At 42.2% G+C, this 117,873-nt stretch overlaps 1 protein-coding gene, 1 non-coding gene and 2 pseudogenes across 2 annotated transcripts; 1 reads left to right on the top strand and 3 right to left on the bottom strand.

The window, feature by feature from the left end:
• Nucleotides 1-16,130: 16,130 nt before the first annotated feature.
• LOC122916567 lies at nt 16,131-16,290 on the bottom strand (annotated as a pseudogene).
• A 639-nt stretch (nt 16,291-16,929) lies between these two features.
• Nucleotides 16,930-17,052, top strand: LOC122916583 (annotated as a pseudogene).
• Nucleotides 17,053-34,715: 17,663 nt separating this feature from the next.
• Nucleotides 34,716-109,813, bottom strand: KCMF1 (potassium channel modulatory factor 1). Its single transcript, XM_044261528.1, has 7 exons — nt 109,669-109,813; nt 62,648-62,815; nt 56,980-57,119; nt 43,686-43,787; nt 40,816-40,990; nt 38,000-38,282; nt 34,716-35,339 (listed from the first exon to the last, which is right to left on the bottom strand). The coding sequence occupies exons 1-7, from the start codon at nt 109,682-109,684 to the stop codon at nt 35,078-35,080; spliced, it is 1,146 nt and encodes a 381-aa protein (XP_044117463.1). The 5' UTR covers nt 109,685-109,813; the 3' UTR covers nt 34,716-35,077.
• Nucleotides 96,425-96,527, bottom strand: LOC122916690. Its single transcript, XR_006386308.1, has one exon. It is a non-coding gene; the product is annotated as a small nucleolar RNA U13 (small nucleolar RNA).
• Nucleotides 109,814-117,873: the final 8,060 nt, after the last annotated feature.

Below are 117,873 nucleotides of genomic sequence, written 5' to 3'. Positions count from 1 at the left end.
TCCTGCTGTGCTCTCACTCTATCAAATAAATAAGTAAAATAAAAAATAAATTTTAAAAATTTCAACATAGAGTTATATGGGCCAGCAATTCCACTCCTAGATATATATTCAGGAGAAAATAAAACATGTCCATATGAAAACTTGTATGTGAATGTTCATAGTACCATTATTAGAAACAGCCAAAAAGTGGAAACAACGTAAATGTTCATCAAACTTTGAACAGATAAACAAAATGTGGTATATCCATACAATGGAATGTCATTCAGCAGAAAAGAAAGCAGAAGCAAAGAAAGTGAGGGTGAAGTATTGATTCCTACTGCAACACGGATAAACCCCGAAAACAGGCTAACTGAAAGAAGTCAGACTCGAGGACCACATTCTAGTATGATCCCATTTATATGAAATAATCAGAAGAGGAAAATCCACAGAGACAGGAAGCAGATTTGTAATTACTCGGGGCTGGGGCAGGAGAGGGGAGAATGGGGAGTGACAGCTACTGGATATGGGGTTCCTTTTGGGGGGAACAAAAATGTTCTAAAATCGTGTTGATAGTTGCACAACTCTGTAACTATATTAGCAACGCTGAATTGTGTACTTTAAATGGGTGACTCATACGGCATGTGGATTACATTTCAATAAAGCTGCTTACAAAAAAGATATCAATCCAGCAATTGAATTCCTTGGTATGTACCCAAATGAATTCAAAACTTGTGTCCCCACAAGAACCTGGACAAGGATGTATATAACAGCTTTATTCATAATTGTCCAAACTGGGAAACAAAAATGATGCCCTTCAGTAAGTGAATGGATAAACAAACCGTGGTCCGTCCAGACAGTAGAATATTATTCAGCGCTAAAAAGAAATGAGTTATCAACCCATGAAAAGACATAGGGGAAACTGAAACGTTTATTCCTAAGTGAAAGAAGCCAATCTGAAAAGGCCGTATACTGTGTGATTCCAGCTATCTGACATTCTGAAAAAGGCCAAGTTATGAAGACAACAAAGAAATCAGTAGTTGCTGGGGGTTGAGGGAGGGAGAGATGAACAGCAGAGCAGAGGATTTTCCGTGCAGTGAAACCACTCTGTACACTACAATGGTGGATACATGTCATTGTACATTTGTCAAAACGAATAGAATGTTCGCCATCAAGAGTGAACCCTGGGACGCCTGGGTGGCTCAGTCATTAAGCATCTGCCTTCAGCTCAGATCATGATCCCAGGGTCCTGGGATCGTTGAGCCCCACTTCCTGCTCCCTGCTCTGAGGGAAGCCTGCTTCTCCCTCTCCCACTCCCCCCTGCTTGTGTTCCCTCTCTCACTGTCTCTCTGTCAAATAAATAAATAAAATCTCAAAAAAAAAAAAAAAAGAGTGATCCCCTAATGTACACTATGAACTTTGGGTAATAATGATGTGTCAATCAATGTAGGTTCATTACTTTTTTTTTTTTTTAAGATTTTATTTATTTATTTGACAGAGATCACAAGTAGGCAGAGAAGCAGGCAGAGAGGCAGGCAGAGAGAGAGAGGAAGGGAAGCAGGCTCCCCACTGAACAGAGAGCCCCATGCGGGGCTTGATCCCAGGACCCTGGGATCACGACCCGAGCTGAAGACAGAGGCTTAACCCACTGAGCCACCCAGGCACCCCATGGTTCATTACTTTTAATAAACGGACCACTCAGGGGTGTGTGGGGATATCTGGAAACTCTACTTTCTGTTCGACTTTGCTGTGAACATCAAACTGCTCTAAAATTAAAACCTATTTTAGGGGCGCCTGGGTGGCTCAGTGGGTTAAAGCCTCTGCCTTTGGCTCAGGTCATGATCCCAGGGTCCTGGGATTGAGCCCCATGTCGGGCTCTCTGCTCAGTGGGGAGCCTGCTTCCTCCTCTTTCTCTCTGCCTGCCTCTCTGCCTACTTGTGATCTTTGTCTGTCAAATAAATAAATAAGATCTTAAAAAAAAAAAAAAAACCTATTTTAGGGGATTCCTGGGTGGCTCAGTGGGTTAAAGCCTCTGTCTTTGGCTGAGGTCACGGTCCCAGGGTCCTGGGATCAAGCCCCGCATCGGCGGACTCTCTGCTCAGTGGGGAGTCTGCTTCCCCCTCTCTCTCTATGGGCCTCTCTGCCTACTTGTGTCAAATAAAGAAAATCTTCAAAAAAAAAAAAAAAAGGTAAAACAAAAACAAAACAAAAAAAAAACACCCTATTTTAAAAAAAGAAAAGAAAAGAAAGTGGCAATCACTTATATTGTTAAGGAAAAGATATTAGATCATCTTCTGGGTTCCAAAATTGCTTTGAGAAATCTACTGCCTGTCTAATTGTAGTTTTTTTGTAGGCAAACTATTTTCTGTGGTCTTTAAAAAGATCGTCTTAGATAAGCTCTATCTTAGGATTTCTGCAGTCTCCCTGCACTGTGTCTAGGTGTTGCCTTCTTTTTGTTTTATTTCCTGCAGCTGTGACTCTGGTCTGTCCTCAGTGCCAGAACTTTCTCAACCATTCTTCAAAGATACCTCCCTTCCTAACTCTCTAGTCTCTCCTCCTGGAGTTCTGACAGGCGTATGCTGGACCTTCCCATTCCATCTTTCTTGCTTTGTAACTGTCTCTTTGTATTTTCCACCTCCTTGTGTCTCTCTCTCTTTTCGTTCTGGATCATTTCTCTCTTCATTTTTGTGTAACCTGTTTAACCCTTTTGTTAAGGGTTAGGTTTTTTTTTCTTTTCACTTTTTATTTTGAGACAATTGCAGATTGTCTCATGCAGTTTTAAAAAATGGTCCCATGTCCTCTTTACCCAGTTCCCCCAATGATAATGTCTTGCAAAACTACAGTATAGTATCAACAACATGAATGTACCTAGAGGGTAATTATGCTAAGTGAAATAAGTCAAAGAAAAATACCATGATTTCACTTATATGTGGAATCTGAAACAAACAAAAGTGAACAAATCCAGAAACAACATTTTTTTTTTAGGGGGCAGGGCAGAGGGAGAGGGAGAGAGAGAATCTTTAGCAGTCTCCACTCCCAGCACAACACCTATACGAGGCTTCATCTCACAACCCAGAGATCATGACCTGAGCCAAAATCAAGAGTAGGATGCCTAACTAACTGAGCCACCCCAGGGCCCCCAGAAACCTGACCATTTTTTTTTAAAAAAAGACTTTATTTATTTACTTGACAGACAGAGACCACAAGTAGGCAGAGAGGCAGGCAGTGGGGTACAGGGAGCAGGCGAGGAGCAGAGAGCCCAATGAAGGGCTCGATCCCAGGACCCTGGGGTCATGACCTGAGCTGAAGGCAGAAGCTTTAACCCACTGAGCTACCCAGGCACCTCCTGAAACATGACCATTAATAAGAGAACAAACTGCTGGTTGCCAGAGGGGAAAGGGATGGGGGATGGGCAAAATGGGTGAAGGGATGTCAAGGGTACAGGCTTCCAGTTATGGAATGAATTAAGTCATGAGGATGAGAGGTGGAGAACAGAGAATGTAGTCATTGGTGTTGTAATAGCATTGCATGGTGTCAGACGGTAGTCACACGTGTGGTGAACGTTGCATAAGGTATAAACTTCTCTGGAGTTGTTCGGTTATTATGTTGTACACTTGAAACTAATGTAACACTGTGTATCAATTATACTTCAATTTAAAAAAAAACCTGGGGGTACCTGGGTGGCTCAGTGGGTTAAGCCTCTGCCTTCGGCTCAGGTCATGATCGGAGAGTCTGGGATCGAGCCCCACGTCGAGCTCTCTGCTCAGCAGGGAGCCTGCTTCCCTTCCTCTCTCTCTCTGCCTGCCTTTCTGCCTACTTGTGATCTCTATCAAATGAATAAATAAAAATCTTAAAAAAAAAAAAAAAGCCTCTGCCTTCAGCTCAGGTCACAATCTCAGGGTCCTGGGATCGAGTCCCGCATCAGGCTCTCTGCTCAAGTGGGGAGGCTGTTTCCTCCTCTCTCTCTCTGCCTGCCTCTCTGCCTACTTGTGATCCCTGTCTGTCAAATAAATAAATAAAATCTTGAAAAAATAATAAAATAATAAATAAAACACCTGGATTTCAGTATCATAACCAGGATATCAGCATCCATACAGTCAAGATATAGAACATTTCCAACACACAAGGATCCCTTGGTTGCCCTATTAAACTCCTACCCACTCTCCTCTCACCTCTACCCCCTCCTTAGCCCCTGGCAATCACTAATCCCTAATCACTGTCCCCATGTCTATAACTGTGTCATTTTAAGATTATATAAATGACATCACAAAGCATGTAATCTTTTTGAATCAATGTTTTTTCACTAGCATAGTTCTCTGGAGATTCATCTCCTCCTTATTCTAGTTTTCTGAACAGGTATTAAATTTTGTTAAATACATTTCCTGCCTCAATTGATATGCCCACATGATGTTTCTTCTTTAGTCTGTGGATATGGTGGATACCAGTGTTTGATTTTTGAATATTGAACCAGCCTTGCATCCCTGCAACTCCACTTGCTCATGGGATATAATTTTATATATTGCTAAATTCTATTTACTAATATTTGTTAAGGATTTTTATGTCTCTATTCATGAGAGAGCTTGGTCTGTCTGTTGATATTTTGTTTCAACAATTGTATTTTTAATTTCTAAACATTCTACTTAGTTTACTTGAAAAACTGTCTTGATATTGACCAACCCTTGTCACTTTCTCATTTTTGTGTTTCTATGGTGATAATAGATCATTAGCTCGTGTTTGGTTTATCTTAATCTGGGGAAATCCCAAGACTTTACATTGGGTATGGTTTCTTCCAAATAGATTTGCATTTCTTTCTGCTGGTTGCTGCAGAGCCAGTTGCTTGGGGCCACCTCAGTCCCCTTTGCACCCCTCCCCACCAGAGTTTCAGGCTTAGCTCCCTATCCCCACCCTTTGCTGCTGGCCCAAGACTCAATCTCCCAACGTCAGGCTTCTGTAAGCATTTACTGTCCAAGCAACTCTACCTCGTAGGACTCTTCCCCTTTGAAGATTACTCTTATTTCTGGCAAACTCAGCAAAACAACACATATAATGGTTTTTGTGGGAGGTCCTTTAAGACTCTCTAGTTCATGATGCATTCTGGCAACAGAATGAGATTTCATTTCACATCACATGCCATTTCACAGAATGGCAAACACTTCAATGCCCAACACCTCAAACGTTGAGGGCATGAGCAGATTAAACCCTTACGCATGGTTGGCTGGAACATACACTGGGACAAACCACTTTGAGAAGCTAGTTGTTATTATCCAAAAAATTGAAGACGCACATCTTCATTCTACTGCTGGTACATATTCTAGAGAAATTCTGCCACAGATGTCCTGATAGTCGCATACAAGAATATTCGTCATGCATTGTTTATGAGAGAACTCATTGGAAACAAGCTAACTGTTCTTTCAAAGCATACATCGTGGTACACTTATGCAATGGAATACCATGCAGCAGTGGAAAGGAATCAACCAGAGCCTTGTGTATTAATATGGATAAATTTCTCAAACATATTGTGACCCAAAAAAGCAAGTTGCCGAAAAATACATATAACATGATTAAGTTTGCATAGTGATTGAAACATGCAAAATAATAGTAAATATGACTTAGGAAGTGGATACCACTTAAGGATTTTTATTTTTATTTATTTTTTTTATTTTTATTTTTATTTATTTTTTTTTTAAGATTTTATTTATTTATTTGTCAGAGACAGAGGGAGAGAAAGCGAGCGAGCACAGGCAGACAAAGAGGCAGGCAGAGGCAGAGGGAGAAGCAGGCTCCCTGCCGAGCAAGGAGCCCGATGTGGGACTCGATCCCAGGACCCTGGGATCATGACCTGAGCTGAAGGCAGCTGCTTAACCAACTGAGCCACCCAGGCGTCCCAGGATTTTTATTTTTATATATCATATATACATATGTTGAAGAAATGCATAATAGCAATCAACACCAAATCAGAACAGCAGTTGCCTCTAAAGAGTAGAATAGGGATATAAGTAGGCCTAAGGTGGACCCAGGGGCTTCAACTCAGTTAATATTGTTTTCTTTCTTTTTTTAATATTTTATTTATTTATTTGACAAAGAGAGAGAGAGACAGCGAGAGAGGGAACACAAGCAGGGGCAGTGGGAGAGGGAGAAGCAGACTCCCCGCTAAGCAGGGATCCTGATGTGGGGCTCAAACCCAGGACCCTGGGATCATAACCTGAGCTGAAGGCAGATGCTTAATGACTGAGCCACCCAAGTTCCCCTTTCTTCTTCTTCTTTTTTTTTTTTTTTAATATTGTTTTATTTCCTAAGCTGGGCAATGAGTATATGGCTATTCACTATATTATTCTTGTATCTTTTCATAAGTCTTGCCTCGTCATCTAGCCAGATTGCTACCCTTAAATACTTCTAATGGAGTGAATCCCAGAGTCACCAGTAGAAATGAGATTAAGCCCAGTCAGAGAGGTTTTGCTGAGGTCCAGCAACATCTCTGAAGGCTGAAACATGGAGAACTTAGCAGGTATGGTGCTTAACAAATCCACAGAAGAGAATTTCAAGAATGTGTAGTTGGCAGTTTCTGACATGGCTCCCAATGATCCCCATCTCCTGGTATTCATGTCCTGTGTGTTAACCTCCCACTGACCATGGGCTAAACCCATCACTTGATTCTAACAATTAGACTGCAGTGGGGCACCTGGTGGCTCAGTTGGTTAAGCATCCGACTCTTGATTTTGGCTCAGGTCATAATCTCAGGGTTGAGAGATCGAGACAGGGCTCAGGCTCCATGCTGGGCATGGGATTCTCTCTCTCTCTCTCTCCCCCTCCCCTCTTAACAAAACAAAACAAAAAACAAATAGAATATAGCAAAAGGGATAGAATGTCACTTTCCAGCTTAGGTTACAAAAGAATGTAACTTCTGTCTTGCTCAAATTCACTCTCTCTCTTGCCCATCTGTTGGCCTGCTCTGATGATGTGAGGTGTTATGTTGTGAGTTGTCTTATGGAGAGACCCATGTGACAAGGAACTTGGGGTGACTGCAGCCAACAGCTGGAGATGAACTGAGGTCCTCAGTCCAACAACCAGTGAGGAACTGAATCCCACTGACAGTTACTTGAATAAACTTGGAAGTGGATCTTTCCTTTGTCAAGCCTTCAGATGAGACCATAGCCCCATGCAATAGGCCCTGAGCCAGGGGATCAACAAAACTATGCCTGAGTTCCTGACCCACCAAAACAGAAAGTAATAAATCTTGTTTTAAGCCATTATGTTTTGAGGTAATTTGTTATGCAGCAATAAATAACTAATACAGATTCTGGGTACCTGGAAATGAGGGGGCCATAATTAATACTTAAATGTATGGGAGAGGCTTTGGAATCATAGTGGTGAGCAAAGTCTGGAAAGGTTTTGAGGAGCACATTAGAAAAAGCCTAACTTGCTTTGAGCAGGCTGTTAGGAGAAATCTGGACTTTGAAGAGACTGCCAGTGAAGTTTCAAAAGGAAAAGAGGAAAATATTATTAGAAACTGGAGGAAGTGGGGCACCTGGGTGGCTCAGTTGTTAAGCATCTGCCATATGCTAAGGTCATGACCCCAGGTTCCTGAGATCAAGCCCTACGTCGGGCTTCCTGCTTGGCAGAAAGCCTGCTTCTCCCTCTTCTACTCCCCTGGCTTGTGTTCCCTCTTTCGCTGTATCTCTCTGTCAAATAAATAAATAAAAATTGTTTTTAAAAAGTGTCTTACTTCAGCTTAGGTCATAGTCTTGGGGTCCTGGGATCGAGCCCCACACTGACTACTGACTTGAGCTCTGTCATCAGCAGGGAGTCTGCTTGTCCCTTTCCCTCTGCCCTTCACCCCAATCATGCTCTCTCTCTTTCTTTCAGATGAATAAATAAAATCTTTAAAAAAAAAAAAAAGAAGAAACTAGAGGAAGTGAGATAGAATTGTTACATAATGACAGAAAGCCTCATGACACTATCTTCTGCAACTACAGGGAAGGCAAAACATGTACCTGATGAACTTGGAGGTCTAGACAAGGAGAATTTCTAAGCAAAGCATTGAGAGTGCCTCCTAGTTTCTTGCTGCTTACAGTAAAACCCAAGAGGAGAGAGATCAATTGAAGGAAAGACTGTTAAAAACAAAGGAGCCAGGAGTTGATGGTTTTGAAAGTTTCAAGTCTCTGTAGATGGCAAACCATGCTAATGTTAAGAAATGACTTCTGAAAGCAGGAAAATATGTCCAGTGGAAAAAAGACAGTGTCTTCAACAAATGGTGTTGGGAAAATTGGATAGCCACATGTAGAAGAATGAAACTGAACCATTTCCTTATACCACACACAAAAATAGACTGAAAATGATGAAAATATCTCAATGTAAGACAGGAATCCAACAAAATCCTTGAGGAGAACACAGGCAGCAACCTCTTTGACCTCAGCTGCAGCAACTTCTTCCTAGAAACATTGCCAAAGGCAAGGGAAGCCAGGGCAAACATGAACTACTGGGACTTCATCAAGATCAAAAGCTTTTGTACAGCAAAGGAAACAGTCAACAAAACCAAAAGACAATCGACAGAATGGGAAAAGATATTTGCAAGTGACATATTAGATAAAGGGCTAGCATCCAAAATCTATAAAGAACTTCTCAAACTCAACGCCTAAAGAACAAATAATCCAATCAAGAAATGGGCAAAAGACTCGAACAGACATCTCTGTGAAGAAGACATCCAAACGGCCAACAGGCAGATGAAAAGTGCTCAACATCACTCAACATCAGGGAAATACAAGTCAAACCACAGTGAGATACCACCTCACAACAGTCAGAATGGCTAATAACCAGTCAGGAAATGACAGATGTTGGCAAAGATGTGGAGAAAGGGGAGCCATCCTACACTGTTGGTGGGAATGCAAGGTGGTGCAGCCACTCTGGAAAACAGTATGGAGGTTCCTCAAAAAGTTTAAAATAGAGCTACCTTATGACCCAGCAATTATACTACTGGGTATTTACTCTAAAGATACAAATGTAGTGATCCGAACGGACACGTGCACTCAATGTTTATAGAGCAATGTCCCCTATAGCCAAACTATGGAAACAGCCTAGATGTCCATCAACAGATAAATGGATAAAGAAGATGTGGTGTATATATGCAATGGAATATTATGCAGCCATCGAAAACCCCAAATCTTGCCATTTGCAATGACATGGATGGAACTAGAGGATATTATGCTAAGTGAAATAAGTCAGTCAGAGAAAGACAAGTATCATATGATCTCACTGATATGAGGAATTTGAGAAAAGAGACAGAGGATCATAGGGGAAGAGAGGGAAAATGAAATAACAAAAGCAGAGTGGGAGACAAACTGTAAGAGACTCTAAACGTCAGGAACAAACCAAACTGAGGGTTGCTGGAAGGGAGGAGGGGTGGGAGGGATGGGGTGGCTGGGTGATGGACATTGGGGAGGGTATGTGCTATGGTGAGTCCTGTGAAATGTGTAAGGCTGATGACTCATAGACTTGTACCCCTGAAACAAATAATTCATTATATGTTAAATAAATAAATAAATATAATAAATATAAATCAATAAATAATGGTTTAAAAAAAAAAATAAATTATTCTGAGCGCTATGGAAACAAAGAAACACAGTCTGGCCATTAAAGGCAAGCGTATAATAATACAACGGTTTGGGCGCCTGGGTGGCTCAGTGGGTTAGGCCGCTGCCTTCGGCTCAGGTCATGATCTCAGGGTCCTGGGATCGAGTCCCGCATCGGGCTTTCTGCTCAGCAGGGAGCCTGCTTCCTCCTCTCTCTCTCTGCCTCCCTCTCTGCCTACTTGTAATCTCTCTCTGTCAAATAAATAAATAAAATCTTTTAAAAAAAAATAATACAACGGTTTGTTAAGACCTCAGAAAAATCAAGCAATCGGAGTAGTTTTCAGTCACATGAAAAGACCTTTCAGTAGATTAAGGATGTCCCTCATAGATCCTCTCTAACCAAACCATGGGTTCTAGAACGTTTAAGAGCGCTGCCCCCAGCAGGAGCCCAAGGTAGAGAAGGAGATCTGTGGGACTAACTTTGGTGGGATAGAGTGAATCCGAGTAAGATTCTCAGAAGACCCACAAAGTTCTTGAGGAAACTATATAAGGAGAAACACTATCAGCTCAAACTGAAAAAGAGAGATGTACAGAATAAAGAAAGGCTATCAGATCTCTAAAATTCTACTGGGAGAAGCAGGCTGAGAAAACTATTCAGGTGCAAATATGTATTACCTCTCCTGGGTAAGGGAGGATGGGCTCAGAGGCAGAATCAGAAGCCCAGAAGGCAAAGCCAAAAGTCATGCAGAATTTTTGCCAGGCCTTGAAACCTAATCAAGAAACTTGCATGTCAAGCAAGCTGGATTTTAGGATTTATGTGGACCAATGATTTTCTTTTTCTCTTTCTCTTTCTCTTTCTCTCTCTCTCTTTTTTTTTGGGGGGGGGTTTGAACAGGGATGTCTATAGCAGTTTTCCCATCTGTCTACCTGTGCATGTGGGGGTGGGGGGGTAAATGTCTTTTCTCTTTCATTTCACAAATTCACAGAGCAGTTCTGCTCTATGAATTTGTTCTGCTCTAGGTGAACTACACCTGACAAGCCTCATCCACACCTGGACCTAACTTTGGTGAGGAAATTCTGGACTTTGAGCTGTGATGGAAGGAGACTCTGGGGGACCTCAGGAAAGAGCAAATGTATTTTGCGTGGGATAGGGACATGAATTTGGGGGGGGGGTCCAAACATGGACTGTGGTCCACAGCTTCTAAAAAGACTCTACAAGTATTCACGTCTCCCTCCTTGAACAGATTGCAGAACTTAATTCCCTTCCTGAAACCAAGAGCACTCAAACAAGGCACTCCAGACCTGTGGCAGCAGTTTCCTTGAGAAGGGCTGACGGAGGGCAGGCAGTGAGGTCTCTGGGTGGCTCCTGAGACCCTGCTCTGTTCTGGCTTGCCCCCAGCTCTCCGTCTGCAGCTTCATGCCTCCTGTAGGCTCTCTGCTCATCTCGCGAGAACACTACCTCCTTCAGCAGCAAGCTGGGTGCTCTCCCCCAGAAACCTCACACTCCGTAGGGACCCCAAGGAGAAAAGAAGGATTGGCCATCTTGGAAGTGTCAGGGAAAAAAAAAAATTCTGATTTCCCAGGGCCCTAGCTCTCATTAGAGCCCAGGATCCTCATCCCCAGAGTCACCGCCCTCCTGGCCAGACCTGCTGCTGCTGTCCCTGGCATCTTTGTCCATATGCTTGTCCTAATACAAAGTCCTGCTGGGAGCAGGGTGATTGACAGCTGGAGCTCCTCTGGGGCTCATTAAGGGAAGCTGGGTGGGGATCCAGATGAGCAAGTTGTTCCCTGCCAACCCCAGACCCAGGCAGTAGGCTGGGAGCAGGGAGGACAGGCGGTCAGATCCCCCTGGGCTGGGTGTCCTCTGCTTCCTGCCAGCTCAGGACCCAGTTGTACCCATGGCCAAAGGAGAGGCTCCACTCCTAAGGGCCCAGCAGATGGACTGGAATATTCAGAAGTGCCAATGCCTCTTCCTGTGGGACTCCTCAGAGCCTGGCATATGCCCGTCACTGCCTTCCATTCTGGAGCCCCACAAGCTACTCAGAACCCCTGTCAACTCTTTCTTCTCCTGGTCCAAACCCTCTTTTTCCCCTACTTCCTGGGCTTTATGACACAGTGGGCCTGGCTTTCAGCATTATGATTTGCTGATTTAATCTCCAAAGAGCTGGTTACGATCTGTAGCGTAAAAAACTAGATGTAGGGGCAGCTGGGTGGCTCATTCGGTTAAGCATCCCACTCTTGGTTTCAGCTCAGGCCATGATCTCAGGGCTGTGAGAGCGAGCCCTCCAACAGGCTCTACATTCAGCGGAGAGTCTGCTTGAGGAGATTCTCTTTCTCCTTCTCCCTCTGCCTCTTCCCCAACTCATACTCTATCTCTCTCTAAAATAAATATAAAATAAAATAAATATATAAAATCTTTAAAAAATACTAGATGTAGACTCTATGTCTATATCTCTATTTTTTTTTTTTTTTAGATTTTATTTATTTATTTGACAGAGAGAGACACATCGAGAGAGGGAACACAAGCAGGGGGAGTGGGAGAGTGAGAAGCAGGCTTCTTGCTGAGCAAGGAGCCCGATGAGGGGCTCGATCCCAGGACCCTGGGATCAGGACCTGAGCCAAAGGCAGATACTTAATGATTGAGCCACCCAGACGTCCCTGTATATCTATTCTTAACATGGGTTAATTTTCCATTTCTGTTTATACCCTTTTATGCTGCTCAGATACTTTTATGTCTCTTTAATTACTTTCAAAATCACGGAAAACAATAGCTATTTCCAATGTGGAAGATCATTATTTTCTCTCCTGATGATCGAGGCCAAGTACTCCGGAGGATGACAGACAGAATTTGGATCCCTGTCTTGGGGAACCTTGGCCAAGATACTTAATCTCTCTGAGCTTTAGAATCTTCACATGTAAAATGGGATTAATGACCTCTTCTCCCTCAGGGTTGTTGAAAGATCAAATGAGTGAAGAGGTGAGTATAAATGAGTAGAAAGTGCTTACTGATACATAAAAAGTCCTAAATAAATAATTGTTAAATAAAAATGGAAAATTCATGGGGCACCTGGCTGGTTTAGTTAGTAGAATATGTGATTCTTGATCTCAGGGCTGTAAAGTCAAGCCCCATGTTGGGTAGAAAAATTAATTAAAATGAAATCTTGAGGGGCGCCTGGGTGGCTCAGTGGGTTAAGCCGCTGCCTTCAGCTCAGGTCATGATCTCAGGGTCCTGGGATCGAGTTCCGCATCGGGCTCTCTGCTCAGCGGAGATCCTGCTTTCCTCTCTCTCTCTCTGCCTGCCTCTCTGCCTACTTGTAATCTCTCTCTGTCAAATAAATAAATAAAATCTTCAAAAAAAAAAAAGAAATCTTGAAAGAAAGGAAGGAAGAAAAAGAAAGAAAGAAAGAGGGAGGGAGGAAAGAAGAAAAAGAAAGGAAAGGGAAAAGGAAAGGGAAGGGAAGGGAAGGAAAGGAATGGAAAGGATATTCAGCTCAATTGCCCATGAAAAGAAGGTTAGTCATAGGTTTGATGGTTCCCATCTCAGCCACTGCTCCTGACTCTCCCTATCCACTTCTGGCTCCTCCTCCCTGGGGCCTAGATGTCAGAGTTTATGCTAGTTCTATAGGTCCTACTCCAAGCTATTGGCCCAGGACGCTGCCAGTCCCTTGGCCCCACAAGTCCTGTGCACCTTTGTCCACCTCTGCCTGTGAATTCAGCCCTGATGGCCAACAGGGCCTGTGGATTGGCCAGCCACACCTGGCTCCCTGATTTCCCAGTGTTAGTGAATCCCTCCCTGTCCCTCCAGGGCCACAGGACTGTTCTGCCCCTGAAGCCTCACTGGAACCACCTGATCCTCCGACAGCACCACACCGGTCCTTAGTGGCCAGTGATGCTGACCACTCACCATGGGGCACGACAGTCTAGGATCCAGTCCCAGCCTTCTTGCCTTGCTGAGTTTGAAGGCCACCCCTCCCTGCTGGTGAAGGCTTCAGCTCCTTCCTGGGGGCCCACCTCTGACATCACCATTTCTCAGCCCTGCCCACCTGTGCTCTGCCCACTCCACCCACCCCCTCATGCCTCTGCTTCTCTTGGGACAGAAAGACTTGAGGACTCACCCAGAACTTGACTGCGGCTGAAGGGTCTGCTTCTGACCTCTCGCAAGTGGCTGTATGCAGGCTGTTGTTCTGAGGGTCTCAGTTTTTCACTGGCTGTACCAGTGAAGCGACGTACCATAGCTCTTTGCCATGTGGACCTTTCCACAGGGCAGCTTGTAATATGGCAACTGGCTTTCACTAGAGTAAGCAAGTGAGAACACCAGAGGGAGCCCCAGGATGGAAGTCAGAGCTGTTCTGTAACCTGTGATACAGTAAGAAATACGTATTTGACCCCCATTCAGAGATAGAGTTCCTAAATCACAGAGCTCCTAAATTTCCTGGTGGGAGAAACGAGAGTATCTTTTGTTCTAAGGAGGCTTTTTTTTTTTTTTTTTTTTTTTTAATAGGCTCCACATAGGGACGCCTGGGTGGCTCAGTCATTAGGAAACTGCCTTCAGCTCAGGTCATGATCCCAGGATCCTGGGATCAATCCCTACCCCACATGGGGCTCTCTGCTTAGTGGGGAGTCTGCTTCTCCTTCTCCCTCTGCTGCTCCACCTGTTTGTGTCCACACACACACTCTCTCTCTCTGTCAAATAAGCAAATAAAATCTTTGAAAATAAATAAATGAATAAATAAATAAATAAGTTCCACACCTAAAATGGAGCCCAGTGTGGGGCTTGAATTCACAACCCTGAGATAAAGATCAGATCTGAGATCAAAGTCAGATGCTTAACCAACTAAGCCACCCAGGACCCCCTCTAATGAGGTGATTCTTAGCATGCCCCTAGTTAGTTTCAGGATGGGTGCTGTTCACCAGAAAGACAAAGGAATGATTAGGGGATTGGAACTTTTAGCCCTACCCCCGTCCTCACCCCCCACCCTTTGGGTAAGGGAAAGGGGCTAAGGGTTAAGTCAATCACCAACTGCCAATGATCTAATCAACCATGCCTACATGATGTAACCCCCATTAACCTCCAAAATGACAGAGTTCAGAGTTCAGCTTCTAGGTTGCTGAAAACATTGAGGTGCCAGGAAGTTGGCATGCCAGAGAAGGCATCGAAGTTCTGAGAAACTTCCACCACACCTTGCCTCAGGCATCTCTTCTGTTGGCTGTGTCTGAGTTGTATCCTTTGTTGTTGTTGTTTTGTTTTTAAAATATTTTATTTATTTATTTGAGAGGCAGAGAGTGAGAGCAAGCATGAGAACAGGTTGAGGGGAAGAGGGAGAAGCAGACTCCTCACTGAGCAGGGGGTCTGACATGGGGCTCCACAATCTCAGGACTCTGGGATCAAGACCTGAGCCAAAGGCGGATGCCCAATGAGCTAAGCCACCCAGGCACCCTTGAGTTGTATCCTTAATAATAATTTGGCAATAGTGAATAAAGTGTTTTCGTGAATCTTGTGAGCCATTCTCATAAATTATCCAAACTGACAAGCTGGTTTATCAGAAGGGCAGGTGACCACTTGGACTTGGGACTGGAATCTGGGGTCAGGGGGAGGGTGAATTTTGTGGGACTGAGCTCTTAATCTGTGTAATCTGTGCTAACTCTGGGTACTTAGTGTCAGAATGGAATTAGAGGCACCTGGTGGCTTAGTCAATTAGCCGTCTGGCTCTAGGTTTTGGCTCAGGTCATGATCTTGGGGTACTGGGATCAAGGCTCATATCTGGCTCTGTGTTCAGTGCTCAGAGGGAATGTACTTGGGATTCTCTCCTTCTCCCTCCCCCTTCCCTCTGTGAACTGCTGCCCCCCTTGTGTGTGCTAGCTCTCTTAAATAAATAAATAAATAAATAAATAAAACCTTTTAAAAAATTGTATTAAATTGTAGGATACCCAGTTGGTCAGAGCAATTGCTGGTGTGGAAAAAACTCACACATTTGGTTTCAGAAATATTGTGAGTAAAAATGGCTCATAATCTAATCTTGGTAGCAAGGGAAAAGAAATAAAGGGCACAGATACCGGAAAGGAAGAGATAAAACGGTTCCTATTATCAGATAACATGATTGTCTGCATAGAAAATCCCAAGGTCTCCACAAAAAACACTCCTTAAACCAATAGGTGAATTTAGCAAGGTCACAGGATACAAGGCCAACACACAAAAACAAAGCATATTTCTTTTTATATGCTAACAATGTACAAGTGGAAACCAAAATTTTTAAAAAATTAGTATCATTTATGATACTAAAAAATGAAATTCTTAATTATAAACCTAATAACATACACATAGGAAAACTATGACACTCAGATGAAAGTCATCAAGAAAGATCTAAATAAATGGAGAGGGGTACTTGACTAACTCAACTGATAGAGTGCAAGACTCTTGATCTCGGGGTTGTGAGTTCAAGCCTCATGCTGGATATAGAGATTACTTAAAAATAAAATCTTTAAAAAAAGAAATGGAGAGGGGCGCCTGGGTGGCTCAGTAGGTTAAAGCCTCTGCCTTCTGCTCAGGTCATGATCCCAGGGTCCTGGAATCAAGCCCTGCATACGGATCTCTGCTAAGCAGGGAGCCTGCTTCACCGTCTCTCTCTCTGCCTACTTGTGATCTCTGTCTGTCAAATAAATAAATAAATAATCTTAAAAAAATAATAATAAAAAATTTTAAAAAGAAATGGAGAAACACTTGATCTTAGCCAAAAGGCCGAGAAGCGATAAAAAAAAAGAAATGGAGAAACATACCATGTTCATGAATTGGCACACTTAACATAGTAAAGATGTTAATTCTCCCTAAGTTCATTAAACTCAATACAACAAAAATCCCATCAAGATTGTTTATAGATGGGGCACCTGGGTGGCTCAGTGGGTTAAGCCTCTTCCTTTGGCTCAGGTCATGATCTCAGAGTCCTGGGATCTAGCCCCTTACTGGGCTCTCTGCTCAGTAGGGATCCTGATTCTCCCTCTCTCTATGCCTGCCTCTGTTCCTGCTTGTGATCTCTCGCTGTCAAATAAATAAATAAAATCTTAAAAAAAAAAAAAAAAAAGAAGAAAAGATTGTTTATAGGCATAGGGACCCCTGGCTGGCTGGCTCAGTCAGTAGAGCATGTAACTCTAGATCTTGTGGCAGTGAGTTTGAGCCCCACATTGGGAGTAGAGAATACTTAAAAATAAAATCGTTATTTATTATTATTATTAATAATTATTTATTTAATTATTTTAATTAACATGTAATGTATTATTTGCCCCAGGGGTACAGGTCTGTGATTCATCAGGTTTACACATTTTAAAAAAATAAAATCTTAACTGTCCTGTGACTAACATAATTTAATAAAAATAAAATAAAATAATTAAAATAAGCCCTGTGCAGTGGCAGTATCGTAGCCAATGAGGTTTATCTGAGGCGCAATTATTGCTAATTGAAAATAATTAAAATAAAATCTTAAAAACAAGGATTTTTTTATAGACATAGATAAAATGACTCTAAAACTGATATGAAGGGGTGCCTGGCTGGCTCAGTTGGTAGAGCATGTGACTGTTGATCTTGGGGTTGTGAGTTTCAGCCCCTCACTGGGTATAGAGATTACTTAAAAATACAATCTTAAAAAAAAATAGTAAAGTAAATGAAGTTGATAAGAAAAGGCAAATAGCTAACACAATCTTGGAGAGGAGGAATGAAACAGAGGTAATTACACAACCCATTTTAAAGCTAAAGTAATCGAGACAATGTGCTATTGGTGAATGTTTAGATATGCAGATCAATGAAATATGGAGATTTGATTTTTGACATTGGTGCAATGGAGGAAGGATAATTTTTTCAACCAATAATATTGGAACAATTCTATATCCATATACCAAAAAACCTCACTTTGGCTTAAACTTCATGCCTTGTTTTATTTTATTTTAAGGATTTTGTTTTATTATTTATTTATTTTTTTGAGTAAAGTGATAAAAGTTTATTAAGCAAGGATATAAAAAAAGCTGTCAGAAGTGAGAGCGGTCCTGACAGGGTTGCCAATAAGGGCCTTTAGGGTTGGTCTTTTTACAGAAAGCAGGGAACTTAAATCCTTTTAACATCTCTATTGATAACACCTTCAGTGGCTTACTTCCTTCTTAGGGGCTGGTTATTCTTTCTTGGTCACAGGTGATTATGATAAAGACACCCACCCTCACACCCAGGGCATGGTTATTTATTTCATTTTATCTTAAAGATTTTATCTTTTAAGTAATCCCTACACCCACACTGGGGCTAGAACTCACAAGCCTGAGATCGAGGGTAGCATCTTCACCGACTGATCTAGCCAGGCACCCTCTTTGTGCCTTACTTTATTTTTATTTTTTTAAAGATTTTATTATTTATTTGACAGACATAGATCACAGGTAGGCAGAGAGGCAGGCAGAGAGAGAGGAGGAAGCAGGCTCCCTGCTGAGCAGAGAGCCTGATGCAGGGCTCGATTCCAGGACTCTGGGATCACAACCGGAGCCAAAGGCAGAGGCTTTAACCCACTTAGCCACCCAGGCGCCCCTGTGCCTTACTTTAAAAAATTAAGTCAAATATGATTCTAGAGACATTAAAAACATGTGTGCATCAAGGGACGTGAATAGCTATTTCTCCAAAAAAGACAAGAAGACAAATTGCCAATAATGATGTGAAAAGATGGTCAACATCATTAGTCATTAGGAAAATGCAAATCCAAAGCGTAATGAGATAGCACTACACACCCATTAGGATGAAGATAATTTAAAAAACAGAAAGTAGGGGCACCTGGGTAGCTCAGTGGGTTAAGCCTCTCTCTGCCTTTGGCTCAGGTCATGATCTCAGGGTCCTGGGATCGAGCCCCACATTGGGTTCTCGGCTCAGCAGGGAGCCTGTTTCCCTCTCTCTCTCTCTCTCTGTCTACTTGTGATTTTTCTCTCTGTCAAATAAATAAATAAAATCTTAAAAAAAGAAAACAGAAGTAACAAGTGTTGGTAAGAATGCGGAGAAATCGGAATTCTTACACTTTTCTGGTACAAATGTAAAATGGTGCGACCACTGTGGAAAAACAATTTATCAGTTCTTCAGAAAGTTAAACAGAATTACTACATGACCAAGCAGTTTTATTACTAGCTCTTTACACAAGAGAATTGAAAACAAGCACTCAAATAAATATTTGTACCTACGTACTGCGTTCATAGCAGCACTACTCATAATAGTCAAAAGATGGAAACAAACCAAGTACCCATCAGTGGATGAACAGATTACTAACTTGCAGCATATATAAGTGATAAGATATTAATGAGACAGAAAGAGGAATTAAATATGTTAAAAAAATTTTTTTTAAGATTTTATTTATTTATTTGTCAGAGAGAGAGAGAGCCAGAGCGAGCACAGGCAGAGTGGCAGACAGAGTCAGAGGGAGAAGCAGGCTCCCTGTGGAGCAAGGAGCCCGATGTGGGACTCGATCCCAGGACGCTGGGATCATGACCTGAGCCGAAGGCAGCTGCTTAACCAACTGAGCCACCCAGGCGTCCCTGTTTTAAATTTTTTTAAAGTAAATTCTACCCCCAGGTGTGAGGCTGGAGCTCCCGATCCTGAGATCAAGAGCCCCACACTCCATTGACTGAGCCAGCCAGGCGCCTCGAAAGGAATGAAATATTGACAACTGCTAAAACATGGACAAACTCTGAAAACATGTTAAGTAAAAGAACACGTGTTGGGCCCCTGGGTGGCTCAGTCAGTTAACCGTCTGTCTTCCACTCAGGTCATGATCTCGGGCTCCTGGGATGGAGCCCCACATCTGGCTCCCTGCTTCTCCCTCCCCATCTGTCCCTCTCCTAGCTTGTGCTCTCTCTCACTCTCTCAAGTAAATAAATAAGATCTTAAAAAAAATAAAAAAGGGGTGCCTGGGTGGCTCAGTGGGTTAAAGCCTCTGCCTTCGGCTCAGGTCATGATCCCAGCGTCCTGGGATCCAACCACACATCGGGCTCTCTGCTCCGCAGGGAGCCTGCTTCCCTTCCTCTCTCTCTCTGCCAGCCTTTCTGCCCACTTGTGATCTCTGTCAAATAAATAAATAAAATCTTAAAAAATAAAAAATAAAATAAAAAGAATACTTACTATTTGTTTTCATTTCATGCAATGTTCAGAATAGGTAAATCCACAGAAACAGAAACCAAGTAGGTGGTTGCCAGGGGTTGCAGGAAGGGAAAAATGGGTACAGGGTTGTGTTTTGTTTTGTTTTGAGAAGTGAGATGTTTTGGAACTACATAGAGATTGTGGTTTCGTAATAATATGAATGTACTAAAAGCCATTGAACTGTATACTTTAAAATGGTTAATTTTACGTTATGTGAATTTAAACCCAATAAAAATTAATTGTATAGTTCTTGGATGATGTAATAGAATTTGGTGGTAAAATAAATTTGATTATAGATATAAATATATAAAGTAAAACTATAAAACTTTTAGAAGAGAATGCTGGAGACAATCTTTGTGACCTGGGGTTAGGTAAAGAATTCTTAGCCATGATACTGAAGGAATGATCCATAAAAGGAAAGAAACATTGAACTTCATCAAAATTAAAAACCTTTGCTCTGTAAAAGATGCAATTAAGAAAATGAAAAGATAAGCCACTGGGAAAAATTATTTGCACGTTCTATATGTGATAAGGTCTTGTATCCAGAATATATAAAGACCTGAACTCAAGAAACAAACAACTGTCACAGACCTGTACCTCTGAAGCAAATAATACATTATCCGTTAATTTAAAACAAACAACCGAATTAAAATATGGGCAAAACAGGCATGTCACCAAAGAAGATAAACAATATTTAATAAGCATATGAAGATGCTGAATAGTATTAGCCAATCTGGAAAAGTAAATTAAAACCACATTGAGATACCATTACAGACCTATCCAGATGGCTATAATGAAAAGAACTGCAGGGATTAGGCCAACTTTCAAGGATGTCTATTAGTAATACACATTGGGAGCCTGGGGAAACGACAGCCTCAACGCATCTACTCTGAACTGGGCTTTGGCCAGAACTCCATTTATTGCCATTTATTACCTGGCCCCTATATGCTCCTATTCTTCATCTTCTTTTTACGGTTTTATTTATTTATTTGACAGAGAGAGAGAGAGAGAGCGAGCGAGCACTAGCGGGGGGAGCAGCAGGCACAGGGAGAAGTAGGCTCTCCGCCGAGCAGGAAGGCTGATGTGGGGCTCAATCCCAGGACCCTGGGATCATGACCTGAGCCAAAGGCAGGCGCTTAAACTACTGAACCACCCAGGAGCCCCAAAAGGATTTAATTTTAAGGAGTCTCTGCACCCAATGTGGAGCTTGAACTCACAACCTCAAGATCAAGTCACATACTCCACCAACTGCACCAGCCAGGTGCCTTCTACATGCTCCCATTCTAACAAGGGCCCCTGATTACACTTTGGTCTCAGGTGATCAAAGTCAGCTGGGAGTCTGTAGCCAATAGTCCTCAAAATGTTTAGGTATTTTCCTTTTCCCAATGCCCAATTACCCAAGTAAATAACCGAAGTCCCTCTGGGAGAAGGCCAGAAGAAATCCTTACCAAGTTCAATTGCCATGTGCTGCAGGGTCCTTCAATCCTGGAGTTCAGCCTCTTCTTCAATCAATGGGTTCTGGGTTTGAAAAGTGACTTTGTGTAGACACTGGGCAAGGAGGTGTGACTTTTCACCAGAGCAACTGCTCTTTCTTTATCATCATCATCATCATCCTTGTTTTGTTTTTTTGTTTTGGTTTGGTTTTGATGGTTCAATTTGAAGAGTACCCTTGTTGGCTAACCAACTATTTTGCCGGTGATTGGGACAAGTTCTATTAACAACCTCTCTAACTCTCCTCCGTGCTGACCCTGTTGGCTGCCATTTCAGTCTTGCCGCACACTATGATCATTCAACTAGTTAGGCACCGTCACCTGTCCCCTGTTGCTTTGGAGTCCTCTCTGGCCATTGCTGAGTGAGCCACTGCAGAGGAGAACAGGTCTGCAAGGGTAAACGATGGAGACAACTTGCATACCAGGCAGCCTGGCCCCAGACACCACACTTTTCCCAGTTCCCACTACCGCCTGCCAAACCTTTAAAAATAAATGTTAAAATGACCTCTTGGAACCCCTCAAGGGCTGAGGGCTGGGCAAGGGGCTGCCTTTCCGTTTCGTGTTGATGCACTGCCCCCATGTGGCCACATCCCGAACTTCACCCTCATTTGTCTCCCAACACCCTGCCCTCCAGGTTCCCGGTTCTTGCTGTAAAGACCCTGCAACCTCACCCTGCTGGGAAGCACAGGCCCGCGGGCCTCAGAAAGCACCGTGTGACTTCGGACTGGTTACTAACCCTCCTGGACTTCAGTTCTCTCCTTTCTAAAATGGGGTGATGAGGGTCGCCTAAATGACTCAGTTGGCTCAGGGTCTGCCTTCCACTTGGGCCATGATCCTGGGGTCCTGGGATTGAGCCCTGTGACTGGCTCCGGCTGGTTGGGGAGTCTGCTTCTCCCTCTGCCCCTTCCCCTCACGTGCTCTCTCTCAAATCAATAAGATCTTTAAAAATAATAATAAGGGGCGCCTGGGTGGCTCGGTGGGTTAAAGCCTCTGCCTTCAGCTCGGGTCATGATCCCAGAGTCCTGGGATCGAGCCCCGCATCGGGCTCTCTGCTCAGCGGGGAGCCTGCTTTCCCCCTCTCTCTCTGCCTGCCTCTCTGCCTACTTGTAATCTCTGTCAAATACATAAATAAAATCTTTAAAAAAATAATAATAATAAAATGGGGTGATGATAGCAAAGTAAATGGAATGATGAGATAAAATAATACAGCTAGGGGCGCCTGGGTGGCTCAGTGGGTTAAGCCACTGCCTTCAGCTCGGGTCATGATCTCGGGGTCCTGGGATCGAGTCCCACATCGGGCTCTCTGCTCAGCAGGGAGCCTGCTTCCTCCTCTCTCTCTCTGTCTGCCTCTCTGCCTACTTGTGATCTCTCTCTGTCAAATAAATAAATAAAATCTTAAAAAAAAAATACAGCTAAATTCCTGGATCCGTAAGGCCCAGTAAACATCACTCTGGTGCTGTAAGGCTGTTCTTTTCTAACTCAGGCACAGTTGGGGGTACCTGGCGGGCTGCGTGGGTGGAGCATGTGACTCTTGATCACCTGGTCTCGAGTTTGAGCCCCATGCTGGGTAGAGCGATTACTAACAAAAGTTTAAAGAATAATAGATTGATCCATCGATCAGTCAGGGGTGGGAGCTGTCACCCTCACACCCGTCGGGGAGCTGCGAAGTCAGCTGCCAAAGCTGGGGAGCAGTGTTCAATGTGAGGCCACCTCGTTTTCGTCTTTATTTCTTTTTTGTTTTTTAGATTTAAAAAAAAATTTTATTTATTTGACACACAGAGATCACAAGTAGGCAGAGAGAGAGAGAGAAGGAAGCAGGCTCCCTGCTTAGCAGAGAGCCCGATGTGGGGTTCGATCCCAGGACCCTGAGATCATGACCTGAGCCAAAGGCAGAGGCTTTAACCCACTGAGCCACCTAGGCGCCCCACCACCCCCTTTTCAAGGTTCCTTAAGAAACGTTCTGCTAGACTAGTTTGGTTGTTGCTGGCTTACTCAAACCACTGTTGAATAAAAGGCACAGAAGTTGCTGAGATCATGGGAGGCCTGGCTCAGACCCCTGATTCTGAGACTCAGGAAGAGAAGTCCGTCACAAGCCAACGGTCTGCTGCTCTTAATGCTAAAAGGACATTCATCCCCATGGCTGGGGTTAGGGAAGTATGTGTTTTCCTCAAGCCTCTCCTTCCTGCCCCAGTCGTTGGAGCCTCCCAGGGGTGAGACTGCCAGGTGCCTTCCTGGACAGGATTTCTGCCCTTAAACAGGCAGCCTGGGGGGAAAGCTGCTTGTCTCCCCTGTCTCACAGAGCAGGAGAGGCAGGCTCAGGGATGAGGAACTGCTCCAGCCCCACATAGCCAGCCTGGGCCCGAGCTGGGACTGAGTCCCAGATCTGGCTCTTCCCATGCTTGGCCCTGGGTCACTAGAGCAACACCTCCCAACCTCCTAGTAAACATGGAGCCCATTCATGAAGACTGATCGCCAGCCTCACATACCAAGAAAGAGAGCCCTGCGCCCATCCTTGCTGAAGGGATCTCTTTCAACCACTAACACAAGCAGAAATGGTTCAGGAGTCATGGCCTCTCCTTCCCAGCAATTAGCCAGGATTGTCCATCTGAAGGACATAAGAGGCAGCTGGAAAATTGGGCTGGTAATTGATGAAAGTCTAGGCGAGGTGTCTCACTTAAATGTTCTTTATGGGTGATGACCTCCAGCCTGTAGAATGCTCCAATTCTGGAGATAATGTTCAAATACGGCATAAAGGCCACCAGTTTAATTCCTAATTTTGAGAAAGAAATTTATGTGTATGGCTGGACCAGTTTGTAAAAGTTATTAAGTGGCTTTAAGTGTCTACCCAAAAATTTTCCCAAGGATGACTTTCTAAATGTTCCCAGAGAGACTTTTCTGAATTCTCGGCTCCTCTGAATTTCCCATTGGAAAGATAAGGCAGAAATTTTGACGGGGTTTGAGAAGAACGTTCGAAGAACAAATCATCTTGTGTTTTCTAGGAGTGTCCTCATCTTAGTTTACTGTCATATTACATACCATGTCAGATGGATTTTATTCCGTCCAATTTGAGTCAGACCACCTGGGTCAGGGGCTTGGCTTTGACAGGGACAAGACCCAGAAAATCCATTTTATTTCCACATCTTAGTGTTAAGCGTTCTTTAGGCAGCTCTGTGGTGGCCAGCGGGACTGTGAGGGCTGTTGCTGCTGTGGCTGAGCTGGCCAGCCACGCTTCCACACACTGAGTGCCCATGGGTTTAGACAGACAGGATGTCACCTACACAGGCGGCCAAAGTCAGCATGGTGTCAGCATCTTGTGTCCGGAGTCCCCTGGGATGACGCCGAGCAGGGGGTCCCCAGAGCAGATGGCCCAGGCAGTGAGCCACCGTGCTGTACGGAGAAGCCAGCTGTCACCTCTAGCCCAGTGGCTTCATGGACAGACATCTTTGGAAGCAGGGAGAAGGGGCAAGTGCTGCCCTTGGGTAGAGGGAGGAGAAGGCCTCATGGTAGGATCCTTAAAGACAGGGAGGTGGGTGAAGCAGCCCCAGGGCAGCAACTCCCAAGGTTGCTTACCTCCTGCTGCTCCAGGAGGAACTGCCGGGCTGGCTACCAGGATCTGGGTCCCACTCCCTGGGGAAAGATGTGTAAGGTTGCTGCCCCCTAGGGCAGAGTTATTCCCTGAAACTTACTTTCATCCACTGTAAGATGGAGAGATTCAGACTATCTCACATTTTGGGGTTTGTGGCTAGAGGAGCATGGGACTCTTGATCTGGGGATCAGGAATTTGAGCCCCATGTTGGGCGTAGAGATCATTAAAAAAATAAATAGATAAAATGAAACAAGATGGGATTGGGAGGGAGGCAAACCATGAGACTCTTAATCTCACAAAACAAACTGAGGGATGCCAGGGGTGGGGGTGGGGCGGTAGGGAAAAGGTGCTGGGGCTATGGACATCGGGGAGGGTATGTGCTATGGTGAGTGCTGTGAAGTGTGTAAACCTGATGATTCACAGACCTGTACCCCTGGGGGCTAATAATACATTATATATTAATTTAAAAAATTAAATTTATATAAAGAAAGTAAATAAATAAAAAAAGTTGGTTTTTTTTTTTAAAGGAATCGCCAACCTTTTTTTTTTTCTTTTCTTTTCTTTTTTTTAAGATAAAGCTCCCATAAGGGTGTCTGGCTGGCTCTGTCAGAATGAGTTTCAGCCCCATGTTGGGTGTAGAGATTACTTATATAAATAAGCCTTAAAAAAAAGGTCGCATAGAATTCTCCATTTTAAAGTGTGTACTGTTGGGCTGGCAGAAAGAAAGGGCTACTTAAGATGGCGAAAGTCCCGCCACAAAACCTGAGCTCGGACAGGAGAACAAAGACCCAAGCAGGAATCTGAAAACCCTCCCACCCTGGGCTCCCGTGGACCAATGGGACCCTGATGAACAGGTGAAATATCCAAATAAGGGAAACTTGCCAAAAGACCCCTGAACTCCCCTTGAGGCCCTTTAAAAGTCCCCTTCTCCCTGCCTTAGGTGCAACTTCCGCCACCCTGCTTTCCAGAGTCGCAGAACCTTGCCCAAGGGTGCCCACCTCCTCCCGGCGCAACTTTCCTGGCTCCCCTTCTCCTGAGCCCTGAAACTTTGCCAGAGAGTGTTTTTAATAAATCTTGCCTTGCACCCACTTTGCCTGGTGCTGTGTTTATCTCGCCGGAAAAACTTTACATGTACAATTCTGTAGGTTTTAGTATATTCACTGCTATTTGTTCTAGAACATTTTATCAATTCAAATAAGAAATCCTTACCCATTAGCAGTCAGTCACTCTGCACTCTGCTCCCCCCAGCTCCTGTGGACCATGAGTCCACTTTTGTTCTCTCTCAATTCGTCTCTTCTGATCACTTATTTAAAATGGAATCATAGACAGGGGTACCTCAGTGGGTTAAGTGTCTGGCTCTCCATTTCGGCTCAGGTCATGATCTCAGGTCCTGGGATGGAGCTCTGCCCTCAGTGGGGAGGCTTGGGATTCTCTCTCCCTCTGTCTCTCTCATGCTACCATGGGTGTGTTCTCTCTCTCATGCTTTCTAAAATAAATAAATAAATATTAAAAAAAAATAAAAAAGAAAAAGGAATGGAATCCTGTAATAGATGGTTCATGTCTGGCTTCTTTCCCTTGGCATGAGATTTTCAAGGCCCTTCCAAGCTGTAGCATGGCTCCGTGTTCCTCTCCTCTCTGTGGCCACTTGATCTCCATTGTGGGCCTACATCGTGTTTGGTTTGTCCCTCCATCACTTGAAGGGTGTTTTGGTTGTTTCCATGCTTTGGCTATTATGAGTAATGTTGCTGTGAACATTCATGTGGGAATTTTTGTGTGAACCAATGTTTTTAAGTGTCTTGGGTGCATACCATTCCACCCAGTGGAATCCCTGGGTCAAGAAATGATGACTCCATACTTAATGTTTTGAGGAACAGCCAGATTCTATTCCACTGTGGCTGTGTATTTGATATTTTCCTGTACTTTGAAAACAATAAAACCACTTTTAACAGAGCCTGGTCCACAATACTCATTCTTTCACCCCTTAGATTGTTGTGGGGTACTTCCTATACGCTCAACACTATTGTAGATAACAGTGGTAAAAACAGAGCAGGCATCCGTGTGTGCATGCACATACACGTGCATAGCTGTATGATTTTATGTGTATTTAAGTGTGTATGTTACTGCGTGTCTGCGTGTCTGTGTGTACGTGCGTGTGGGTGTGCGTGTATGTTGGGGAGGTGACGCTGATGGAATCACCGGTAAACGGGAAAGGGGCTGGGGAACCTCGGGTGGGCCTGGGATGGCTGTTTTGACTTGGATGGTCAGGAAGACCTCGCTGACACAGGGAAAGAGGTGAGGGAACGTGGCCCTTCCAAAAAAGGTAGCTGCGAAGGCCGAGGTCCCAAAGCTGTGGCGGGTCCAAGGAGCAGCATGGCGGCCGGCGAGGCCAGCGAGGAGGGAATATAGAGCAGTAGGGGTCGAGCCCAGTAGGGACCGAGCCCAGCAGGGTAACAGGAACCACAACTTGCAGGGCTTCAGGCCACGGGGAGAACTCTGGCTTCCCTCCGGGAGACGCGGCAGCCATCACGGGGCACCGAGGCTCAGGGCGACGGGATCTTCCTGGGTTCTCGCGAGATCGTCCAGGCGCTGTGTGGGGAGGGCGCGGGAGGAGGCGTAGGGGCGGAGGCGGCAGGGACGCTGAGGCAATGAGCCTGTTGGCAGGTGATGGTGGCCTGGGTCATGGGCGACCCTGGAGGTGGTGGAAAGAGGCCAGTGCCTGGACAAATTGTGGAAAGAGAGCCAGCCAGATTTGCTGATTAAATGGATGTGAAGTTCAAGGTGAAAGAAAAGTAGAAAATGATCCCAACAGATTATGGCCTGAGCACCTGCAAGGACAGACAGCCGTGTTACTTAGAGGGTCAGGGGCCTCCTCGCTTCGTTCAAGGCAGAGCCCCGCATGGGGCTCAGTCAACTAAGTACATGGAAAGGTGGTGGAATCCTCAGGAAGGCCTTTATCAGTGCTGATTCTTTGACACCTGTGTCGCCAGACCTAGGATGATACCTCCGTCCTGTTCTCTCTCTAATAAATAAAAATAAATAAAAGACTCATTGAAATATGCTTAAAGTCTTTTGAAATGTACACTCCACCTTCCTTCCCAGACACACTTCATAAGTCTCAAACCCTATAGCCCCAGGTTAAAGTGAAAGAGCTTGTTCAGGCTAGATGCCAAACTTTTGTAATTTCCACCACTGTCCTTTTTTTTTTTTAAAGATTTTATTTATTTATTTGACAGGCAGAGATTACAAGCAGGCAGAGAGGCAGGCAGAGAGAGAGAGGAGGAAGCAGGCTCCCTGCTGAGCAGAAACCCGATGCGGGGCTCAATCCCAGGACTCTGGGATCATGACCTGAGCCGAAGGCAGAGGCTTTAACCCACTGAGCCACCAGGCGCCCCTTTATGTTGTTTTTTTAAAGATTTTATTTATGAGAGAAAGAGGGAAAGAGAGAGAGAGAGAGAGAGTGTGTGTGTGTGTGTGTGTGTGTGTGAGATGAAGGGTTGGAGCAGCGGGAAGGGAGAAAGAGGGGAAAACATCTCAAGCAGACTCCTGGTTAAGCCCAGAGCCTGACTCAGGGCTTGATCCCAGGACCCTGAGGTCATGACCTGAGCTGAAACCCAAGAATGGGATGCTCAACTGATGAAGCCATCAAGGTGCCCCTAAAGATTTTATTTTTAAGTAATCTCTATATCCAGTGTGGGGCTCAAACTCACAACCATGAGATCAAGAGTCGTATATCTTACCAACTGAGCCAGCCAAGCACCCCTCCACCAAAACTTTTTTTTAAGGTTTATTTATTTATTTGAGAGAGAGAAAGAGAGACCATGAACTGCGGGGAGGAGCAGAGAGAGAGGGAGAAAGAAGTAGACTCCCCCTGATCAGGGAGCCTGATACAGGGCTCCATCTCATGACCTTGAGATCAAGACCTGAGCTGAGATCAAGAGTTGGAGGCTCAACTGACTGAGCCACCCAGATGTCCTTCCACGAACACTTTTAACGCTGTTATTACCTGGAAGCAGTTGGGTGTTCAAAAAGGGAAAACCTGGGGTGCCTGGGTGGCTCAGTGGGTTGCCTCTGCCTTCAGCTCAGGTCATGATCTCAGGGTCCTAGGATCGAGCCCCACATCAGGCTCTCTGTGCAGCAGGGAGCCTGCTTCCCCCTCTCCCTCTGCCTGCCTCTCTGCCTATTTGTGATGTCTTTCTGTCAAATAAATAAATAAAATCTTAAAAAAAAAATAAAAAAGGGAAAACTGACAACAACCAAGACACCAATAGGGACCCTGAAGAGGAAAAAAAGATTAATAAGGAGCAAAGCCTTGTACCCCCTCTGGTCCTGAATGGGACTCTATCCAAGCAGACGAAGAAATTCTAAAGGTTCTTCCTGATTTTCTCTTTCTAGTCTAACTTGTCCTGTGAAGTTGTAAGTAAGTGTAAGTAAGTAAGTGTAATAAGTAATTCAAAGTCCTTTTCTGGACTGAGGACTGAGGCCACACCTCCACCTCTCAGGCCCTGCCTGATCTTCCTGGTCATCCCAGATGACATCAGCAATGGGTGGAACAACCTGGGCAGGTCCCGAAAATTCTGTGGGCAAATGTAGCTAAAAATGTCAGCATTAATGAAACACACACACAGACAGAAGACAGAAGGAAACAGGAGAGGAAGCAGGGAGGGACAAAAGGAGAAATAAAATATTCACGGGTTGGGGGGAGTGGGCGGTTCAAGCTACAGAAATTCCTTGTGGAACAGCTAAGACCCTCATACACAGATGTCCTAGTCTGTTGTTGGGCACTACTTATATGTTAAGATGATACGATTTAGACATTGAAGTCAAGCTGTGTTATCCACATGAATGAAATGGAAAGTGATGTGTATTGCACGAAGTTTATTTATATATGTACCCAAGAATGTATTCAAATCAGAAAACACAGAAAGGCTGGGTGGCCAAGTGATGATGTTATAAAAGATAATCCATATAAGGGTTCAGTGTAGTCTGGGAGCCTGTTGTAATGTCTGTAATTTATTCTAAATTTCTACTGTACACTCAGTGTGATATTTTCCAAGGTAGCTTTAATTCTGAGAGAAGTCAGCTAACAAGGTGGCTGCCATCCAACTGGGCCATACTCCAATGGCAGCTCCAACATGCTCTTTTGCAATTCAACAGACTTTAATTAGCATACTGCATATCCAAATTTCTTTTTTTTTTGAAGATTTTATTTTTAAGTAATCTCTACACCCAACATGGCTCAAACTTATAACCCTAAGATCAGGAGTCATGTGCTCTACTGACTGAGCCACCCACATGCCCCCCCCAAATGAGTCTTTATTGGTGAAACTAGTGTCTTGTTAATTGCCATGAGAGTCTGTCATAGGCAAGATTAAAGGCATTCAAGTCTGGTCAGAATAGTTTATGGGACTAGGGTATAACAATGAAGTCTTCAGTCCCTAGAGATAGTGGCTGAGGCCTGTTTCCCGGTGACCTGGTCCATTTGCTGATTTAGGAGGCTTACAAAATCTTATCCTAGGAATATGGTTGCTTCCACCTCAAGTAAACCTTTTATGCGGGGTGCGGTCAGAACATCTTAAGGGAGAGCTGGGATTCCATCCAACTTACAGAAGAGGCCATCCCAATTGTTTTGTGCCAGCTTTGCTATTAAATGCGGACTGATGTTTTTCTGTGTGCAGCAGAATTCTGAACATGCTCAAATCCGGCAGCAAGATTTAAAGCAATAGCTCACACACCAGATCAGATTGGACACCTGACCTACCAAATGCAACAGGCTTGGTGACCCTGAGACACCCCCCAGCTGGGAGAGGGAGAAGGGCTCTTTTAGGAAATTGTTTCTGAAAAATTCTCTTGCGGGGAAATGTCTGTAAAAATCGCAAGTTGTCAACGATGCTTAGGTTTAGCCCAAAGCTCTGTACCCCCCGAGAACTCAAAAAGTAGGTAAGATCGGGAGGACAGTGCCCCTGGTTTATGGAGACAGAGCAGCCATCAAACCACAGGCCACAGCCAACTGTCTACACAGGAAACAAAGTGAGGACCAGGTCCCTGGTGCTTTGTAAAGGATTACTAAAGGCCTCTTAGACCAGAAGAGAGAAACTGTCAGGCTTGGCCTGAGGAAGGCAGTCCGTCGAGGGGTTTGCGCACATGGCCCACGGGCCTTTCAATTCCCCATGCGCACTCAGTAGGGTCTGTGCATGAGCTGTATGCCAAGGAGCAGCCTCGGGGATACAAAATCATACTGCAGGGCTTTTTGATTGACCCTTTACCCATTGCTGTACAGTTCAGCTGACTTTGTAAGACCTGTGGGCTTGCAGGGAGCCCCCTACCATGTAATTTGAGGACCCTGACTAGGGCACAACCCACCTGGCCAACAGGGGCCTCAAATGCGATGTGGGATTGATTTGGGCCCACATCATGGAGAGTTCAGTCCTCTTTGAACATTTGAATGTTAACGAAGTTGAGGGAGTGACAAGAATGTCTGTATCTGAGATGTGCTGTGGGGTTCCTGACATAAGGAACTCCCCAAGCTCATCTATTTTATTTCTAGAGCAAATATTTAAGCAGAGATAGGCCGAAAAATAGAACTAAGAGTTAATGTTTACCTATTACCGTACATGGAATGAAGCTTGCGTGTGCCTCCGCAACTCTGCGAGCATAGACTTTGAAAACCCAAGATATTTCCTACAAATGTCGCTGCAGGCCTTCCTCCAAAGGACAGATGCATTTGTTGAAGAGTTCTTAGTGCCAGCTCCTCTGGTATACTGTTCTCATGCAGTCCAGGCCCACAGGGCAGAGCTCCCCAGATTAGCCTCCACTTACGTTAGAATTTTACTCAATCTCAATCTGAATCAGGGATCTCATTCAGAAGACCCTTTTCCGGGGCACCTGGGTGGCTCAGTTGGTTGAGCGACTGCCTTTGGCTCAGGTCATGATCCTGGAGTCCTGGGATCGAGTCCCACATCAGGCTTCCTCCTCAGCAGGGAGTCTGCTTCTCCTGCTGACCTCTCTCCTCATGCTGTCTCCTCTCTCATTAATAAATAAATAAAATATTTAAAAAAAAAAAAAGAAGAAGACCCTTTTCCTCCAACCACCTCCTTTTGCTACCCTTCCTCTCAATCACCTTTTATTTGCTTTAAATAGATAATGGGATGAATGTTTTGTTACTTCTCTTATGGTAATAAGGTATCTGCTATCCTAAGCTACATTTCTTTGGCGGTGGGGAGGGGTGCCATAGGGAGAAGGGCTTTCTATTATATAACCTGAGTCCAGTAAATGGAAGAATTGACTATTCCTTAGTAACAAACCTAGGCTCCAATTCTATTAAATAACAATACAAACTAAATACACGTCCAGGTATCTCACTGTAGCCAACCACACAAATGGAAATCTTACGACTGCAGCTATGAAAGCATAGATATTTCTACTTGTTCAAAATAGCTGAAATATGAATGAAAAACAATCTGAGGAAGTAATGAGGTAGATTCTACATCTCAAATTCCAAATTCCATTGTTCTCCATGATGAAATATCCAGGAGTGTAATGTCTATCGCTATCCTACACACAATGATGGTTTAGCAGGAATTAATTTGGGATTCTTAAACACACTGTATCTTCTACTCCGTAATTCACACAGAAATAGAAAGAAGTATAGTTTCCAACATTCTCTGTAGGTCTTCTTCTTCACTATCAATTTTTTGGGGTTCTCTATGAGTCATGACATTAAACTCCTGGAACACCCTGAGCAGAAAGACTTAAATTATATCCAACCAGGAAGTAGAGACAAGCACTACAGAAAGAAAGAACACTTCTAATTTATGCCCTACATACTCAAAACTCAACAAAACCCCTGCAAAAATCAGGATCTGGTCTTTAGAAATTTGAGGGTATAGTACTAACAAACAATGGTATACTGAATTTTGTCCCCTGTATCTCAAAATCTTCGTAATTATTTTTATTCAATAAATCCAACAGCATGATGTTAATTCAGAAACTGAAGAAAAAGGACACAAGAATTTGAAGGGCTTAAATATATTTTTTATATTGATAGTCTGTGTCTTTCTAGCCTAAAATACATTATTATTGATTACATACAGGACGAGGTGAGGTATTTGTAAAATATCTGGTAAAAAATAATTAATATACAGTATTCTACATGAGATGGAATCTTATGAACCTTTAGGTCTGCTGAAGTGTTCAACTGATCATCTAAATTAAACTGCCCTGAATGGACTTACAGTTGTTCCCTCAAACCATGTGAAAAAAGGAAGGATCTTACATTTTCCCAGAACTTGTGCAGAAAAGGGAAAGCACATTATTGGCAATTCCTGTTTCTCACATCCAAAGCAATGCATTCACACAAAATGAGGACCTCCACGTTTCGCATAAAAAGGAAAAAAAAAATCTCTTGGATTAGAGATACAATACTATCCCTGCATAATGGTTAGGCTAATTCACCAACAGCAAAGAAATTCAAGTGGTCAACAGTCTTGAAAATGCTTTATTGAAATGTGTGACTTATGTGCAGAAGATGTGTTTGAAAAGACCACAGCTTGAAAACTGGTTTTTGAAACGTCTCAACAACCAATTGAAAAAAAAAAAAAATCCCTAATGGACTTGACTTCTAGTATAACTAGAAGCCTGGTGTAAAATTTTCCTTGAAAACATTTTCCATCACAGAAACTAAAGAAAACAAAGCTATTATATTTGGAAGTTGTTGGAGTCTGAAGTTTCAGAGGAGGAGAAGCAACAGTTTTTAGACATGTGGGGTGACTTCTTTTTTGGTTACATTTGGACGAACATGGACTTCACAGTTCTCGGAAGAACACCGGAGGGTGTTCAAGTCTGTATGCTTGTCATGTTGGAGGAACGGAGAAACACAGATGGGAAAGGAAAAGGACGACAGGAGAAAGAGAGGAGACTTGAGAAAGGAGAACTGGAACAAGACATGATTAGGTTAAGTCTAGTTATAAATTTATCAGAAGCTGTGCGCACCTTTTTTAAAAGTCCTAAATTTACATTCCAAAAACTGCCCCCCAACCCCCAAACCCGCTGTCCCTGCCTTGGAGCTATTGTGAAAGTCTATGCACAAAAACTGAAACAGGAAATAAAAAATATCCCGGCCCCTCCGAAACCCAAAACAAACCCCAAAAAGCTGTACATTTTTTTTACACATAGGATTAATAATATAGGCATATAGGTGGCATGATTCAATTAAAAGGCTTTACTTTTTATGCCAGAAAAAACCCAATAAATAAAAGGTGCTAGAGTTAGCATTAAGAATTTGGTTGTGATATACTGACAAAATCTGGGAAGGCAAATCCTCAAAGCCCCCTGATCTGATCTGTCTCAGCAAACTATGAAGCAAGTACATAAATAACGCAAAATATGATTGAGAATGTGAGATTTTCAAAAACAAAGACAACATAATTCAGGTTAACTTCGTCGAACAGTGAATAAATGAAATTCATCTACACCTGAATAAAACATATTTAACAATTGAAAAAAATTGTCAACAACCACAACAAGTAAAAACTTTAAACACATGAACAGGCTTTGTTTTGAGAGCACACGGGCGCCCCGCAGCAGATTCCGACAGTCGCTTTACTGGTGTGTCTTCTACAGATGAGTTTAAAGAGACAGGTTGAGCTCCACACAGGTAGGATGACTAACAGGGCGACAGGACAGCCACACAAGGCAGAGTGCGACCCCTGGCTACGACCCCCAGACTCGGCTGCAGAGCTGGCTTTGTGCGTAGGAGGCACACAAGAAAGGTGACCCGGGCGGACATTATTCAAAAGCTACTTCGCCACGTAACTCTTCTGCCGCGTAACCATTGAATAATGCTCAGGAAAGCTTTGGGCTTTTTATGTTTGTTTAAGTTTTACTCCTTGTATTTAATTTTTTAAATAACAAGGTCACTAAAACTCATGCACGCTGCAAAAAACCTCATGCAGTAGTTAAGGTAAACCATCCAAGCAGTTTTTATTCATTAATATTCATAAATACACACAGCAGCTTCATTAGAGATTTCAATTTTCCTCTTCAGTTTGAATGTGGAGTATTAGGAGAGCCTTTTGCATGTCAAGGTACAGGAAGCAGAGATCACCCCTGCACTGCTACCTACATTTACCTGCTAGAAGTAAAAATTAGTTAAGTGGAAATGATTATCATATATATTTTCTCTCTTCCTTTGAATGTACACAATGTAACAAGAGTGACAGACCTGAAATTACAATCACCAAACAAACCCAAGATAGTTGTTGTCCACTTTCATTGGCAAATACAGCACAGAGGACATTGTCTGCGAATTGGGATGTCATCAAAGAGGAGGTGGTGGAGGCTCATTTCCTTTATTACTCTCTTTTAAATTTAGGTTTTCTAAAGCAACATCTAAAGGCATAATATCTACACAGCCCATAGCACCAAAATCTGCCATCTCCCCCCGTTCATCCTCGTCGGAGGACGAGCTCTCTTCACGCACTAAAGTGGACAGAAGGAGCTCTTGGACAAACAGGCTGCGGTCTGCGCGCTCACTTTCCATGGACTGACGCTCTGTTTCTGACATTTTAGGATCGTTCAACCTGCGGGAGTTAAAAAGAAAAGATCTTATTGGTAAAGTGGCAAAGAACGATGGTAGGGTCAATTTCGACGATTTCTGATCCCGTGCAAGCTTTACAGGTGACCAAACTCTGAAACCTACTGTTGGAACGCCTGGCTCTAAGCTGTCACCTTCATTATGCTGTGATACTGTCACCCTTTGGATCCAAAGAAACTATCCCCCTGGGACACCTGGGTGGCTCAGTTGGCTGAGCGACTGCCTTCAGCTTGGGCTGTGATCCCGCAGTCCCAGGACTGAGTCCCACATCAGGCTCCCTGCTTTGCATGGAGTCTGCTTATCCCTCTGACCTCTCTCCTCTCATGCTCTCTCTCTCCCAAATAAATAAATAAAATCGTTAAAGGAAAAAAAAAAAAAAGAAAGAAAAGAACTATCTTCCCACCAGGAGGTCCAAGGCAATATGAACAGGAACAGTCCCTGGTTAAAGAGGCCAAAGATAAGGCCTGGGCTCTACATACATCATGTAATTGCTATGTAACCAGAGACCAGGCTTTTTCTCTGGAAACGCTGCAGCCTGGAAGCTCTCTTGCCTTGAAGATTCATAATGCATGTTAATATATTTAAAGTTCTGAGAAGTTCAACAATAAACAAACTACTTCTGTTACTTAGTTTTGCCCAAAATTCTTCATCAGGGAAAAAACTGAACATAAGGGGCACCTGGGTGGCTCAGTGGGTTAAGACTCTGCCTTCGGCTCAGGTCATGGTCCCAGGGTCCTGGGATCGAGCCCCACATTGGGCCTCTTTGCTTGCTTCCCCCCACCAACCCTCTGCCTGCATATCTGCCTACTTGTAATCTCTGTCAAGTAAATAAATAAAATCTTAAAAAAACCAAACAAACCAAAAACTGAACATAAATAATTATATATGTTCCTCAGAATAACATATCAAGTCCCAGAAAACATTTTTGGGAAATATTGCCTAAAATAGATCATGTGAGTCATGATCAAATGATACAATGAAAGATGGGGAAAGTAGTCTGCAGACTGCAAAGTACTGTGCAATGTCCTGTACCAGATAACTGAGAGGACTCTTCAAGAAGGTACAACCAGAATCCAAAGAAGGAAACTCAAAGGCTACCCATCCCATCCCCTGGGAGTGCGGTGTCTGGTGCAGAGTAACTAGATAGAGAAAAATCCCAAAGCAAGTCCACTGAGTTTGGGGCTAAAGAAAAAAAAAAAGAATAGGTCAAGGGTGGGAAGATGTCTTTTCTGAAGACGTTCACTCCATCCACAGCTCTGTGAACTATCAGTGGATACACATAGTTAGGTCTGCCGTCTGTGGGCAGTATCTGGCTCTGGCAAGTTGGTAGGTGCTTACAGGTAAGGTTACATAGTAGCAGGGTGGCTCTGCGATTTAAGCTGAAGCAACACTTTTGGTCCTAACTCAGCATAGTTACTGACTGTGCAGACATAACCCAAAGGTATATCCCCCCACTTGACACTTCCTCCTTAGATCCGTAACAATGATCATAATGGGAACCATTAACTGGGCCTTTATTATATGCCAGATACTGAGACAGACCATACATACACTGAAATTTTGTTTCATCCTCAAAATGTTCCTCCTTCTCAAGAGGCCGAACTCAGGGGCTACTGATGATAAAACTTTGGTTAAGAGAAGTTAAGTGACTTGCCTACGGTCCAAACTAGTGAGTGGCAAACTGGGGCTCCATACAGAGGTCTGCAAACACTTTTTATTCTGCATCCACAACAGATTACTTACAACTACGCATATGTGCCACTGCACTAACAGAGATGTGAAAAGGTATAACATAAAATAAATACACAGAAAAATAATACTGTCTTCTGCTGTCTGGAGATAACTGATACATTACACGAATTTTCTCCTTCACTTCATAGTTTATACTTTATATTCCTCTCTGCTCCATTAAAAACCCAGATAGGTCCAAGTTCATTACCTGTTGAGCCTAAGTCTACTAATCACCACTTCTTCTAAAATAAAATCCTTTATATTCTTAAAAGTGACATAAAATGATGACAGAAAGGAATGTATTTGGTGACTAATGGTAGTTTTCAGAAGCAGGTAACTGTTCCATCCAGTAAAACCATCTACTGTGTGTACTATTTTTTATACCATGGTGAAGCGTTTTTTAAAATCACTTTTGTTTGTGGCAACTATAAGAATTTAAATCCTGCTTTTTTGGAAATTCTCAGAAAAAAACTACTATGTTATGAAATCCTCTTTTGTACCTTTTAATATTTCACAGCTAAAATGGGCAATTAAAAAAAAAGTATGGTTTATTATGACAATAAATGGACCTAATATGTCCCCAAAACGTAATGATACGGTGTTTTGGTTTCCAGTTTTTTCCTAGGTTTCAGTTTTATAGGCAACACGGGGGGAGAAATTCACATTAGATAATAATTTATTGTTGGAACAAGACCACAAACATTCCCACTTTCTCTAAAATAATCATTATTTTTCATATTCTTGGGGAAATCTGAATATGCAGTTTCGATCAGATTTGGGAGTTTTAAGGGTCTGATCAAAGGCCAAGTCTCCAAGAACATACGTAAGGCACGAAAGATAAAAGATCACTGCAGACTGCGTAGTGCTTAACGAAACATTACTTCTCAAACGAAGCTGTACTGACAAATGAAATACCTTGTTAAAAGAAACTGGGAATTCTGGATAGTTTGCTGACTGCTTTCTGTGTTAGCCGTGTTGGTTGTTGCCGTGGATTGTGTGATTGTAGTGGTGACACTGCTCGTGTTAGTACGCCGGGTTGCGTTGCGTGCGGTCTCCAGCTGTTGCCGTGCTGCCTGGGCGTGCTGCCGTTCCAGCTGCAGCTGCATCTGCAGTTGTTGTAACTGAGAGGCGGAAGGGCCGGAAGAATTAAGCTGTCCTCCTGCAGAACGTCTCACTCCTGATAACTGAGATAAAAGCTCTGCCGATGGAAATGAAGGTGATTAATGTCTCCTTAAAATAGTGTGGAAAACAAAACGCTAAAGATCACTCAGAGGAACATGGAAATGACTGTTAATAAGCAGGTATCCATGGCAACATAAAGTTTCAGCTTAGAGCTCAATACCTTTTATTTTTGTTTATTTTTTAAAGTAATCTCTATACCCCACGTGGGGCTCGACCTCACAGCCCTGAGATCAAGAGATGCATGTTCTACCGACTGAGTGAGCCAGGCACCCCGCAGTATCTTTCAGAACGCCTCCCAGAGGTAGGAGCTGTTGTGTATGGGGAATGCAAATACAACTAGCCCACATACAACTATTTTTGTCTTAAGTAAAACATAACAGATTGTTGCTTAATGGACTAATTTAGTTACACTTCCTCTCCGTATTCAGTAAATTAAAGTGATCATCTGCCAGTGCAATTACAATATAAATCCTCTCAACACAAGCTCCCTGAAAGCAGGGATCGAGTCTACCATTTATGATACTCCCAACCCTTGGAACAGTGCCTGACACACAGTCGGCCTCTAACATTCATGCAATGATGGTCAGAACTGTATCCAAGAGGCCTGGATCATTCTATCCATGACCCCCTGCACCACTCGCCTCTGCCTTCTCTCGTTTCAGAGTACCAGCGTACCACCGCAGTGAGTAACACTGGCGATGCCCAGTGAGGCGGACAGGCTCCTGACTGTACTAGCTTAGTTAGTGGCCTGCCACAATCCAGACTCTGATTGTTTCAATAAGGCTTTACTCATCAAGGGCAATGTGGACCTCTGCCCCTGAATTTTCATTCTAAATCGGGTGCAGGAATCGCCTTGTTTGCGTGGGCGTGTGTGTGTGTGTGTGTGTGTGTGTGTGTGTTCTGGAGGGGGGAGGTTCTCCCTAAGCTTACATGGGATTGATGTCTGCCGCACAGACATTCCCTGGCTGGCAAATGCTCTCCATCATTACAACTCATTAACAGGCTACATCTCTGTTTTTTCTTGCTTGCTGTTGTTCTATCCCAAGGGTTCTTACATCATTCTTTCATAGAGTCCAGCACTAAAAAAAACTGATTTTCACTGACAAAGAAAACTGAATGGACAGAATTTCTTACTTTTGAATTTTCCTTCTAGAAATTAACTTTTAGAGCCTGCTACCAAGAACAGCAGGTGAATATTCCCTTTGGATGAAGAAGTATTTTTTAAAATTCCCAAAGCTCAGTTTACAGGGCTTACTGCATGTGCAAATGCCCACAGCACATTCAGAATTCAGATTTTATATCTGTACATCTGTACACTTTTCAGAACACTTTATGAGTAAAACTGTCCCTAGCTGCCATTAGATTTACATCCACCAGTGTTTCAGGGTGTCCGGCAAGGTGCATCACAATTTCCAGATGCATATTCCACCACGTGCACCCATTTCAGTACTTGTACAGGCTTGACAGGGTCTTACTGCCTGTCTGTCCTTGCTATGTCTTACAGTCTCAGGCTACCGTGATTTCTGACCTTGTATTTTGACTCCCAACCCCTCTGCTCTGCTGCTGGCTTCCCAGGTTGGCCATGTATTAGACCCGATGGACTTGGCTATGAACTGCATGTTCAAATGCTGTTTTTTTAAATAAGATTTTTCTAAGCTACTAACATGTACTTTTCAGTATGTTCCCTAAGAATATAGTTCTCAAATCAAGGCCAAGAACAGAGAAACTCCTACTTTACTTTCTTCTATGAGAAGAGCTTAATTCTTTAGTCGTGTCAATTAGTCTTATTATCTGTGTGCTTGTGGAGGTTGAACCATGGGATTCTGGTGGTCTTTCAACTCTGAAATCTTATATCACTTTCTTGGGTTTCAACAGAGGCCACAAACAGAACCATTTCTTATTATCTTCTGCTCTATATACTTAAGGAAATGCCAGAATATTATGAACTACTTTACACTGTCTACTTTTACAGTATTTTATAATTCTAAGATTTATGGGCGCCTGGGTGACTCAGTTGTTAGGCATCTGCTTTGGCTCGGGTCATGATCCCAGGGTCCTGGGATTGAGCCCCGCATCGGGCTCCTTGTGCAGTGGGAAGCCTGCTTTTCCCTCTCCCACTCACCCTGCCTGTATTCCCTCTCTTGCTGTATCTCTTTTTGTCAAATAAACAAGATCTTAAAAAAAAAAAAAAAAAAAAAAAAGGAGGGGAATTTTACAAAGGAATATAGGAGCATAATGAGAAATTAAAAACACAAATTCCAGGGGCGCCTGGGTGGCTCAGTGGGTTAAGCAACTGCCTTCAGCTCAGGTCATGATCCCAGGGTCCTGGGATTGAGCCCCGCATTGGGCTCCCTGCCCAGTGGAGAGCCTGCTTCCCCTTCTCCCTCTGCTGCTCTGCCTGCTTATGTCTCTCGCTCTCTCTGTCAAATAAATAAATAAAATCTAAAAAACAACAACAACCACCACCACCCACAAATTCCAACAAAAACTTTTAAAGCGAGGCCCCTCCCATAAAGGACATTTCCTTTATGAACGTGCAACTAACTTACCAGCTATAGGATCCATGGCTTCCCTATTGCTTGGAGAATATGAACTCTGAGAAGAAGAAAGTCCACCAGTAGAACTGCTAGTAAAGTGCATGTTTGATCTACGAGCACGAGGACCTCCTAATCCCCGGCCAGGGTGAAACATTCTACGTACATGTCGAACACCACTCGATTCATCATAACTCCAAAGTTAAGAAAAGAACCCAAATGTTTCACAGAAAGAAAAAAAAAATCACTTGAGCCTTTGCTAGGTAGATATGCAGATTTCCTAAATTGTAAACATTTAAAATAGCACATTTAACTTAGAATGCAGATGTCACAACCATATCTATGAGGACTATTAACTCTAAAGACTCTCTCAAATAGAAAGCAATGAGTGAATGTGGATATACTGTATGTGTGTGTATGTTTTTGAAGGGGAAAAAGGTTTTCTAGGCAAGAACAACTTTCTTCCTAGGCTCCAGCTACAATAACCAGATGGGGCGAAAGACACCCAGGTGAGGCGTCTCCATACCGTGACCTCAGTACTGAATTTCATATATGTTCACATGGAAATAACCAGAATTAAGACGCGTCAATTTTAATACCTGAGGAGAGTTGTGCTAATCAGATCTCAGTTATCATCTACAATGAGAAAAGAACAGTAGGAATACTTTAAATTCAGGAGCAAAAGACTCCTTTTGGTTACTAGTTTTAATCTGTCCTCACTGCTGCAAAACAGACAATTACAGTAGATTTTCTTGCAGAAGTGGACATCGAGTAACACCGCAGTTCTCAACAAGTCCCACAGCCAGCAGCCTCCTGCCCCCCAGTCTTCTGCAGCTGACTCAAACTAAAGAACGTCCCGAAGAGCACAGAGCCGCCCAAACTCATGAAGACAATCTTGTGTTTCCATGCTGGCAGACGTGTGGGAAAAGACAGCTCTCATCATAAGACTTTTCTTTCAAAGCAGCACACAGAACATCTGTATCGTGCAGAGTAATGTTCTGCTGGCTTCCCAGTCTTCAGCTGATGATTGTGGAGTCACTGGGGGACAGGCTGAGCGGCTCCAGGAAGCCCTCAGGGGTCACGGGAATGTGCACTGTCTTACCATGGTATTCAGGACCATGCTCGGGTTCTAAAAAAGTGATGTTATGATCACTGTATTTTGTCCTTTAAAAGCATCAGGGTGTAAAAAGTACACTTTAGAAAGAGTTCCATCAGAACAGTCGAAAAGAAAAAAGCTCTGGTGCTTATGAGGCTTGAAGAGAAGCTGTGCCTTCACGACAAATAAAGTCACCCCACAGCAGCACTTGAAGTACCTGAAAAATCAGTATATTTCCAGGGTAACTGCAATGTCAACATTCTGTTTTCCAGAACCTCATGGTAATACTCATTAGGAATCTAAAGTGTAACATATGCCTTCTCTTATTCTTATATTTTGCATAATTTAATCTCTTGATAACCACAGATTCTTGTAAAAATTGCACAAAAATGAATGTAGGTGATGTGAGACATTCTACTGAATGGAAACCAATTTCACTAGAAGCCCCTGATCTTGCTGAAAAAGCTCAGGATAAAAAAGAAGTTCAGGATAACAGCTTATTTGCCTAGCTTCTTCATGAAGATAGAGTGAAACAGCAATCAAGCATAACCCTCCGGGTATTGTTATAAGGTTCTTTTACGTAAAATGTGAAGTGAAGTGACTCAAAGACTTAAGTATTCTTGGCCCATCTGGGTTTTCTTATTCTCTTAAAAAAAAAAAAACACAAACCACCACCAACAAAGCACACACTTTCTTCATTATGCTTTCAGTGCTCTCAGCACTTAGGAGAGAGAAAAAGTGGTTTCCTCTGTTCAGTGAGTACTAGCCCCTTGATTGGCTCAGGTCTGGCTGACATTCTAATTTCTTAGGCTGGTTCCATGTCTTTATCTTTCCATTAGTTTTCTCATCTTCCCCTAACTCTAAGGGACCATACTTCCATTTAGAAAATTAGGAACTGTAAGGACAGGATGGGGGCTGTGGAATGAGAAAACCATTAAACCAGTTTCTTCCTCAATAGGACTAAGGTTGAATTATGATTGCTGGGAGGCAATCAAAGAAAATCAGAATAAAGTCTGGCAAAGAGAAAAGTAGTGATTAGCTTTTGAATGTTCCAAACTGCAATGAACACTGAAACCTTTACATGAAAACAGATCCCCAAGTTAATAGATAATAATCATAGAAAAATAATTCAGAACTTGAAACAAGAAGCACAGAATGTACAATCTTAATTACTCTGGTAGGCCATTCATCCCTTGGATTACAGGGAACATCACCAGCAACGGCTGAGATAGATTTGCAAAGGGGAAGCAGGAAGGAAAGTGGGAAAGGACTCTGGAGCTGGTCGTGACCTTATGTTGTCCTACTCGGAGACTGGGTGGGGAATGGTGTTCTCTGGAGAAGGGGGCTCCAAAAGGGAAAGCAGCCCCAACATGCACCCCTGCTCATCATACCACCCACCGGTAACAGGATAAGGCAACAGAGGACATGGAGGGGAAGCAAATAAATTCTCTTTATATTTACTTAGATTCTAATCTGGCTTAGCATTTTCCTCTTTTGTATGAAAACACCCTGCTGAAAACTTAAACCCAGTTAAATGGTCTTAAAAAAACCTGCCTGTAATGAAGTAAAGATGATGAGCAACTTTCAGTTAATAAGCACTGCTCAAGTGACAGTCACAGCACACAACAAGACAAGTAAACTCCATCTCAATACTGAGTCACTTTTAGGAAAGGTCAAATTAACACAATTCAGAGGTTACTTTTTCTCTTCAGGGATACTGTCCTTAAAAATAACCAAAACAACAAACATTACAAACAACTGTATCCCTTCTTGCCTCTTAAAAGGATATTAAGTCTCTAGGGGCTCTGTGTTCAAGCGTAAGATGAGCTGCAAAGTCGTCCGTGACATGATTGGGATCGCCTCCAGGTAATGCTGCACATATTGGACAAATCTGAAATAAAAGAAAAGAAAGCAGATTTAATAGATGAATACTGATCAGACATCTTTCTGGATTAATATTTTACTAAATCTGAGTTTCAACCAGGCACAGACACAGTAGAGACCGTGAACTCGTCAGATGCACCGGAGGCCTATGGACTACAGTCTGTCCATGCTGGTCCTTCAACTCAAATAGACCACCTCTCAGGGTCAGAATAACAGTTCTCAACAAACAGCTCAAACATGAGCTCTGGCAAAGCCTTCTAACAGCCTGGCCAATGCATTTGCATGGTCTAGTAAAATAGTGTCCATAAAAAATTTTAAGATGTTAAAAAAAAAATTAAGATGTGCTATTTAGTGCACATTCTCATCTGACTAAGTATGGTCTTAAATGGTAAAGATGGAGACATATGTGTCCCCAAAGTAAGCTAGATTGGAGGACCAATCTCCTAATGTGACAGCAAAGCTCTTATTAAAACACAACTACACAAACTCAAATATCAAGACAATATTTACTACTAACAAGCAAATGTGCTCTATACATTCATGAACAGGACTTCCAAGGGAAAATGCGGGTGTAACAAAAGGCCAAGGACTGGAAGACCAACTTCCCGTGAGCCTTGAAGCAAGGGACAGGACAAAGGAGGGATAAGATGGTGTGTACGGAGGCAGAGCTCAGGGGAGACTTGACAGGTTGGGAATACTGGTTTTGAAACAGCAGCTTCAAGGGAAGTGGTGAAATAAGGAGAAGAGGGGAAGGACTGAACGACCGAGGCACTTTCAGTGGAAAGGCCCTTTCTCTTCTAGAAATCCAAGTGGGCAGATGATGTTCTAAGAGTGGCAGCCAAGCCTTGGGTTATGAAGAACTTTAGAGAACAGAGCCAAGAAGAAAGATCTGAATCAAAGGAGCACAACCAAAGGAAGCCCCAGGAAATACACAGATTTTTAGGCTTGTGTCTCTCTAGGGACGAAAGAGCTGAGGATAGGATGTGATTCATCTTGCCAGTACATGTGTTCTGTACCTCAATTCTTTCCCCTGGAGTAAGATTCAGGCACTCACTTGACCTTGCTGCTGGCTCATGGCAGAGGGAAGACGAGAGCAGTGCTGGAGATGAGGAGGCATGGGCAAGGTGAGAACTGGAAAGCCCACGCTGGGATACGGAAGGGAAAACTGACTGCAAGAGCCTAAGCCAACACAAATCCCTGTCTTCTCTGGACCAGAAAGCAGGAGTCCCTGAGAGTCAGACTCTGGTTTGATCCCAGTTCCTCTTATGCCCAGTCAGCTGTCCTGATTCCATCTGCCTCAGGAGTCTGAGACATATCCTCAAGAAAACCTAAAGATGCTCATGAGAAATAACATTTAGGTTTAGCAGGACAGTGAGAAAGAAGTAGTGGGGGCAGGGGTATCACAAAGGAAGGTGCCTGTGGGGGAAATGAAGAAAAAAGTAGATGGACATATGTGTGCCTTTCTTAGAAGATGCCAGAAAGGTAGTCAGACATTCTTTCCTCTGTCAGAGAGAAAAGCAACTGTAACTGTTCATAAGTTTACCACTTCCCAACTCTGTTTCCTAGGAATTTAGTTTTTATCCTGTGCTGTGACATTGCAAGGCAGTGTCTGGTACACTTATTTCTTGTGTGTTTCTGTCTTGCCTGGCTGGATAGTCAATAGTTTTTGAGAAATGCAAGACAGTGTGATTTGTTTCTTGTTTGGGAACTGTGACCACACTTACTTATAACAAAAAGACCAACAGGGGGGTACCTGGGTGGCTCAGTGGGTTAAAGCCTCTGCCTTCGGCTCAGGTCATGATCTCGGGGTCCTGGGATTGAGCCCCGCATTGGGCTCTCCGCTCAGTGGGGAGCCTGCTTCCTCCTCTATCTGTCTGCCTCTCTGCCTACTTGTGATCTGTCTGTCAAATAAATAAATAAAATCTTAAAAAAAAAAAAAAAAGACCAACGGGTGTGGAGAAGCAGAAACCACCACTATTATTTAAAAATCAAACAAATAAACCAGTTTAGATATTTTTGCAACACTTAACAGGTACTGGACTATGTACAGTTTTATTACAACCCCACAGACTGCAACTGTAAGATTTTTATCCAAAGACAGTAATAACCATTAAGAGGAAAAGCCACATTCCTTTTAAGGTATTTCCTTTAGGCTGACCTTTGGATAAAATCTATGTACAACTCTAACTGCACAAATATCGCCATAGAAGTTTCAGTACGTTGAAGACACACGCAAGTGTTCTTAGATGAGAAAAGCCTCCTTGAAGATTTGCATTCCTGGAAGGAAGGAAGATGGGATGGGAAAGTACAGATACCAAGCATACTAAGAATGCCCTTAACAGGATCGATAGTCTCCTATGAACTAGAAAAGCATATTTGAGATTAGGATGTGGAATACTGTTTAGTTTTGTGTGTGTCTTTATTTCCACATGGTGATACCTAATAACTCTGTAAGACAGGAAAATTCCACAAAAAGGATAAGCTTTATCTTAAACTTGAAAAACTCCTTATCTTAAACTCTAAAATTATGAGTTCGTCAGCATTAATATTTATCGTACTTCTACTGCCACATGATACAGTAACATCTATTACTTGAACAAGAAAATTCCATGTAACACATGAGCTTAACGTTTGACAACTTGCCAACATTCAGGCACACTGAATTGGCATAATTCAGTACTTCCTGAAATTGGCTGAGTATATAAATTCATCTGGAGCATTTGTTAAAAATACAGTTCCCTAGGCCCATGCCTGAAAACTGATTCTAGGAGATTTGAAAATCTATGTTTTTGACAAGGGTCCCAATTATCTTATAATTAGATCAATTTGGCAAATACAGATCGAATGTACAATGGTACTGAAAAGTAAGAAATATTTACCCTGTGGAACAAAACACGATATGCTGCTTTACTTACTATCACCTTGCTCGGATTTTTTTTTTTATTTGACAGAGAGATAGCACAAGTAAGCAGAGCAGCAGGGAGAGGGAGAGAGAGAAGCAAGCTCTCTGCTGAGCAGGGAGCCCAATGCGGGACTTGATCCTGGGACTCCAGGATCATGACCTGAGCCAAAGACAGCTGCTTAACCAACTGAGCCACCCAGGCGCCCCACCTTGCTCAAATTTTTAATCACAAATGTCCTTGCTATTTATTTGCAGTCTTGTCTTTGCTATTGTTTGAGTCTTCGTCTTCTGCTTCATCTCACTACTGAAGCTCACCATCAGTCCTGCTTTTTATGTGCAGCCCTCTGGAAGCTTCCATCAATGTACTGAGATGAAATCCCATGCCAAAACCATAATGGAGTTTCCAATTTTCCACATGGCCCCAGTGCATGATTGCCAGCAAGCAACCATTGTCAGTGTGGGGAGAGAGAAACTTAGGCAGGCTCTGCACTGAGGGCAGCGCCTGACGTGGGGCTCTGTCTCACAGCCCCAAGATCAAGACTTGAGCTGAAACCAGGAGTCAGATGCTTAACTGACTGAGCCACCCAGGCGCCCTGGCCAGCGTGGATCCTTAACACCAGTGGTCACCAAGGTCCAGCCCACAGCCTCAGAAGCCATTATTTCATACACACCAGCTCAGTACTACATTCATAGAACATTTTTCCCTGTGACAGGTTATATCTATTAAAAAAAAAAATCTAAAATCAGCATGATTGGTTTTTGTTTTTAAACAGGAACTCCACACATTCTCCCCCATACAATCGCCAACTAGTCTGAAGCAAGTGCACATTCCCTGCAGCTTCTTTCTTGAGTTCATACACTTACGTGGAGGGCTTCTCTCTCCGGCCGCTGCGCAGCGCTTCAAAAATAAAAGATGTGGTAAGCGCTTCTCCCTTTTTCCTTTTTTGGGGGGATAGGTCTCATAACAAGTTTCTTGCCCGCTCTGTTCACTGCTACAGAAAAATGCATTTAAGGGCACCCAGGTGGCTTAGCTGGTTGAGCAGCTGCCTTCGGCTCAGGTCATGATCCTGGAGTCCCAAGATCAAGTCCCGCATTGGGCTCCCTGTTCTGTGGGGAGCCTGCTTCTCCCTCTGACCGTCCCCCCTCTCAGGCTTTCTCTCTCTCTCAAATAAATAAATAAAATCCTAAATTAAAAAAAAAAAAAAAGAAAGAAAAAGGAAAAAAGAAAAACGCATTTAAAAAACTGGCCTCTCTGCCCCACATACCACATGGCTTCATCTGAAGCTAGACTGCAGCACCACAGTGAGATGGGTCTCGCACCAAAACCATTCAAGGTGCTGGGGAAGGGCTAGACCGGTTCTCTACCGTGAGGCTGACCCACCTGGAAGCATCATCCTCCCAGACCACTTGAAACTGCCCTTGAACTCAGATTCTGGGACACGATGATTCTTGTTAACAGCAAACACTTTAAGAGAAGCAACTATCTTGCCAATTGGTATTTCTCGACTAGGTTTCTGGATCACATACTTGATAAACTCATTTATTTCTTTTATCTGACTAATTTTAGCTCCATGAAAAACACTTTCTTTTGAGTATTTGTTCAAGAGCTGTGATTTCAGTCGCTTAACCTGGGCTGTTCAGTTGGTTAAGTAGCTGCCTTTGGCTCAGGTGATAATCCCAGGGTCCCAGGATCGAGCCCCTATTCGATTAGGGCTCTCTGCTCAGTGGGGAGCCTGCTTTTTCCTCTGCCAGCCACTCCCCCTGCTTATACTCCCTCTCTCTGTCAAATAAATAAATAAATAAACCTTAAAAAAAAAAAAAAAGGGCCGTAGTTTCCCTTTATCGTCTTCTATCGTTACTTTCTGGTAACAGCGAATGTTTGATGCACCATTTCTCTGGCAACCGTGATCTTATTATGGTAGCACAGCTTCTCTGTCATTTCTTTTTGGGCCCTTTTCTGGATTCATTTTCATCCACACAATCATCCTGAATAGGCTCATCCTTTCTCAAAAGAACTACAGAATCACTCATATTCTACCATCCTTCCACTCCCAAATAACAGCCCACGTGTGTGGCATGATGATGGAGAAAATAATGTTATTCCTCTGTACAAATGCCAAACCTTCCCTTGACTGTCCACCAACCCAAGTGGACAAATGTTCTGGTTTTAACGGTTCTCTATTATCTGGCTTCGCTCAGCTGATTCCATTTTATTTCTCACTATTTTCCACAACATTCAATGCCTTACCATCCCTTCTACTTCCTACATTTCTTTCTCAACACCCCATCTTAGTTCGTGTTGTCTCTTCCCTCTGAATAATGCCTTTCTTTCCCATTCTGTCCACTTTTGGAAATCATATCCATTTTTCAAAGCCTATGTAAAGTCATAAAGCCCTCTTATTCTGTGTTATTCTCCAGTTTTGTCAAATCAGTTAGTTTGGTCTTAAGATGTGTCATAAAGGGGTGTCTGGGTGGCTCAGTAGGTTAAGCCTCTGCCTTCAGCTCAGGCATGAATCTCAGGGTCCTGGGATTGAGCCCTACATCGGGCTCTCTGCTCAGCAGGGAGCCTGCTTCCCCCCACTCTCTCTGCCTGCCTCTCTGCCTACTTGTGATCTCTCCCTCTGTGGCAGATAAATAAATAAAATCTTAAAAAAAAAATGTCCCATACAGTTTTGTGTGGGATGAGGCCCTATTTTAAGGTTGTTATGGTAACAGCCATTGTGCCTTACTCCACGATTTAGGTACTTCAGGAAGCGGTATTTCACATTTTACATATTAAATGTAATGCTTTTGGTTAATACTTGGAGAGACATATTCAGAGTCATGAACATGAATCTTGAGAAAGGCCAGTAAAGATCTCCCTTTCCAAGCTGTCCTTAGTAACTGACCCAGGAATGATCTAAAACAGAGTTTCTTCTGACATTATCCTTCTGAAGGCAAAGAAGTGGGGTAAATGTTGTGTTCCCCTTACCCTCTTCCAGTTTTAACAACTCAGTTAATTTCTCTCAGGCACCCACACCTTTTCTCACGTACACCTTTCTACAGCCCCCATTCTCCTGTTTCTTTGCTTTTTGTCCAGTCATCACTTGAACTTTCCTTTTCCTTTCCCCCATTCCTTGTTTTTTTCCTCTACTATAGCTCTGGGTCAAGGTGTGAAATTAATCATGGTTGAAAAGATGAAAGGTACTGCTCTTGTATCTGATGAGTCAGGGGTTCTGGAGCAAAATTAAGATGTAGTGCAGTATGGGTGCACAGTCAGTTAAGCGTCTGACTCTTGATTTCGGCTCATGTCATGATCTCATGGTCATGAGACTGAGCCTTGCATTGGGCTCCCTGCAGAGTCTGCTTGAGATTCTCTCTCTCCTGTCCCTCTGCCCCTCCCCACACTTGTGCTCTCTAAATAAAATAAATGAGTAAATAAGATCCTAAAAGAAAAAAAAAAAGACAGTGAAGAATCATGCCACAGCTCTACTACCTTCATAAAAGCTATTTATTTTTTCATCCTTATGCAAGTTTGCCTCCCTGCCACACATACACACACAGACACACACACACACACTATAATCACAAGGAAGATAAAAACACAATTTTATTATTATTTTTTTAAGATTTTATTTACTTATTTGACAGAGAGAGAGATCACAAGTAGGCAGAGAGGCAGGCAGAGAGAGAAGGAGAAGCAGGCTCCCCTCTGAGCAGAGAGCCCAATATGGGGCTCAATCCCACTACCTTGAGATCATGACCTGAGCCAAAGGAAGAGGCTTAACCTACTGAGCCACCCAGGAGCCCCAAAACACAATTCTAAGTCAAAGAATTTCCCTCTGTTGTTTAATACCATACTTACTTTCTAACATAAGGTTACACAGGCTTTCCCTAAGCTAGCTTTGAAATCAACTTCACCACATGTTATGTTCTACCAACCTATGTGCTCACTGTGCTCTGGTTTCAAGCTAGGTGTCCAAAGGGAATTTACAAAAATAACTATTTTTAAAAAAGATTTTATTTATTTATTTGACAGAGAGAGTCAACGAGAGAAGGAACGCAAGCAGGGGGAGCGAGAGAGGGAGAAGCAGGCTTCCTGCTGAGCAGGGAGCCCGATGCGGGGCTTGATACCAGGACTCTGGGATTATGACCTAAGCCAAAGGTAGATGCTTAACGACTGAGCCACCCAAGTGCCCTGTCTTCAAACAATCTTTTTAATCAGTTTTTGTTGTTTTATTGCTTTTATTTTATTTTGTTTTGTTTTTATCTGTTTAAATTTGAGGGGTAGGTCAGGAAAAGAAGAAATGAGGGGAGAAGAGACAAAGCTGAAACCCACTTGAAAAACTCTTCTGAGCCACCTTGTAATTTGCCAACAGTTGCCAGAGAGCTCCATCTTTATACCATCTTCCCTACAAATCTTCCTACAAATCCTGTAGAACATTTCTTTGACCTGAAATTAGCTGTTAGGACACTGAACTAGACAAACCAGTAATTCAGAGGACAAAGAAGAAACCAGATCAGTGGCTAAAGAAAAGAAGAATTCAAAATGAATGTGTCTGACAGCTGCTGTCTTAGCCAATACCCCCCTGCACGTAGGCATTGTTTCCATTCAGAAAACTGCTGGTCTCTCTTCCCCTACAGGATTTTAATTCAACTTCAACATTGGAGAAAGTAGGAAGTAATGAAAAGCCTCTCAAATACCAGGCACAGATACCTTCTTAGAAAAGCTATTATCTCATTTTCTCAATAATTTCATAATTCTCTTCTTGGTTTTCAATCATCTTGAGAAACTGATTTCTCATAGAAATATCTCTTAAAAACATCATAACATATGCATACTGGATTATCCCAGAACAAACCTTGAACCTGTCTCCAGATAGGTGTCTCCAAGCATTTCTTCCCCGGTTCACAACCCAAAAATCTGCCGGGATGCTAATGGCTGTAATGGCAAGTACTATGATCTATCTGATTTTAAACAAGTAAATGTGTTCAAAATAACTATTATTTCAAAATATGCAAAGACAGCCAAACACTAAAGATAGAAAAAGGTGATTTATAAAACAGAGAGTGTTTTGGGTCAAAACCAACAAAAAGCACAAAAGATTAAAAAGTACCAAACCCTAATCTTCTACAGTTTCTCTAGCTGAATGCAGCTGAGCAGTGACAACATGGTTGCCTATAGCAACTATATTTCTCAAATCCTATGTATTTTTCCACTATTATTAAATAAAATACCCTTGTTAGTTCACACAAAAGCAGACAGCATCCAACTGCACTCTTTGATAAAGAATGCAAGCAGTAGAAGTCAAAGCCTATTTTTTTTTAAAAAAAATGTATATTTGGCTTTTAAATGCTTACCTTTTCTGATTATCTAATTAAAAGGGTAAACGTGAATTAGAGTATTTAAGAAAGTATATAAAATTAAATTAGAAGATTTATAAAAACTGTGGTTCACTCCACCATTATTGCCCCTAATAAGGAAATAAATGTGTTAGGAAGTTAGTTCTATATACGTACATATCAAAATAGTCTCTTGGGATGCCTGGGTGGCTCACTTCAGTTAAGCACCTACTTTTGGCTCAGGTCATGATCCCAGGGTCCTGGGATTGAGCCCTGCGTCCCCACATTGGGAGAAGAAGTCTACTTCAGAGAGAAGTAGAGAGAAGTCTACTTCTCTCACTTCATTTTCTCTCACTGTCAAATAAATAAATAAAATCTTTAAAAAAATAACAAAAATAAAATAAAATAAAATGGTCTCTCAATGAAATACAGATTTTGTAAAACTTTTTTTCTCTTTTCTAAGATTTTTTTTTTAAAGATTTTATTTATTTGACAGATAGAGATCACAAGTAGGCAGAGAGGCAGGCAGAGAGAGAGGAGGAAGCAGGCTCCCCGCTGAGCAGAGAGCCCAACGTGGGGCTCGATCCCAGGAGCCTGGGATCATGACCCGAGCTGAAGGCAGAGGCTTTAACCCACTGAGCCACCCAGGCGCCCCTCTTTTTTAAGATTTTATTTATTTATTTGACAGACAAAGATCACAAGTAGGAAGAGAAGCAGGCAGAGGGAGAGAGAGGGGGAAGCAGGCTCCCTACTGAGCAGAGAGCCCGATGCGGGGCTCGATCCCAGGACCCTGGGACCATGACCAGGGCTGAAGGCAGAGGCTTTACCCACTGAGCCACCCACCCAGGCGCCCCTGAAATACAAATATTTTGATAGTAAGTCTCAAAAGTCCTATAGACAATTTAAAACATGTAGCACTTCTCACAGCTCTCATGCATAAATCATATCTACCAATGATAATCTGGTTTGCTGATTTGATCTAATACTTTCCTGCTTGTTTAATTTAGAGATCAAATGCATATAATTGTTTATACACAAACTGCCACAACAGTGATGATAATTTCTATTTTGTGCTCTATGACAAACAACTATTTAAATATTAATAAATGCCAGCTAATACCGATTTTTCTGAATCATTAAAAATGACTTAAAGATCCTTTTATGCTCTTACTTTTCTCCATAATAACCGTCACTGTTAAAGTTTAGGATGTACGTACATATGCGATCTGCTCCAACTATCCACCCTGAGATGGAGAGTCGCATGCTCTTCCAACTCAGCCAGCCAGTGCCACAGGAGTTATCATTCAAAATAAAATTGTCTCAAGTCAGGCTGTGGGAAATTACCAAAAACCATTCTTTCTCCTTGATTTTGATTTCTTATAAGCGGAACACAGTAAAACCACGCTGTTTCAAATATATTCCATTCTGTTATGAATACATCTAGGTCTTCATTAAAAAGGGAGGGAAATGTATCATTCACATAAAGGAAGAGAATTCAAATGCTGGCCACTGCCCTAACCCCCCATTCTGGAGAGCGAGGAAAATGAATAGATACATCAAATGAAAAACAGAAAGCAAAAATTTCCCAGCAATGACCTGTTTGAGCCCTTCGGTTCTGTTCATAATTTCTGGAAGTGGGAAGAAAATGTTGGTAAACAAAAAAGTGCTGTTATCTTTTAAGCATAATATTCTACAGATAAATTAGAAGAGATTTACCAAAGGAAGGAGTGAAAGAAGATTAACTACGTAGCATTAATGAAACGTTGCAGCGTGTTTCATCTAAAAGCAACAACAAAATCCCTGAAGGCTTTCTAGTTAGGGGCAGTGCAAGCTCAAATGGAAGACTGAAGGGAAATCTCAGGAGTTTTTTCTCAGTTCCCTCCTACGTCCAAAGAAAAGTTTTTCTACCTACCATGTTTCTTCCGTCATCCTAACACTTCCTCAATAATCCGTATTTGCAAATCACATTTGACCATGATTGCTCACCTCTACTACCAGATTGATGGAATTTAAAATTACATACTGTGTTCCTTCCCCTCTTAATTCTTCCCACAACCAAAATCCAGTTAGTTGCCCCATCTACCAACTCCCAGGGATTTTAAGAACTCATGCTTAATTTTAAAATCAAACTGTTTATTATATTTGGTGTAACTCCTGAGATTATACCCAATCTGCTTCTTACATTTTTAACTAGTCATCACCTTCACTATGCATTTTATATCAGATGTTGTTTTTCACAGTATCTGGCTCTGAAAGGTCCCTTCCATACCCTCAAAATCAAAAGTCTCTTGAGTAACTGCAAATTAATCTTAAGAATGGAGGGAAATCAGAGGTTGGGGCCTTAGAGTCCCTAGTTGAGAAAGAAAACAAAAATATAGACAAGGTTACAAAGTTGTCTACAAAGTTGTTTTGAAAATTAACCTTCAGTAGACTTTCTTGCTAGCTATGTCAGGTATCAGTAAATGCTTATTACTGGTAACAATGACATCTGCAGTGACATAGCCTCTTGCCCCTAAATGTTCCATATGGATGCTGGTTAGAGGAGTGAGATCCTTAAATCCTCTAGGAAGATACAAACAGCTGGCCTAGAGGACACATGCTGGGAACACAGGGGCAAAAGAAGCACACTGCACACTGAGCATTCAGAAAGAAAACTGTACAACAGGGAGAGAAAAGGAGGGACAGTTAGTTGTTAAATGAATACAGTCCCCTACCAAAATGACGAGTCATTCTTGAAATCCAGAACCTTTCCATGTTTGACTAACCATGGCACAACACTGCAATGGGGGGTGGAGTACACCTAACAAGGGGACACGTAGTAACATCACCCGGACATTTATCCAATTATAACGTTACGAGAGCTGATAATATGCTCCAAATGTGTACAGAGAGCCACAGAAACTATTCAATAACTGCGGTGGCACAGGCACCAGTCCTCCAGCAATGGACAGTAGTCAGGGAGCCATACACGGTACAGCCTGGGATTGAGGAGGACATGACTTACGTGAAGAAAAAACCCTGTCCTTCATATCAAAGATTCTTGCTTACTTGCCGTTTTTCACTTGAAATGCCTGGGTGGAAACACATGGCAGATGCAGTATTCATGCAGACTAGGGGCTGACGAGGAGGCAGCAATCCCTAAAATACTCTACCAACATCACTCGAAAAACAGTAAGGCCACTGTCTTGAGCTATGTACCGAGAGCCTGCCAACTTTCCAGGCACGTACTGAACAGGATTTCTGAGAGACACACCATGAAACCATTTGTAGACAGCAAGTATTTAATTTTCAAACCATGGATCAGGTATAGAGGAGTGTAAACAAATTCTGAGTGTTTACTCTCAGGAAAAAAATAAAGGCAAAGCTGCTGAGGCAGACCTACTGATTCTTATTTTAAAGAATTAGCCTTTCATTCATGGAAAGGACTTAACTTTCTGCTAGATTCTCCCATTTCAGATGCAGAATACCGAGTAGCCTTCCTGTCTGGGTGGGGTGATGAAAGCACTGTATCAGGACCTACCGCTAGTAACGATTTTAAGAATGCCTCCTTCAGTGGGGACACCCCTCTCTACTGTATCTAGATAACTAAAGTACCCAAACTTCAAAGAAATTAAATAAAAAAGAAATTACTCCCAATTTCCTCCAACAACCAGGACAGAGATGCAATCAAGCCCACATTCCTCAGAATGGTACCTGGGACTGTTCCCAAAGGAAGCAAAGTCACCTTTACAGAATAAGAACAGATTAAGAACAGTAGTAAAAAGTGACAACAGTTTTCTGAGGCTGCAAGATGGTGCAAGACGAAAGCAGTTCTGAGCTGTTAGGTAGTAAGATTTGGCTGGAGGACAAACGTAATGTAAATTTACCAAATGTTTGAACTATAAATCTCTTGAGCAACTTTAAGCATCCAGCTAAGCAGTGTAAACGGGAATAGAAGTGAACCTGAATTACACACAAGTGTACAGCAGAGCTGTAGCCAAGAGAAAAGAGGACAGTGGTCAACTAGGGACTCTACACACACAAGTGTACAGTAGAGCTGTAGCCAAGAGAAAAGAGGACAGTGGTTAACTAGGGACTCTACAACCCGGAGGGACTTTGGCTGAGTTCAAACACCTGGCTCTGCCCCTTAATAGCCGTGTGTCCCTGGACACACTATTTCTCTTGAGTTTTCAGCTAATTTGGTTTGAGTACACTTAGGGGCTTATTAGTTGATGCAATGTGCAACTGCTTGTGCCAAAATTCTCCAAATTCCAGACCCAGAGTTCCACCTCTCATCTCTTGCTTTATTTACTATTACCCATGGTAAAGGGGGGTGTACCTTATCATTTCTTAAAAGTTGAGTATATGCGGACTCAGACGTCAAATAAAATATCCAAAAGGCTTTCAAGGCAGGATTTTCTTTGCGCATTATTCTAAGTCCTTGGTTTTTAGCCAAAGGGGAAAATTAGAGTAGGAGGAATTTCTAAGGACCTTACAGCTTTGATCTGATGAAAACTGAGTAAGTGATCTGTTACAGTGAGATGTGACAAAGGATTACTGTACTTAATGACTTAAGATTTAAAAATTTTCTTAGGAAGGTTTCCTCATCGAAGAGAAATGAAGCAGGTAGCAAGAATACTCTAGAAAGAGTTATGCTGCAGGCTGGGGTGCTTTCACCCTGTGCACAGGGCATTTGCTAAGGGCTCCTGAATTTGGTCAAGATTCCACACTGGGAAAAAAAAAAAAAAAAGATTCCACACTGCACTTTTGGCAACAGGGTAAGAAAGGCTAGTGTGAACAAATGAAGTGTGCTATCTTGCACAAGTGCAGCCTCCTAGGATGTGTAAAACTTGCTGTTAAAAGATAATTTTAATAACTATTATGCCGACAGTATCAGTCCACTTAGCAGGAGATAAGCTGACAGTGACCTAGCTTTATTTTTGTAGAAATAATGTACTTCAACACATCCTTTTAGACACAAGGCTGCTTCACTTACCACTTCTGTTGATGTTTCTGCATGTTCAGAAGTAACATGTTCTTGAAGAGATGTCTCCGTATAGCCCATTTTTCCACAATAGGGACAAGTAAAAGACTGTGGCTGCTCTACAGAGAAAGCTTCCCCACCATAGTATAAATCTGAAAAATAATGTGGAGTTGTAGTAAGAAATAATTATTGTTTTTTTTTTGGTTTTTGTTACCTTTTTTTTTTTTTTTACTACATACAAATGTAAACAGAAGGTACAATAATGTAACACAGAAGTGTGCCTGAAATCTCCAACAACCTTACTTTGTCAAGGAGTGCTTGGGAACTTCTCTGCTTACTTATGCAACATCCTTATTCTCCGTGGACTCTGTGACACCTCTCCAAAATTTCTTTTCTACCCATATAGCTATTATTGCCTTAAGAAAAAAATAAAGCAAATAACTTCTAATATCTTCATTTAATTTTGAAAAAAAATTTTTTTTTTTTTTTTTTGAAAACTTTAAGTAATCTCTACACCCAAGGTGGGGCTCAAACTCATGACCCTAAGATCAGGAGTCACACGCTCTTCTGACTGAGCCAGCCAGTCAGAGAGGGTTCTCCCTTCATTTAATTTTGGAACAGCTCTCATTTCACATCTAGTTCTAATTTTATTGTAATTTATTTTTTCTTTATCTCTTATGTGTAGCAATGCCAATCTCACCACAAAGAATTAGCAGGGTGAGGGGCACCTCGTGGCTCAATTGGTGGAGTATGTGTGACTCTTGATTTTGGGATTGTGAGTTCAAGTCCCACGTTGGGTGTTGAGATTACTTAAAAATAAAATCTTAAAAGAAAAAAAAAACAATCAGCAGGGTGTATCCTAATACAAGAACACAAGTGCTCAGAGTATGCGACTGCGATCAATATGCCAACTCCCAGATGCAGTTATCTGTCTAAAGCACACACCATTCCTACAGCAGGAGGGACCCAAAGCATTCAGTTCTTGTAAAATGCTAATGTGAATGGAGCACTACCATAACATACTCTGTTCAAATTGGTTACTGAAGAACCAACCAATTAAAGATATTCCATGCAAATAATTTGTTTGCCTCTTTAGTACATTTCAAGTTCTATTTTTCTCCATTAGTAGTACAAAAGGAAATACAATTGCAAGTATATTTAGTATGTTACATCCCTCCATTATAAAGAACTATATGTAACATGGCATAAATGCTTAATAAGATACGACCATTTTTATGAGAAGAGAAAATGAAAGAGTATTCACTACATGACAGATTTGTTCACATTTGTTTTTAGGAAGATTCAGACTATCTTAAAAATATTTACCCATTTATTATATGCATAAGACTTGCCAGGTAGATTTGGGGTTGATGGGGATAAATATATAAAAATGAATAAAACCTGTTCTCCTGATAAAAGGCATATACAAAAAACCCATAGCTAACATCATACTTATTGGTGAAAAGACTGGATGTCTTCCTCCCTAAGACCTGGAACAAGATAAAAATGTCCATTCTTTTAAAGATGTCCACTTGTTAAAAGATTATTATTTTAAAGATTATTATTGTTTTAAAGATTATTTGAGAGAGAGAGAATGCATTCAGGAAAGAGGGGCAAAGGGAGAGGGAGAGAGACTCTCAAGCAGCCTCCATGTGCGCCCAAGGTGGGGCTGGATCCCAAGATCCCAAGACCTGAGCCAAAACCAGGAGTCAGAAGCTCAACCAAATGAGCCACCCATGCAGCCCAACTCTTGTCATTTCTATTCATTATTTTCTGGAGGGTCTAATCATTAGGCAAGGAAACAAAATGAAAAGCAGCTAGATGATGGGGCGCCTGGGTGGTTCAGTTGTTAAGTGTCTGCCTTTAGCTCAGGTCATGATTCCAATGTCCTGGGATCAAGCCCCGCATTGGGCTTCCTCCTCGGCGGATGTCTGCTTCTCCCTCTCCCATTCCCCGTTTCTATTCCCTCTCTCAGTCAAATAAATAAATAAAATCTTTAAAAAAAAAGAAAAAAAAGAAAGAAAAGCAGCTACATGGAAAGGAAGAAGTAAAACCATCTCTATTAACAGATGACATAACCTTGCATATAGAAAATCCTAGGGGTGCATGGGTGGCACAGTCAGTTAAGCATTCGTCTCTCAGTTTTGGCTCAGGTCATGATCTCAGGGTCATGGGACTGAGACCCACTTCAGGCTCTGCACTCAAAAGTTCTCTCCCTCTGCCCCTGCCTGCCTCTCTCTCTCTCTCAAAATAAATAAATACTGGAGCGCCTGGGTGGCTCAGTGGGTTAAAGCGTCTGCCTTTGGCTCAGTTTGACCGAGCCACGCATTGGGCTCTCTGCTTGGCCGGGAGCCTGCTTCCCTTCCTCTCTCTCTGCCTACTTGTGATGTCTGTCTGTCAAATAAATAAATAAAACCTAATAAATAAATAAATAAATATTATTATTATTATTATTTTTTAAAAAGGAATGTGAAATGGTGAGTGCTGTGAAATGTGTAAGCCTGATGATTCACAGACCTGTACCCTTGGGGCAAATAATACATGATATGCTAATAAAAATAATTAATTAAAAAAAGGAGAGAAAATGCTAAAAAAAATCCACTAAAAAACTACTAGAATAGGGGCGCCTGGGTGGCTCAGTGGGTTAAGCCTCTGCCTTCGGCTCGGGTCGTGATCTCAGGGTCCTGGGATCGAGCCCCACATTGGGCTCTCTGCACAGCGGGGAGCCTGTTTCCCCCTCTCTCTGCCTGCTTCTCTGCCTACTTGTGATCCCTGTCTGTGGAATAAAGAAAGAAAAATCTTAAAAAAAAAAACCTACTAGAATAAACAACAAAAACATTATAGGATATAAAATCTATGTACAAAAACCAATTGTTCTTCTATATACTTGCAGTGAACAATCTAAAAGTAAAATTTTAAAAATCCATTTATAATAACAAAAAGAATAAAATACTTAGGACCAAATTTAATGGAAGAAGTATAAAACTTATCCTCTGGTAACTACAAAACTTTGTTGGAAAATATCAAAGATGACCTAAATAAATGGAAAAACATCTCATGTTTACAGACTGGTAGACTTAATACCGTTGCTCTCCAAAGCAATCTACAGATTCAAAACAATCCCCATCAAAATCCCTGTTGGCCTCTTTGCAGAAATTTGATGAGCTAATCCTAAAATTCTTTCATAGAAACTCAAAGGGTTTAGAACACCCAAAACAATCTTGAAAGAAACAAAAACAAAACAAAACAAAACTGGAAGACTCACGCTTGTCAATTTCAAAGCTTACTATAAGCTTATAGTAATTAAGATAGTGTAGTACTGGCATAAAGAAAGATATATAAATCAATGAAATAGACTGAGAGTCTAGGAATAGACACATTTATGGTCAACCAACTTTTCTTTTTTAATAGTTTTACTGACATATCTTAAACACATAAAAATTGTGTATACTTATGGTATACAAATTGATGTTCTGATACATGTACATACTGTGAAAAGATCACCAAAATCAGGCTAACATAACAACCACCTCTACACAGTTACCTGTATGTGTGTGTTGAAAAGATTTAAGACCAATCCTCTCCAAAAATTTCAGTTATACAATATTGTTAACTATGGTCATCATACCAAATATATCAGCTCCCTAGAGCTTATTCATCTTGCATAATAGAACTTTGTACCTTGTGACCAACATCACCCCGTCTCCCCACCCTCACTTCAGGTCAACTGATTTTTAACAAGAATGCCAAAGCAATTCGTTGGATAAACAAGTCTTTTTCAACACATGATGCTGGAATGATTGGGTATCCATATGCAAAAAATGGTCTACCTCATCATTCCATGTACAAAAATTAATGCAACATGGATCAAAGATCTAAAGGTAAAAGCTCAAACAATAAAACTCTTAGAAGAAAACATTGTTTTAAATCTTCATGATCTTAGATTGGCCAATGGTTTTTTAGATGTGATACCAAAAGCATAACAAAAGAAAAAATAAACAGGACATCATCAAAATTATAACTTCTGGGGCACCTGGGTGGCTCAGTGGGTTAAAGCTTTTGCCTTCAGCTCAGGTCATGAACCTGGGGTCTGGGATTGAGCCCTGCATAGGACTCTCTGCTCAACAGGGAGCCCACTTCCTCCTCTCTCTCTGCCTGCCTCTCTGCGTACTTGTGATCTCTGTCGGTCAAATAAACAAATAAAATCTTTAAAAAAAAAGAAAAAATTAAAACTTCTGTGCTTCAAAACACACATCAAAAAAGTAAAGACACAGGGTGCCTGGGTAGCTCAGTCAGTCAAGTGTCCAACTCTTGACCTCAGGGCCCTGAGTTCAAGCCTTGTATCAGGCTCCACACTGGACGGGGAGCCTAGTTTTATAAATAAATAAAAGTCGGGGTTGGGGGGCTGGGTGGCTCAGTTGGTTAAAAAGTTACCTTCGACTCAGGTCATAATCCCAGGGTCCTACAGTGGAGCCCTGCATCAGGCTCAGCAGGGAGCCTCCTTCTCCCTCTCCCTCCCACTCTGCCTACTTGTCCCCTCTCTCTGTGTCAAATAAATAAATAAAATCTTAAAAAAAAGTTGAAAAGACTCATGGAATGCAAGAAAATTTCTACAAATCATCCACCTGATAAGGAACTTGTATAAAGAGTATACAAGGAACTATTAAAACTCAATAATAAAAAAGACATATTACCCAATTAAAAAATGGGCAAAGGATCTGAACTGATATCTCTCCAACGCGTATCTACTGCATGACCAGTAGGCATAAGAAAAGATGGTCACTATCATTAGCCATCAGAGAAACATGAATCAAAACCCTGTGAGAGGGGCACCTGGGTGGTTCATTGGTTTAAGCCTCTGCCCTTGGCTCAGGTCAGGGTCCTTGGATCTAGCACCACATCCGGCTCTCTGCTCAGCGGGGAGCCTGCTTCCCCCTCTCTCTCTGCCTGCCTCTCTGCTTACTTGTGATCACTCTCTGTCAAATAAATAACATCTTAAGAAAACAAAACAAAACAAACCATGAGAGGGGTGCCTGGGCGGCTAGTGGGTTAAGCCTCTGCATTTGGCTCAGGTCATTATCTCAGGGTTTTGGGATCGAGCCTGCATCAGGCTCTCTGCTCAGCAGGGAGCCTGCTTCCCCCCTCTCTCTCTGCCTCTCTGCCTACTTGTGATCTCTCTCTCTATGTCAAATAGATAAATAAAGTCTTTAAAAAAAACCAAAACAACAAAAAAACCCTTGAGATATTACCTCACAGCAACTGTGATGAATGTAAACAGAAAGATAACAAGTGCTGACTAGGTAAGAAATTACAGCATGCAATTATAGCTTTTCTTATGGCTTAATAAGGTCTTCTAATCAACTGTAGAAAACAGTCTGCTTTCTGATAATCAGAGCAAGAATACTGTAAGCTGTTGGCAAGAATAGTCCATTGGCTTTACTCCTTCTATGCTGAGGCAATTTTCTATCTCAGACCTTGTCAGTTTTACAGATCTCTGAATGGCTTTCATGAACAATTAAGCTACGATTAAGAGAATTATTCAGAATATAGAAGTAAGATTCATGTTATTTTTAATGTATCCTATTGGCAAGAGTCTTAGAACATTTTGCTTTTCCTTTTTCACGCACATACACACAAATTTCCAGATGACAACCCATTAGAATGTGAACTAAATACATACCAAAATCTACTCTTGTTAATATGCACTGCATCGGGTGGTCAGTTGTATGCCTTGTTGTTGTTGCACCACTTTCATAACAAGATGCACAAAGATCGTAATCGTAGCAAATTAAACACTTATATCTGCGACCTCGAAAATTTCCTTTTAAACATGCATCACAGCTGACACCTATTAAAAAAAAAGAAATATCATTAATTAGCAACTGTAATAGGCCACACTCCATTTCATTTTTATAAAATTTTTAAGATACATATTTAACCCCATATTTCCTTCCCAAAATGACTAGAAACAACATAGTAAAATGTTCTAAGAATTTCCAACAATATGGTGGATCTGTTACTCTGATTTACATTCCTAATGAAAATAACTTTAAAAAATTATGGCATTTGCAAACAGCATTAAAAAAAAATGCCTATCAATAAATCTAACCAAAGAAAGGCAGCTCTTTATGAAGCAAGTAAGTGCACATATTGTTCAGGGATGCCTGATTGGTTCAGTGGGTGGGGTGTGCAACTCTTGGTCTTGGGGTTGTAGGCTCAAGCCCCATGATGGATGCGGAGAGTACATTAAAAAAAATAATAAAAGCTTTAAATAAATAAATACACACACACACACATGCGCTCAAAGACATTTAAAGGACTTTAAAAAATAAAAATATCAGGTTCACAGATGGGAAGCTTCAATTAAATGAAATGTCAATTCTCCCTAAATCGATTGATAGAATCAACGCAATTCTAATCAAAATCACAAAAAAACTTTTTGTAGAACATGACAAACTGACTCAAATTTTTTGAAAGTTGCAAAAGGCCAATAATAACCAAGATGTTCCTGAAGAAAAATAAGATGGAGGGATCTGCTTAACATATCAAGAGCTATTATAAAGCTACAGTTAGGGGTGCCTGGGTGGCTCAGCTGGTTAAGTGTTAAGGCTCAGACTCTTGGTTTAGACTCAAGTCATGATCTCAGGATCCTGGGATGGAGACCCACATGGGGCTCCGTCCTCATTGGGAAGTCTGCTGGTCCTTCTCCCTGCCTCACTCCTCCTCTGTGAATTCTTTTTTTTTTTATTTTTTTATTTTTTTATTTATTTATCAGAGGGAGGGGGGAGAGAGCAAGCACAGGCAGACAGAGAAGCAGGCAGAGGCAGAGGGAGAAGCAGGCTCCCCGCCGAGCAAGGAGCCCGATGTGGGACTCGATCCCAGGACACTGGGATCATGACCCGAGCCGAAGGCAGCTGCCTAACCAACTGAGCCACCCAGGCGTCCCTCCTCTGTGAATTCTTGCTCACCAGTGCGCGCACACTCTCTCTGTCTCACAAATAAAGACTTAAAAAACTAAAAAATAATAAAAGTATAGTAATTAAGACAGGATACTACTAGCACAGAGACAGATCAACTGACCGATGAAACAGAATAGAAGGCCCAAAACAGAAGTTGAAATCTATTTTAGGACAACATGTTGAAATCTATTTTATGACAACAAAGGCCCTAGAAGATTAGTGGGGGAAAAAAGGAGGAGACAATGAATGGTGCCAGGACAGGTGATTATCCATATGTGGGGAAAATAAAATCAGATCCCCACCACAGATCCCATACAGAAACATCAATTCCAGATGGTTTAAAGACAAATGCCAAAGGAAAATGGGGGAAAAAAAATCTCTGGAAGACAATATAGGGGAATATCTTTATGTGCTCAGAGTAGTAAACAATTTCTTAAAACACACACACAAGGTCCAAACCATGAGTTTAACTACATTAAGCTCTAAATGCCCTAAAAAGAGCCCTTAAATGCTCTTTCTATTCCTAGCGATGGAAAGAGAAGGCCCTAAAACTGATGACACGTGCAACATGCACAACAGACAACAGTTTGGGGTTCAGAATACATTAAGAATTCTGACATTATCAGTAAGAAAATGACCAACATCTAACAGAAAAATGGGCAAATGGACAAAGACTTGAGTGGGCACTACAAAGAACAATAAATACAAATGACTAGGAAATACATGAAAATATGCTCAATCTCATCAGTCATCAAAGAAGTACAAACTCACAAGCTATCATTTCACAACTACCAGTCTGGCAAAAACCTAAAAATCTGAGGATTTCAAATGCTAGTGAGGCTATGCTAGCGAAGATACAAGAGAAACACTTCTACTCTGCTAGTGGGAGCATACATCAGTACAACAACTTGGAAAATTTTGTTAACATTCTACTCAAGTTAAATCTGTGCAATTCCTAAGAGTCTGAGACTTTACTTGTAAGTAGATTCCCTGGGGAATCTTTTATCTATGTGTATCAGAAGAATGTAGAAGAATGTTCACAGCAGTTTTTGCAACGGGCATGGGGGAGGTGGGGTGTGAACAACCCAAAGGCCCCATAAGCCCCATAACAGTCTTTATTATAGCACGAATTAGAAAATGCATCATAGTGGCATCGGGGTGGCTCAGTTGTTAAGCGACTGCCTTCAGTTCAGGTCATGATCCCAGGGTCCTGGAATGGAGCCCTGCATTGGGCTCTGCTTCTCCCTCTCCCCCTCCCCATGCTTGTGTTTCCTAACTCCCTGTCAAATGAGTAAATTAAATATTAAAAAAAAAAGAAGATGACAATGCATCATAGCCGCAGGCAAGGACTTCAAGAATCTCACATGACTGAAACAAAGTCTCAAATGGATATATATAGTTTAAAGTCCAAAAACACTATCTAGTTTAGGAAATCAAACATGTAATGAAACTATAAAAGGAAAATGGAATGTTAAAATTTTGGGCAGTGGTTCCCTCTGAGGGGTACCCTCAGTGATCTTGAAAGGTTAGGACTGACACACTTTTAGATCTGGTAAAGGGGGTCTGTAGTACCACTCTTGTTTTTCCTTTAAGTAATTTCTACACCCAACATGGAGCTTGAACTCCTGATATTAAGAGTCATGCTCCTCCAACTGAGCCAGTTAGGTGCCCCTAAAGGTCTTGCATTATTTCATTTGGATGTATTAAGATGATGTTATCACATTTTCTGGTATACTAATATTAAATATAAGTGCTAGTATATACAACCTTTTAAATTAGTTTTCAAGGGGCACCTGGGTGGCTCAGTGGGTTACGCCTCTGCCTTCGGCTCAGGTCATGATTTCAGTGTCCTGGGATCAAGCCCTGCAACCGGCTATCTGCTCAGCAGGGAGCCTGCCCCGCCCCGCTCTCTCTGCCTACTGCTCTGCCTACTTGTGATCTCTGTGTGTCAAATAAATAAATAAAATCTTAAAAAAAAAAAATCAGCCCTCAAAACACCCTTCCAGATTGTTAAGATTTTCCAAGTTGTACTGAGATCTCACGAAGTTACACTGAAAGCCAATGATGGCATCAAGCCAACAGTTTTTCAGCAAATTCAGTAAATACTGATTGAGTGCCTACCATGTTCTAGGCCATGGGGCTAGAGCAATAAAACACACAGAGCTCTGCCCCTGTGAAGCTAACATTTAGTGGATAAACACAGGTATAGAAACAAATGAAGCTGTAAAGCAAATCAGGAGAAAGCGCTATGGAGAAAAATAAAGCAGAAAAGGAAAAATTGTGTGGGCAACAAAGCTTCACAGAAAAGACGGTATTTGAGCAAAAAGATGGAATATTTCAAAATTTGCTCATTCAAAACAGCTGCCAGGCAGGCCAATGCTTCCAACAGAACATTAAAGATACTGAAAAGGGGTAAATAACTATTCAGATCACAATGGAAGTTCAATGTAATTGGATACAGCAGCTTTGCCAAACATATGTGGCATGAACTGTGCTAAAAAGGTGGCAGAAAGGAAAACCCAGCTTTGAACACTAACTTTTTGCTGTGTCCCGTCTGAGGTCACCCTGCAGGCCTGGCTTTTCTTTCCATAGTGGGGGCGCCTGCTGACCGGTATAATGAACAAAACTTGCGGCAGCTGTGCATGGCGACACCACCAAACTCCGCAACCACCACTTTGAGCAGAAGGTCTGATGATGCTCGTCCCTTCCCTATTTCACTCTTCTGATATAATTCTAAGTTACCTAAATCTAAATGCCCATAGTTCTCCTGCAGGATGAGGGTATGGGGTGGTGGGAGGCTTCACCCACAGCCCAGCTGCAGTTTAGTAACTGTCAGATTTTAAGAAACAGGGTTGCTGGGCGCCTGGCTGGCTCAGTTAGTACAGCATGTGACCCTTGCTTGGGATTGTGTCTCAGCCCCATGCTGGGTATAGAGATGACTTAAAAACAATAAAATCTTAAGAAGTAGGGTTGTTGTTGTTTTTTGATGGGAGTCATTTCTAATTTTAGTGTATGTGCTGCTGATGTGACCATGATGGAGTCATTTCTGAAATGTATGTTTTCTAACTTTTTTTTTAAAAAAGATTTTATTTATTTATTTGAGAGAGAAAAAGAGAGAGAGAGAGAGCATAAGCAAGGGGCAGACACAGAAGGACAAGCAGACTCCCCACTGAGCGGGAAGCCCGACTAGGGGCTCGTTCCCAAGACATTGGGATCACGACCTGAGCTGAAGGCAGATGCTTACTCGACTGAGCCATCCAGGCAAGCTGTATATGTTTTCTAACTTCTTAAACACTTAAGACATTCAACAATGTTTAGGATTCAAAGTTATTATTTCAAACACAAATACTTATTTCAGCCAAACCTCCAAATATTATGTAGGGTAAGTTCCTAGCAGGGTTTCTTAAAACCCAAGAGTTACTTTATAATAAATAATCTATGGTGGCAAGTATTCGAGGGAGGGTTTTTTTGTGTGTGTGATTAGTGGACTATGAATAAAAAATTGAGGTGAAAATGTTTTATTACCACATAGTTCTCCACACAGCCTGCCCTTCTCATTGTATTAACTCTGCCATTTAACACTTCTAATTTAATGCTTCTAATCTGTCAACATAAGCTTAAATCAATACCTAATGAGTTGATATCTAATTTTACAGAAGATTCCATACCACTTTCTGACTGGAAAGCAAAGCACAGAAGCAGGCATGGGCTTTGCGGCAGTTTCTCAAGAGCAGCCACGTCTTCCCCTACTCCCACTTAGAACTACCAAGCCTCATTTAGCTTTGAAAAGGAGCCCAGATTTCCCACTTAAAACAGAGTCCCTTCTAAGTATATCTGTCTGAATTCATTGTGTAACACAGACTAACAGAATTTGCTCCCTTAGCGTCAACTACAGGCAATCTACAGTTCATATTAGAGAAAATAAGTTAGCTCGTTGCTGCATTGTCCCTTGGGTTAACAGTTGTGGTCCTACCTGTTACCAGGAGGCTCAAGAAAATCTGAAACAGAACATATACGAGGTATATGTAAAATTACCAATTCCCTGATAGGAAGAACAGACTTGCTTCTGATTAGATGTTAAGAATTAACGTTCCGGGCGCCTGGGTGGCTCAGTGGGTTAAGCCACTGCCTTCAGCTCAGGTCATGATCTCAGGGTCCTGGGATCGAGTCCCGTATCGGGCTCTCTGCTCGACAGGGAGCCTGCTTCCCTCTCTCTCTCTCTCTCTGCCTGCCTCTCCGTCTACTTGTGATCTCTCTCTATCAAATAAATAAATAAAATATTAAAAAAAAAAAAGAATTAACGTTCCCTGGGCTCCTGGGTGGCTCAGTGGGTTAAGCCACTGCCTTCTGCTCAGGTCATGATCCCAATGCCTACCATGTTCTAGGCCATGGGGCTAGAGCAATAAAACAAGGATCGAGGGATCGAGGGATCCAAAACAAGGTCCTGGGATCGAGTCCCGCATCGGGTTCTCTGCTCGACAGGGAGCCTGCTTCCCTCTCTCTCTCTCTCTCTGCCTGCCTCTCTGTCTACTTGTGATCTCTGTCAAATAAACAAGTAAAATCTAAAAAAAAAAAAGAATTGACGTTTCCAAAGAACAGTATGATGTTACAACAGAAATAAGAGTTCGGGGTGCCTTGGTGGCTCAGTGGGTTAAAGCCTCTGCCTTCAGCTCAGGTCATGATCCCCTGCATCAGGCTCTGTGCTCAGTGGGGAGCCTGCTTTCTCCTCTCTCTCTGCCTGACTCTCTGCTTACTTATGATCTTTCTGTCAAATAAATAAATAAAATCTTAAAAAAAAAAAAGAAATAAGAGTTCAAATATTGTCAAACAAAATACTGCCTTGTAAGACAAGGCTGGGGGACCACTCGGTGGTAGCACTGAGATCTACTGGATTAAAAACATTATTTAGGTTCATCTACCCTACACTAAATATATCCTGCAAAAACTGAGCTAACCACATAATAAAACAGGCAACTGATCTTTGGATAATCTAGTGTTAGCCATAGTGTGTCATAAATGAATTTGGTAAGCACTGGTTTATAAGATGGTAACTGTACAAGCTACATCATCATGTTATGGTGGGATATTTGTGATCTCCATCTGACCAAGCTAGAAGATAAAAATGCTAGGAAATATAGTTTAACCTCAATTATGATATTAGCCCTAGTGAAACTTAAATGAAGAGAATGTGTGTATCTGACAACGGCTATCTGTAAGAGGGATATCTGAGCACATTCACATCCTCAACATTTACCTTTTTATTTAACAGTTCTGTAAAATAAATACACAAAAGCTATGAACTAAAAAATCAAAGGAAAGAATGCCCTCTAGTGGGAACATAAAATAAGTTAAAAAAAACAAACAAACCACTGAAGTACTACGTTAAAATTGTCTTTTTTACCCTTAATTTTGAAAAATGAAACAAAGGGGGCACCTGGGTGGCTCAGTGGGTTAAAGCCTCTGCCTTCGGCTCTCGTCATGATCCCAGGCTGCTAGGATCGAGCCCCACATCGGGCTCTCTGCTTGGCGGGGAGCCTGCTTCCCCCACTCTCTCTGTCTGCCTTTCTTTCTGCCTACTTGTGATTTCTGTCTGTCAAATAAATACTTAAAAAAAAATTAAAAATAAAAATGAAACAAAGGCTTTTACAGTTGTTTATTCACAGAGATTTATTTATTTTTAAAGATTATTTTAAAATACTTTCTATACCCAATGTGGGGCTCAAACTTACAATCTTGAGGATCAAGAATTACATGCTTTACCAACTGAGTTAGCCAGGCACCCCTATTTACAGTTTCACCTTTTATCACCCAAAAGGTGATACAGCCTTTTCACTGGAATAAATTTTTAGGTAGGGAAGAGCTGATTGGAAGGGATGGTCAATAAAGGGCAGCAATGTGTCAAGGATCACAGTGAAAAGAACAGAGAAGGAAACTGACCCCACCTGGAATTTGAAGACCTAGGATTATACAGTATTTGTCAATGACAATTTTTAAAAAAAGATTTTATTTGTTTGACAGAGAGAGAAAGCATAAGCCGGGGAGCAGCAGAGGGAGAGGGAGAAACAGGTTCCTTGCTGAGCAGGGAGCCTGATGCAGGGCTTGATCCCAGGACCCGGGGTTCATGATCTGGGCTGAAAGCAGACGCTTACCATGTGAGCCACTCAAGCACTCCTGTCAATGACAATCTATTCTGACTTCTAGTGCCATGAAATTTGGGGAGCAGACCTTTTTACTTTAACAAAACACCTAAGTACCAGGCATTTTTTTTTTTTAAGATTTTATTTATTTATTTATTTGACAGAGATCACAAGCAGGCAGAGCAGCGGGCAGAGAGAGAGGAGGAAGCAGGCTCCCTGTTGAGCAGAGAACCTGATGCGGGGCTTGATCCCAGGACCCTGAGATCACGACCTGAGCCGAAGGCAGAGGCTTAACCCACTGAGTCACCCAGGCACCCCATACCATGCATTTCTAATAAGCCTATGCACTTCTAATAAGTGTGACTTTTAAAAAAGAGGATATTATACTATATGCACTTTACGATAATTTTAACAGTGAGAACTGCACAGAGAACTATGCCATTAAAACAACTTTATGGTGATAAGGACAATTCCCAAGAACAGGCTCTTTGCATTTAGGTGGTTGAAAAATCATGCAATCCTTTGAAAGGATCTCAGATGAACATGGAAGCAATTTAAAAAATGAACTAGGGGTAGCTGGGTGGCTCAGTCGTTAAGCGGCTGCCTTTAGCTCAGGTCATGATCCCAGGGTCCTAGGATTGAGCCCAGCATCGGGCTCCCTGCTCAGCAAGAAGCCTGCTTCTCCCTCTCCTGCTCCCCCTGCCGCTTATGCTCCCTTTCTTGCTGTCTCTCTCTGTCAAATAAATAAATAATCTTTAAAAAATAAATAAATAAATGAACTCTTCTGACTCTGTGAAAAGCAGAAGGAGCCAGCATTTAAGAGGGTCGAAGGATATTTCAAAATACCTGGAGAAACATCTCAAGCAAAACTGCTGCAGGAAGGAATTTAAGATATATTTAAAAATGCTTCACAAACTAGGAGCCTAGATCAGGAGCAAAAAGCTTTCCCTCTTCCTATTAAAGCATTACAGAGGAACTACAATCAATCATGCCTTGCAAAGGTAAAGAAACTCTAGGAGTTTAAAAAAAAAAAAAAAGCCCTACTTAATTATTTTTAGAGTTAGGAACAAAACCAAAAAAATTAAATACATATGTAACTCTGTACATGTTTACTTTAAAAAATTTCTGCCATATGGTTAAGGGAGAAAGTCAGAAGGAGAGAAAATCGGGTAGAGAGACCTATATGAAGATACCATTCAAGAAAAGACCTACAGTTAAAAAGAGAGTCTGGGGCAGAGGAAGAGAAGAAATGAGAAAGAGGTATACAGCTGAGGGAAGGCAAGATTCAGAAGGAACAGAACTGGGTGACCAAGAGGAACAGTGGAATAGAGAAAACATGGGTAAGATTGAGAAGTAGGTTCACAGTACTTGTGCTTTTCACATTTAACAGACCTGCCTGAAACTGATATATTACCCACAATTTACAACAACCTTTTCTGTATGTAGCCTCAACTTTCCTACTTTTATTGTTTTTTAGGTAGAATTCTTCAAGTTCTGTCATATGTAACAATAAGGAGCATCTATCTATCCTTTCATTATTTACTGAGTATCTATTTACTATGTATCAGATACACAAATGTCCGCTACACAGAGCTAATACTCCACTGGTATGAGTAGCAACTTCTACCACTATCTACTGTGTGCCAGAAAGCTGACATGTGTTGCTTTCTTAATCTTCACAACAAAGTTATAAGGCAGTTGCAAAGTGTGATAAAACTTCTTTTGTGGCTAAGGAGATTCAAAGCCAGTTCAAATCTGCCCCAAAAAGTAGACAGAGAGGCAGGGGTTGGACTGGATTCCTTATGCATTTTGTCAAGAAGGGAAGTTAAATTCACCTCTAAAAGTTTCCAATTAGCGGAAGTTGGTCCACTCTGAATAAATGACTGGTTTGCTTGGTTTTAAAGAACTGGTCTACCCTCTTATTTCATAGAACTGCATCCCTGGCCTGCAAAGGAAGCCTTAGTAACAATGGACTTGCTCACTCATGAACTGATGAACAGCCTTTCAGAAACTCTTATCTGGAAATAGAGAGGCTTCTATATTACTCAATCGGTTATTACATTCAGCCATGATTACAGCTGTTTTCTGACTCACACATAAAATGAAGGAAGAGGAGGTATATAAGGATTTCAATAGATATCTGTTGAATGAATGAAAAGAGAAGAGGATATTTTCCTCGAGTAATTAGATAAAAGTTCAAAAAGAGAGAAGGGAAAGGGATTACTGTGTGTCTATAATAGACTTTTTGATGTATGAATGACTGAATGATGAAAATTGAGGGGGAAGAGAAAGCGACTGAACAACAGGTACTTGTTTCCTATAGGAGAAAAGAAAACGAGTTAAGACAAAAATGCTGTGCCCAATACTTGTAGGCACCAGCCACCAGCCAGCAACATCGGCCCAACAGAGCTTGGTTGCCAGCTATAACAAATGATGCCACTGGGGGTGGGAAACAGGTTACTTCTGGTCAGTCACAGTTTTAAGTGTAAAAATAGAAAATAAAAGCCCGGCATTCACATATATGCGTTGCATCGGTGTAACTGCTTTCACATAAGCAGAACTATTGCAGAGAAACTACTGGTCCATTTGCGAGCCCTGCCCAGGCAGGGCCACCGGGCGAGGCAGAGTGCTCGGCCCTCCCGAAACAAGTAACCTGAGAGAGGGCAACCGTTCTAATGAAAGTATCTAGTGCTTATATTCTGCAGAGATTTGGAAAGGCGAATACTAGTAAAAAACACTAAATTTCAAACTGGTAGGGGCTAGTATAAAGAAATTATAACACTTAAGTGGGCATTACACGACATAGGGCAATCCCTCAGCTCACCTCTACCCAGCAAGGTTCCTGCAATAACCAATCAGTGTTTAACTGACCTTGATGCCCCAGGCATCTGCCGAAAGGCTTGGTCACTGAACTGTTGTTCTCTTACAGATAAATAAAGGGAGGACACAAGCACTAAGCACCTGGCTCCAAAAGAACACAGCCATTAAGTGGCAGACCAATGACTGCTACACAGGGCAACCTACCAGGACACGCCTTGTGACAATAAATCTGCTGTTGTTTGTTTCAGAAGTGTCTCTTTTCAGCAGTTTTTATTTGCTACCATGTAGAAATAAATAAAATTTCAGGAAGCTGGAAACTTGTCTGGCCTCACTCCTTCAAGTCATGGCAGAACAATCAATAGGACTCTCAAATATATAGTTTATTTTTCACTTTCGGTCTTTTCAAACAAGTCAGGAAATCCAGGATACATGCATCTTCAGACATGGGAAGCGACAGCCTATGACAGACGCCACAATCTCATCCTACAATACTACACCACTGTGCTCCAATGAACTACAATCCTTCCCTGTATCAATGTGCGCCAATCCCTACCAAAAAAAAAAAAACAAGTGGTAAAAGGATACATACTATACGGAACCACTTCCGTAAGTTTAAAAGTACACAATAGTCTATGGACACATACATATGTGCAAAGCATACTGAAATGCAAACAGAAAGGATACATACCAATTGCTAAGACGTGCTACTCGGGGAGGTAGAGAGATAGAAGGAAACAGAATGGAATCAAGAAAGGATATAAAATGGAATTCACCTATATCTGCAAAGACTTAATTCTATGTTTAAAATGTTTTCTTAATTAAAAAAAAAAATCAAGCAACACGGACAAATTCCCCATCTCCTCTTAACTTACCAAGTAACACGGAAGAGGACTTTTAGACACAGGGTGGCTGGTTTTGTGCAGAGGTAAATGCGTAAAATAGCTGACCTCATGAAATTATGAAATAAAATTTTGGGGGGGCAAAGATGGATTCTAGATCCTATACCTGTTAATTCCTGCTAAAATATGAATTAGTCGCTGAGTGTCCAGCTAAGCATTCAAGAATGACTTCTCTCAGGCATGGTCTGAATCGGGCAGGCTAAACAATGCAAAGGCAGTGTGACGTTCGTACCACTGGACACTGACAGCAGGGTGCAGGCACCATTTAGAATGCTTTCCCATCATATACTTGGCCAATTAAGTACAAAGAGCTTAGGGGACTTACTGCCTGGAAAGACAGAATATATATACTTGTGTAAGAAAAAAAATGTAACTTCAAACAACTAAAACGTAAAACATACCTAAAGGTATTGCCCCCCCCACACACACACACTGCATCCGCCCCATCCCTACCCCCGAACTTCCTGGCCTACATTTAAACATTTTAAAACAAATTTTATACAACTGTTTGAAGGAAAAGGGAAGAAAACTGGAAATCCTTAATGTACCACAAGATGACCAGGAAGGGAGCAGAACACATAGTGTCTAATAGTATCTACTTAATGATCTTTGAGCTAGAAATGCAGCACATGTACCTGTGATAAATTCCTAGTCAAGCAAGGCACATGACAGCTCTTTCTATTGTAGTGGAAAAGATTTGTACTGGATCAATAGTAGAAGCTAATTTGGCATTGATTTACCTAAACACATTATTTTAATCAACAAAAAATTCTGACCACTTGCAGTACCCAATCAGTGCTTAAAATTTAGTAGGAAATAAAGAAATGTAAACAACCACACTACAGTTCAAAGAGTGACTCAAGGACAGAGAACTATGGAAACGCATCCAACATGAACAGTAACAACAATAAATGATGATCTATTCTGGGGTGCCTGGGTGGCTTAGTCGGCTGAAGGTCTGACTCTTGATTTCAGCTTGGGTCTAAGGTCATGGAATCACGTCCTGCATCAGGCTCCATGCTCAGCTCGGCATCTGCTTCTCCCTTGCCCTCTGCTCCTCCCCCTACTTGAGCCTCTCTTTCAAACAAATAAAATCTTAAAAAAAAAAAAAAAGATGACCTCCTCTGGTTGGAAGGGTACAAGAGAACCCACAGTTAGCCTCCCTCTGACACAACTCTTTGTCCCATACAGTTCCTGAGGTACCTTTTCTTCAAAACACTGAAATAACCACCTCAGGTCCCTTTCTTCCACGTTACCTACACACAGAACAGTTAACTCTAAACTCATTCTCAGAAATCCATCACATAGCTTTAAGACAAAAATTCAGTCACTACCTCCTCTTGTCTAGGCTAGCCAATTTAAAACCTAACAGGTCTTCAAAAATGCTCCCTTCAACTGTTACATTATTCTTCTTTATGTCTGCTCCAGTTCTTTAAAGGGACCTACAGCAGACTTAAAACTCTGGAAAGGACTAGAAATAATTAACACAAAGCGCAGAGAATGCTCTAGCCCTGGGAGAAAAGAGACAGTTTACATCTGGTTTAGGAAGCATACTTATCCAATTTTAGACGTTACCTTTGGGGTGATAATGAAACATGAAAGCAGAAAGATATTGTAAACAGTCAGGGTGATCTTTGGGATATTCCCTTTAAGAGAGGACACATCCCTGTTATCAGGGAGAGAGACATACAATAATAGTATGGAACAGAAAGAAGGAAAGCACAAAATGGGAAAATGAACAGTACAGAGTTTGAAGTAAGTCTCTAAGAAATCAACTGGTGTTCAAATATAAGTATCCAAAGGTAAAAATAAAATAAAAACATTGGCTGTAATATAATTATTAATCGTGTTTTTTCTTCCCTCCACTTATGAACACTTCTAGCCAAGACTCTGAGGAGTACGACCCTCCTGAGGAGGGCACCATACAGAATATACATCCAGGCTGACAATATATCAAATATAACTTTGAAATGCAACACTCAAAAGAGCAGTTCACCCACTTAAAAAAGCAATGGCAATAACTCCAAGAGCAAACATTACAGAGCAGGTAAACAAATAACTTTACAGGCAAGGATCTAAATCCTGTCTGACTGCAAGGAGATTGCTTCCTTCATCAATGAAAGGGGGAAGAAAACATATAATAATCTTTCTATATTGCAGGACTGACACACACACACACACATATATATGTTCATATACAAATTTCTCTTCCCTTCCTTCACATTTCAAGGATATCAAGAGCATGTGAATTACAAAGTAGGGTGCTGCTTATTACTGCTGTTTCTCAGCTTCAAGCCTACCCTTCTGTAAGCAGCTCTGCAAAGCTGGGTCTCTCGGAGGTGGTTCTTCACCAGGGGCCGTCCCCCAGGGGATATCTGGCAATGTATGGAAATGTCTGGGTTGGAGGGAGGGTTATCAAATGAGTAGAAGGCCAAGTATGTTACTCAACATCCTCCAAAGCACAGGATAGCCACCTGGCCCAAAATGTTAATGGTACTGAGGTTAAGCAACCATGTCTAGGGTCTACTAACCATTATTCAGACTCCCTTGGCAGCTGGCTTCATGTTTACATTTTGCCAATGGGAGGCCCTAGAGGGAGAGAGAAAGCATCCCTCCAGTAGAAGAGGGACTCTGGCCCCAGCATTCTCATCACCAGCCAGTTGCATCCGGCTCATAAAACTCTAGTAACACCATCTTTTCCTTTTTTGTAAAAGTGGAAATATCTACATCTGTACTGTCCAACGCAACAGCTACTAGTCATTAAAATACCGTCAGCTGAGAAAGTCTAGAAGCAGTGATGTCTCAGCAGCAATGAGCACGCACAGCACCACAATCTTGGTTTCTAAACAGTATCCTCCACGAACAGGAACCAGAGCTCCCTGGGAAGATGGATAATTTCAGGGGCTGGGTCAGGGCAAGTGCATGAGCCTGTAATATGTAGTTCTACAATGAATGATGCAGAGAGAATGATGGACACATGTCAAAGGATACAGAAGATACCGTCAAGGGTTTTTTTGTTTTGTTTTGTTTTTAAGATTTTATTTATTTACTTGTCAGAGAGCTATAGAAAGAGAGAGCGCAAACAGGAGGAGTGGCAGGCAGAGAGAGAAGCAAGCTCCCTGCTGAGCAGGAGCCTGACATAGGACTCATTCCCAGGACCCTGGTATCATAACCTGAGCTGAAGGCAGACGCTCAACCGATTGAGCCACTCAGGTGTCACTTAAAGAGGTTTCCATTGGCCAAATCTGGGATAATCTGAGCACCAAAATAAATAATAAAAGTATTAGATTATAACCCACCAAACACAGATTCAAGTGTCCATACTGATACAAATAAGAAAGTCAAAGAGAAGGAAATGGGGGGGGGATTCCTTATAGTGTAGGAAATCGGAAAAGAGAAATCCTCTTCCTTATGGTAGATATATAGATTAGATATAGAGATCAGTTACTGCTAAATCCTACTTCACGAGCACTGGACCTGTGCTGTCCAGTTGCAGCCACTAGCCACATGCAACTTCTTAAATGTGACTTTAGATCAAATATAATTTAAAATCCGGTTCCACACAAGCCACATTTCAAGTGCTCACATGGCTAGTGGTTACTGCACTGTATAGCAAGGTATTGGACAACGGCATTTGAGACTAAACCATAATTTTTTGAGGATAAATTCTAGAACAAATAATAAGGTAAGATCTACTTCTCTTCTTTTCTGAAACTCTTAAAATTTAGTATTAGAATTTAAAAAACAATTTCATAATGATAAGGAGTAAACAATAGCAACAAAAGTTGGAAGCTAGAAAGCAGATGGATGAGTGGTAACAAGAATTAGGAAACTTAAGACAGTTAAATCCTAACCAGGTTAAAGGAGAAAACAAAGAAACAATGCAATTTATAGTGTAGATGCAACAATATGTCCAGGACTGGCAGCATCAGGTACCAACAGAGTGAAAGGATGGAGAACTGCAGAAAGATGGAAGATGTAAAAGGACTTTAGAAGTAGTTATATTTTTAAAAAAAATTTATTTATTTATTTGACGGAGAGATCACAAGTAGGCAGAGAGGCAGGCAGAGAGAGAGGGGGAAGCAGGCTCCCTGCTGAGGAGAGAGCCTGACGCAGGGCTCGATCCCAGGACCCTGAGACCATGACCCGAGCTGAAGGCAGAGGCTTAACTCACTGAGCCACCCAGACGCCCAGCAGTTACATTTCTTTTAAGCCTTTAAATTCCAGTTAGTTGGGTCATCTAGGTGGCTCAGTTGGTTAAGTGTCTGCCTTCAGCTCAGGTCATGATCCCAGGGTTCTGGGATCAAGTCCTGCATAAGGCTCCCTGCTTGGCAGGGAGCCTGCTTCTCCCTCTCCCTCTGCCTGAGGATCCCCCTGCTTGTGCTCTCTCTGACAAATAAATAAAATAGTTTTAAATAAATAAATAAATAAATAAATTCCAGTTAATTAACATACAGTGTAACATTAATTTCAGGTGTACAATATAGTGATTCAACATTTCCATATATTACTCGTTGCTTATCACAAGTGCATTCCTTAATCCCCACCATATCCGTTCTGGTAACCATCAGTTCTCTCTATAGTTAAGAGTCGAGAAGCAGTTACATTTCTTTTTTTAAAAAAGATTTTATTTATTACTTATGTGAGAGAGAGAGAGCACGAGTGGGGGATCAGGGAGCAGAGGGAGAGAATCCCAAGTAGACTCCTCATTGAGCACAGAGCCTGATGCAGGGCTCAATCCCACATCCCTGATGATCATGACCTGAGCTAAAATCAAGAGTTGGACACTTAACCAACTGACTGAGCCACTCAGATGCCCTGAGAGGCAGTTATATTTCTAAGTTGCCTCTCCAACAGTATACTCCAAGTGTAAAGTAAAAGCTTATTCGTTAAAGCAGGTAAACCAGGGAGTCTTGAACCTAGGGAACTCATGGCATTGTTGACAGCAATGCAGTAAAGTGCATTATGTACTGAAGTCGGCAGAGCTGGGAGTTAAGTAACTGAATTACTTTCAGGAGAAGCAGTGTTGGGGAGAGGGGAAGAATACATTAAAGAGAAGAAAACTGGAATACTTGTCTAGAAGTTTCAATACCCTTTTAAGTGAGAACATGGAGGGGAGGAAATAACCAACAGAATAACTCAAGAAAATGTCTCAGATAAAAGGATATGAGCTGCCAGACTAAAAATGCCCACAGAATACCCAGCACAGTGGATAAAAGGAGACCTACCAATCACATTTCAGAGGACACTCTAATTCTGTTAGCTTCCCAAAGAGGGGCTGGGGGAAGAGGGGAGTAGTGGTCACACTAAGATCAAAGATCTGATGTTTGCAATAGGAACACTGGACAATAAAAGGGGATGCATTATTGTCACCAAAGTTCTAAAGGAAAGACTTTTTCCAAACTAAAGTTCCACACCAGGAAAGTTATCACTCAAGTATGCGGGTAGTATAACAAACAACATTTTAAACGTGTATTAAGTCCTTAAAAAAATTACTTTCCATGCATCTTTTCTCCTGAAACTATAGGAGTATAAGTTACCAAAAGAGTGAGAGAGGAAAACAACAGGGAGATGGACTCTAGCAATCAGAAGACTGAATCAGAAGATCCAATAAAAGAAAGAAGCAACAGGGGCACCTGGGTGGCTCAGTGAGTTAAAGCCTCTGCCTTTGGCTCAGGTCATGATCCCAAGGTCCTGATGGAGCCCCACATTGGGCTCTCTGCTTGGCAGGAAGCCTGCTTCCTCCTCTCTCTGCTAGTGTCTCTGCCTACCTGTGATCTCTGTCTGTCAAATAAATAAATAAAATCTTTTAAAAAAAAAAGAAAAAAGAAAAGAAAGAAGCAACAAAAATCACCAGGAAGCTAGACGGTGAAGTGGGAAGCGCCATAATCATCAGTCCCCACAGAGCAGTGACACTCAAAGCCATGTATGCCAAGGGGTCATCATCTAGATCCTGAGGTCACAGTAGTGTTTGTTTTACACCGTTTCCTGAAGTTTGACACCATTCAGATAAGTTCACAAATCATAAACACACAGCCTGGTTTTCACAAAGTGAACACATTCTGTGTAACACCTAGATCAAGAACCCCAAAAGTCTCCCTTGTGCCCCTTCTAGTAACCACCCAAGTTACTATCTTGACTTTTAACATTCTATGTTAACTTTCCGTCTTGTTGACATACATGTGTAAATACACGTACACACATATTAATACAGTGTTCTCACAGGCATTTGTGCATATTACTGGCTGAGGGTAAAAAAAGTCAACTGTCTCCCTTCTTTTTTCTGCCCTCACAGTGTAAACAAGTATTTTTTTCATGGTCTATTTAGTCCCATGTATTTCACCTTTCTGGACTGTTTACAGGTGGTTTCACAGTTTCAGATGGCCCCTAACAGTATGGCTGCAGTGCTGTCCAGTGTTCCTACACCCTGTAAGGCTGTGATGTGTCTTACAGAGAAAATACATATTAGATAAGCTTTGTTTGGGAATGAGTTACACTGCTCTTGGCTATGAGTTCTATGATCATAAATCAACAAAATGTATTACATAAGCTGTCTTTCAACAGAATCACTTATAAAAAAAACAAGACTGATCTATTGATGAAAATGTGACCAGAGGCTTACAGGAACCTAACCCTGAATTTCCCCTAGGAGCAATTATTCAGTATTTGCTAATTCAGTGTTCAGGGAAACTTTATAGAACTACCAGAGGTAGTAAGAATCAACTATACATACACAATCACAGAGTATTGTACATTTTCCTGTTAATCTGATAACAGGACAAGGCCCAGGGAGTCTTGGCCGAGGCTCAGCTGCTTGTCTGGACTGGGCTGGTCACAACTGTGCGCTGATGAAGTTGTGTTCTCCCCACCAGAACAGAGATTCAGCCGAGGACCCTCATTTCCCCCAAGTGTTCTGCTCTGACCTGTTCATGAGAGCAGGAGGTGGGCCACCATGAACAGCCATCCTCTTACCACACCTCTGCCGTAAATCTGCCTTGGGCCACACAATGGCCAGCTGAATCCCCCAGCTGTGGCAGCCCTGAGTTTCCAGGGGTCAAGCATGACCTCACTCAACGACTTCTCCAAAGAGTCTCCCAGAAACTCTCAGTGAGGCTGAAGGCAGATTGTTCAGCTTCTCCTGTCCTCGGCGACTTCACCCAATAGTGCAAGCTGCCCTCTCTCCTCACACTGCAAGGCTGTAGTTTCCTACTCCATGTTTCATAACTAAAAATATGTTACTTAGATAGAAATAGATATATCGAGGGTTAAAGTATAGAGAAAGACAAAAGATGATAAAGACAAAGGTCCAGATAGTGGTAATGGACATGTTTGTGAGATAGTCTGCTTTTTAATATGGGTGATAGAAACAAAGATCTTTGTTTTATCTTTTTACTGAATATACACACACTTTATATACTCTTCTGAATGCCTGATACATTTCTCACATATCCAAAAACTCCATTTTTAAAGAAAAGGACTGACTTACTGGCAATGCATCTTAAAAATGGTTAATACTGTTTAGACTTAAAAAAAAAAAAAGAGCTAGAAACTTCTTTTAAAAACTGTAAGAGGGCTGGGGCGTCTGGGTGGCTCAGTGGGTTGAAGCCTCTGCCTTCGGCTCAGGTCCTGGTCCCAGGGTCCTGGGACTAAGCCCCGCGTTGGGCTCTCTGCTCAGTGGGGAGCCTGCTTCCCCCTTTCTCTCTCTGCCTGCCTCTCTGCCTACTTGTGATCTCTGTCAAATAAATAAATAAAATCTTTAGAGGAAAAAAAAAAACTGTAAGAGAATATTTTCATTACCTCTTGGTGGGTGAGTGAGGTCTGTCTAAGCAATACAGGGAACCTGAAACCATAAATGGGGCGGGGGGAAAGCACACTAAATTTGATGAGAGGTATACAATTTTAATAGTGGCAAAAGATTCCACAAACAAAGTCAAATGACAACAGATGAGGAGAAATATTTGCAATAAACAAACAATGATGGGCTCTTAAAAATTAAGAAAAGGACCAACAGGAAAAAAAGAATTAGAAAAATGGGAAATGAGGTATGACCAGGTATACTGAAGAGGAAGTATGTGATTCAAGTACATACATCCTTGGTAATAAGAAAAGTATCTAAAGTCCTCCAAAATTCTCAATGTTATTCAGTAAAAGGCCTAATTCAAGTAAGGCTTATGAAAATCTTAAAGTAGAAGGTTCAAGGATGACCAGCAAAATAAAAAGTAAGCTATCGTGCCTGTGAATCAAAAACTGGCTTTATGCTGAGGTAAAACTGACCCTCCTCCTACCAGACCTTCCTCCAAAAAATTAAAATGCTCTCATTTCGTAAGAGCTCTAGCTTAGGCACCACCCACAGTCAACACAGAAGTCAGGCGAATCAAGGCCTTCACTCTTTGCTAACAACATGTAGCTTCCTCATGTAGTTACATACTTGCTACATCTTTTCACTTGCCCACTTATCTTGCACCATTGTAAGGTCATGTACTTGACCTTGTTCTACCTAATGTTTTTAATAGTGACTTGGAAAATGACAGAAAATAGACTTATAAAGCTTGTGCATGAAAGAAACAGCTACAATATTGGGTGACAGAACAGAAATTCAAAGAAAGGTGAATGTGTGTGCCAAAGTAAGATACATTTTTAAGGGGAATCTCCTAAAGTCCTGCCTTTAGATTAAACAGCAATCTATGGGCTAAAAAATTCTGGGAGAATTAACTAAGCAGAACTTCGGCTGCAGTATTAGCTTAAGATGGGATGCGACTGCTAAAAAACCAGCAAATAAACTAGCTCAGGTGGTATAAACAAACGTGTAAGATACATAACTGTAATATTCCCACAGCGTCTTACTCCTGTTGGGCCATATGTGAAAAACTGCATTTAGTTCTGGGTGTCTTGTTTTAAAATGAGAAACAAATACAGTATAATGACAGAATGGCAAAGGTTCTAGAAACTAAGTCAAGAGAAATTACTAAAAGACCAAATGAGCTATTTAGCAGAAGAGCTGGGAGTAGGTAATGCACAGGGGATGGGACAGTTTTAAACAGAGCTAGCGTAAGAAAGTAGTGCACTGGTTCTCCCGCCCCTGAAGTCAAAACCGGAAGGCACTAAATGCAACATGCTACCCTGTACTGGATCCTGCAACAGAAAAAGATTAGCAGAGAAACTAGTAAAATCCAAGTAAGTCTGCAGTTTAATAATAATGTACCAATGTCGGGGAAGTAGTATTGACAAATACTACAGGGTAACATGTTAACTTTAGGAGAAACTGGGTGAGAGGTATATGGAAAGTCTTAACTACCTTTGCAACTCTTCCATAAATTTGCGATTATGACAAATTAAAAGGTTATAAAAAGAAAGAAAGAAGGAGGCAGATGGTTCAACAAATGACTTTCAATAGCATAGTCAATGCTCTTATCAATGCATGGGTTGTGTTCAGAGATAAGACAAAATGAAATGCGCCTTTGAAAGGGTATCTGCATATTTCGTGGCACACTGTTACCATTTAAACTGGAGGTCAAATGAATTTAGGAGGGCCCCTAATATATAACCTTGGAGTCCAAAAGCCAGAATGTAAAGAACAAAGCTAAATGAAGCAGATCCATCAACACTAGGGAAATAATCTTAGATTTCCAATAATGTTGGAACTGATTCTCCTAGTTTTGTTTTGTTTTAAAGATTTAATTTATTTGAGAGCGAGAGAGAAAGAGCTAGTGAGAGAGCACAAGCCAGGGGGAGAGGCAGAGGGAGAAGCAGGCTCCCCGCTGAGCAGAGAGCCCAACGTGGGGCTTGTCCCAAGACTCTGGATCATGACCTGAGCTGAAGGCAAGACACTTAACTGAGACACCCACTGTTAGTTTTTTTTTTTTTTTTTTTTTAAGGCTTATTTATTTTAGAGAGAGAGAGAAAAAGAGAGAACATGAGTAGGGGAGGGGCAGAGGAAGAGAGGAAGAGTGGGGAGGGAATCTCAAGCAGACTCTCTGCTGAGCACAGAGTCTGAGGGGGTGGTTGATCTCAGTCAGACCAGAGCTGAAATCAGACCACAGCTGAAATTAAGAGCTGGACACTCAACCGATTGAGCCACCCATGCACCCCACTTCTGCTAGTTTTGAAGAAGACCCCAAAGCCTTCTGTGAGTATTTTTCCAACTATAGGTCACGACTCAATGAAATCAGTTTAGTCACAACAGTTCTCCCTGGAGGTAACACTCCCAGGGGGCAGGCTGAACTCATAGTGACTGGGGGGTACTACTGGAGTTTACAGAGTAAAGGTACCAAAGATACTAGGTGTCTGGAAATGCAGTAAAAAACTGTCCAGCATCCCAATAAGATATGCCAAATCTCCCACTAGACTTCAAGTACAAAACATAATAATAATAAATCTTTAAAATTATCTAATCATACTACCAAACTTCATTTCCCCCATAAACACAAAGTATTTTTTGCAGCTTTAGCAAACACTTATTTTCCAGGTATGTCACTATCTCGTAAGACCATTGTGCTTTATTCAGAACTTGACAAAAGGCTCTCTAGCATTTCAGAAAATCTGATGAAGCTGTTTGTAATAGCTGAGTTTCTAGTAGAGCATACCTATACCAGACAGCTTTTATAGATATAACTTTCGAATAAGTAATACAGACTCCTTTGAAGAGATTTATTTCCAAACATTATTGAGTAGGGATTTACGCAAGAGGGTTCTTTCCAAATTGTATTAACATTAAAAAGTATTACACAGTTGGGCGCCTGGGTGGCTCAGTAGGTTAGGTGTCTGACTCCTGGCTTCTGCTCAGGTTATGATCTTAGTTGTGGGACTGGGGGCTGGTTTGGGGCTCTGCACTCAGCATGGAGTCTGAGAGCCTCTCACTCTCCCTCTACCCCTCCCCACCACTTGCATGGGCACACTCTCTCTCTAAAATGAGTAAGTAAATCTTGTAAAAGAAAGTATTTCACATCAAATTTGCCCTATATGCATTTAATTTTTTTGTGGCAGAATAATTAGAAATCTATGTTGTGAAGATTAAATGTTAAATTTTATTTAGGTTTGTTATTTTCTTTTTTACTCAAATAATGTCTCCCAAAGTCTACCACATAGCTGTCACTATTTCTTTTTCCAGTCTAGACTCTACCCCCTATTATCTATCAAGATACACTCTCTAGGGGGGTTAAAGACTAGAAAATAAATGGATGTTGCTAATGGTAGGTTCCATAAGGTTTTCTGTTGGACTTCACTTCCTTGTCCCATACCAAGTCATTTCACAGAGAATTATTTTGACACGACACTTATAAACAAGGTCTAACTCACTGATGAATATATACCGCTACTTTTGTTTACATATGTTGACAATCTTTTTTTTTTTTTAAGATTTTATTTATTTATTTGAGAGAGAGAGAGAGACCATGAGAGGGGAGAGGTCAGAGGGAGAAGCAGACTCCCCGCTGAGCAGGGAGCCCGATGGGGGACTTGATCCCGGGACTCCAGAATCATGACCTGAGCCCAAGGCAGTTGCTCAACCAACTGGGCCACCCAAGTGCCCCCATATGTTGACAATCTAATTTATCTTATATTATCCCTACATCAAGTAAGATCATTTCCTTTTTTACATTTTCCCTCTTTTTAAAACTTCCTCTTATTTCATTTTTCTTCATTCTAACAGTTTTTATTCTACTATCTATATATATTTCAGCTCTTTCATTTTTCTACACTTTTTATAGAATAGGTTTCCTGATCTTATTTAAATCCAAACATATTTACTGTAAATAGATGCAGGCACTCAATGATGTACTTCACTGTAACATCTAAGGTAGTTGATGACTTATCAATGAACTTTATTTAGGAATAACCAACAGAGTATTAAAATATTTGTTATACAAATAACTAAGGCACTGGGTCTGATAGGGTTGAGGATCACTCATTTAGTGGATCTTAAGCAGAATTTCCTGCAAATGGAATAGAACAGAAAAATTATCAGAGTACACTGCAAATACGGTAGTTTCATAAAAACTTTTGTTTCCCTTATGTGTTTTTATGTGTTTTCTAAGTGTTGAAAAACGTGTTCCTTGGGGCGCCTGGGTGGCTGAGGCCATGACCGCAGGGTCCTGGGATTGAGCCCGGCATTGGGCTCCCTGCTCAGCAAGAAGCCTGCTTCTCCCTCTTCTACTCTCCCTGCTTGTGTTCCCTCTCATTGTATCTCTCTGTCAAATAAATAAATAAAATCTTTAAAAAAAAAAAAAGTGTTTCTTGCTACAATTCAGGGCCAAATAAGTTTGCAAGCCACTGTTAAAAATCCCTTCCTTCTCCACCTCCCCCAGTAACTGTACAGAGCAGTGGTCAACAATCCTCCTACAAGGTCATTTCCCCTCCTGGGCATTCTGCAATCTATTTCCCATCTCCATGTCTTCTTCTTCTCTCTAAAGCCCATGCAATATTGCCTTCCCCACTTCCCACAGGAATGGATCAAGTCACTCCCTCAATTTATTTTTTACCTTTTTTCTGTCCTAAAAGCAAGCAAGTAAATAAACAAAGAAAATATTATGGGCATGGCAAAAGGCCAAAAAAGTGACCTTTATAGGGGCACCTGGCTGGCTCAGTTGGTAAAGCATGTGATTCTTGATCTCCAGCTTATGAGTTAGGGACCCAGTAGAGATTACTTAAAAATAAAATCTTGGGGTGTGTGGGTGGAGCAGTTGGTTAAGCGTCTGCCTCTTGGTTTCAGCTCAGGCCCTAATCTGTGTCATGAGATCAAGCCCTGAGTCAGGCTCTGCACTCAGCAAGGAGTCTGCCCGAGATTCTCTCTCCCTTTCCCTCTGCCCCTCCTACTTGTGCTCTTTTTTTAAAAAAAACTTTTTTTTTAAAAGATCTTTTTTTTTTGGACAGAGAGAAACAGCAAAATAGGGAACACAAGCAAGGGGAGCAGGAGAGGAAGAAGCAGTCTTCCTGCTGAGCAGGAAGCCTGATATGGGGCTCGATCCCAGGACCCTGGGATCATGACCTGAGCTAAAGGCAGATGCTTATGGACTGAGCCACTTAGGTGCCCCCTGCCAAATAAATAAATCTTCAGGAAGAATTATAAGATAAATAAATAAAATAAAATCTTTTTTAAAAAGTTACCTTTTTAGACATCATGGAATCCAGAAAGCATAAAGAAAAGGCAGAGATATGTCTACAAGAAAAATGAAAATCTTTGGGAGGAGCCAAGACTATATAGATAGATAGATAGATAGATAGATAGATATCTCAAGGCAAATATGACTAGGAAAAAAGTCCTTGTATCAAAAAAGGTTTAAAATTCCTAAGACCAACAATAATCAGAAAGAAAGAAGCAATTCTAGTGATGGGAGAAAAGTGAGTGCAGCATAAATTTTTTAATGAAAATTAGTTATACCCTATGATCCAGCAGTTCTTACTCCTAGGTATATACCTAGACACTTAAAAAATGAATAGAATTAACGAGATAATTTATTAAGAGTCTCTTAAGTTTTCTAGGAATAAAGTAATATTAGCAAAAAGAGAGATATATTTTATCTCTTATTTCCAAGTGTTTATTTGCAGTAGTTATTTGATTTCCTGTCTTAATATGTTATGCTCAACTGGAGGTATTACTTCTGAGAGAACATTTTGAAAATTTGGTTATCACAATGACTGGATATCACCTGGGCATTTGGGAGGTTGATTGATACCAGGGATTCTAAAAATTTGCAATGTGATTACAGTTCTGAAGAACTGTCCCACCTTTCCCACGGCTTTAAAATGTCCAGTGGGGTGGGGGGAGTCCCAATGGAGGGGTGCCCAGTTGGTTCAGTTGGCAGAGCATGTGACTTTTGATCTCAGGTCCAATGTGGGTGTGGAGTTTACTTTAAAAAATAAAAATAAATAAAATGTCCCAATGGAAAACCCAGTCTATAACGACTTGAACTTAGAAGCTTAAGTCAGTGCTACATATAGATACTAAGTACCTTTTGCATGATTTTAACACACACTGAAATCACCAGTAATACAACTGTTTGGGTAAATTGTTTAGAACTTGACACCATGAGTTGTTCAAAAAGAAATAGCATTGAAGGCAACTTTGTTTAAGACATGTGAACTGCCAATATGTCTATTAAGGATTTGTACCTGAAGCAGTCACTGTGAAGTGACCCTGTATATAGGTACAATCTCTTTTGTTATTTCCTCTAATATACTCACACCTGAGCATTTACATCTTGAAAGACACATTATTTTATTATACATTATTTCATTTTTATTTTTCCTTTATATTATAGCATTACAGTGATTTCTTTAAAGTATGCAAATAAGAGTTCTTTATAGAAAAATCCCAATGCATAAACACAGAAAAAATGGTTAAGTGCTGGAAAATCAGCATCTTGCAACCACTCTGAAATAACAGATCCAGGCAGCTTACATCACTGACAGCCCACGGAGAGACAGGCTGACATTTGAACCCACTGAGACAACCAGACATTATGGGTCTCTCAGAGTGATATAATAAGAAGTATTATGAAATATTCAGCACCTATGATACATTCTTACCGAAAACAAACATCTGAATCAAGCCTCTAGAACAGAGTACCACTTAAAAGAAACATGCGGAATGAAAGGATACATTAAAATGACTTCACAAAAATGTGAATGTGGGAAATACTATCAAGGAAACAGTTCAGTTTCTTTAACAAATAAATGGCATTTTTAAAAGAGGAGAGGGCTGTTATAAATTAATAGAGATTTTAAAGGACATACCAACCTAATGTAATATGTAGACTTGTAAGTACTGATTTTAACAAACTAACTTTAAGAAGACACTTTTGGGACAACTGGGAAAACTGAACATGAACTGGGTATTAGATAATATTAAAGCATTATTGTTAATCTTAGGAGGTACGATAATGATACTATAGCTTCACTTACAAATGTGTGTGTGCATATGTATGTATGCGTGTGTACAGTAGTGTATCCCTACCAGCCAGGAATAAATATTGTAATATTTGTGGATGAAATGATATGCAGGTCTGGGATTTGCTTTAGAATCTTCAAACCCCCCAAAAAGGGAGGGGGCGGAAAACGGACACAAAAATGGCAAAATGTGGATGTGCTGAAACTTGGTAACAGAAATACTAATATCTTAATTATGTGTTAATCTTAGTTGATTTCTTTAAAGTCCTAGAACAGGAAAAAAAGGATGCAGAATCATCTCCTTAGTTGTGTTTAGGTTGCCACAAACCTATGGATCAACAATCTGTGAGTTACTCAACTAATGAGCAGCTCTTACATCATTATCTAATACATCTATCCTGTCATCTAATAAAACCATCCTGTCCCTGAGGACAAGGACAGTCTTGGTCTCATATACCCTAATGTGGGAGAGGTACTGTCTACAGTGATACTTTGATCTATCTTTCTTTTTTAAGCAAAAATGCCCAATGTGGGACTTGAACTCATGAGATCAAGAGTCCCAGGCTCTACTGAATGAGACAGCCAGGTGCCCCTTGATATAGCACTTGAGAAGCCTGATCAAAAAAAGAGCTAAGTTTGGTCTTGGTATATTCTCCATGGATCCTTTTCACTATTATCTTTCATAGGCCTTTTCCTCAGCAGATTTGTTCTACTGTTCACAAAATCTCCTGTGTGTTTTCCTGCCTTGGCCTTTGCATTACAACCTCATTTCTGGCCATGGCATTGGTCTGGAATGTGTATATGCTTCTACTCTGTCGAGACAAGTCCCTTCTCCACAAAGCTGGCTCAAATCCCCTCTCCTCAGTCTCCGTGCCTTCATCTGTACACTTTGATTTACAGAATGTCAGAAAATGAAGAGGCATTGATAGCTCTCATTGGCCTTTTACTTTTAAGCAGATAAGCCTTTTGGTATCTCCTGTATTTTTATCCTTCCTGCTCTTTTAGAATGCAAATTCCTTGAGGGCAGGGACTATATCTTATATAAGGAAATATACCTTGCATATTGTTAGCACTCAAATTATATGCAAAGAATTTAGAAGTATGATAAAACAGCTGTTTTCTAGACCCAAGATGAAAATGATGCAGATGGCTCAAGTAATGAGTGCTTGTTGTATGCCAGGTACTAGCCTATTTTATATATAATAACCACTGACCAACCACCCTAAGGCTAGTAAGCATTATGCCCATATCATGAAATGATGCACAGAGAGATAAACAACTTACTGATGTCGCAGTCAGTAAGTGACCAAGGTGGGTTTGAATTCAGGCAGTCTGGCTACAAAATCCCATTCTTAAATTTACTATTCAGAATCTCAGAAAAAAACCTGAGTAAACAGGAGAATTTTATCCCCTCAGAAATCTAGCCTCTAGCATTAGTCTACAAACCAATAAATAAACTCTAAGCCTACAGTTTTGGGTCACTTCATCTCAACACTATGTACAGTAGAAAATAGGGTAGAGGGCACCTGGGTGGCTCAGTGGGTTAAAGTCTCTACCTTCCGCTCAGGTCATGATCACAGGGACCTTAGATCGAGCCCCACATGGGGCTCTCTGCTCCGCAGGGAGCCTGCTTCCCTTCTTCTGTCTGCCTCTCTGCCTACTTGTGATCTCTGTCAGTCAAATAAATAAATAAAATCTTAAAAAAAAAATAGGGTAGAATAAGAGTCATAGGATCTGAATGCTAGTCCTAACTATGACCTCAAGTAGTATGACTCAGCCTTTCTAGAACACAATTTTATTTGGGGAAAAAGAAGAAAAAGAAAAAAAAAAGGCAAGGTTGATTTCCTTCTGGACCAAAAGGTCTATTATTCCAGCTACCTCTTGATTTTATTCATGAGAAAAGAGAACAAAAATAAACTGATTCATTATCCAGCTACCAAGCTGGCCTAATTCCCACAGTGAGCTCTCCTGGTCTAGTCCTGTATCACTACAGCACTGCCCCAGGAGACACACCAGGCTCTCTATCTCTGTGCTGCCTCTTTCCTGCTATTTGAGAAAAGAAGACAAGGTCTGTGGGCCCTGAAACAGACATTTACCTGGTTAAAGGTTTGGGGAACTCAAGTCGCAGTAAGCTGGAGAGACAAGCAACACAATCACATCAGTCACATCAATTCTTGACTTTCAGATCTCTGATGACCTGCTGAGCATGTGTTTGTTCACTCATTCAGCCAATTCAACTCCAGGTCACTCATCCAGACGGCTTACATACCTCCACCTGAACATCTAACAGACATCTCTAACCTAGTATGTCTGAAAGAGAACTCCTACCCCCCCGCCCCCCCCACCCCCCGCCTCCAAAATGCTCCTTCCCTCTTCCTTGTCTCAGTAAGTGGCCCTCTTCCTAACCACATGCTTTTGGCTACACTACACCCAGCAAGTTCTGGTAGCTCTACATTCAAAGAATTAAGTTCAAATGTCTCACCAGGCCTATAAATGCCCAATATAACCTGGACTCAATTTCTCCCTATCAAGTCCTCTCTCCTCTTCTTCCCTGCCTAGTCAGCTCCCAGCCACTCTGTTCCTCAAACAACCTACTTTATTCCAACCCCAGGGCTTTATTCTCGATGAAGTATCTGCTTGCACAGAGAACATCTGCGCACCTGGGTGGCTCAGCTGGTTAAGACTCTGATTCTTGATTTTGGCTCAGGTCATGATATCTCAGGGTCATGAGACTGAGCCCGGCATCGGGCTCTGTGCTGGGTGTGGAGCCTGTCTGGGAGTCTCTCTCCCTCCAATCTCCTCCTAACCATCCTCCCCTCCTCATTCTAGTTCTCTCTGGAAGGATGGAAGGGAAGAAGGAAGGGAAGAAAGGAGAGAGGAAAGACCACATTGTCTGAAAGACCTTCCTGACCACTCTTTGACCTTCTATCATATTCAATCCGTATTGCCTCACTCGGCTTTACTTTCTTCAGAGAATGTATCATGAATCAAAATTATACTACAGGTTTCTTTGCTGTCCTCTTCCCCCAATTAAAATGTAAACCCTACAATGAGAACTTCTTATCTTTCATTACTCTATTCCCAGTTTCAAATACTGAGTGCCTACAGGCATATATTTATTTATTGAGTTAATGAATTTTCCCAGTTTCACTGTTTTGTTTTTTTAAGATTTTATTTATTTATGAGAGAGAGCAGGAGCACAAGCAGGGGAGGAGGGGCACAGGGAGAGGGAGAAGATGACCCCCTGCTGACCAGGGAGCCACATGTGGGACTCAATCCCAGGACCCTGGGATCACGACCTAAGCCCAAGGCAAACACCCAACCAACTGAGCCACCCAGGTGCCCGAACTTTCCCGGTTTCTATTATTTGCCAAAACCTGTTCTAGGTGCCAGACATACCTTTAGCTGTTGACATCTCTCCTTCCCTCCACCGCTAAATCTTTAGGTAGTGTTCCTAACTTCTCACCTACATTGAGGATTGAACACCCTGCAGTCTGGGCTCTCTAGTCCACTCCTCTGAAAATGCTCACTGAGTTCCACAACTTCCTCACTCCAATAGCTCCAGCCAATGAACACTTCGTTCCTTGTCCTCTTGACCTATCTGAGCAATACTGACTAAATCCTCCTTTCCAGAAAAGCAGCCAGCATTCTCTCCTGGTTCTCTTCCCACTCTCCAGGCTTTTCCCATTCACAGTCTCCTGCTCCTTAAATGTTCAATGTTTCCAACGGCTTAGTGATCAGTCTCCCCTCATCTTCTCAATCCATATGTTCTCACCGTCACTGAGCAACCGACTCCACTATTATGGATTAAGTCCAAACTCTTCTGAATTCCAGACCCACATGTTCAGCTGCCCCTGGACATCTCTAGCTGGTCTTCCCACATGTACCTCAAACCCAACATGCTAAAAATGGCAATCAATTCTCTTTCCCCTGCTTCCTACCTTCTTCCTCAAAGCATGTTTCTCTGTCTTTCGCAGGTCTTGGTGACGGCAATGCCCAACTAATCAAGCCAGAACTCTGAGCTTTCCTGGACTTTTCACTCTTCCACAACCCCCATGCCTAGTTAATGACCAATAACCTATTTGCATGCACTACAGCAACTTTCTGATCTTATGTTAATTTAACTGTCCCCCTCCTCCCTGAAATCCTGCAAAGTTATCCTTCTGGAACACAAAAATCTAATTCCTGGCTTAGAATTTCCCAAATATTCACTCTCTATTACCCTACCCTCTGGACAAAGTTCATCTCCCGGCATTAGCCCCCTCCAGCCCTTTCTGCTTCAGTAATGTTAAATTTTTTATGGTCTCTCCTCAAAGGAAAATCCTTTTCAAGCCTCCCTCCATGGGATACTCTCCCCATACCACAACACCCTGAAATCCATCAACTACCAGTTCAAATGCGTAACTTCTCTTGGAATGCCTTCATGAATTCATCCAAGAAACAGAGCCTCCATCACCTATTGATTATATATTGAAAGTATAAATTTATTACACTTTTACAATATTGAATTATAATCACCTCTCTCATCTTATAAGAGCCAGAGCCCAATATAAAATTTCCACTTAGAGATGGTATTCAAAATATATTTATTAAATGAATAGCTTAAAGTAGGGGTCAGCAGGGGCAGCTGGTTTGGGTGGTAAAGTATGAGACTCTTGATCTCAGGGTTAAGTTGAAGCCCCATGTTCAGTGTGGGGAGTACTTAAAAAACATTTTTTAAGATTTTATTTATTTGAGAGAAAGAGAGAGAGAGAGAGCAAGAGAGAGCACAAGCAGGGTGAAGGGCAGAGAAAGAAACAGGCTCCCCACTGAGTAGGGAGCCTGATGTGGGACTCGATCCCAGGACTCCAGGGTCATGACCTAAGCTGAAAGCAGATGCTTAACCAAATGAGCCACCCAAGTGCCCCTTAAAAATAAAATCTTTAAAAAAAAAAAAAAAAAAACACAAATAAAGTAGGGGTCAACAAACAACAGCCCATGGGCCAAATCTGGCCTGCTACCTGTTTCTGTACAGCCTGCTAGCCAAGAACAATTTTTACACTTTTTAATGTTTAATAAAGAAAAAAAATTTAAGAACAATAATTGGTGCTGCATGAGAATTATATGAAATTCAGATTCCAGAGTCCATAAAGATTTTCTGGATCACAGCCATGCTCACCTGTTTATGTTTAGTCTTATGGCTGCTTTTATACTGCCAACAGCAGAGTAGAGGAGCAGCAATGGAGGCCATATGGCCCCCAAAGCTGTATTTGCTGTAGCATCTACAGAAAAAAGTCTGCTGACCTCCAAGTGAAATATACATGAACATAGGCTTTGGTTTCTGGCAGAAATTGGTTGAAGATAGTAAGTGGCTTCACCACTTACTATCTGTGAGACCTAGTACAAATAACCTAACCTTTCTGAGATGCAATTTCCTAATTTGTAAAATGGTAAGTTAACATATCTTGCTAGGTTGTTCTGAATTTTTACTAAGCCTTTTAATCAGGGTCTCTGCTGTAGGAGCCAGTCTATAAAGTGCTTGGTACAGAGGTACTTAATGTTGAGAAGCCAGGCCCAGGTTGGAATCCCAGCTCTATGACAGACTATATGACCTTGGGCAAGATGCTTAACTTCTCAGTGCAACAATCTCATCTATAAGACGTGAATAATAATATATATTTCACAGGACTGTTGTGAGACTTAAATGGGTTGGTACAAGTGAATGCTGAGCAGTGCCTGCAGACAGCAAGCACTCAATAAATACTACTATTAGTATAGCAGTATTAATGGTTAATATTAGTTTTTCCCTTCCTACATCTACATCACCTCTCATGCCTATGTAAAGAAGCCTGCACTTACAGAAGTAAGTTAATACCGGTGTGACAAGTACAATTATAGAAAAACTGGTGATCAGGAAAGGGTCTCTGTGGCTTGCATTCACATCACAGTCATGGTTCTCCTACGTCTCCAATCCTCCCTTTTCTAAATGCTTTCTTCCTTAGAAATCTAGCAAATCCCCAGGCTTTCAAATTAGGGAGCTATAAAATTCTCATCCCTAGCCAAGATTTTGCTCTCTTGAGTGCCAGGGTAGTATTTCTCAACTCCTGATTTCTACCTAATGGCCCAGAATCACCTTAAACTGAAAATGACAAAAGCTGTAAATTACTCTCCCCCCAACAGTTCCCCATCTCTCCCCTCCGATCTTCCTCATTTAGTAGAAGAACCTCTTATTCTTCCAGTGCACAGGCTGGTTGTCCTAAAATTATACTTTAGTCCTTGTTCTCCTGCAATAAGGCTAGTTCAAGTCATCTTCTTCCTTTTGCTCCTACTGCTACTGACTACTTCAGGCCCCTTTAACTTCAAGCTTATTCCACGAAAAAAGCTCTGACTGGTCTCCCCACCACAGGCACCACTCTATCCTGCATGCGCTACCACACTCGTCTTCCTAAAACATACCACTTTTCACCAAGCCCTTTCTCTGCTTAAAACTTTTGGTGTACTACCCCCTCTTCCATCCCATAATCTATATGGATAAAGGCAGAGATTGACTTCAGTGTGGCAACCTAAACTCCTTCCCTAACTACCTTGCTCCAGTCCTCTTTTTTAATCTTATTCCCAGGATAAAAATATCATCATCTTCCATTTACGCAGCGCTTTATTTTACTCAGTAAACATTCATACCTGGCTGGCATTTCATCTCCAAAATAACCTTTGGAGAGAGGCAAAAGAGATATCAGTATCTTTCTTTCATAGATGAGAAAACAGGCTTCTAGCACCGAGCTAGGAGTCAGAACAAATGGGTCCTGTCCCATTCCCCCCTTGGATTCCTAGGTAAATCAATCTGCCGAATACCTCACTCCCTCCAGTTATACACAGGAGTCTTCTCTTCCAGAAACTCCAATCTCAGTGTTGTCCCATCCACCTCTCTCCAATATACCTCACGTCTTCTTAGCTCTCTAGTTTACCCTCTACCATTCTCTCACTTGGTAGATGGCCCTAATCCCCAACTCTTGTTATAAAAATACAGTAATAAGTATGGGGGATACAGCCATTATAATACAACCATATTATAAAAATATTGTATGGTGACAGATGGGAACAAACGAGACTTGTGATCATTTCAAAATGTATATTAATAAGGACGCCTGGGTGGCTCAGTAGGTTAAAGCCTCTGCCTTGTGCTCAGGTCAGGATCCCAGGGTCCTGCCTGGAATGGAGCCCCGCATTGGGCTCTCTGCACAGCCGGGAGCCTGCTTCCCTTCCTTTCTCTCTGCCTGCCTCTCTGCCTACTTGTGATCTCTGTCTGTCAAATAAAGAAATAAAATCTTTAAAAAAATGTATATAAATATCCAATCACAATGCTGTATACCTGAAACTAATATAATATTCTATGTCAATTACACTTCAATTTTAAAAACTCACAGTTGTTTCTTCAAGTCTTCAGTTTAAATGCCACCCTTTTGGGAACGCCTTCTCTGACACCCAGTAACATTCTATTCCACATGCCAACACCATGGAAGTTGTAATAACTGATTTGACACTTACTGCCCCAGTCATACTATAGCCAATTTATCTAATATACTTAGGCCTTCCAATAGCCCCCTCCAAAAGCAAAAATTGTTTTCTATTTGTCTCTGTACCTATCACAATACTTTGCACATAAGGACTTGTAAGTTTTGGATTAGACAGCGTTGGCCAGTGCTTTTCAAATAGCATGTCACAAACCATGAGTAGAATGTGAAGTCAATGTAGAAGGTCACAACTAGTATTTTTTTTTCCACCTCATATGGGTAATGTGCCGAGGTGGTAGTAAGGTCTGAGGGAGGCACATGTCACATACGCAGTGAACAGCCAATCACCATGCTTATGAACTACAAAAAGGTCAGTATTTTGTTCTTAATGAAACAACAGAAAAGAGAATACATCTCTCATAGTAAAGATGAGTGCTGTTTTGTGAAACTCTTATTTCATTACATCTGTACATAACTGCTCAATCATAATACCAGATTATTTTTTTTTTAATATTTTATTTATTTATATGTCAGAGAGAGAGGAGAGAGAGCGAGCACAGGCAGGCAGAGTGGCAAGCAGAGGAAGAGGGAGAAGCAGTCTCCCTGCCGAGCAAGGAGCCCGATGTGGGACTCGATCCCAGGACTCCGGGATCATGACCTGAGCCAAAGGCAGCCGCTCAACCCACTGAGCCACCCAGGCGTCCCATAATACCAGATTCTTAATATGTGTTTTATATATATATATTAAAAGCTGCTAATGTAGATGACCCAGTTTCTAGGCTCAAAGGTTTTACATTTAAGCCAGAGAGATATTTGCTTTCTACCAAACCCCACACCCTACAAGAACAATCAGCTAAACAGAATACATAGACACACAGGGGCTGAGGAAGTCAAAACTTTAAAGAGTAATGAGTGTAAGGGAAAATTTGTAAAGAAATGTTTCTTAGAGATGTTGGAATGTGCTACAACACTAGGTATTTAGTTTCCAGCCTCTGCCATTTGTTTAGCCATGAAGACCTCTCTATAGAAGGGCTCTGAAAACGTATTTCTCAATACTCACAGTTAAAGAGTCTTTACCACAGCCCACAATACAAGGGTATGTAAGATCTGGCCTGTCTATGGCAACATTTTCCTTTCCCTCTCAATCATGGTCTTCTGGCCACAGTGCCCTCCATGCTGTTCCCAGAACATTCCAAGTTTCAGCATCTCTGCACCTGCTATATCCTTAGCTGTATCCTTCCTTCTTTAGATTTATTTTCTTCTTTTTATTTATTTGACAGAAAGAGAAGCATGGACAAGCATGGGGAGTGGCAGAGGGAGAAGCAGTCTCCCTGCTGAACATGGAGGCCAAGGGAGGGCTTGATCCTAGGACCCTGGGATTATGAACTGAGCCCAAGGCAGACGCTCAACTGAGCCACCCAGGTGCCCCCTTCCTTCTCTAAATATCCTTCACTTACTTCCCTTTTTTTCTTTTAATGTCTCATCTTCAAAAAGGCCCTCCCTGACCACAGTATGAGGACCCCACTCTCTATTCCCTTAACCAACTGTATGGTTTTTCATAACACTTGTCGCCTCCTAACACTCTATTAACATTGATTCTTTTATGGTCTATCCCACGGATCCACAAGGTTTTTCTATAAAAAGCCTAACAGTAAATATTTTCAGCTTCTTCTGTCACAATTACTCAACTCTGTCATTAAAATATAAAAGCAGTTAAGACAATATGTAAATGAGCAGATGCAGCTGTGTTCCAATAAAACTTTATTTACAAAAACAAGCAGCCAGCTAGGTTTGGCTCAGAGGCCACGTACCCCTAATATACTAATATTTTTTTTCATTTTTTAAAAAGATTTTATTTATTTATTTGACAGATAGAGATCACAGTAGGCAGAGAGGCAGGCAGAGAGAGGAAGGGAAGCAGACACCCTGCTGAGCAGAGAGCCCGATTTGGGCCTTGATCCCAGGACTCTGGGATCATGATCTGAGCCGAAGGCAGAGGCTTCACCCATCCTAAAATATTAATTCTAATAGAATGGGTCATTAAAAAAACAAAAACAACAACAAAAAAACAAAAAAAAAAACCCAGTATGAGTGTCATAGGGACAGGAATCTTCTGTTTTACTCATTATGGTATTCGTGAGGCCAGAACAGTGCCTAGCCCCAAGTACACATCCAGTTAATTCAATAAATATGTGCTGAATAAATTAATAGTCCACTGGTCTGGAGTGGGGAGCCTCAACTCTCTTCCACTTCCTTGGGTGACAGTAACATGATGTTCAAGAAGAATGAGGCCAAAGTCAGCAACTATATTTCCACTTGGTTAGCACCATACCATGAAAAATGGTATTGCAACCATCATGGGCCCCTGTCACCAGCAATAACCATCTCACACATACAGACCTTTGGTCCTAACTGGGTACAGGAAGAAGCCTATTAAAACACAAATTCGGGGCACCTGGGTGGCTCAGTGGGTTAAGCCGCTGCCTTCGGCTCAGGTCATGATCTCAGAGTCCTGGGATGGAACCCCGCTTCGGGCTCTCTGCTCAGCGGGGAGCCTGCTTCCTCCTCTCTCTCTGCCTGCCTCTCTGCCTGCTTGTGATCTCTGTCTGTCAAATAAATAAAATCTAAAAAAAAAAAAACAGGGCGCCTGGGTGGCTCAGTGGGTTAAGCCGCTGCCTTCGGCTCAGGTCATGATCTCAGGGTCCTGGGATCGAGTCCCGCGTCGGGCTCTCTGCTCGGCGGGGAGCCTGCTTCCCTCTCTCTCTCTCTCTGCCTGCCTCTCCGTCTACTTGTGATTTCTCTCTGTCAAATAAATAAATAAAATCTTTAAAAAAAAAAAACAAAAACAAAAAACAAAAAACATAAATTCCTTAGCTCCACCCCCAGAAACTCTGATACAGTAGTTTCAGGGTAGGGTCCAAGAATCTGCATTTCTAGCCAAGTTCCTAGGTGATGTTAATAGTGCTGGTCCTCAAGTACTCTCTGGGAACCCGTACATAAGAACACCCTAAAATCATATAGTACTAGTAAGAAAAAGAAAGCCATAAATTCCTGATGTTCCAGTGATCTGGTTGCAGGGGACCTGATGTTCCAGTGATCTGGTTGCAGGGGACTGAAAAAACTGACTGTTGCATGGAAATGCTGCTTTAGTGAAATGAAGGCAAAACCCAAAAGGTCTTTAATTTTTAACAGACTGCCCGATGCTCTATTTTTACTTGCAATTGTAGTTCTAACTGGCTAAAACAATACGTCAAACAGGTACAAAAGAGAAATAAATCATCAGTGGCTGACTAATCTTGATAGTGGACTATTAGCTCATAATCAGTTCTTAAAATTTTTTTTAAATTTTATTTATTTATTTTTTTAAAGTAGTTTCCACTCCCAACATAGGGCTTGAACTCAAGACCCTAAGATTAAGAGTCTCGTGCTCTACAGACTGAGCCAGCCACATGCCCCAATTTTCTTAAAATTACTTTGAGGAAGAATCATAACTGCCTGTTTTTCTATTGTTAGATGCTAAAGGCCTTTTCCAGATGGATACTAGATATCCAATCTCATTACAATGAAATATACCCCTCCAATAAATTACCAAGCCTGGAGGTCACTTTCTTGAAATGATAAAAAGTCTATCACCACCAGATAGAATCTACAACTACCTCCTGAACCCACCATAATAGACTTGCAATGGACTAGTAACAATTTTTTTAAGTTCTACATTTGTCATCACAGAGGACTTAAAATAACCCCCCAAACTCACATTAAAATCACCCTGAGGCCATTATTTACTCTTCCAATCTTAGCAGCCCACAGCGGGATTATACTTTATATACATTTGTAGCTGTTTATAAAGTAGTTTTCTATTGTAATGGTTATATGTTGTTAACATAGGTTTAAAAATACTTTTAAAGTGAAAAAGGAAGGTAAAAAAAGATTCTTAGAAAAGAAATTCAAGAAGCAAAAATCCAGAATGTTAATGAATGGAGCATTAAGAAGACAGCAATACTATATCAATATGCACCTAGAAAAAGAGACTGTATGTGATCAAAAAATGTATTAGCAGGCCCCCAAAGCACGAGTCTGAAGATGATTCTCAGCTACGATCAAGTATTTTCAATCCAAATTTAGCATCTGAAGTGTACTAAGTATAAAATATACACTAGATTTTTAAATTTTGTAAGGAAAAAAGAACATAATTTTTTATGTTGATTACATGTTTAAATGCTAATTTGGATATACTAGGTTAAAGTATCAAACTATTTAAATTAATTTCACCTCTCTGGCTTTGTTACTGTGGCTACCAGAGAATTTAAAGATTTATTTGAGAGAGAGAGAGCAAGCGAGCTCGTGCACACACGCAAGTGGGAAAGGCAGAGGGAGAAGGAGAATCTCAAGCACTGATTCCATGTTGAGCATGGAGCCTAACACAGGGCTCAATCTCACAACCCTAAGATCACAGCCTGAGCTAAAACCAAGAGTGGGTACCTTAACCGTCTGTGCCACCTTGGTGTCCCCCCATCAGAGAACTAAAATTACTTCTAGCTTGCATTAGATTTCTATTGTATAGTGATAGGCTAATCCAATTCTGTAAGTAGACTTGCTATTTCCTCTTCCTTTGGGTGATTTCTAAAAAACTTATAGAAAATGATATAGAGCAATAAAATAACATGAAGCTATGTGGTATGGCTGACATGGGATGTCAGGAAAACCATGGGTCAGGTGTTCATCCACTGTCACTTCAGGTCTAATGACCATTTTTCCTACAGAAGGGAAGATCAGTCCCTCCCCTGTGACCACTATGTATATCCATAGCTATAGCCACACACACAAATTGCAAACTTTACATTAATTTCAAGTTGCAATTAACTGTATCAGAATCCCTAGCTTATTAGGCTGAATGGAAGATCTCTGATTATGAAAACTACCTGGTTCCCAATACTCAAACACCCCCAGCTCCCAGTATGTATTTCATTCTTATAGAAGAGACACATCTATAACAACTCCTTTATTTTTTTTCAAAGTTGTATTTATTTATTTGACAACCTAAGCCAAAGGCAGATGCTCAACTGACTGAGCCACCCAGGCGCCCCTATTTTTATTTTAAGATTTTATTTATTTATTTGACAGAGTGTGTGCACCTAAGCATGAGTGGGGGCAGAGGGAGGGGAAAAGCAGGCTCCCTGCTGAGCAGGGAGCCCTGAGATCATGACCTGAACCCAAGTCAGACACTTAACCAACTGAGCCACCCAGATGCCCCTGTAACAACTCCTATAAATAATCCCTGCCTGGGGGCACCTGGGTAGCTCAGTGGGTTAAAGCCTCTGCCTTTGGCTCAGGTCATGATCCCAGGGTCCTGGGATCCTGAGTGGGGCTCTCTGCTCAGCAGGAAGTCTGCTTCCTCTTCTCTCTCTCTGCCTGCCTCTCTGCCTACCTGTGATCTCTGTCAAATAAATAAATAAAATCTGTAAAACAAAACAAACAAACAAACAAACAAAAAAATCCCTGCCTGTTTTACTGCAATGTCCTTAACTCCTAACTTAGAAAGTTTCTCATTTCCTTGCAGTGCCAAACCTCTACAACCAATAGAGGACACAAAAGGAGAATACTGGTTGAGGAAGAATACCAAAAAGCAGTACTGTGTGCTTACTCACTCAACAGTTGCTATATAGCCATTAAGCCTTTGCACCAAAAAACCCTAAACTGAATACAAAATTTAAACATTTTATCCCTTGAGCTGTTTTCTCTCTAAGCATCAAAAAGATACTTATATATCTGTGAGGAATAACCTTCTTGAACACAGATTAACATACACAGATTTGTGTTGAGACTACCATAGTCAAAAGACAATACTGTTACAGAAAGAAATGTACTGCCGGGCAGAGTTAGAAGTAATTGAGAAACTTAAATAAAAATAAGCTTAAAAAAGGAAAAAAAAAAAAAAAAAGGAGGGGGAGATGAATATTGCCAAAACATTAAAATACATACATGATTTAATTATCCCATCATAAAAATATAAACTTGAAGGACTAATTCCAGCATACTGGAAAAGAACCAGAGCCTGGGCAGCAGGAAAGCATTTAATTCCCAAAGGTGTTTCAAAGCCACTGAATATTATCATCCTGCAGCAAGGGTCAACAACTTGTGGCAAGCTCTGGAGATGACTTTGAGTGGTACTCGAGTGGGAAGCCCATAAATAGCCACTGAATGAATAACTGAGTGAATCAGGAAACTCACGCATGGTGTAATTAATATTCAGAACCCACAGCCAGTTAATCTGAAACTAGAGCTAGAAGTAGAACCAAAAACAGTACCCGAGGCTAATCCCAAACCATTCCCCCAGGAGTCAGTTCCTCTTAAGTTTTTTTGTTCTGTGTAGTTTATCTATCCCCCTCTTACTTTTATGAAAGTCCCAAATCCCCTTTCCCCCATTCTCCCTCCTTCTTAACCAGCTCCCCAGATTAAAAAAAAAAGACAGCAATTTCTAGTCTCACCATTTTTTAGACAAGTAATAACATCTCCAACAATCACACACGAGTGTTCACACAGATGTCTGGCCTCTCACGGCGGGACACTGGGCTCGGTGGTAGGGCACAAAGGTAAGTGTAACACTATACCTACCTTTGAGGGAGCTTCCTGGGGAGGGAAACCAGCAAACAATTACAGCATAAAAAAATGCTTGGAGAATAAGGTAGGAGTGCCACTAGAGGGACCCTTAATTTTACTGGGTGGGAGGGGAGGGTGACAACAGTCTTCAAGGAACAACAAAAGAAATAAGTCAACACCAAAAAATAAATTATAACTGAATATGCCTGAGACTGTTCTACTAGCTCAAGTTAGCACTCTAAAGTGACTCTAATGAAAGTCCTCTTACTATAAAAAAAATGAAGTTCATGACACTGGCACTGAGTACCAGCAAGAGAGGGAAAAAAAAAGCCCCACACAATTCAGCAGGACTTAATGCTAAACCTAATTAGTCATGATGTCAGGAGTCTTCACCCATTTATTGTCTGTTCCTCCTAGCTGAAGGTGACTTGACTTGACGCACTCTTGTGATTACAGCTGGCTTTTTCTAGCAGCAGTGATAGACTTGCAGGGACCCATCCATACTTCTGATATTCCTTGCAGCCAGCAGTGAAATCTGGACTGCTGGTTGGCACTGCAGCCATGGAAGAAATACACTGACCACATAAACGAAGCGGATGGACCCACACTGCTCTGTTACTATTCAGAAAGACAACTAAAACCACCATTAGCAAACACTGTGGGAGGGCCCTAAGAGAGGTAATAGGGATGGCACCCTGGAAGGTGCCTAACCAGGAAATTCATCTCTTGCTAGTTTTGCAGGACACCAAATTTTCACCTCTTGGTGCTCAGCCCTTAGGACATTTCCTCAGGCAAGAAAAGTTGGTCTTTTGTTTCTAATTCCCTGTGGCTACAGATCATTTCCAAGCTTCATGCCCAACTTGCCTAAACTTTCCTCTGCCAACACCATCCTGTCCTCTTGCCCTTACCATACCAAGAACATCCTCTTTTCTTGATCACCCACTTCCTTCCCATGGAATCTAGGTAATGTGCCCCCTTAGAAAACGGTCTGCCTTATCACATATCTCCACCATGGCTAACATATAAAAATTACATTTTTTAAAAAGTTCTGATTGTACACCTCTTAAGGGTTCTTTCTACAATTTCATTTTTTAAAATAAATTTAATTAAAATAATCAAAATAATTTTTAAAAATAATTTTATTTATTTGAGAGAGAGTGAGCGAGAAAGAGGGGAATGTGTGTGTGCAAGCAGGGAAAAGCAGACTGCGCTCAGCCACAGAGCCCACAAGGGGCTCAATTCCACAATCCTGAGATCATGACCTGAGCCAAAATCAAGAGTTGGACGCCTAATCAACTGAGCCACCCAGGCGCCCCACTTTCCTCATTTTAATGAATAACTTCCGCAACAAAAAAATCTATACCTTATCGTTTAAAAAAAAAAAAACAAAAAAAAAAACACTAAAAAATCATGGCTCCTAGGACAACACTAAAATGAATACAGAACAAATCTTTTACAAACAGAGATTTTAATTATGAACAGCATTTTACTTTTAACTCAGGGTGGGAGAGAACTGCACAAGTACCCGCACTGGAGGGGGTTGGAGAGGGAGAGAGACTATTAGGCTTCACACCCAGTGTGGAGTCCAACAGGGGACTAGATCTCATTACCCTGAGATCATGACCTGAGCTGAAATCAAGAGTCTGATGTTTAACCAGGCACCCCTTTAACTTTTATGAATATAAAATGTAGGAAATATTTCCTTTGAGTTCATGCTCATGAAAATAACCCCCAGGAATATTTATGCTGTAATTAAAAAACACTATTTCTAGGATAATCCAACAATACCTAACCTTCACTAAAAATAGCTTCTGGACCTCCAGTTTAAAACAAGAACACCAAAAAACCCATAAACTTCAGCAAATGTACTTGGTAAATGTTATAAAGCTGAAGTTTTGAAAATTATGACTCATAAGTGCACGGATTTCTTCATTTTGAAGATATTGCAAGCCTGGTCTAGGGATTTGTTTCACATCAGTTTATTACATTTTTATTGTTAAAAAAAAAAGTTTTCAATCTTTAAATAAGATTGCTGCTAATACATCTTAAAATTCTAAGACTGAAAGGAATTTCTTCCAGATTAAATTTCCAATTTAAAATAAGAAAATTATATTTTAGGACATTTTAACTTAAACATGAATGTCAAAATTTAGGGGAAATGAACTCCAAAATGAGATTTTTATGAAATCATGAAACTGAAGACCAGAGAAATTAAAATATTTACATTCTTATCTATCCTTTACTGAAAGTTAAGGTAAATATAAGTCACGATTTATTGAACTGAAAACGTCTTAAATAAGAATGTCATAATCTTTTAACAGATCATAGTTAAAATAAAATAAATGATCTGACATGTTGGTAAAAATCTTTTCAGTGGGAGTCAATTTACTTCGCTTACAGGAAGGCAAAAGTCACCACATTAAAATCACAAGCCAATTACCAATCCTGGCTTTGCAGTTCCCAAATCCTAAAAACAAAATTATTGTACTTCACTCTGGGATCGTCTGCATGTGTGCTTTTAGTGTCAGATAACATTTTTAGAGAAGAGAAAATTTAAATCTTCTAACAAGAGTGACACAATTTTTAAAAATGGTACAACTTTTAAAAGCTAGATTAATGGCCTACCTACTTCTGTACTTTACAGTTGGAAAATAAACAGTATCAGATGCTTCGGAGAATAATATCAGAACATGACCATCTACCTGTTTACTTACTGGGTATCATTTTTACATATGAGAATTTTCTAAATGCTAGGGGAAATACAAATCCAGTAAAGATAAGGACTCTATCTGAAATCTCAATTTTTTCCAAAATTAAGAGTAGCCCACCAGAAACTTAAGACGGCACTCAAGAAAGCCAGATTACCTCTCTGAAGTGCAGAAATCTGGTTAAGAAAAAAGCTGGTAATTATTTTGTTATTAATTCATTTAGCCATTCCATAGGCATGTCTCACATTTGTCTGTGGATGTTGTGCCACTGAACTAAAGATGAGGAGCTGGGTCTCTCATTCATTCAACCCCACATTCCCCGGTTTCTAGCAAAGTGCCCTATACATAGTAGCAACTGAAAAAAGGTTGACTGAATTAAGGCAATACATGTGTTTCAACTGCAGGTAATCAATTAGGCTCAAACTCATGCAAGAACATTCATAATTTCATTTTAGTTAATAAGCACTGAGTAATTTGACGTGTTTATAATTTGCCCAGCTATTAAATGAATTTCAAGCTCTGAGTAACATTCTTACTTTTCAACAAATTCAAAAGAAAGTATGTAGTGAAACATTAAAAAAATATTCATACAAATAAAAAAGGCAATGATTGGTTTTGCTGGAACTAGACGGTGTTGGTATGGTGAACACAAAGTGACCCAGCACTGAAGTAAAAGGTTTATTAACATGACAAGAACATTACAAAGAGAATTAGAAGCTGGAAAAATAGAATTCTGGCTAGAAAAGTCATAGTGGGCAAAGAGGAGACTTAATATAGAGTACTGAAGTCTCCACTCAGACAGGGTCTTGAGAAGTTGGGAAGCCTGTATCCCACCCTGAAGAACAATTACTTCTCTACCAAGCTACACAGCGCTGCTAGAAACTGAAGTACAGACCACGGACCAAACCAGTTATTCCCCACTACCATCACCCAAAGTAAATGATGGAATGAATACCGAGCAGAGTGGGCCCTTTACGGGCTCCCAACAATTTCAGTTCTGTCAACTCTCTAAAGCTCTAGTTGAAAAAAGAAGTAGGCAAATTATAGCCCACAGGCCAAACTGGGCCAAATTCAGCCACCATGTGTGTTTGTATGGCCTGCAAGCTAAGAATGGTTTCTACATTTTTATTTTTTTAAAAGATTTTATTTATTTATCAGAGAGAGAGAGGGGGAGAGAGAGCAAGCACAGGCAGACAGAATGGCAGGCAGAGGCAAAGGGAGAAGCAGGCTCCCTGCTGAGCAAGGAGCCCGATGTGGGACTCGATCCCAGGACGCTGGGATCATGACCCGAGCCGAAGGCAGCTGCCTAACCAACTGAGCCACCCAGGCGTCCCTGGTTTCTACATTTTTAAAAGGTAAAACAAAGAGTCACATTTTATGACACATGAAAATTATATGAAATTCAAATGTCAGCATCCAAAAATAAGGTTTTCATTGGAACAACGCTGTGCTTATTCATTTACATGTGGTCTATAGCTGCTTTTGGACTACAATGGCAGAGATGACAGAGACCTTCCAGCACACCCAGCCTACAATATTTACTACCTGGCTGACAAAGTACGCTGAACCCTGGCTAAAGCATTTCTTTACGTTCCTGGTTGCATCTCCTTTCTCAGAGGTGGTCCACTGCTTTGCAAGGTACAGACTCTAAGCTTGACAGATGTCCATCTTGGGGCTGTGTTGTCCGAAGTTACATCATTACATATAATATCCTGCAACTCTTTAGGGTGGGCACAAAGACAAAGTAACAAATCACATGCATTCGGAAGGCACTGAAAAGGTAGCATAATCCAAATACAACATTACAGGCATCACACTTCCGCTCTTTTACCAGACTACTACATCGAGTTCTGGGTCACAGTGTGAAAGGAAATAAGAACCACAGAGAATTTGGAGGTTGGACCGATGATTAAAAGACCACAAAAATCATACCACTAAAGAAATGCTAGAAGAAATGGAATTCGTTTGCCCGAGAAATAGAAAGGTGGGAAAAGAACTACAATAATGAGGGTATCAAACTCTACATTTGTTAATAGAGTGAATAGTGGCAGCCTGAACCAATACTCCACAAACAGATATCTAATGAATTAAATGTGATTCTTAATGAGGCTGCAACTCCTGCCTTAGGCCTTAAAGTAGCCCCTTAAAAGATAATCACTTGTCAAATACTGTACTGTAGGCCTTCAACTGACCAATTATAAGAATGTTCCTTTTTCAGAAACATCTGGCATTATGTAAGTTACCAGCAAGTGTGCTATTAATGTGCTGAGGTTCAGTAATATTCAAGTAACTAAAATGTAATGTAAGTTTCATAACCATATGCCTTTCCACAGGGCCAAATAGGGGGAAATGGGCTTAAATTACAGAATTCGTGTTACATTCAAGAATTTTAATTACTCTTAAAGATTACTGAGGGTAAAGGAATCTTCCCAGGTCACCATTCAATTAGAATGGAGCTATCTGGATGTTTTTCTGAAGCAGAAGAATGGGTCTCAAACCATTCTTCCACTGCTGATTCTGTAGTTTTAACTATCCCAGTTCTCATGAGTAAAAGAGCCTGCAGCCATGCTCAGTTTCATTTTGTCTTGAAGGTAGTCAATGTACATACAACTACATATAACATCAACTTTAAGATCCCAAATTAAAACCTGGTCGGAGCTTTGGTAACAACTTCTTTTAAATTCCAGAGATAGAGGATACATTCTCATTAAGTAGGCAAAATTGGGGAAATGGGCATAGTTTCCAAATATTTCTATGAGCCTAAGTACCTTATTATCTCAAAATGTCCAACACTTGCATACTGTAAGTGAAGACGGTAGTTTTGAGCCTTTTAAGATACAGAATCCTTGAACACAAAATATTCGAGTCAATCTCAACACTGCAATTAATAATACAAATTCTGAAACTTACTCTAAATATAATTTTAACCAATCTGAGTTTTTCAACCTCGAAATTCTAAGGCCTGCATTTCTCTAAGAAAACCCTTGCAGTGGTGTGAAGCACACACTAATCTGACTCACTAAACTTTCTCCACTCCTACATCACCTATACAGGATTTTAAAATCAGGAGTACACAATACTTGCAAGCCACTTCTACAATCTTGCATTAACCTTACCAGGATAAACTTTTCGCCAAGTCTCTTAACACTTTTTTGTTTAAAGACTTGTGGTAGTGAAACAAAGAAAACACAACCCCCTCCCCCTTTTTCTAAACCATATGGCAGTAAATTGAAGTTAACTTATTTTTTACCGGCTCAACGCCTATACATCGGTCCTAAACATGTTTCTCTTTGTGCCCTGGGACTGGGTTAGAACTGTCTGCTTATCTGACTGAACCCCAATCATGTTTTTAGATCGAAAAACAAGTCCAAAACGCCCCCTGACCATTAACAGACCTCACCACGGTCATTTACCAAAACCTGGTTGGGTAGGTAGTGCAGGCAGGGCGAGGGGCCCGCGACCCGCCCGGAGCCAGTCCCGCTCTGACCGGGTGATCGAGCAGGGAGTTTACTCGCCCCAGCCCGGCCGGATCCGCCCCGGGAACTTGGTTACCCGAGCCCAGGGACGCGCCGAGGCCTAGCCGCGAGGCCGGGGCGGGCTCCGAGTGGCGGGGGCTTCTCGCTCCCCGGCCGCAGAGCCTTCCCGCCTGCCCCGCGGTTGCCCGCAGGCAGGGGCACTCGCCGTCGTCTCCCGGCGACCGGACGCGCCTGCCGGATCCACGGACGGCTCCTCTGTCTCCCGCCGCCGCCTGCGGCCCCGTTCGGCGGCCGCACAGAGCCCTTCCGGGGCGGCGGGAGCGCTAGGCCGCGCCGGAGCCCGCGGCTCCGGGGCCGGCCAGGCGGGCCGCGGCGTCCGGTATCAGTCCCGAGGGCCGGGCTCCCGCCGGTAACGGGCCCCGCCGACTCCCCTCCCCCTCCCCCGCCCCATGACAGTGCAAACCCTCCGGCCGGCCCGGCCGCCCCGCCTCCGGCACCAGGCCCAGCTCAGGGCCGCGGCCGTGGCGGCGGCGGCGGCAGCGGCGGCGGCGGCCACCGTGCCGCCGCGGCTCTCCGCCCTCGCTCGCTCGCTCCCAGGCCAGGCGCCTCGGGCCCGGCTCGGGCTTGACCGAAGTCTCCGCCGCTTCCCGGCCGCCCTCCGCGGCGCCTGGCCCGGGCGGGGTAGGCCGAGGCCCGGGCGGTGGGGGTGGGGGCGGGGGCTCCTCTCACCTTCATGTCGGGACATCCTAGTTCAGACGGTGGCGGCACGGCCCCTCCCGGGCTCCGGCTGCAGTGTCCCCGGCGGGGTCCCGGCGCTGCCCGCGCCGGCCGGCCGACTCCCACTCGACTCCCGGGCTCGGCCGCGGGGGCGGGGTGGGCAGGGGAGCGCTCCCGCGGCGGCGGCGGCGGCGGCGGCGGCGGCGGCGGGGAGGCGGCGCGGGGCGGGAATGGGGCCGGGCCTGGCCGGGGCTGAGCTCCTCCAGGAGGCGGGTCCGACGCCGCGGCTCCGCCGGCGCCCGCCGTGACTCGGTCACTCTCGGGCCCGCCGGCTCCCGGCTGCGGCGCGGCGCTCCGCAAATCCCGCTCCTCCCCTCCCCCGGCCCACCCCCCGCCCCTCTCCCCCGGCTCCCGGCCGCCGCCTCCTCCTCCTCTTCCTCCTCCTCCGCCTCCTTCCGCCGCCCGCACGCCGGCCCCGCCTCTCGCTGCCCGCGCCGGGCCCAGCCGCCCGCAGGCCCCGCGGCCGGCGGTCGCGGCGGGGGCGGCGCGGCGCCTCCCCGCGCTCGCCAGCAGGCCGCGGTCGGGCGCCCGAGCCCGGCCTCGGCCTGGCCTGGCCGCCGGCGCGCCGCCGCGCAGCGCGTAGGGAGGAAGAGGAAATGCCCGGCCGCCGGCGCCCGTTGCTCGCCGGTACTGCCGGTCCGCGTGGCCCGAAGGGCGCCCTCCTCTCCGGCCGCCCCAGCTCCGTCTGGCCCCTACCGGGGTCCCGGCAGCGGGCGCCCGCGCCGCTGCGTTGGGCTGGGCTGGGCTGGACTGACCGCGGTCGGCGGGCGCTGCACGGCGACGAGCTGCGGGCCCCGAGGGGCTCTGGTTCTGGGGAGCGTGGCTGTCCGGCCGGCTGGGGAAGCGAGCGGCGGCCTCCGACCCCGAGGAGAGGCTGCGGACTGCCTGGGGACATGTGTTTGTGTTTCTTTTTAAGCCAGCTGCTCGGGACGGAGAGGCTGCTGGCCTCCGGTGGTCGTCGGGTGTTGCCCGGCCGGTCTTTCGCGGTCGATAGAGAGGGCGTGGGCGCGGGAGGCGGCCGGTCTTGGCTACCGTGCTCCGAGGCAGGCTCCTCGAGAACCATCTCTTTGAAGACTCTGCCCCCGCCAGTCTGGGTGTCCGACGGTACCCGCGCAAAGTTTGATCCAGCACTTTGGCTCGCCCTCAGTGCGCTGCTTGGAAAACTGTTGGTGGGGGGGGGTTCCTTTTTTTTCCCCCTGCCCGTGAACCACTTTCCCGTTTTCATTTCTCTTTCACACTTTTACCCTCTTGTCAACTTTGTTTTCAGGCTTATTAATTCAACGAACATGCATACTGCCCCTTAACACGTGTTCGTGGTAGCGTGGTTTGTTGGGAATAGACCATGCTTTGGAGCCAAGACAGATCAGCCATCGGATTCTGGTTCTGATATCCTCTGTGTAGCCTTGGACAAATTATTTAATCTTGCTGAGCCTCCGTTTCCTTGTACTATGTTTGGTTTTAATTTATCCTTTTATATTTGAAGTTGTTCTTGGTTTTTTTGGTGTGCATGTGTGTGTGTAAAATTAATCCTGTCTCTAGGCTAAGGCTACTACTCTTAATCCCGCATTACTAGCTGTGTGACCCGGGGCAAATGACAGCCTTCCTGTGCCTTGATTTCCCCATCTTTAAACTGAGCATGATTACAGATGATATTGTGTCTAATAATGATAGTAACGAGGAGGTATTTGGAGGATTAAGTGCTGAAATGTACATGCAATATCTAGCACAGGACATAATAAAAATAGTGTTTGTTATCAAATTTAATTAAATTTGGTTTTAAGGCACTTCTTGATTTCAAACATTTTGAAAAGCTCATCTTTAAGTCCAGAAATAGCTATTAGGACACTCAGATCTATGCAAGGACTGTATTTGGTAGTAACTAGTGATAGATATCAGCCAAATAAGGTTTAAACAAACAAGGATTTAAACAAGAACTTTGTCACCAGAAATATTTCCATTGCACTTTGGGAGCTTTTGCCTAAATTAAATCCAGCACAGTGGTTAAAGAAAGCGGTCCATCCATGCCATTATTGGGGTTTAGTGGAATAGAGAGAACTGTGCTTCCAACAGGGCTGGCTAACACTTAAACTGAATGCTTACCTGCATCTTCCTAAGCACTTACAGTATTGGTGTGTGTGATCCTGGGTACCAAACATGGGCTTCTGTTTCTTGTGCTGTAAAGGTGAGGACAACACCACCCTACAGTTTTGTGAGTGAATGATGTCTGTAAATATCTTAAGACACAGAGGTTAAGGCATTGTCAATAACAGTCAAAGCATGCTGGAGTAGGCAGGAGAATGAACAAAAATACTGCACTCAGGAAGGAATAAGAATAAGTATAGAGATTTAGTTTTGGTTTGGGGGGTTATCTAATTCTGTTTAGGAGAGCAAACAGGTAAGTGTCTAAAACTCACAGGAACATCAGATCTTTGATAGTTATTCCATTGTTTTCAGTTCGTCAAAAGAAAGAAAAGTGACTAAAGGCTGTTCTTTGCATAAGACTAAGCAGGAATATTATAGTTATTTAGGGTTTTCTTGGCTGCAGGAAACATTTTCTCAATTCAGTTAAAGGTCAGACCCTTCAATTGAAAACAACCTGCTTGCTGTCCTGCCATATGGGATATTTTATTTCTGAAAAGATTAAGTGATTATACCAAATTATCTATCAGATGATTTCTGTTCTCTAGAAATGGTCCCTCCAGTCCTTTCTTTTCCCAGTATTTCCTCGCATTCTTCCAGGTCCTTACCTTGCCAGCCCATCTTCCATACCATGGCCCAATTCTGTTCAGTAAAAGAAGCTAACGCATGGAAACCCTGGTGAACTCTGAATACGGTCTGTAGTCTGGTTAATTGTATCGTGCTAACATCCACTTCCTGGCTATGATAATTTTCTGTAGTCCTATAAAATGTTACTACCATTGGAGGGAGCCAGGGGAGTATACATGGGCCCTCCCTGCAACTTCCTGTGTGTGTAATTATTTCAGAGAAAAAAAATTGTAGACAAATCAGGGGTGCCTGGGTGGCTCAGTGGGTTAAAAATTGTAGACAAATCAGATAATTGCCTGCCACTGAGGGGCCTGGGATGGGGATTGACTACAGAGAGAACTTTGAGAGGTGATGGGGATATTTTAAGTCTTGATTGTCTTTTTTTTTTTTTAAGATTTATTTATGTCAGCACAAGCTGGGGCAGCAGCAGGCAGAGCAGGCAGAGGGAGAAGTACATTCCCCACTGAGCAAGGACCCCATGTGGGACTCAATCTTAGGACCCTGAGATCACAACCTGAGCCAAACTGAGCCACCCAGGCATCCCAAGTCTTGATTGTCTTAGTGTTACTGAATACATTTGTCCAAGCTTAAAGAACTACGCACCCAGGAGGGTAAAGTTCACTTCTATATAAATTATACCTCAAAACTGACTTGAAAAATAGGAAAGCAAGCTCTTGTCACCTCAGCCTCCTGTGGCCTATCAGAATGAAATTTAACTTGTGTAAGGCCCAACATCCTCCATCTGCCAGTGTACCCTGTGCTGTTTATACTGTATTGATTCCTGCCCCCGAGCCTTTGCACTTGCTCTTCCTTTCACTTAAAGAGAGCACAGAAAATTCAGGCCCAAGTTCAGATTCCCTGTACTCTGTTAAGCCTTCCTTGCCTCCCATTAGGCACAGTAGTACCTTCCTCTGTTCCGTTCTTACTGTGTGCTGTAATTTTTATTAGATTTCATCTCTCAGCTAAACTCCAGGGTAGGCACTCATATGATTCATTTCTGTCTCTGGGATCCAGTAGTGCTGAATGAGTGAGTGAGTGAGTGAGTGAATGAATGAATGATTGAAAACTAGAAGAATGCTTATTAAAGTGTGGTCCAGTGTCCTCGAGACCTTTCTAGAAGGTCAATGAAAATGCTTGGATTTTATATACTTCAAACAGCACACCTCAATAGATTGAATGCAGAGGCAGATAAGGTCATCCAGCTGTCTTCCGTTAGGCCAAACGTTAAAGATATTTGTAAAACCAGCAAACATTGTCACACCTCCAAATGTTTTTGTTTTGGAAAATTGTTATTTTTCTTAAAAATACGTTTAAAGTGTAAAGTGATTCTGAAACCAAAACATTTAAGAATCTCTAAAGGTAGAGATTCTTACAACCCCCTCGTTGGAATGAGAGATAATGATGTGGACGATTAGTAGTGCTCTGGTATGGGTAGCAGGCATTGTTAAAATCCCTTTAGTTACTTTATGGGTGCTAGTATATCTTTATCTTACTCATAAGGCAAGTGAGGCACAGAGAAGTTAATTGACTTGGCCACATACCTAGTCACTGCTAGAGCCAGGATCTGAGCCGCTGTGGTGCCAGAGGCTCTGCTACTAACTAGTTTTCTTCCACCTCCTTAGAGGACTGGAAAGGTTCAGAAAAGCTTGTGCTATCTGGTAACCTCACCCTCTGTACGCTCTCTAACCTCATAGTCACTGCAAGAGTCACTAAGGCCTTGAACTTGCTTTGCAATTTTTAAAAATATATATATTATTATTATTTATTTGACACAGAGAGATAGCACAGCAGGGGGAGCAGGAGTGAGAGGGAGATGGAGAAGCAGGCTCCCCTTTGAGCAAGGAGCTCCACTTAGGGCTCAATCCCAGGACACCAGGATAATGACCCAAGTTGAAGGCAGATGTTTAACCGATTGAGCAACCCCAGCAACCCTGCTTTATTGTTACTGTTTAAAATAATGCCATCCTGAGTACTTTCAAGTATGACCTTGCAATGCCTTGATTTCAAATCTAGCCATGTGTACCTACGCTTTACCTAGTCCCGTCTCATGACCATACCCGGAACTTGGATATACAACTTCGTGTTTTATTATAACTTCCTGTTTTTTCAGTTTTCTTAATCTACCACTATATGTATCCTTTTACTTATTTAGAATCCCAAATCCTCAGATTTACCATTTGGCCCTTATTTTTTCTTTTAACCCCAAGTTCTTCCTGATACAGCAGGTGCCCTCTCTGCAACTCAAGGTATTCTCATTCATGACCTTTGACATTTTTGTTTTTAAGATTGTATTTATGTATTTGACAGAGAGAGATCACAAGTAGGCAGAGAGGCAGGCAGAGAGGGGGAAGCAGGCTCTTTGCTGAGCAGAGAGCCGGATGTGGGGCTCAATCCCAGGACCCTGAGATCATGACCTGAGCCAAAGGCAGAGGCTTAACCCATTGAGCCACCCAGGCGCCCTTAGTTCCTCGTTTTCAAGCTACATCAGCTCTGCAAACTTCCTGTCCTGAATCACTTGCATGACTCCATTTCTCCCTGCCTGTATCTGATTAGGGTGCAGAACATAGCATTAAAGAATGATGGAAACATATGGGGAGGGGTGGAGAGCTGTAAAAAAAATCTAGTGGGTCCAACTGCAGCTGGACCTCTGTTCAGTAGTCCATGTCTTTAATCAGCCATCTATCATTCTCAGATTACTATAAACCTTCACTTGCCTTCAGTTGCTTATGCATTTATATCCCTAATGTATAACCTCACCTTCTAATCACAAAGTAAAGTTTTAAAAAGCAAGAACAGGTGGCGCCTGGGTGGCTCAGTGGGTTAAAGCCTCTGCCTTCGGCTTGGGTCATGATCTCAGGGTTCTGGGATTGAGCCCTGCATCGGGCTCTCTGCTTGCAGGGAGCCTGCTTTCTCCTCTCTCTCTCTGCCTCTCTGCCTACTTGTGATCTCTGTCAAATAAATAAATAAATATTTTTTAAAATAAAATAAGTAAATAAAAAGCAAGAACAGGGGCTCAGTGGGTTAATCCTCTGCCTTCGGCTCAGGTCATGATCTCAGGGTCCTTGGATCTTGCCCTGCATGGGCTCTCTGCTCAGCGGGGAGCCTGCTTCCCACTCTCTCTCTCTGCCTACTTGTGATCTCTCTCTGTCAAATAAATAAAATCTTAATAAATAAGTAAATAAATAAAAAGCAAGAACATCTTTGCACTATGAGCCTCTAGGGGAATGTGTCCATGTGTATCCTGCTGCCTCACGCCCTCGCTCCCATCCCAGAAGAACTGAGATGTCTCTTGGTTCAATCCCACCTCTGCTTAGGATTCCACTTCAACCCTTCTTGGCCCACTCTCCTTTAGCCACCCCCTTAACATCTGTACTTCCAACTGCTCAGCCTCCCTGGTTCATTTCCCCTGTCCAAAAACACTCCAGTCCTATACTCCCTCTGGCTACCGTCCTCTTTCTCTCCACAGTCAGACTTCTTGGAAGAACTATCACTTCTCAACTTTTATCACCCGATGCATCTGGTTGATTGGTGTCTAATGCTGTGAGTCACTCTCATTTATCTATGACACCATTGCTCACATTGCCTGCCATGTCTGTGCTCTTCCTCTATCTCCTACTGAGTTGAACAGTCAACAATCAGCCTCGTCAGTCACCCAAGATGAAACCAGCAGTCCTCCTAGACTTCCCTCCCATTTACCTCTCATGGCCAATCAGTCACCGGCAGATTTTACTCATGAAACATTGGTCAGGTTCACCCCTTTTTCCATGCCCATGGTGGCCAAACCACTGCAGGCCACGCCCATCCCTCCCTGAGACTCAGAGTGATCCTGACTTCTTACCACTAATCACACTCCCATCCACTGTCCTTCATACCATTTCCAGTTGCCTTTTTTCATTTTCTGACTAAATTTTTAAATCTGTAAGGGTTGCCTATTTGGCTCAATCAGCAGGATATGTGACTCCTGATCTCAAGGTCATGAGTTCAAGTCCCATGTTGGAAGCAGAGCCCACTTAAATAAAACAAAAATCTGTAAAAGTAATGCATGTTCTTTGAAGAAGTTTTGGAAAATACAGAAAAGCATTTTAAAAATTGTGTATAAAACCCAGAGATTTTTTTTTTTAAAGATTTTATTTATTTATTTGAGAGAGAGAGAGACAGTGAGAAAGAGCATGAGCGAGGAGAAGGTCAGAGAGCGAAGCAGACTCCCCATGGAGCTGGGAGCCCGATGTGGGACTCGATCCCGGGACTCCAGGATCACGCCCTGAGCCGAAGGCAGTCGTCCAACCAACTGAGCCAGATTTTTTAAAAAAATTATATTTTGAGATGTTTCCTTCTTAGGGCTATTGTTCAGAATCACGGACTGCATCATATTCCACTGTTTAAAGCCTTCAACGGCTCACCTTCAGTGTTCCCTCTTACTTACGATAACCCAAATGCCCACCAAGGTCTAAAGTCTTTATAGGCCTGCTGCACTGCTCCAGCTGTCTACTGGTCCCCGCCCTAGGGGCGGTGTTCTCCACCACGCAGTCAGTGTTAAGTGGGTTGCCCTGGCTCAGTGTGGTCTCCTTTTCTCCTTTCAGGGACTTCACATTTGCTTCTCTGGCATATCTGTAGCTAATTCCTCCTGTGACAGGCCTAACTAAAGGTCATCTTGGAGAAACCTTTCCCAACCATTCTATCTCATAGAAGATGTCTTCCTCCTACACACCACACTGATTTTTTTTTTAAATGTCCTGTTCCTTTTTTTTTTTTTTAAAGATTTTTGAAATTTATTTGACAGGAAGAGAGCACAAGCAGGGGGAGCAGCAGAGGGAGAGGGAGAAGCAGGCTATCCGTCAAGCAGGGACTCGACTCGGGGCTCGATCCCAGGACTCTGAGATCAGAACCTGAGCCAAAGGCAGACACTTAGCCAACTGAGCCACCCAAGCCCCCCAGTCCTGTTTCTTTTCTTAATATTTATTCATAAGAATTGTTACAACCATTGCAAAACAGGATTTCAAGAGCCATAGGCTCTTTCCCATTCTTGGGTGCAGCAGTCCCACTTCAAGACATTTGGCCTATTTGAATCATGACTGATACATGCAAAGTAGATACAAGGATGTTTATCACAATGTTCCTTTTTAATATTTAAAACTGAAGACAGGGACGCCTGGGTGGCTCAGTTGGTTAAGCAGCTGCCTTCGGCTCAGGTCATGATCCCAGTGTCCTGGGATCGAGTCCCACATCGGGCTCCTTGCTCCGCAGGGAGCCTGCCTCTCCCTCTGACTCTGCCTGCCACTCTGCCTGTGCTCGCTCTCTCTCTCTCTCTGACAAATAAATAAATAAAATCTTAAAAAACAAACAAACAAACAAACAACTGAAGACAGTCTAAATAAACTACGCTTTATACAA

This window comes from Neovison vison, chromosome 8, assembly GCF_020171115.1.
Source record: "Neovison vison isolate M4711 chromosome 8, ASM_NN_V1, whole genome shotgun sequence".
NCBI lineage: Eukaryota > Metazoa > Chordata > Mammalia > Carnivora > Mustelidae > Neogale > Neogale vison.
This window is presented reverse-complemented; position numbering and strand designations above follow the sequence as displayed.

Bases quoted from the DNA above. Each gene is read 5' to 3' on its own strand.
- KCMF1 (XM_044261528.1), bottom strand. The intron at 57,120-62,647 runs GTATGTATTTAG...ATTATTTTTCAG, and splicing joins ATTAACAAGAGTAGATTTTG to ATTTATACTATGGTGGGGAA. The intron at 43,788-56,979 runs GTAAGTGAAGCA...CTTTTATTTCAG, and splicing joins CAGAAACATCAACAGAAGTG to ATTTGTCCAATATGTGCAGC.